General features: G+C 39.2%; 7 protein-coding genes, 1 long non-coding RNA gene and 1 pseudogene across 10 annotated transcripts in view; 5 read left to right on the top strand and 4 right to left on the bottom strand.

Moving 5' to 3' along the window:
• Positions 1–27151: 27151 nt before the first annotated feature.
• On the bottom strand, positions 27152–35625 carry LOC124873571. The gene is made up of 3 exons (XR_007039576.1): positions 35472–35625; positions 35289–35376; positions 27152–27404 (listed from the first exon to the last, which is right to left on the bottom strand). It is a non-coding gene; the product is annotated as an uncharacterized LOC124873571 (long non-coding RNA).
• Positions 30888–48838, top strand: rorca (RAR-related orphan receptor C a). The gene is made up of 10 exons (XM_047374298.1): positions 30888–31265; positions 38168–38253; positions 38407–38548; positions 38693–39133; positions 39548–39669; positions 40093–40225; positions 43089–43196; positions 43351–43461; positions 45478–45590; positions 45696–48838. The coding sequence occupies exons 1-10, from the start codon at positions 31259–31261 to the stop codon at positions 45855–45857; spliced, it is 1425 nt and encodes a 474-aa protein (XP_047230254.1). The 5' UTR covers positions 30888–31258; the 3' UTR covers positions 45858–48838.
• A 3757-nt stretch (positions 48839–52595) lies between these two features.
• Positions 52596–73595, top strand: sh3gl1b (SH3-domain GRB2-like 1b). Its single transcript, XM_047374299.1, has 9 exons — positions 52596–52946; positions 61280–61348; positions 61945–62017; positions 62106–62249; positions 62511–62644; positions 62722–62880; positions 64728–64831; positions 64944–65077; positions 71195–73595. Exons 1-9 carry the CDS (start codon positions 52902–52904, stop codon positions 71386–71388), a joined length of 1056 nt encoding a protein of 351 aa, XP_047230255.1. The 5' UTR covers positions 52596–52901; the 3' UTR covers positions 71389–73595.
• A 1434-nt stretch (positions 73596–75029) lies between these two features.
• Positions 75030–82159, bottom strand: mpnd (MPN domain containing). Of its 3 annotated transcripts, none has more exons than XM_047375821.1 (13): positions 81540–82157; positions 80883–81085; positions 80586–80807; positions 79878–79968; positions 79714–79792; positions 79519–79615; positions 79369–79441; positions 79209–79285; positions 78931–79099; positions 76373–76443; positions 76153–76242; positions 75963–76055; positions 75030–75876 (listed from the first exon to the last, which is right to left on the bottom strand). In XM_047375821.1, exons 1-13 carry the CDS (start codon positions 81541–81543, stop codon positions 75790–75792), a joined length of 1356 nt encoding a protein of 451 aa, XP_047231777.1. In that variant the 5' UTR covers positions 81544–82157; the 3' UTR covers positions 75030–75789. The 3 variants fall into 3 exon arrangements, 2 of the variants coding, with proteins under 2 accessions (XP_047231777.1, XP_047231776.1); XM_047375820.1 differs by having other exon boundaries at positions 79869–79968; positions 81540–82156; XR_007039810.1 differs by lacking the exon at positions 75030–75876 and having other exon boundaries at positions 76005–76055; positions 76324–76443; positions 79869–79968; positions 81540–82159.
• Positions 82160–82250: 91 nt separating this feature from the next.
• LOC124874441 lies at positions 82251–88278 on the bottom strand (annotated as a pseudogene).
• A 517-nt stretch (positions 88279–88795) lies between these two features.
• armh1 (armadillo like helical domain containing 1) lies at positions 88796–94447 on the top strand. Its single transcript, XM_047375792.1, has 6 exons — positions 88796–88905; positions 89841–90007; positions 90161–90322; positions 91012–91084; positions 92699–92864; positions 94316–94447. Exons 1-6 carry the CDS (start codon positions 88796–88798, stop codon positions 94445–94447), a joined length of 810 nt encoding a protein of 269 aa, XP_047231748.1.
• A 4-nt stretch (positions 94448–94451) lies between these two features.
• Positions 94452–101282, top strand: mutyh (mutY DNA glycosylase). Its single transcript, XM_047375271.1, has 15 exons — positions 94452–94673; positions 95304–95434; positions 96129–96168; positions 96289–96362; positions 96451–96492; positions 96565–96636; positions 96764–96877; positions 98189–98286; positions 98365–98509; positions 98574–98646; positions 98736–98918; positions 99149–99294; positions 99386–99538; positions 99777–99827; positions 100819–101282. Exons 1-15 carry the CDS (start codon positions 94553–94555, stop codon positions 100963–100965), a joined length of 1590 nt encoding a protein of 529 aa, XP_047231227.1. The 5' UTR covers positions 94452–94552; the 3' UTR covers positions 100966–101282.
• A 12191-nt stretch (positions 101283–113473) lies between these two features.
• On the top strand, positions 113474–123029 carry elovl8b (ELOVL fatty acid elongase 8b). The gene is made up of 8 exons (XM_047375176.1): positions 113474–113742; positions 113828–113885; positions 115825–116012; positions 120428–120508; positions 120630–120686; positions 120777–120891; positions 121711–121838; positions 121937–123029. The coding sequence occupies exons 2-8, from the start codon at positions 113828–113830 to the stop codon at positions 122096–122098; spliced, it is 789 nt and encodes a 262-aa protein (XP_047231132.1). The 5' UTR covers positions 113474–113742; the 3' UTR covers positions 122099–123029.
• Positions 122272–144179, bottom strand: part of LOC124874032 (zinc finger protein GLIS3) — a 111088-nt gene continuing 89180 nt past the window's right edge. The window contains exons 8-11 of the mRNA XM_047375177.1: positions 138363–138537; positions 125299–125432; positions 124445–124600; positions 122272–124349 (exon numbers count right to left, since the gene is read on the bottom strand). Coding sequence (XP_047231133.1) covers positions 124213–124349; positions 124445–124600; positions 125299–125432; positions 138363–138537 — 602 coding nt within the window. The 3' untranslated portion in view covers positions 122272–124212. The remainder of the gene's footprint in view (positions 124350–124444; positions 124601–125298; positions 125433–138362; positions 138538–144179) is intronic.

Raw genomic sequence — 144179 nt, 5'->3', positions numbered from 1 at the left:
CTTTAGCAAAACCTGTGTCAGTCTGCCTGTGATTTGAGATAGGACAATGTACGGTGGCCGGGGGGTGCAAAACACTTTTACAAGTACCGAAACAAATTTACATTTCAGAAAACAAATTTACATTTCAGAAAACAAATTTACATTTCAGAAAACAAATTTACATTTCAGAAAACACTTTTACATTTCAGAAAACAAATTTACATTTCAGAAAACACTTTTACATTGCAGAAAATCAACCGGAAAGGGAATGTACCAACGTCAGCCTCAGGGCTGCATCCTTCGAAGGCCGTATTTGTAGGCGGATTACGTTACAGCGCGGCGACGAAGGCTGTCCCAATTCATGAATCATTCCGAGCAAATGCTGCAGACAAATGTGTCCTTATTTTGCCCGATTTGAAGGATGCGTTGTGAGTATCCTTTGCGGCCCATCATTTCCCATCATTCATTGCGGGTTGAAGCGGATTGGTCAAGCAGGGGAAGCCATGGCGGACCATAGCAACAAAAGCTGTGAGTAAAGTGTGGAAAATTACACTTTCTGTGACACAAATTAACTTCTACAATGTTTTTAGTGCGGGAATATAACTATGTAGACGTGAAATATCTGCTTGATTTATCTAGACATCGCTTAATTTCAAATGTGCTCCGACGTGTTCGGAGTTTTCCGTTCCCGGCGTAGTAACTGGCTCGCCTCGCCAGCCCTACCGGCGGTGAGGTGAGCTAGCCCGGTAGAGATCTGACCGGACTATCGGCACTAAGCTCCCGCTGGCAGTCATCACAGTGAACGTTTAACACAAGTGATTTCTAACAGTTTATGTTATTATTTTAATTGTTACTGAAAATAGATTTAACATTTCAGGTGATATTAAGGTTAACCAGAATAAATGGACAGTTTTATGTAATCCAACTGTATCGCTGTGTGATTGAGAATAAATAAGCTTTACAATATTAATTTTTAATGAAGAAATGTGCTATATGTTTTAAAAGTTTATTTATAATTCAGTTAGCATTATAATTTCTGATTCCAGGTAAACCCGACGAGGAATACACCTCCAAATGTAAGTGAATCTCAGTAAAGAAGTTAAAAGTTTGAAAGAGCTTGTTTTATGCATTTGCATAGAAATATTTTAATATTTTCTTCAAATTAAGACAAATGTGAAATTAAAAAAGGCTTTATTTTTGCTCTGATATTAAGCAAGATATTTTTTTTAGGTACAAAGCAGCAGACAGGCCAGTTTATTAAGGTCAGAGGTGAGAACCACCACCTTTTTACTGAAGCTAAAAACTGGAGGTAAAAACTGGAGGTACAATAACAACATTCTTTGCAGTCAGTTTCTGTCCAGTTTCAAAAACTCCTATCTTTCTAACTTTCATAAATATCCATCCAGTGATTAACATACTTCTTTCGGTTTAGGACAATTCTGGAGAAGATGGACCAACAGGGGAAGGTCACCCCCTTTGCAGGCCAAAACAATGTGGGACAATTTTGAAAAAAAAAAAAGAATTTAGATTATGTTCAGAAGTTCTCATGTCACACAAAAATAAAAAAATATTTCTAAAAGTCTTGTTGGTTTCTCTGTTTATTCAACTCTTTTTTTTTTTCTTTCTTCTAACTTTAGGATTGCAAGTATCCAGGGTCAGGAGAGGGAGTCGGTGAAAAGCCCACTGCTGCTACTTGGCCCTGGTTTGTCTTTATGGATGAGGTGTTGGGACAGAGGTCTTCCACAACACCTCCTGTCCTAATTGCCTCCATCCCTGAGGACACTCCAGGGCCAAGCGGAGCGGTGGACAACCAGATGGAGAAGGAAGACAGTGAGCCAGCAGGAAGGAGTCAGAAAAGAAAGAGGGACAGAGATGATGGAGTTGATCAGGGAGGACATGAGGGCACAGAGAATGGACAAACTGTTTTCCAAAGAATGGCACCAAAATAAGGTGCTATAAAAGAAATAAGTAAATGTGTTTTGTTCAGATTGTTTCTTAAAGTTTTAAGGTGTTCTAATAAATTTCAAAATTGTTTTTGTCACTAATGTTATTTACATTTGATCTAACAATACATCAACTTCATTTAAAGTTATAAACAGAATTTATTATGAAAAATACAAACAGCACTAGAATGGGGGAAGAAAACATTCAAACAGATCAAGATTACAAGACAAAAGGCATAAAATAAAACTATGTACAAGTATTTACAATGGCGACAGCAGGATCAACCTGAGTGACCAGTTCCTGGAAAACCTCTTCAACAGAACAAAGAGGCAGATGTCTTTCTGAACAGAAAGTCTCTGGCGGTGTGGCTAAATCTTTCACAAGGTCAGAGACTTGGATGGGTTGCTGCAACTGAGACCTGCGGTTTGTCTTTCTGGATGGTGAGCGAAGCATCACACAGGTGGTCTGCAGATGTTTGTGATGCCTCTCTCCGCTGTCCACGGTATCGTCCATCAAGTGGGTTTAAAGGGCTGGCTGAATTGACGGCTGCCACATCACTAAGAGGTAATCGGAAAAATGCAGAATTAGAAGATTGTGCTCACAAAATATTACAATTAGTTATACCCCTCAAACATTAATCATATCTATAATATTATACTTGGCTGCACACAGTAGTCATGTTCTGGTGGTACCTCCTCCAGGGCAGACACCTCAGCTGAAAGCTGGTCCTGCCAGAGAGCAACGCTGACTGTCTCAGTCCCGACCTCATCCTCATCCTCTTCTACAGCCTCCTCTGGGTCATCCTCTGGGGCCATGACATCCCCAGCACCAAGGCAGATGTTGTGGAAGATGGCGCATGCTGTTATGACCTGAAAACAATTTAAAAGAGGGTGCATATATGTGTATATATTATGTATAATGTATATATATAAAATGGATCTAGGTCAAGACTTACGTGAGGTACAAAGGTGTCATGCACCTCCAGCGCTTGCAGGAAGATGGCCCTGAATCTGGTTTTCATCATTCCAAAAACACGCTCTATTATAGAGCGTGTTTTTGGAATGATGGCTGTTAAAGCGCTGGGCTCCCACACCTTGTCTTGTCCTCTTGTAGGGAGTGATGAGGGGGAGTGGATATTGGAGGCATGGGTACCCTCCATCAGCAAGGATAAAATGCCCTAGAGGAGGATAAACTGTACAGTGGGCTGTGGCGGAGCACCCTAGAGTCATGCACTGACCCAGGCCAGCCCACATACATGTCAATAAAATGGCTCTCAGAAACTGCCAGCAGGATTATGGAAGGGAAGAGTTTCCTGTTCCTGTAGCACTGACCATCAAGGCTGCTTGGACACCTGAAGTGGATATGGCAGCCGTCAATTGCACCCACAGCTTTAAGAAAAGCTCTGTGGCGTGCCAGCCCTGCAAACTCACGGGACACTGCCTTAAGTCCTCAGGGGTCTTTAGAAGGTAGATGACCTGGTGACGAATAGCCACGATCTCCTCTGTAACTCTGTGGACGATGCGATGGACAGTAGAGCGAGGCATCCCAAACACTCTGCAGACCACTCTGTAGGATGTGCCACTTGCCACCAAGAAAAGAAAAACCAAGGTCTCAATAGTAGCACCCATCCATGTCGTCTATCCTGGTGCAAAAGATTAAGCAGCACTGCCAGAGACTCCCTGCTCAGCCGAAAATCTGGCCTGGTGTCCTCCTGGTTGAAGAAGCGTTTCAGGACTGGGACACTCAGGTTGATCCTGCAGTAAAGGGGTCTGGTCTAGAAAAGGGAAGAATGGAGATGGAAAAACACATTATTTTTAAGGCATGCTTCTGGATATTTTAAGTGATCAAAGCAAGTAGATACCAATACACCGAAAACACCGGGAGCTTAGTGCCAATAGTCCGGTCAGATCTCTACCGGGCTAGCGCACCTCACTGCCGGTAGGGCTGGCGAGGCGAGCCGGTTACTACGCCGGGAACGGAAAACTCCGAACACGTCGGAGCACATTTGAAATTAAGCGATGTCTAGATAAATCAAGCAGATATTTCACGTCTACATAGTTATATTCCCGCACTAAAAACATTGTAGAACTTAATTTGTGTCACAGAAAGTGTAATTTTCCACAATTTATTCACAGCTTTTGCTGCTATGGTCCGCCATGGCTTCCCCTGCTTGACCAATCCGCTTCGACCCGCAATGAATGATGGGAAATGATGGGCCGCGAAGGATACTCACAACGCATCCTTCAAATCGGGCAAAATAAGAACACATTTGTCGGCCACATTTGCTCGGAATGATTCATGAATTGGGACAGCCTCCGTCGCCGCGCTGTAACGTAATCGGCCTACAAATACGGCCTTCGAAGGATGCAACCCTGAGGCTGACTTCCGGGTCAGCCTCGGCGTTGGTACATTCCCTTTCCGGTTGATTTTCTGCAATGTAAAAGTGTTTTCTGAAATGTAAATTTGTTTTCTGAAATGTAAAAGTGTTTTCTGAAATGTAAAAGTGTTTTCTGAAATGTAAATTTGTTTTCTGAAATGTAAATGTGTTTTCTGAAATGTAAATTTGTTTTCTGAAATGTAAATGTGTTTTCTGAAATGTAAAAGTGTTTTCTGAAATGTAAATTTGTTTTCCGAAATGTAAATTTGTTTTCTGAAATGTAAAAGTGTTTTCTGAAATGTAAATTTGTTTTCTGAAATGTAAATTTGTTTCGGTACTTGTAAAAGTGTTTTGCACCCACAGCCACCGTAACAATGACTCGAAGCCACTCAAGTGGTTTAAAGGGAAACATTTAAAAGTGTTGGAATGGCCTAGTCAAAGTCCAGACCTCAATTAAATTGTGAATCTGGTATTAGACTTAAAGATTGCAGTTCAGAAGCAATGGCCATCCACCATAAAGGAGCTGAAGCAGTTTGGACTTGAGGAATGGGCAGAAATCCCGGTGGCAAAATGTGGCAAGCTCAAAGAAACGTTCCCAAAGCAACACAAAAGGTGGCTCTATCAAGTACTGACATTAGTTGTTATGATTTGGGGGGGTTTGGTTTTTGGTTTTGGGTTTTTCTCATTTTGTTCTCACAGTTGAGTCTTGGAACCTGCTTCTGTTTATTGTTTTAGAGGTGGTGCTGTAGTTGTTTAGGTTTGTTTTCTTGTGGATGTTTTCAGTTTATTATGCTTTCTGGTTTATGTTCTGTTACAGTTATGTTTCTTAGGTTTGATTATGCTTTTGAATTTCTGTTTTGTTTTCACTCCCTGCCTCAGGCTATGGAGGACCGATTCTGATAAAATTAAAAATAAAAGCAGAAATATATATATTTTGTTTTTCCTTTTCCTTACACATGCCTTTGTTCTTTTGACATTTCCTCGCCTCTCTTTTTCCTTTACCGTATGCATTTCTGCTTCATTATGCAAATGAGGAGGGCTGCCTTCTTCTCTCCAGCTCCTCTCCTATTGGTCAATATACAGGAAGGAGGAGGATCCATGTGCAGGCCGAGGGTGTGTCCCAATTCAGGGGCTGGATCCTTCCAAGTGCGTACTTGTGGGCTGATTACATCACAGCGCGTAAGGTCTGTCAGATGCTGCCGACAAATGTGTCCTTCTTTTGCCCGATTTGAAGGATGACTTGTGAGTATCCTTCACGGTCCATCTTTTCCCATGATTCATTGCGGGTCGAAGCGTTTTGGTCAAACATGGGCAGCCATGGCGGAGCACACTGGCAAAAGCTGTGAGTAAACTGTGAAATATTACACTTTCTGTGACACAAATGAACTTTTACAATGTTTTTAGTGCGGGAATATAACTGTGTAGACATGCAAATTCCGCTTGATTTATCAAGACATCGCTTAATTTCAAACATGCTCCGACATGTCGGGAGTTTTCCGCTCCCACCGTAGTAACTGCCGGTTTGCTTCACCAGTCCTACCGGCGGTGGAGCGAGCTAGACTCAGTAGAGATCTGACCGGACTATCGGCACTGAGCTCCTGCTGGCAGTCATCACAGTGAACGTTAAACACAAATGATTTCTAACAGTTTATGTTAGTATTGTTTTAATGTATTGTGTCATTTGTTCATGTAAGTCGATTTGACATTACAGGTGATATTAACGTTAACCTGAATAAATGGACGATTTTATGTAATCCTACCGTATCGCTGGAGAGTGTGATTGAGAATAAATAAGCTTTTAAATATTCATATTTGATGAAGAAATATGCTATATGTGTTTTTAAAAGTATATTTATAATTCAGCTAGCATTATAATTTGTGATTCCAAGTACAGTTGAAGAGAAATACACTTTCAAATGCAAGCAAAACTCAGTAAAGAAGTGAAAAGTTTGAAAGACCTTGTTTTAGGCATTTCTATAGAAATATTTTAATATGTTCTGCAAATTAAGACAAATGTAAAATAAAATAAAAAGACTTGTTTTACACTGATATTAAGCAAGATGGGGTTTTTTGGAGTTTTTATTGTTTAGGGAAAAAGGAGCAGACGGGCCAGTTTATTAAGCTCAGGGGTGAGAATGAGCACCTTTTTACTGGAGCTAAAAACTCAGCCACTGTGGCTTGGAGGTACAATAACAACATTCTTTGCAGTCAGTTTCTGTCCAGGTTCAAAAACTCCTATCTTTCTAACTTTTATAAATATACATCCAGTGATTAACATACTTCTTTTGGTTTTCCCTCTTTCCTTTTGTTTGTTTAGGACAATTCTGGACAAGATGGACCAACAGGGGAAGGTCACCTCCTTGCAGGCCAAAAAAAAAGTGGGACAATATGAAAAAGAAAGATAAAGTTTGTTCAGAAGTTCTCATGTCACACACAAATAAAAAATATTTCTCAAAGTCTTATTGGTTTCTCTGTTTAGTCAACTCTTCTTTTATTCCCTCTAACTTTAGGATTGCAAGTATCCAGGGTCAGGAGAGGGAGTCGGTGAAAAGCCCACTGCTGCTACTTGGCCCTGGTTTGTCCTTATGGATGAGGTGTTGGGACAGAGGTCTTCCACAACACCTCCTGTCCTAATTGCCTCCATCCCTGAGGACACTCCAGGGCCAAGCGGAGCGGTGGGCAACCAGATGGAGAAGGAAGACAGTGAGCCAGCAGGAAGGGATCAGAAAAGAAAGAGGGACAGAGATGAGGAGATGATGGAGTTGATCAGGGAGGATATGAGGCTACAAAGAATGGACAGACTGTTTTCCATCTTAGAAAGAATGGTACTGAAATAAGGTGCTATATAAGAAATAATATTAAGTTTTGTTCAGATAGTTTCTTAAAGTTTTAAGCTGTTCTAATACATTTCAATATTGTTTTAGTCACCAATGTATTTTATTTCCATTTGACCCAACAATACATCAACTTTATTTAAATTTCTAAACAAATAAATTTCGACCCGCAATGAATCATGGGAAAAGATGGACCGCGAAGGATACTCACAAGTCATCCTTCAAATCGGGCAAAAGAAGGACACATTTGTCGGCAGCATCTGACAAACCTTTCGCGCCGCGCTGCGATGTAATCAGCCCACAAGTACGAACTTGGAAGGATCCAGCCCCTGAATTGGGACACACCCTCGGCCTGCACATGGATCCTCCTTCTTCCTGTATATTGACCAATAGGAGAGGAGCTCGAGAGAAGAAGGCAGCCCTCCTTATTTGCATAATGAAGCAGAAATGCATACGGTAAAGGAAAAAGAGAGGCGAGGAAATGTCAAAAGAACAAAGGCATGTGTAAGAAAAAGGAAAAACAAAATATATATATTTCTGCTTTTATTTTTAATTTTGTCAGGATCGGTCCTCCATATCAGTCAGCCAGTAATCAGCTTCATTCAGTCCACCTACACCATGCTCTATATATACACTGTCTTTCTGTTCATTCCTTGTGGAAACATCACAGTTCGTGTGTTTATGCCAAGCCTCTTCTGCAAATCCTGTTTTGCCTAATTTTGTCCATGCCTGCATGTGCAACTACCTGCCTGCCAGTAAGTTTCTTTTTGTTGATTAAATCTTTTTTTAACTCACCGTGCCACCTTGCTTCCTGCCTGTCTGCATTTTGGGGTCCACCACCACACCTCGACCTGACATTAGTGGGGGTGAACAGTTATGTACATGATGTGTTCTGTTATTTTGTCCTATTTCCCATGTCCTTCACAAAAAAAAAAAAAAAAATACATCTTCAAAGTTCTAGGCATGTTCTGCAAATAACAAACTCTTGAACAATTCATTTTAATTTGAGGTTGTGAGGCAACAAAATATGAAAAAAGTCAATAGGGTTGAATACTTTTGCAAGGCACTGCAAATCCCAAGTAAACACTTTGACATTTGTGGTTGTAACAAGACAAAATGTTAACAAGTTCAAGGGGTATGGGGTATGGTATTGCAAGTCACTGTAATTAGATAACTGCAGCTGACTCAGGCTCTAAGTACCTGTTTTCTGAAGAGCTGTGCCGGCTAACAAAGGAAAAACCAAACCACTCTATTCAGCATTGGTGGGGAGGTATCTGTAGAAAAAGGCAGACAATCTTTAAGGAAATTATCTACATTACATTTTGATTTATTGTACTCATGCTTTTACAAAAAGACTCTACAATTATTTTGTTCATTTTCTCACTTTTTGTTTGTTTGCGATTATGGAAGAAAGAAAGATACAATTTATAGACAGAAAAAACCTCCTGGCTGTTTTTTCTTTTTACTCAGCTTGCACATGAAGCTCTTGCTTGTCGGTCTGTGTACATGCACAGGTCATGCTTTGGTAAGTAGGTTAGAAAAAACATTGCATATCATGCTGATTCATCGGGGATAAGAAAAGCCTCAGCAGCATGGTGGTCTGTGCAGAACCCATCATCTTAATTCACCTTGTAAAGATACAGAGCGCTGGAAATGTAGGACACATGGAGACAACTTCTGGCCTCAAAAGAAAATTCAAGCCCAGATAGTTAAACACTTTTTCATCATCTACTTTAGTTTGGCTTCTTTTTTAACATTAGTGTATTTAATGCATTTTGTAACATTCAATTCAGTTCAGTTCAGTTTATTTATATAGCGCCAATTCACAACACATGTCGTCTCTAGGCCCTTCACAAAGTCAGGTACATACATTCCAATTAATCCTAACCATTGAACAGTGGAGTCAGATTCAGTTATTTATTCAAATTGGATAAAACGTTGTTTTGTCTAAGGAAACCCAGCAGATTGCATCGAGTCAGAGACTCGTAGCATTCATTCCTCCCAGATGAGCATGTAGAGACAGTGGACAGTCACTGGCATTGACTTTGCAGCAATCCCTCACACTGAGCATGCATGTAGCGACAGTGGAGAGGAAAAACTCCCTTTTAACAAGAAGAAACCTCCAGCAGAACCAGGCTCAGTGTGAGCGGCCATCTGCCACGACCGACTGGGGGTTTGAGAGAACAGAGCAGAGACAGAAAAAGAACAAAGAAACACTGATCCAGGAGTACTTTCTATGGGAAAGAAAAGTAAATGTTAATGGATGTAGCTCCTTTAGTCGTTTCATCTAGAAAGAAGGAACAGATAAACTCTGAGCCAGTTTTCAAGGTTAGAGTCTGAAAGAGAGCACATATAATTAGTTACAGTAAAAGCTCAGTCAATTGCCATGTCTAGGAGTTGATCTCTCCATTTTATTAGAACGCCTGGAAAACGGGATCGGCCTTTCTGGTACAGCACTCAATTGGTTTAAATCCTACTTTAAGGACAGGGACTTTTTTGTGTCAGTAGGTAACTTTACATCAGAGACCACAAAAATCACATGTGGCGTTCCCCAAGGGTCCATCTTAGGGCCCCTCCTATTCAATATCTACATGCTCCCCCTAACTCAGATTTTAATAAACAATAACATAAGTTATCATAACTATGCAGACGACACACAGCTATACGTTACGATGTCACCAGGTGACTATGAACCCATTTGAACGCTGGGTAAATGCATAGAAGAAATCAATGCATGGATGTGCCAACATTTTCTTCAGCTGAATCAAAACAAAACTGAAGTAAAAATCTTTGGACCAAAGGAAGTTAGCACACAGCTTCAGTTAATACAGCTAGAAACCACCAGTCAGGCTCGAAACCTGGGTGTAGTGATCGACTCAGACCTAAACCTTCAGAGGCACATAAAGATAGTAACAAGGTCAGCCTTCTATCACCTAAAGAACATCTCCAGGATTAAAGGACTAATGTCTCAGCAGGACCTTGAAAAACTAATTCATGTGTTCATCTTTAGTAGAATTGATTACTGTAATGGTGTCTTCACAGGTCTGCCTAAAAGTCGATCAGACAGCTGCAGTTGATCCAGAATGCTGCTGCCTGCGTCCTCACTAGAACTAAGAAAGTTGAGCACATGACCCAGGTTCTAAAGTCCTTACACTGGATCCCTGTAGCTCAGAGACTAGACTTTCAAATACTTCTGTTAGTCTATAAATCACTGAATGGCTTAGCACCAAGATACATTACAGACTTGTTGTCAGTGTATCAACCACCCAGACCTCTCAGGCCTTCTGGCTCAAATCTACTCTGCAAATCCAGAACCAGAACCAAACATGGAGAAGCAGCTTTTAGTTCTTATGCTCTACTAATCTGGAATAAACTCCCAGAAAACTGTAAAAGAGCCAAAACCCTAACTTGATTTAAATCAAGATTAAAAACTTACTTGTTTAGAGTGGCCTTTGAATGTGTTATCTAAACATTATTAGTTAAGTTTTCAGTCCAATTTTCCTTTCACTTTCCTATCCATCATTTTATTATCTTTTTTATTTTTTTATTTTTATTTTTTTCCCCCTTAATTACCTCTGTTGCACGGTGGCGCAGTTGGTAGCACTGTTGCCTTGCAGCAAGAAGGTCCTGGGTTCAATTCCCGGCCAAAGACACAGTCCAAAGACATGCCTGTTAGGTTAATTGGTCACTCTAAATTGCCCTTAGGTGTATGAATGAGTGTGTGCTTGGTTATTTGTGTGTTGCCCTGCAATGGACTGGCAACTTGTCCAGGGTGTACCCCACCTCTTGCCCATAGACTGTTGGAGATGGGCACCAGCTCCCCAGCGACCCACTATGGAATAAGCGGTAGAAAATGACTAACTGACCTCTGTTGTTTGATTTTCTGTATCATTGTAATGTTTTTCCTTATGTACAGCGCCTTGAGTGCTTTGTTGCTGAAAAGCACTATATAAATAAACTTGACTTGACTAGGAGAAAGAAAGGGTTAAACACTGAAAGACAGGGTCATGTGGATCATCGGTAGAGGGTGAGCATTAAGTTGTTGCCAGCAGAAACTTGGACGATGCCCACCTCCAGAAAGGTGTCACAGATAGACACAGAGTCAGGCCAGGTGTAGCTTCTAGGGAGAGAAAAGAGAGAGAACATAAAGTTAAAAGCTGAAATAACAGCAAATAATGCAAAATTGGAGAGTAGTGTGAGAATGTAGCGAAGACAGTGAAAGTGGTCATTATGTCCTCCAGCAGCCTAAGCCTATAGCAGCATAACTACAGAGATGGCTCAGGATAACCTAAGCCACTCTAACTATAAGCTTTATTAAAAAGGAAAGTTTTAAGTCTAGCCTTAAAAGTAGACAGGGTGTCTGCCTCACGGACTAAAACAGGGAGCTGGTTCCACAGGAGAGGAGCCTGATAACTAAATGATCTGCCTCCCATTCTACTTCTAGAGACTCTAGGAACCACCAGTAAGCCTGCAGTCTGAGAACGAAGTGCCCTGTTAGGAACATATGGAACAATCAGATCTCTGATGTATGATGGAGCTAGGACTTTATATGTGAGGAGGAGAATTTTAAATTCTATTCTAAATTTAACAGGGAGCCAATGAAGGGAAGCTAAAATAGGAGAAATATGATCTCTCTTTTTAATTTTCATCAGAACTCTTGCTGCAGTATTTTGGATCAGCTGAAGGCTTTTAACTGCATTTTGTGGACATCCTGATGGTAATGAATTTAAATAGTACAGCCTTGAAGTAACAAATGCATGGACTAGTTTTTCCTGGACAGGATATTTTTAATTTTGGCAATGTTCTGGAGATGAAAGAAGGAAATCCTAGAAACTTGTTTAATATGGGATTTAAATGACATGTCCTGGTCAAAAATAACACCAAGGTTTTTTACTTTATTATCGGAGGTCAATTTAATGCCATCCAGGTTAAGTGATTGACTAAGCAGTTTTTTTTTTTAAAGACTCCGGTCCAAAGACAACAACTTCTGTCTTGTCTGAATTTAGAAGCAGAAAAATTTAGAAGCAGAAAACCAACTTTTTATGTCCTTAAGACATGCTTGTAGTCTATCTAATTGGTTGGGCTCATCAGGATTTATGGATAAGTAAAGCTGAGTATCATCAGCGTAACAGAGAACATTTATCCTATGCTGCCTGATAATTTTACCTATTGGAAGCATATATATAGTAAAGAGAATTGGCCCAAGCACTGAACCCTGTGGTACTCCACAATTAACCCTGTAGTTTAAAGATGATTTATCATTTACATGAACAAAAAGGAATCTGTCAGACAGATAAGATTTAAACCAGCCTAGCGCTGTTCCCCTGATCCCTACAGCATATTCCAGCCTTTCTAAGAGAATATTGTGGTCAACTGTCTCAAATGCAGCACTGAGATCTAACAGAACCAGTACAGACACAAGTCCATATTCTGAGGCCATAAGAATATCATTAGTGACTTCATTTTCATTGCTATAATAAGCTCTCAAGCCTGACTGAAACTCTTCAAACAGGTCATTGCTGTGTAAATGCTCACACATTTGATTGGCAGCTATTTTCTCAAGAATTTTAGATAAGAATGGAAGATTGGATATAGGTCTGTAATTTTTCAAGTCATCTCGATCAAGTGAAGGTTTCTTAAGTAAAGGTTTAAGAAACCTTAAAAGCTTGTGGTACATATCCATTTAATAAAATTATCTACCAGCCCCATTATCTAAAATGGGGCTGGTGATCAGAGGGAATACTTCCTTAAATAATTTGGTTGAGATTGGGTCTAACATGCAAGTTGAAGGTTTAGTTGAAGCTAATGTTTCTGATAACTCAGGAAGCTCCACAGGATCAAAACAGTCCAAACACAGATCAGGTTCTACAGTTACTTCCAGTGTTGTCTCACTTGCTGAGGATGAAGTAATCATCTTTGGGAGTATGTCAAAGATTTTATTTTTAATAGAATCAATTTTGTTTAAGCAGAATCCCATAAAGTCATGACTGCTGAGAGCTAAGGGAATGGATGACTCAACAGAGCTATGACTCTGTGTAAGTTTAGCAACTGTACTAAAGAGAAACCTAGGATTATTCTTGTTCTCTTCTATGAACATCAGTCCTTTAACTGTTACTCAAAACCTAATTAACCCAAGGAAACCATGTATAAATTTGGAAGGCAATTTAATACTCTCCCAAAGTTGTATCTACTTCAAAAGGTAAAAACAAAATCATCTAAGTGTATTTCCAAATGTAGCCTATTAGAGTTTTGAAGAGTCTTAGCAGTTTTTTTAATCAGCTTGACTGTAAGGGATTTCTTTTTTTTGTTTTTTTTAGCTAATTTGTTCAATTCTTTTCTCCTTTTCTTGCATTTTAGACCATTGGTATTATATTAAGCATATAACATTTTTGAAGAGTCTTGTATTAGGAGTTCAGATCCTGCCTGAAAGCATTCCATACAACCTCTAAACCTGCCATAACTTGAACCTCAAAACACCCCAAACTGAGCCTCCCTTTCGCTGCACCACAATTAGCTGATCCAAAGTAGATACATAAATAATTATTAAACTGCTTAACGTTTAGGGTTTCTCTTCAGTTGCTTAATTATATTTTTCAGTGTCTGCAGGTGAATGCTAACCTAATATTTTCTTCAGTTACAATTTAGCTAAATAACTTTAGCAGATGGGCTCTGTTGTCCTTATGAGCTGAAGTTAGCATGCAATTTGTTGCTTGAGAAAGGGCTGTTTCCCAACCGGGGTAGTGGTACGCGAGCATCACAGGGGAATGTGGAAACATTTAATAATTTATTTCCCAGACAAAAAAATAGGGTTGGGATGTGTTAGGGTTTATGAAGACCATGCCAAAGCCACAGCTACGCCAGCTGCAGTCAAATATGGATAAATGGCTGAAACATTGCGTTGCTCTTGTTTCAGGAAAGTAAAGAGGCCAAACCTGAACTTAGGCAGTACAGTGAAACTATATTTTGCATGGTTTCACTTCTACATTTGCGGACCTGCGGCAGACCCAATGCTGCTTCTGCGGTGAAATCCTGGTTAATAACTCAATGAAGCCGGGCCATTAACAGCGACACTAGAGCACAACACACTTGCAGTGTAGGTAAAACAGGATTTTTACAATGAAAAGCTGAAGGAATTTCTGTCAGGTCAGGCAGACATGATGAAAGACAAGAGTGTCAACCAAAGCACTAGATACGTCTTAGGCCATATCTCCCTGCAGCAGCTGTAATAGCTGAAATTTTGCCCCACAAGAAATCAGCTCACACACGTAAAAAAGCTCCCCTGTCAAATAACACTGTCCCATCGGATAATTGATTTGTCAATTAATTTTATTGGACAAGTGGTGAACAGATTTAGAGAACTTTTTCAAAGTACATGATATACAATGGAAAACCTACAGCCATGTCTGTACTATTAATACACAACATCATTAAGTCTCCCAGAGCATCTGTGGTATTTACAGTCAGGCCCTAAACTCATTTAGGACTACTCTTCTAACAGGACTGAGATGAGATTGCGTATTATGATAACAAATCTACTGCATAAATTAGCTGTAGGCCAGCCAGTTAGGAGCACAGCACTGCTTTTTTCCAGTAAGTGTGGCTCCATGTCAACTCTTTCCTTTGTATCTTTGTGGTTTAATGTTGGTTTCGCAAATAACAGGACGGATTACCTTCAACTGCAAGTTTGCTCGCAGCATGTTTGTGTGCTTAGAATGCATTTGTGGCACATCTCTGAGCTAAAACTGAAATTGACACTGGAATGGAGGGGCACTTCTTCGGCATCCTAGATGTAAAAGATACTGATTGGTTCCAGTATATTCACACCACTATCTTACTACAAAACTTGGCAGCGCAATATTTTCCCATGTTTTCAGCAATATGTGAAGGAAAGCTAAAAATAAAAAAACTTTTTTTGTGGATGGTGTTGTAAAAACAATCACAGCCATACATCTCAATGCATTAGCAATGTAGTATTTTGACTCAAATTGCTATTCACATTTTTTTTTGACCAATTCATTTAGACTTGTGTTCATTTTATTTGTTCCTGTTATTTTATATTTTTTCCATGGTGAGTTAAATAGCTGGGAGGAGCACCTGACTTTCCAGAGGTTCTTAATGTTTTATGGGTGTCGGAAGCACATTGTTGCTGACAGAGTGTAGGGCTAGAGCTGGAGTACACCCTGCCATGGTGGACCGTTTGCAACAAAGCCAACATGCCTACACAACAACTCCAATTTTACCCTAACATAATATATTTTGGAGTGCATGAAGATGCAAGCTGCCTGGAGAAAACCAATGCAAGCTTTTCAAACAGAAGTAAATCCTGACATTTTTCAACTGCTGATATTTTACCTCACAAATCAGGATGAGGTAAAATTGTATCATGTACATTGTATCATGATATGACATATTACTTATCACACAGCAGCATAACTTTGTTGGTTTACTTTGCTCCACTTGTAACCCTTCAAAGAATAAGAAACGTCCAAAATTAACAGAAAAACCACCATTTGCCCAGCAGGTTTCATCTTTTAACTTGTGAACTAAAAGCCAACAGAAGGGGAAAATCCTTACTTTTACTTACTTTTGCTTATACACTTCATAATTAGATTGTCTTTTTTAAATAAAGCATTAGTGTAAATGTTAGTGCTGTTTGAATGATTTAATATTTCATCTAACTGAAATGAACTGGGACATATGCCATTTTGTAGTTATTCAACCCAAACAAATTTCCATTTGGAGAGCCTTTTAATGTACTTTGAAATGTATGCCTACCGTTTAAAGGTAAAAAAACATATATAATTAAATTATTTTTCTAAAAGTGACCTATTTAGCTTGATTATAGGTTTCAGGACTCCTTTAATCAACATAATGACTGGTGAAATTTCTTAGCTTATTTAAACATTTAAGACCATTTAATTATTTCATCTCATGTATTTCTTTTTGAGGTGCTATGTTTCCTTGTTAAACCTTGCAAAGTTAGAGGAAAGGTTTTTAAAAAGAGCTGAGTTTGACATTAGAGTTGGCAGAAAAAAGTCTTTTTTAACTCTAACCGAATGCTACTGTTGTAGATGATTGAATGTTTAACATTTATTGAATAATTTGGGAATGTAAATTTAAAAAATCACTAAGTAAAATCATACTCTGATTACCATAACATTTTAAAAGCCAAAAGCACTGGAAATCACACATCTAATCCAATCTTGATAATGGTTATGTCACTTATAAATCTGCTCTTTCAGCCTAAGCTGTGGCTAAACCTTTTGAGAAGTGTAGGCAATTGTTAAGTATCCTAAAACCAAAAATACTGGGCACATGGTTCAAACCAGCTATCTGTCTGGTCTCTGCTTTCTCCGAAGCAGCTGTCGAGGGAAAGTGAATCACATGCCGTGTTCACAGAAACACACATGCATGGCTGTTTGGGATCCAAGGATATAGCATGACACACAAAACGCAACAAGAGACACGCAGGCTGTAAAAGTTCGTGCACATCGAGGTGTTGCGTCTACTCTTGTGACTCAAAACCTGCAATCAGAGTTGGTCAGTAATGAGCAGAGGTGTGTTATGTCTCTAATTGATGAAAAAGAAAATCCAGTTTTATTTTTCTGAAATTTATTACACATAGCAAAACAATCCTCTTAACCAGAAAAAAAGTATTTCTTTCTATTTTCTTGTTTTTCTGGACATCTCATCTAATACATATCATTTTTGGAAAGCTATATGGTGCAGTTATGTAAAGTGTGTGTTTTCAAGCCAATAATGGAAGTTTTGTCACATACATGCTCGAGTCTTTGCATAGTTAAACGTGTTGGTGTGAGTGTTGCCACACTTCCAGAGCAGATGATTCATTACAGACAAGCCAAGGGGGTGGGGGGGCCTGCAAGGCTGTTGTCATGGAAGCAAGTGGTGGAAACAGCAGATCTCCTTTCAGTATCATCTTCAGATTGCTGGGACATCCACTTGGCTTTCTTTGAATGTGTGTAACAGATGTGCCTTTACATGAAAAAACATGAAAAACACATCAAATAAATTACTGAAAACCCCACATCCATCCATCCATCCATCTATCCAGTGTTGTATACATCACCATGTCCTTGCAAGGTTGCTGGGGGTACTGATCATCGGGTAAGAATCGAGCTACACCTTGGATCGGTTGCCACTCCATCACAGGAAAACACAGAGACTCACAGGAAAAACATCTATGCATGCACACTTTCAGACCTAAGGGCAATTTAGAGAGACCAGTTAACCTAATAGTCATGCAAGAGAATCCACCGCCAACTTACAGTATTAGGACACAGGATAAAAGCCTGTACTTTTTAAACACATCTGGATAAACAGATATTAAACATGCATTATTACAATGATCAAACATTCAAATAACATACATAAAAAATAAAACTGAGGAAAAGACCTTAGATCATTAATTTACATGATCAATGTATGTAATTTTCAGACCACAACTGTATTTTTCTACATCTTACAGGACACTGATCTGTGTTGAGCTTAGAATCAACATGTTCTTCTGTTTTTGGTATGCCAGTTCAATCTATTGTGACTAAGTGTGGAAAGATACATGGCAAGCAACAAATGTTTGTTAAGGTAAAAAAAAAAAGTTGAATATTACAAAGGCCCGTATCTTTCAGATACTGCCGACAATAAACTAGATAAAGGCACATCTTTTATGACTGTTCATTTTGCACCTTCATTTCAAGCTGCATATATGTAAAGAAGATCAACACCTATTGCCAATTAAATGGAAGGTGTGAAAAAAACGGCATATAGGATAAATGCTACATGTTAAACTGAAAAGAATGATCCATGTTTAATTAAGCTCTGATTGTTAGTGCTCTTATTTGAGTTTCATACCACAGGTCCTGAATGACTAATATTATGCAGAAAAGACAAATTTGAGCCTTGCTTGGCTACAGTGCTTTATTCTCAGTTAATATTCCTCTACAACTTTTTTTTTTATTCCACAGACATAATCTTTACCAGAATCTCACCTGGCTCCCAATATTACCCATCAGGTTTTCAGAATAAACATGCTCTCCATTCTTCAATCAAATCCCTGTGGCAGCTCGGAAAATACCTGCAGTCGGTGCTTCCTGTACTGAGTGTCAGTTTATCTGGAAGCGGAGAAATATTGATGGGCAACAAACAGTGTGTGCAGAAGGACAATGGACAGATACACCATGTTAAATGTCAGCTTTAATTGGATGCCTATTGTTCAAATATTCCATGTCAAGACTAAACAAACAACCTCACTCCTGATGACAGGATGTGAAACTAGTGTGCGACAGAGGGTGATATATTCAGCCATCTCTGGTGTCAACAGCTGCACAGGGAGGACAAATACACAGTCAAGATTAAGCTGAAGGGCAGTGCGATGTTTCTTTGTTTAGATCATCCTGCTCATCTAGTTCAACCTGCCACAAGTACAACACTCATACTGGCTGGATAACAAGGATAAAGCAAAAGAACCACAAAGCAATAACTTTGTAGCAGTTTCAGTTTAAATCATCCAAAAAAGCAGAATCCTTTAGTTGGCATAAGTGCTCTTTCTTCAGCTAGATTGACTCAGAAGCTAATATCAGATATTATTAGCTAATATTATGCTAAACATTTGAAAATCCAGCCTTTAATATGAGAATTATTCAGTGATGTAATCCATGAGATACTATTGACCATGGGGTCTAAAAAAATATGTAACACAGATGTGTTTCTCTTTGCTACTCTTCCAAAATAAGAAATATGAGAGACCATGCCATTTAATAAGAAAAAAGTGCCCTGATCTTAATAAATTAGGTCATTCTTACAAGGAAATACAGTGGGGACAAAAAGTATTTAGTCAGCCACTGATTGTGCAAGTTCTCCAACTAAGAAAGATGAGAGAGGCCTGTAATTTTCATCATAGGTACACTTCAACTATGAGAGACAAAATGAGAAAAAGAAATCCAGAAAATCACATTGTAGGATTGTTAAAGAATTTATTTATTTATTTGCATGGTAGAAAATAAGTATTTAGTCACCCACAAACAAGCAAGATGTCTGGCCCTCACAGACCTATAACTTCTTCTTTAAGAAGCTCTTCTGTCCGCCACTCGTTATCTGTATTAATGGCACCAGTTTGAACTCGTTATCTGTATAAAAGACACCTGTCCACAGCCTCAAACAGTCAGACTTTAAACTCAATCATGGCCAAGACCAAAGAGCTGTCGAAGGACACCAGGAAGAAAATTGTAGACTTGCACCAGGCCGGGAAGAGTGGATCTACAATAGGCAAGCAGGTTGGTTTGCATAAATCAACTGTGGGAGCAATTGTAAGAAAATGGAAGACATACAAGACCACTGATAATCTCCCTCGATCTGGGGCTCCACGCAAGATCTCACCCCGTGGGGTCAAAATGATCACAAGAACGGTGAGCAAAAATCCCAGAACTACACGGAGGGACCTGATGAATGACCTCCAGAGAGCTGGGACCAAAGTAACTAAGCTACCATCAGTAACATGCTACGCTAAGAGGGACTCCAATCCTGCAATGCCAGACGTGTCCCCCTGCTTAAGGTCAGTACATGTCCAGGCCCGCCTGAAGTTTGCCAGAGAGTATATTGATGATCCAGAAAGGATTGGGAGATGTGTTGGCACCAACACAACTCGTTGTGTTTGGAGGAGGAAGAATGCTAAGTTGCATCCCAAGAACACCACACCTACTGTGAAGAAGGGGGTGGACACATCATGCTTTAGGGCTATTTTTCTCCAAAGGGGACAGGATGACTGATCTGTGTTCAGGGAAGAACGACCGGAGCCATGTACCGTGATATTTTGAGCCAAAACCTCCTTCCATCAGTGAGAGCATTGAAGATGGACCATGGCTGGGTCTTCCAGCATGACCATGATCCCAAACACACCTCTCGGGCAACGAAGGAGTGGCCCCGTTAAAAAAAACTATTTCGAGGTCCTGGAGTGGCCTAGTCAGTCTCCAAACCTCAACCCTAGAGAACAGTTGTGGAGGGAGTTAAAAGTCTGTGTTGCCCAGTGATAGCCCCAAAACATCATTGATCTAGAGGAGATCGGCATGGATCAATGGGCCAAAATACCAGCTAGAGTGTGTGCAAACCTGGTGAAGACTTAAAGGAAACGTTTGACCTCTGTCATTGCCATCAAAGGTTATGCTACAAAGTATTGAGTTGACATTTTATTATTCACTAAATACTTATTTTCCACCATAATTTACAAATAAATTCTCTAACAATCCTACAATGTGATTTCCTGGATTTTTGTATTTCCCATTTTGGCTCTCATAGTCTAAGTGTACCTACAATGAAAATTACAGACCTCTCTCATCTTTCTAAGTAGGAGAACTTGCACAATCAGTGGCTGACTAAATACTTGTTGGCCCCACTGTAACTACTTGCCTAAACTTGTCCACATCTAGGTCAGATCAATAATTAAAATACATAAAACAACTGGAACTGTGACAAACAATGCTGGGCAAGGACCCAAGATTATCTTTTCACTAACACATCTGTAAAGAGAGCAGTACCACAGTGTAGCATCTCTGAGTCATCAACTTTCAAAAAAAACAATGCTTTGAATGCTTTAGTACACATTTTTACCAGGAATTGCCATGATCCTCACCTGTGTGTTTCTGTTGATTTCACTCACCTGTTTTTCATGAAGCCCATTACATCTCAGTTGCATTAAAGTTCCTGGTTTCTGTCCTTTCATTGTTGGGTTCTGTGTTGCTGTCTCCCTGGTTCCTGTGTTTTCTTCATGCCTATAAGTTTTACAATAAAATATATCCATCTACCATGCGCCTGCCAATGTCCTGTTGCCACTTTGGTCCTTCACAACTGTAAAATATGATAGGTATGAATATACTGCTAAAACAAATCAAAGGAACACTTTTTAATCAGAGTATGATATCAAGTCATTAAACTTCTGGAATAGCATGAGGCGATACCTGGACCTTACAGACCTTGCACAGGCAGTTCAACTCCACCAGGATGGCACATCAATTGGTGCCATTGCCTGAAGGCAAGGCAGGGCAAGTTTTTTTTTATATAGCACACTTCAGCAGCAAGACAATTCAAAGTCCTTCACAAAAAAGTACCTTGCAACGACAAAAAAACAAGAAAGTACAGTGCAGTGGCATGAAGAAGGAAGGTTAAAAAGATTAAGAAAAGTTGCACTACAGACTAAAATTTATTGATTGTATAATTTTAGAGCTGAACGAGTCCTCTGTCGGAAAATCTAATGTTTTAACCCATCCATTGATGCACTCTGTGCTTGTTGGTCCATATTTTTTCCCAACATACAATCAAACGTATCTCCCTGGGGAAAAGGCAATTCCTTAGTACTTTTCTGGCCCATTACACTTCTGGGTAATATTCCTTTAAAACTTGTCTGGACCAAGAGTCAGAGGTTTGCTGTTTCTCCAGCACAGTCTTAAGGGCATGTAGGAGATTCTAGGAGAGCTGGACAGGGCCGTTGGAGGTCCTTAACCCATGAGCAGGATCTGTATATGCTCCTGTTTGCAAGGAGGAACAGGATGAGTACTGCCAGGGCCCTGAAAAGTGACCTCCAGTGGGCCACTGGTGTGAAGGTCTCTGACCAAACCATTAGAAACAGATTTCATGAGGATGGACTGTGGGCCTGACGTCCTCCAGTAGGCCCTGTGCTCACTGTGGAGCTTTGTGCATGTGGAGCTCAACTGGCTGAGGGACAGAGAGACCTGTACAGGATAAACGATGGCAACCTGACTGCCGTTACGTATCAGGGTAAAATCCAGGCAGTTCCTGGAGGATGAAGGAATTGGTATCATTCACTGCCCTCCATGTTCCCCTGATCTAAATCCAATAGAACATCTCTGTGACAATATACACTGCTCAAAAAATAAAGGGAACACTCAAATAACACATCCTAGATCTGAATGAATGAAATATTCTCATTGAATACTTTGTTCTGTACAAAGTTGAATGTGCTGACAACAAAATAACACAAAAATCATCAATGGAAATCAAATTTATTAACCAATGGAGGCCTGGATTTGGAGTCACATACAAAAGTGGAAAAACACACTACAGGCTGATTGAACTTTGATGTAATGTCCTTAAAACAAGTCAAAATGAGGCTCAGTATTGTGTGTGGCCTCCACGTGTCTGTATGACTTCCCTACAACGCCTGGGCATGCTCCTGATGAGACGGCAGATCCTGAGGGATCATGAGGGATCTCCTCCCAGACTTGGACTAAAGCATCCGCCAACTCCTGGACAGTCTGTGGTGCAACGTGACGTTGGTGGATGGAGCGAGACATGATGTCCCAGATGTGCTCAATCGGATTCAGGTCTGGGGAACAGGCAGGCCAGTCCATAGCTTCAATGTCTTCATCTTGCAGGAACTGCTGACACACTCCAGCCACATGAGGTCTAGCATTGTCCTGCATTAGGAGGAACCCAGGGCCAACCGCACCAGCATATGGTCTCACAAGGGGTCTGAGGATCTTATCTCGGTACCTAATGACAGTCAGGCTACCTCTGGCGAGCAAATGGAGGGCCATGTGGCCCTCCAAAGAAATGCCACCCACACCATTACTGACCCACTGCCAAACCGGTCATGCGGAAGGATGTTGCAGGCAGCAGATCGCTCTCCACGGTGTCTCCAGACTCTGTCACGTCTGTCACATGTGCTCAGTGTGAACCTGCTTTCATCTGTGAAGAGCACAGGGTGCCAGAATTTGCCGATCCTGGTGTTCTCTGGCAAATGCCAAGCGTCCTGCACGGTGTTGGGCTGTGAGCACAACCCCTATTTGTGGACGTCGGGCCCTCATACCATCCTCATGGAGTCGGTTTCTAACCGTTTGTGCAGACACATGCACATTTGTGGCCTGCTGGAGGTCATTTTGCAGGGCTCTGGCAGTGCTCCTCCTGTTCCTCCTTGCACAAAGGTGGAGGTAGTGGTCCTGCTGCTGGGTTGTTGCCCTCCTACGGCCTCCTCCACGTCTCCTGGTGTACTGGCCTGTCTCCTGGTAGCGCCTTCAGGCTCTGGACACTACGCTGACAGACACAGCAAACCTTCTTGCCACAGCTCACATTGATGTGCCATCCTGGATGAGCTGCACTACCTGAGCGACTTGTGTGGGTTGTAGAGTCCGTCTCATGCTACCACGAGTGTGAAAGCTCCACCAACATTCAAAAGTGACCAAAACATCAACCAGAAAGCATAGGTACTGAGAAGTGGTCTGTGGTCCCCACCTGCAGAACCACTCCTTTATTGAGTGTCTTGCTAATCGCCAAAGATTTCCCCCTGTTGTCTATTCCATTTGCACAACAACATGTGAAATTGATTGTCAATCAGTGTTGCTTCCTAAGTGGACAGTTTGATCTAACAGAAGTTTGACTTACTTGGAGTTATATTGTGTTGTTTAAGTGTTCCCTTTATTTTTTTGAGCAGTGTATATATACCCATCAAGACTGTCCTGGATCTCAGTTATGTCCTGGTCAGGATCTGGGAGGAGATACCCTAGGTAACCATCCATCATCTCATAAGCATGCCCTGACCTTGTCAGGCATGCATACAAGCATACAGTATGTACTTCTGATGACCATTTCGAGTTGTTGGAATGACATTTCATCAAATTGGATAAGCCAGCTGCATCATACATTTCTCAGTGACTTCAGATTATTCTAATAAGCCCAAACCCCAAGTACTGGGGGAACAATTTAACTTTTGTTTCCTCTACTGTCATTACTGCAAGTTCCATTAGTGTGTGGTACCAAACATGTGTGTATCCACAGAAATGTTAGAATCTTGGTTAAAAGTTTATATAAAGCCTTTCTACAAACACCAGACACAATTAAAACTACACGCAGTTGAATCAGAAAGTAAACAAACTCCACAAAATTTTGTCTCAGCTGTTCAGCTTCTAGACACACAACCAGCATGTCTGCTGAAAGCAAACATCTCACAGATAAGTTTTAATAAGTTAAAATAAGTTTTGTGTTAACTATCCAGGATTACTCCACCAGCATTAAAGTAAGACCAGAGTTATTAGCTGCATTTAAAACACAATTATTAACATGGTTACTTAAATACAGTTCTGATAAAAGTTCAGGTGGATTCAGGTTTGTTATTTTGAGCACAAACAAGCCCTCTGTGGGATGATAATTTTTAATTTCATCAAATGATGAGGCATCCTTTTGTTACTAACACATTTCTCATTCCATCTCAGTATGAATATTCAGCGTGATTCGTTTTCCAATTTAGATCTGTTTTCAGTGTCCCTTTAATGTTTTGAGCAGTGTAAATAAGTCGGTCGTGCTAGGAGGGATTCTTTAACGGAGGGTGACTTAAATCCAAATGGGATTTAGGTCTGGACTTTGACAAAGCCACTTCCAAACCTTTTTTTGTTTTTTTATTTATTGTTTTTCAACATACAGAGGAAGACTTGCTCAAGTTGTATGCATCATTATCCTGCCACATAGCCCAAGTGCCATTGAGCTTAAGGTTACAAACCTTGATGAGTTTGTAACTTTTTCCGATGGTTCACCACGTGAGAACGTTCAGTCTGTTTATTGGTCAGATATGTCGGGGACTGGAGAACCACATGTAAATACAGGAAGCCGATGTTGTGTTCTGAGGTAGTAGAAAACACTGAGAATTTTATTATATCATCAGTGTGTTTCTGGGTACTATTTCAGGTAAAATTGGACAGATTTGCCAAACAGATTTTGAGAAGACATCTTGAAAGTTGCATAGGCCTTTATGCTTTACAAAAAAGACATCCCGCAATTGTTTATTAGTTTGTTTATTCTACCTCAACCCACAATACAATGCATACCTGGCTACGGGAAGGCGTTTGGATCAAACTTGCAGGATTTACCTGGTAGCTGCATCTAATCGAGATCGGATCATGATCATGTTGGTTTTTGTACAGTTGTTTTGGTCCGTATCCTTGTACGATTGCTGCGTTCACATTTATACAAATGATCTGCAACAAGGGTGTAAACGAACCAGAGTTTGCTTTAAACGGACTAAACACCTAAGATGAGAAAACACCCTTGGTCCTTCTAAAGAAAATCTGTTTATTCTTGCCCCTTGCTTCCATTGCAATGTTCTAGATATTAACATATTCACATAACTTGCCAAATTATGTAAATTATGGAGTTTTCTTTGTATTGCATTTTCCAATTTCCCAGTCTGAAATGCAACAGGAACGCTCTCTGAAGTTGAACCTTCAACTGAGTTGAGTATCTAATGCAGCAGATATATGATATATAGAAACAGCAACGGCCACTGTTTTTTTTTTTCACTTGAATTTAGAACTCAGATTAGGTGTAACATCTTTCACAGATCTGAGCTCAAAAATCAAGACAAATGAAGTGCACCAATGCAGCCAGGTATACAGGAAAATAAATTCAGGAAGAAAAAACTCACAGCAACTACCTGTGCTGAAAAAAAAAAAAAAAACGTTTACCATAAATAAGTAAAAGAAGCAGTGGTAAATAAAAAAAACCCACTGTGGTGTGAAAAAGCTAAAATGAAAAACAAGGTCCTGCTGACCTTCCTGAGGAGGTAAGTCACCTATTTCAGGTGTTTTATAGTGGGACCACATCTAGAATATGCAGGACATCTGCCCTCGAGGACAAGAATTGCCACTGTAAGCTGTAGATGTTAGCTTCATAAAGTTGTTATAACAAATTACAAGGTAGAATCAAGTGAAACACACAAATAAACCCCTTTAAAGTTTAGTTTTGATTAACACTTCAGACAGAACTTTTTGGGGAAAATGTCCATAATCATTCAAGATATCTACTAATTTCATATCTATTATATCTATTTTCATTATTAGCTGTCATAAACCAATGAAAAACATGTCTGTTCATTCATACTATATCTTTAAATGTATGTTAACACAGTTTTTCTGTGAAGAAAAAAATAAGTACCATTGTAAGAATTTTTGGGAAGGCTTTGAAATTCTGGATATGAATATTTGTATATAACAGTATTTTTGAAATCATTTGCATTTTACAGAAAAAATGTCTCTAGAGTTGTTTGTAGATGTTTTTTTTTTACACTGTCATGGTCATATTGATACCTTGCACATGGTTGTGCTCATGATATATTGGGTTCAGTGGTACCATAAGTTTGGACTCTTGGTTTATTGTGTTTGACTCTTGTCTTGCAGGTGACAATAATGTACCGCATTGTCAACTCTATTTGAAAAGAAAACACGTTTAGAAGATTTCTCAGAATGAATTAGAGATATTTTGTTGTGCCCTTGTAGTGCTTGATAGATAAATCACTCAAATGTAGACAACAGCTAATCTCCTGCACATTATCACCTCTAAATGAGTGTCCTTGTTCTACTTCTTCTGCTCATACTCATATTCTTTCACCTTTCAAATAAATGTTCTTTGTGGACATGGTTTCTTTGGCCAAAAAATGCCTAAACTACATACAGTTGTCTCCCAAGAGACTTTGCGGATGGTCCGAGCTCAGTATTTATACATGTATTGTTCATGCTCTGAAGGTCCTATGTTGGCCTTCAAGCACCAATCAATCACCAGCCATTCTTTACATTGTTCTGGAGACTTTAAATATTTTTACAGGAGGAAATCATGGAGGTACCCCTCTAATCTGGCCCACTGACCTATTGATTCAAACTTAGTTCAGGTAAAAGATTGATACAAACCAGATTACAGCCAAACAGAGTCCAAGTGAGAGAGATTAGAGGGCATTTGAAAGAAGAGAAGGGCTCGGGTTTAGCAGGATGAGGGAGAGGGGAGAAGAGAGGATTATGGAAGCTAGAGCCTGGATCCTAAAATAATCCTCTCAGTGTGCTCGGCTCTATGCTGTATAGGGAAGGGGCCAGCTTCGGCTGCAAAGTTGTTATTGCATTCATAGATAAAATTTTGAAAGTATGGAAATTACCTCAGAGTGTGAGAAGATCATGACCACAAATCTGTGTTTTAGTAAAGAAGGTGTTTTATTTGCTTTCTGGTATCTGTTTTGTCATCTTATACAAGCTCTGCACACACACACATACACACACACACTCACGCACGCGTTCATCTGACTTAATCTGGAAAGCTGGTTCAGAGTTATGTGCCTCAATGCGAAGCTATAAGCGCCTGCTTCTTTCCAAGCTCCGTGTTCTAATTTGGGTATTGCCATGGTTACATAAGATTGAGGGTCAGGAGGTCAGTGACGATGCAGTCAAACACCGGATGGATGTGCAGCCGCTTCGTGGTGACAGGGAGATGCACTGCGAGACATAATATAACCACAGAGATTCAGCAGAATGACAACAATCAGCTATTGGTAAGCATCTAAATATGAGGAAGAGGAAGTTTACATTCAGCTGCAGAATATAATAAAGTAAAACATACAGTAGTTTCCTGGCATTGTATACATCTTATTTCCAGGAAACCAAATGTACAACAGCTATACCCTGTAATGCTTGTGTGGGTATGTGTTATGTTCAATCTTTTTATTGTTTTGAGGAACTGCACAAGTAAAAGATGCCCAACCTACAGAAAATATCTGACAAATGCTTATGCATGCAAACCAGGAATAAAACACTCCAAAACCATATCTGCCAGTGTAAATATAAAGCACATTTAGGATGTGCTATAAGAGAGTGAGTTAAATGGCATGTATGAGGACACAACAGTGTCCACAATGGAAAAAGACCTGAGGAGGATCACTACGCATGCACGAAAAGAAATACAAGAGAGGGAGGGGTGTGAAGCTCTGTGTTGCTCCACTAACCTACTTACCATAATCTCTCTCTTCTCCTCATTTCATAACTGTGCCCAAGTTACATGATACACTTATCATCTTGCCCACGCTTGCAAATCAATTATTTTCATCAAAACTCTTATCGGTAGGCTTCGCTTTTGACAGGCGGCTCTGTGCCAGTGGGGTTTTACTGTTCTCTTCCAAGCATGTTAACGCACCCACAAATCAAAGGGGAATGAGTGGAATCACAACATACCTGTTGAGCTGTCCTTAAAATTGATTGATGGATAAGCTGTGACCACATGCAACTGTGTTGATTTCTTTCTTTTAAAACTGAATCTGGAGCTGGATTCAATACTTTAGTGTACAGAGAGCATGAATAAACAGCGGTGAAACAACCTGCGTCCACTTTTAATTCCCCTGCAAGATTAGAGTTTGGTAATCCTGTAAAATAATTACAGCTTCTCACAATCCTGCCACAAGCGAAAGGAAAGCTGAGGACAGGACTCCAATTCTCACATCACCTTTATGATTATTTAAGTTATTCATTAACCATGGTAAAATTAGGTGCTTTCATTTTAACATTATGCTGGTTTAAAATAACGTTCGGAGTGTTTCTTGTTTTCTACTTTACTCTCCCCCATAGCACTGTGGATGCCTGAGACGATTACCACAGTCAGTTGGTTTCCTTTTGTAGGAAACTTTTCACCTCTGCAAGTGGCCTTTAAAATTAGTGCTTTATTAAATCTGACCTTCTAAATTTGTTTAGAGTTCTATTGAATATAATTGTATTGCTTTAGGATAAAACTATGGAGACCCGTTTCATTCAAAATTAAATAAATACTGCTATTGATGAATTATTAATAAATATTCCATGAAATAAATAAATATCCCCATGAAATAAAACAAAAATAATTATGTTAAAAGAAATGTTCATCTTATTTTATTTAATTCATTTCAAGATTTATTTAATTTACTATAAGATTTATTTATTTATTTAATTTCATAATGCAGTTTTATTTGTGACACTTATTTTGTAAAGCCACTTTAAGTATTTCAGTGACTTTTGCTTTTTAACCAGTCATGTTCTTATATTCAAATGAGGGGGCGAAATTTTATCTGTGGGGCGGCGCTGGGACAGCAGGGCCGAGCTCAATTCGTGGCTGTGGCTGCCAGAAGACAGCGTGCCGGAGGGAGCGAATCCCCTGGCTCCCCTGGTGCCAGACCGGCCATAAAAGCCTGCCATGGTGGTTCTCGCTGTTTTTGTGAAAGCCAATTTTGATTATCGGATTATCGGATGTCATTATTGTTATAGCCTGTTACTATTAAATGATGATGTCTTTATTGGTTTTTATTTAATAAACCTCGTTAGACCCATAACATAAGGTGGCTGTATTCACTTAAGATGGGAAATAAATAGCACTATGTGTGCGTATGACGTGCTGAAAGGATTACGAAGACTTATTGCACAAACAGCTTCCACAAAAACAGCGGCAACCGCAGTGGCAGGCTTTTACGACCGGTCTGGCACCTTCTGGCATCCTCCCAGAATCCCCTGGCTCCCTCCGGCATGCCGTCTTCCGGCAGGCAGCGGCATGCTTCTGCCGGCCTCAGCCACAAATTGAGCTCGGCCCTGCTGTCCTCAGCTCGGCCCGGCTGTCCCAGCGACGCCCCGCAGGCAAAACTCCGCCCCCTCATTTGGATATAAGAACATGAAGTAAAAAGAGCTTAAAATGAAAGACGGGGTTAAAAAGTAAATGTCATTGAGTAAAGTAGCTTCACAAAATAAAACTGTCTTATGAAATAAATAAATGAATCTTTAAGTGAATTAAATAAATCTTGAAATGAATTATATAAAACAAGATAAAAATTTCTTTTAACATAATTATTTTTGTTTTATTTCATGGCGATATTTATTTATTTCATGGAATATTTATTAATAATTTATCAATAGCAGTACTTATTTATTTATTTATTTATTCATTTAATTTTGAATGAAACGGCTCTCCACATAAAACTGTCGGGCTGTTTGAACTTGAATGTGACTGTACTGGGTTTAATCATAAATTTGACTAAATTATCATTATAAATTGTATTTTAATTGTTTTTACTTATTTATTATAATATTTTTAGGTTACTTATGTTATATTGCTCTTCTTTCATATACGGAATCGAATTGAACTATATTGACATGAATTGTGTTGAACTGAACTAAGTTAAGCTGAACAGAATGTGTCGAAAATAACTTTACTGATGGATGGATGGATGGATGAATAGATATGACCCTACTCTTGCCCTATCTAGATGAGCTCAAGCCCCCTAAGTACCTAACAAGAATAAGTCCCAAAAAACTGAAATGAACTGAATTAAAATTAATTGATCCTCTTCTAATGCTCATTGCCTCATGGGATAGGTTCCAGCCCCTAGTTAAACAGGATTAAACCATTACAGTAACTAGATAGATGGACGAAAGGAGAAGAAATTTGAAATCAGACGAACTGGAAATGCTTCAAGCATCTTTCACCCCAGAAATATTGCGCCATAATAATAAGATATTTGTATAGGATATAATCACTGTATTAAGTAAAAACTGTAAAAAAGTAAAAACCGAGAGTACCTTTTAAAGTATCCTGGAATTATATATACTTTTGGACTGATGATGTGCATCAAATGAAAGTTTTGGTTAATCACTCTCTCGGAACACACACTGTCCAGTAAAATAATAAATTAACTGAAATAAAAACAAATAGCGGATGTTTGGCTTCTCAGTCAGCGTATAACACCAACATGGAGGCTGTCGGAGTTATTAGGTAACTGAGTACTAAACGTTGCTGTGTGCAGCATGAAAACGATCCACCCAGAATCAAATAGGCGCTTATTATTGCTGTTAAATTCCCACGCCGGGTGCCTGCCGCTCTGAACTGACACACTGCCACACTTTCCCACGCACGCGAGAGCCAGCTTTCTTAAAACGCGCAAAGAGGCGGTGGCGCGCGCGTCAACTCACGGGGCACGAGGCGGGCGGACCGCAGGCTGAGGATCATGGGTAGTCCACGCGCCGAAACAGGGTTAGTGCGAGCAGCGGAGCCGGAGAGAGCTGGAAGAGGAAGAGTCGCCGCCGCTCGTTAAACACTTGTAGTTTTATCTCAGCTGCAAGGAGAAAGTAGTGTATAACAAAGAGGCATCGCTGCTTTATACGTTTATAAGGCCAGAGTGTGTGAAGAGAGGGTAGGAAATCCATATGAGGATTTGGTATTGTGGCAGTTTTCTACTTATCCAGCTTGGAGTGAATAAATGCCCGTGGCTCTCTGTGCTTTCTGGCTTCTTTTCCACTTGGAGTTACATGTCCTGCAGAGTTGAATAGACTTCGCCGAAGAAATGAGAGGTGAGTGGGTAAGAGTTTTGCTGGAACGTGCTTCAATTTAGGCAGAAAAACCCGCCACGCCTGGTTTGTTTACAAAGCAACTTTTCAGTTGTGCGTTGAAGGCGCTACTTTTGAGTCTTTTTAGGTGCGTGGACTGCGGGCGCACAGTAGGAACAAGCATGCGCAGAAATTAACGATCTGTTGTAAATGATCAATGTGAGTTTACAGAATTGCTAAACAATTACTTTCTTTTTTATTCATCTAGATAGCCAAATTATAGTGTTTCGTTCACTGTGAGAAATTGTTGTGGATTGCGTACTAATTAAATTTTAGCCCCTGGCAATAAAAAATATGTTACTTTGCTACTTTTCTTTCCACCAGTAAGCCACTGACTCAAGTTATGTAAGACTGAGGAAAGGGAGGTGGTGAGCAGGGTGATTCATGGGCTGTCAAGGGACATTAATATCTGCTAGCAGGGATTGTTCAAGTTAAATAGGATAAGTAGTCCGATTCCAGAGACTTTTCTGTATACCTATTTTTAATTTACAATAAACAGTTTAAAAGTAGGAGCAGTTATTTGTGACTCAGGCATGAGTTTCACGGCTTGTTTAGCAAGTGTACTTCAGTTTATTAATGTAAATTTTGTTTTTATGTGCGTAAAAGGTCAGATGCTGGTTTTTATTTATGGGGTTTACCTAAAAATAATTTGCTCATCAAACAGGGGGTTTTTGTTGTCAGAATCCATTGGTTTCACAGGAGAGGGAGAGGGGGTGCTCCATTGACCTAGTTCTGTCATTGAAGATTACACCAAGTCTCTTTGTGTGTGTGTGTTTGTGTTTGTCATCAGTACTTTAAATAAGTATTTAGAAAGGTATTGCTTCCTAAGGAGCTGATGAGTGTTTTAAAAATATGTTCGTTCACAAAATGCATCACATAAATTAATGGTTAGATTATATTTGTAATGTACACAGAAATATCTGTTAATATTAGAGATGCACCAAACAGTCAGCCAGAGATGGGAACTGGACAATTTCTTTCCTTGATTCACTCCGTTTAAATACAAAAACCTTATGTATTAAAACTAAGAACGTCCACCGGACTTTCATGCAGTAGGTTCATAAAAATTAAGTTTAACTGGCATACGCTTTGTGGCATGAATGATAAATATTTTGCAATGCCTTTAAAATCTACCCGTTAGTTTAGTTTGGCCATGGTGTTATGCATGATAAACTATCATGCACCACTGGGACAAGCAGGATATGGGCACAGCAAGCCCACAGATGAAGCACAGCAGGGCTCAGTTTAACTTCCTCTGGCAGCTAAGGTTACAACCATAACACTGCTTCTCAACTGGATTTTGTAAGGAAATATCAAATTTCATTTCAAAGGAAAAAACTAAATATTAGTGGGGGGAAATGATTACTGAAAGGAAACTATTTTTAAGGAATTATTAATGTGAACTGCTGCATAAAGAGCCAAACAAACATACAGTTCATCCTTAAAGAAGCACAGTTAGACCACTTTGTGTGTTAGGTTTAAAGAAAAGAGATTTCCCTCTGCCCTCCAAGGACATCACTGGGCTAATCTCAGCCTCAAAGCCACTATCTGTTGAGAAAGCAGCCTTGGGGAAGCTCACTGCAAGTTACTGTATGTGTCAAGGTGCCCTCTCTCTCTGACAGCTGCATGCTTAGATTCTGCTACCCCTATGTGAAGTTTTAACTCTTTACACAAGTAGCCAAGCAAATCTTACGAGCATCCATGTCTTATCTGGTATTATGACTCCAGACTGTGATTACCTAACATATTCTGCCTCTAACGTTTGCTTAGACTCCTTCATGTCTGTTGTGATGTAATTTCTGATAGCCTGTATCTGTTTTCCAAGTATGCATGAAGATGGTGATACCCAAAGAGATTTTGATTTTGATTCAAGGTGAAAGTGACTAGTTGAATACTAGAATGGGTTTCTGTGGTTTGTTGCATAATGCAAAAATTACATGCTGTGAACTCGATGGCCCAGCCTGGGTTTGTTTTTGTGTTACAGAGGCCTTATTTGGGATAAACTACACACCACATGGTCAAATGAAAGTGCTTTTCTGTTCACATTGGTGCAGCATTAAAGTGTTAGTATGGCTTGAGTTTCTGGCAGGCAGAGCTATGTTGTCCAACATGTAAATCAAGAAAATAGTTGTTTTTTTTTTGTATGAATAAATTAATTAAAAACAGTAATGAGTGAAAAAGAATGTCATCTTATCTTGTTTTCATTGTGTTTGATGCATATAATGCAAAGCTCTTTGTGCTTCTTTTTTATTTTACCACAAACACATTTCCTCTCTTTTCTCCAAACTGCAGCCTTCCAAATAGAAATATTTAAATTCTACTTGAAATCAGAATCGTGCAGTAGTGTACACCAACACTTCTTGTTCCACTTGTGTTGTGTCTGCCAATGAAACTCCTACACCTGCTGTACATTTTTAAAGAGTGTGCGGTCAGTATTGGGACATATTGTACAATCTGCTCTTCCTGGGTAGGAGCGAGAGAAAAAAACTCAATAATTACTGTTCACACACTGAAATGGAAAGAGCACTTCTTTTTTCCGCAAGCAAAGGTCGTCCTTTGGGTCACAAAGGAAGTACATAATGGACTCACTTATATCATTAATGTGAATAACTATATTTTCAATAAAATCCCGCTGTGCTAACCCTTTCAGTGTTTGACACCGTATTTGCTATATAAAATTCCTGTCATATAGACTCCAAAAGTCCTCACAAACCTAGGTTAAATACACATTATGTCAGTTAACAGTAACATGCTTGGTAAATAGGACATTGGACTCAGTTTGATTACCTGGGTTGAAGGGACAAAGTCTCACTAGGTGAGGTTTTACAGCACAGATGAAGACAGAGAATGACTTACCGGCACCAATATGACCTTAGCTCAGTGGTTCCCCTTATTCTTCCATGTTATGTAGAATTTTTACAACACTTTTTAAGCAAAATGCATATTTTTGTAATACACATGTTTCTGGGTCCTCAATTCCTTTACCAAGGATGGTAGTTTTCTCAAAACCCTACTGTATCAAACCCTATATCTGTCTTCTAACCCCTGGTTAGAAGACAGATATCTAAGATCTAAGTTCAAGATGGCAACACATACCTTCTAAGAAGCACAGATTATAGCTGGAGATTATAGTAGAGTACTTCTGATATACTTAAAGGAATAATAATATGTAATAAAAAATATATTTGTATTAAAATAAATCTTTAATGTGTGTATACAACAAAAAATAACCTAAATTTCATGACATTTTTATAGAAAAACTGCGGTGAAAATGAATGTATTCATTGTGATATATACAGTATATATATTCAGGTATATTTTAAAGGATATTGGTTCACTTATTTACCTTCTGCCATGAGTTTTTAAAACATAAACAATCCATGTCGCGTTAGTGCGGACACCCCATATATAGAGGCTATCAGATCTCGATGCAGCCATCTTGGGTTCAATTCGATTGTGAGAGCAAAAAGGGAGAAATTAATTTAATACTTCTATGTTTTTATTTCTTTGCTTCATCTGGAGGATCCATTTAACAGTTAAATATGAAACATTCCCATCAGTTTTTGAGGGGGTAAACAAAAAGAAATTATATTTAACTTTTTTTTTTTTCGTGGAACAGAAGATTAATAAGGTTCTCCAGATAAGCCCTTGCAGGGATAAAGGAACTCTTGTTCAGCTCTAAGCGGAATTGCAACACCCATATCAAATTAAATGTCACACGCATCATTGGTTTCAATATCAGTCAATGTAACAAATGCTCTGCACGCTAAATGTATTTACACCAAACGGTGAGTAATTAAGCGCAGAGCAACATTTATTACCCAGTAGACCAAAAGTGCTACAGAAATTTCTCAACTCATATTTCAGCGGAGTAGAAATAGATTGATGGTGCAGCTCAAACACAGCTGAAATTTCACACAAATACTTGACGTGCTGCAATAAGTTGAACAGCTCTGAGCTATATCTGTCTTCCTGTCTGCAGCTTACTTCGCTAGATGTCCATGCAGCTTTCTCCAGATGTTGCACAGCTTCTAAAAATCTCCTACTCCTCCTCCTCACAACTGGTCACCTGTTTCTTTAAAAAAAAAAAAACTACACTGCTCTCTCTGCAAACCCAATGAAAGCACCTATTCTCTCCTTGTTTAAAGGCTGAGTCAGATTTGGTTCCACCTTAAAAGCTGCAAGAAACCAGATTGCGTTTCTTCTCACAAACCCGCCCCCTTCTTCGCTCAATGGAAAGTGTGTCAGTGGAGCAATTCCTGCTCTCTGGTCCTGACTGTGCCACTCAGCTGACTGGCAGGTGAGGTGGCGAGTGTTGGGAACAAAGCTCTCGCTCACCAGCCAATTGGAGCACGGTGAGATGAGGGAGGGTTGTGGCGCTGTTGCCGGGACAACCACATTTGAATGAGTGTGTTCACGGAATGCACCAGATGGGAGTTATATAACAGACTGACGAGGGAGGGTGGGGGAGAGCCTCCGAGGGGGGAGGAGGGACAAAAGGGAGCAATGGAGAAAGGATTTTTTTCCGTTGGCCTTTATTTATTTATATCCCTCAGTTGCATTTCGTTTGCAAGAGGACTTCTAACAAGTGAAGATACTTCAGCATGCAACCTTCACTTCAAAAGCAAAAAAGATGTTAGAAAAGAAAGCTTTGAATTCCCCTGAGTTTTTAGGACAATGTCAGTCACTGACATCTTCTGCTCTCCGTTGCTCTGTGACGCACATCTTTCCCCACACAGAGTAACTCATGTGATTGGTTGATTATATTTTGTAAAAAGGCTTTAATGAAAAAAGCAATTTTCTGAAAAGCTGTGAAATCCCATTTTGTGATTTAGTGGGTTACCTAATACACAGTGTGGCCCAGAAAAGGGTTTTAGTGTTGGTTTGGCACGCCCTGCACTTCTGGATGCATAAAATCTTGCAAAACACGGTAGCATTTACTTGCACATCCGAAGGACCAGAAATCCAGGCCACAGGCAATTGCTTTCTGAGTTAGAAATACCCCCACAAAGCTACAAAAATATCACTACCAGTAATTTCTCACAATATGAAAACAATGCTGTGTTTGGTTCTTTTTAATTGATTCAGCTAGCATCTGCATGTATGAAAAAAACCTACACAAGCACATTATGATGGAAAGAAAAATAAAAACTGGCTCTGGAATATTAATTTTATACATCCAGTGGCAGATTAATTGCAAGATATTTTTTTTTACGAAAGTATGAAACTAAAGATGTTGCTGTAAGAGCTGTCAAACAACATTTCTCTGTTGCTGCAGAAGTTGAGTGACAGTGAAGCTCAGGCTGGCGAGCTTGTTTGTGTGTTATATAAATGAGGACATAAAGACTAAACAGCTTGGGCTAAATCACTGAAGTCATCACTGAAACAGCATCTCTTGCTCTGTGTGTGGCTTTATGAGATAGCCTTACGTTACATAACACCAATGTTCACAGTGAACCAATGTTCACAGTGAACCAATGTTCACAGCAAAATAAATTAAAGAGCAAAAAGATATTTCTTTAAGGACACAGCCTAATTATCTGACTAATACATAAGAAGTCTAATCCTAACTTCTTTAGATTTATAATTGCTTTTGTTGTACAGCATGACTTCCAGAGAAGATAACCAGAAGTGCAGAAGAGATAGACCACAATAAGATCTAGACTGATGAAGCAGAAGAGTCTCAGATGTAGAAAATACAGACTTAACAAAGATTATCATCAATATCAAGCTTTTGTTTTCTCAAACGTTTGGGGCAAATTAGATTGTACACAAAGCATTTCATTTATTAAACCAAGCATATTCAAATAATATAATATCTTTTTCACCTTTAAATAGGCTAACCTAACATTGGTGCAGCTTTTGGATTTCCTAAGGTTTCCAGATCCTGACAGTGGCTCAGGTTGCAGTCTCAAAACTCAAAAAGACTCCACTTGGCACTACCTCTTTGCTAACATGTTAGCTCATCCTGAAGTAGCAGCAGCGTGCAAAAGAGAGAGAGATAGAGCGCGATGTGAAACTTTATAACCCCAGGCTTCAGCTAATGCAATTGACCTGCTATTCTGGGGCTGAGGGGGCCCAGCTACTGAGATAAACAACATAATGAAAAGAACAGGCTGTTCTTGTGTAAGAAGGATCAGGCTCCCATAATGAACACAAGATGTATAATGTATACTGAGTATTCATGTGTGTTCGTGACACTTCTCTGGTTTCTTTTCAATCCTTCAGCACAGTGACAGTTCTGTCCCATTATTTGGGGTTAGATTTTAAACACTAATGCAAAAAATAAATAACATTTGACCTGCAATGGATCATATCTTTGTTTCTGGGAAAATTCAAGTTGTTCAAAATGCAGCTAATGCAAGGTGGTGGTGGATTTGTTTGAGTTAAAAATCAGGGCTGTCCAAAGCAAATATTGATTTGGTATAATCTGCCAACTTCATTGAATATGGCTGAACAGGCTTACTGACAAATACTGAGGTTAGAGTGGCGGCCCTTAAAAGCAAACGTTAACCCCCCTTATAAGTCAGTTTTTCCGTGAAAACTGTCTACTTATTCACAACTTTTTTTTTTTTTCAAAATACATTAACTTTGGGTCGTGATTTTTATTGTTGCCACAATTTCTGATAATATAAACCCTCTCTAGATACCTTTGTTGGAGCATGAAACCTAACAATTGTTAATTTATTTGATGTTTAAATAGATTTAATCTATTACTTTCTTAATTAATGAATGCGTCTTTTGTGTTCAAAGAATACAAGAATAAAAAAGTAGAAAAAAGCCCAGGAAATTTTTGCATTGCAAAGATTCTTTAACAAAGCCCTGTTTATTACCTAATAACATGCATTTTTATTCATTCTTTTCAGCTCAAATAGAAGTGATTCCCTGTAAAATCTGTGGGGACAAATCATCGGGCATTCACTATGGTGTTATCACCTGCGAAGGCTGCAAGGTGAGTTTATAAGCAATTTAATAAGGAATATAGCGGAAAAAGAAAGAAAACATAATCCTACTAAACCTGTGCACTGTGTATCTAATTGGTGTACTTAGTCATTGCAGCAGTGATTGGGTACCTTATATTGTTTTGACCATTGTTATTTTGCAGGGCTTCTTCCGACGCAGCCAGCAAAACAACGCTATGTACTCCTGCTCAAGACAAAGGAACTGCATGATTGACCGGACCAACCGTAACCGTTGTCAGCACTGCAGGCTGCAGAAGTGTCTCACTCTTGGCATGAGCCGTGATGGTGAGATCACACACTCAATTTATATTTAATTAACTAGAGTTTCCACTGCCCGTGTTTTTTAAATCACAGTGACTGTATGGTGTGTCCATTTAAGGACTACTCTTTAGAGTTGCCAAATTTGATCTCTATGCTTTTCTGCTCCAGCTGTGAAATTTGGTCGCATGTCCAAAAAACAGCGTGACAGCCTGTACGCAGAGGTCCAGAAACACCAGCAGTCGCAGGAGTGTGCGGGGGTCGGCACCCGCGAGGAGAACAGAGACCTTGCAGAACATGGCCGCACCTACAGAAGAGGCTCCAGCACCACTCTCAGCGACCTAGACGACATTGCAACCTTGCCGGAGGGCCTCCTTTTCGACCTGCCGCTGACCCCAGAGGACGGAGGTGGAGATTACTGCAACCTGGAAATGCTGGGAGGAAGCGCAGGGAGCAGCTCGTCCTCTCAGAGCTCTCCGGAGCAGACCAGCTTGGACTTTGTTGACAGGAACCACAGCATCAAACATGAGTACCAACTGTTGCATGATTCTGGACTCTTCTCTCATGCCATCCTCAACCCTCTGCCGGAGGGCTGCTCTCTATTGGAAATAGGTCAGTAATAATCTTATTTGTACTTTCTAACAATAAATACATGCTTAAAAGTAGATGTTAGAAAATTTGCAGTGGTGACACTATTGTGTTGATATCATTTGTGATATATGTCTATTTTCTTCTTTCCTATCTTTCTAATCTGTGCTTTGATCACTCTGCCGGGAGGCTCTGTCCAACTGGCTAAATATTACATTACCATATAAAATGCAAGTTTATAATACATATAAATATGCTTGGAAAATATTAGCCAACAATTATTGCACTCTAAACAGACCACTGCAATATGAATATTGCACACACTGTTGTTGCTATGACAATTTATTCACGATATATTGTCCAGCCGTACTTAAAAGGCTACCAATCTTACTAAAGGCTTCAGAGATCAATAAATAAATGTTATTTGCTTCCATTCAGAGCGTATTATCCAGAGTGTGGTAAAGTCCCATGTTGAGACAAGCCAATACAGCACAGAGGAGCTGAAGAGAATGGCATGGAACATCTATAACCCCGAAGAGACGCGCTCATACCAGACCAAGGTAAGTGCGAGACTTACTAGTGTTCATCATTGCCTGCAAACAGATTAAAGTAGGACCCAAATTTAATGTAGTACTAGAGTGGACTTAAGAGACGTACAAAACATGAAACACAGAAGCTTGCATTTGCAAAGAAGTGAGTGTCACATCCAACTCAGGAGGTGTCCTTTACTTCCACCAGTTTTCAGTTTTGAACAATGAACACAAGTCAAAAAGAGTTGATCCACTGAATGACAATTATAATTCAAAGGGCATTGCACATCTCCAGAAGGTATTCTAGATTTATGAGTGAATGTCACCATATACCAAGTTTCATTAGACATTCTTCAGGGCTGTTAGTTAGACATGAGCCAGATGCAAACAAAAACAATAGAAACAACCTGATCATAAAGAAACTCTGTATTCTTCTTTTTTGCCCTTTTTCAGTCAACTGAAGTGATGTGGCAACAGTTCACCGTTCACATTACCAACGCAATCCAGTATGTGGTGGAGTTTGCCAAACGCATCTCAGGCTTCCTGGACCTCTGTCAGAATGATCAGATCATTCTCCTTAAAGCAGGTCAGTGCATGATGCAAGTTAACGTCCCTCCAGACTACAACCATAGGCCATGTTTTAGTTGTGACAACAATAGTTGTTGTCATACCAGTCTACGGCCTGGACCTCTACACAGATTTACAGTTACACATGCATGAGAATGATTTAAGAAGGCGAGTGGTTTTTAATTCTCAAAAAAGAACACCCAGCTTTATTTTCTTCACAGTTTTTCTAGTTATGATGTTTCTGTCCATTGCAACTAGGCATGGCCTGGGGTGAGATTCCCAGGATTAGACAAACTTCAGTAAAAATACCACGGTATCACAGCATCATGATAGTCATATTTATTATTATGCTATAATATTTGTATCTATAACCTTTATTTATTTACTGTTATTTTACGTTTTTGGTACATAGACCTTTGCATAATATGGAATAATTACTTGCTATATTTAGTAGCAGCTTTCAGGTTTTCTGCTCTATGTAGAATAACACAAGCACAACACACTGAAAGTAGCTGGTTAAGTAATCAGTCTACTTGGCTACTTTGTATGAATGCCACTCTTAGCTCTCAAATTGTAGTTTTAAATAGCACAACCTTCTTAAAGGCATGTTTTTCATAGGAACCTTTTCCGCAAACAAATGATCAAATTACCAGCATAAACATTTACCTCAGAAAAAGTAGAGTTTTGTGGAGGAGGGCTTTTAAGCATTTTGAATTGGTAAACAGCTTTTCCAAATTATAATTCCTTCATATCAATTTAAAACGGTCTGCAGCTTTAACTGCAATATGCTTTAAATCATTAACATCTGATTACAGCTGTCAGTAGGGAAGGAAGGGTAAATCCTTCATTTAGAGGGTTATTTCAAACCATTTCGGTTCTGAGGCACAAATAAAAATCACCACAGCTGCTGTGGATCCTGGACAGATTTTTAAGCAACTAGGCGCTGCTGCTGAAGTGTGTGAGTGTGGGTAAAGTTTCTTTTTTTTAGAGTTTATTTATTTAATACTGGTGAATTTTACAAACTTTCTTCGACTTCGACTTTCAAGCGATTATAATTTAGCGTCAAAGTGTTAATTATATGAACTGGGCAAAATCTTATGGCTAGAAAACTGGGTTTCATTCCCGACCAGTGCTGTCAACCTTCCGAGTAGTTACCTGCTCAGCGTCTGGCCCTGTTGGCCTTCACAGTTGAAAACAGTCAGGGTAAATACCAGTTCCCAGAGAGAATGTTTTAAATTTCACAGTAGAAACCTGTTCTAAGGGTGATGTGTGTCATTCCTTAAGTTTTTACACCATGATGGTGGCTGTAACCAGAAATATTTCAGTATATTCAATATATTTTCAATGAGGAAACATACAATAGATGTCTCTCAGCCAGCTGACTGGCACGTAGCAGCAATTGATAGTAAAAGGGCACCGCTGCATTTCTCTTTACAGCCGGAGACAAAAGTGGGTCACTTCGCCACATTCTGGAGTATTTTTAACAGGACTGGATGCCATTAAAATGATACAGTAAAATATTTTAGCGGTTCTAAATCCAAAACCTTTAGACCTGGATTTCGTTAACTTGCCTATCCCTAATTACACTTTTAACAAGTGGAACAAATAAATCACACAGGCTTGTGTGTGAAGTCAGTCTTTATGTTACAAATAGAATTCACCTTGACTAACACTGTCATTCGGTGTTTTACCTGTATATTTATTTTTAAACATAAGGGTACTGTGTCAATTTGTAATCCAATGCGTCAGGACGACAATAGAATGTGGACTGATGAGACGTTTTTACATAAGTCTGATTCCAGTGTATGCCATGTAAGAACTAGTCTTTAAGCCAGCACTTATTTTGAAGTTAAGACCTAAAATAAACAATTTGCATTTTAGTTTATAGGCTTTTTAGCCTCAGGTGTTGCCTTAAAACCTTCCCACAGCAGCAGGAATTGGCTTCATAATTGAAATAAGGAAACAAAAGTGTGAGAAGCACAACTTGCTACTACAAAATGCCACTCCCAGAAAACAAAAAGTGCTCAGCCATTTATAAAAATGTAAATTAAAATGAAATAGAGCAGGCCAATTTTTCCAGAACAGTAAACAAAAATGAATACTTTGCTGTGTTTGCTTTGGCCAATATTACATTTGGGGAACAGGCTTTACGCGTTAGCCTCCTGGTCCAACTAATCTAGATTTAGGCTAAATTAAGAAACCCAGAGAGTAATCCAGTGCAAGGGAGATAATAACTGCTTTGAACAGAAACTCACATTAGAAACTCTGAACCACCCTTTAACAGAAATATTATATAATTAGAAAACAATCTAATTACTATAGCAACACATAGTCGTATACAAAGCTGTACTATGAAAGCACTATGTAGGATTCACAGCCTTTTGGCTGTTTTTTTGCCCTTAATCTGTTGTATCAAGATAAAAAGTTGTTTTTACATCATCTTTTGCCCTATTATCCTCAGATACGTAATAGTTCTTATCCTATAAACGATCTTGTAGCTAAAACATAATAGTTTGCTGAGCTTCTGAGTGTTTTGGGGATCAATCTCCCCCGTGAAAACTAATCAGACATAAAGCCCTGACCCCAGGCATTGAGGGAATTTAAGTAAAGCACCAAAAATGCCCTGAAACACACTAGGTCACCTGTTTTTTACTCAATACAGCATCTATTAGACAATCAGCAGTGTGCCGATTCCTGCTATATATTTTTATCAGGACCTTATCCTTAAAAAGGCTTTTAGTTTATGTAATCTTATACCCAAAAAAAGATTAATCAACAGTGTTTTTAAAACAATCGTCCAAAGTCGCTCTATTTTCTCAGATCTTCTGTCAAAGAAATCTTCTTTTTCTTAGTGGTGGATTTTCTTGTCTTTGTGTCAACAGGCTGCATGGATGTTCTTCTGATCCGTATGTGCCGAGCCTACAACCCTATCAATAATACACTGCTATTTGATGGAAAGTTTGCGAGTGCTCAGCTTTTTAAAGCTCTTGGTGAGTCAGCACGCTGTGTTTCTTCCTCTTTCTCTGTCTTTCTCTCAGATAAATATTCTGAAAACGGTTAGCAGGTAATTCAAGGTCAATTTTTGAAAATCTTTTTAACTATCACAATAGTCAAAGTTTTTTTTTGTTTCTCTTTCCCTTTTAGGTTGTGATGACCTTGTCAGTGCTGTGTTTGACTTAGCGAAAACTCTGAGTCGTATACAGATGTCAGAGGACGAGATGGCTCTGTTCAGTGCGGCTGTCCTGCTGTCACCAGGTAAGATTAACGAGCATAACTTTACGACCTTCTTGTAAATAAATGCTAAACCAGTGTAACTGGTAGTTGATTCATACGGTTAGAATTAATAGTTGAAGGTGTGTAGTGTATTCTATGGAGCTTTCGGTTAAACAGCATTGTTTACCGCACTGACTCGACCAATACATCTACTGGCCTACAAAGTCAGAGATTATTATGGTGCAGTTGAACTCATCATTGAACTCATCATCCATTTTCCACTGTGGCCCTTATCACATTGACGTAGTCAGCTGTTCATCATGCAGGCACATTTAAAGCTGCAGTGACATGAGAACTTCCCTGTGCGTGTTTATTATGTTACAGTATTTTAGCTATTTAGCTCTGAGAGAAAGGTTTGGCAGAGAAAAAGGATTTTTAAACTCATCAGGCAATAAATGCATTCATGTATTTCTTGTGCAGGAGAATAATACTTGGTCTGTGCATGCAACAGGGTTAGGCATTATTTATGGTGTAAATTACGCCTCAGTCTTCAAGCGACTTCATTAAATGGGGATGGTTTTTTGGTGTTTGCTTTGCAACAGAAATGTTTTTGTTCACATCCACTTTTAAAAGATGGGCTGACTAAGCATCAGTTACCTGGTTCTTCCTATAGTGTAAAACCTGATAGTCCCCGATAGATTATAAGATATTTTTTCTAGTTCCCTGAACTGTACACTCTGGATGTTTTAGGCAATTTTGACTGTTAAACCAAATACCTCAGGTAGCTGAAACACCAAATTAGGTTTACCTTTATTTGGGAAAATTAAAGAGTGTAAAATTATATAATTGGCTTTCCTGGTAGAATCTAGTTGACAAAGTCCCAATTATATAGTTTCATTGTTAAAAGTGTAAGCATCAGTTATAGGAAAATGAGTTACTTTACCCAAAAGGGTTGTTTAAGTTCACTCTTCACATAAACTAGTTCTGTGAAGAGTGAACTTCACAGAACTAGAATTAGTTATGAGCATAATTCATGTTCATAGTTCATCACCTAAATCTCTGAGCTAAATTCACAGTCCGATCATGAACTAGTTTTCATCCATTCCTTGATTTGTTTATATATTGAAGGTTATGAAAAAATGTAGGTCACTGCGTCATGTTCCAATGAACCTGTTATGTCAGTGTGGCATTTGCAACTTGTCCTTGACCAGATCATTTATATCTGTGTAATTCACTCATGTTCTCTTTGCTCATATAGCCCATATTTTAATGTACAATTATCCTGTAAAACTGTTATCATTTATGTAGGTTCCATGTTTAATAGTCAGAAAGAAAATGTGTCTCTAAAGACTGGCCCATGTGACCAGCAAGTGCTGACTCTGTTTGAATTCTTGTCAGTTGACAAAATTGTCACTGACACAATTAAAAACATCTGTGCTGCTATGGTTAGAAGGAAAATATGGAAGTGGTTGAATACATGTACTGTGACTTCCTTCCCATATTGGACTAAATCCCGGCCTGAGGCAGCCTGAGCACAATAACAACAGAACCGGTGTGCACACACAATTTGGCCTGATCCAGTAGTTTTGAGTGCTAAGGTTTGAGCCTCCAGTTAATATTGTTAAGTTTAAAGCAAGGGGAGATAAATACATTATCAAAGTCTCCCTTCAAAGACAGGTGGCCCTATGTCTCCCTGAACTGCAAACAGACATGCTAACATATCGATACACTCAGCCATCACCAAGCTCTTACCTTCAAGGCTAAATGTTGTAACTCTTTCCTGCATAAACTAACTAACGTTTGCCCTAAAAGTTTATCAGTTTACCAAATGTGTTTACTGCAAGCTACAGGTTTGTTTAATGTCGACAGGGAGAGCTGTATTCAGTTCAAGATCATTATGCAAAAAAACAGCATGGTGAAGTTTAAAGTTTTCCAAAAAAGTTCTTTAAAAAACACACTCATTTAAACGTGGCTCCTGGATATTTTATATAAGATAAACGTAGAGCTAGAGTGCTTTTTGCAAACATGAGATAACAAATCTACTCTCTCTTTCTTTAGACCGACCTTGGCTGACAGATGTCCAGAAGATTCATAAACTGCAGGAGAAAGTTTATGTGGGTCTGCAGCGCTGCCTGCAAAAACAGGGAGCATCAGAGGAGAAGCTAGCCAAGGTACAGAAACATCCTGATATGTTGTTCCGGACCTCTACATGTATGGTTTTTACTGTTGTTATTTTCTCGTATAATTTGTCTTCCTTTTCTGTATCTCCATCCTAGATGGTGTCTAAGCTTCCCATGATGAGGTCCATTTGTAACCTCCACATAGATAAGCTGGAGTTTTTCCGTCTGGTTCACCCCGAGACAGCGTACACTTTCCCTCCTTTGTACAGGGAAGTTTTTGGAAGTGAAATAACCTTCCCAGACTCCACCGAGGGTTAGTTTAGCCACTTAGCTAAATGGCGTGATTAACAGTGACACTGAGGTGTATTTAGAGGACGATGAAAATGTGGTAACCGTCATAAGGCAAAACCAACCAGCCCAATGACAATCCTGCACGTTACACTTTAGTGCACACTCCTCTCACCTCTGAAGTCCAAACTCATGGAGTAGCTTTCACTGCCCTGCAGGTTAACCCTTTCAGCTAGACACAACGGGAGCTACTGCTGGGTTGTCAGTGCACGGTACCTCCTTTGTAAAGAAGCGAAGAAACCATTGAAGAGTAGCCTACATTGTTTTTATTCCCAAAAATATTTTTTTCTATAAAACACCTTAAACTGCTTGTTGAGTTTAATTCCTTTCTGGCATAGATTTTGTTATTTTCACAGCTCCTGTGAGCGAGTTTTGAATGTACCCCCCTCTTTCTGTAACCATCCATGATATACTAGAATGTACAAACCTACAGTAAAGTTCTCACCCTTGTCGGGAGATTTGCAGTAATGATGCCTGCTTCAGATTGGTGCAGAAACAGTTGTTGGTTCTTTGCGTATTCTCAGTAGCACCCACACATTTCTGTTTTTGTAACATGAACAAGCTTAAAGGGACCATGATCAAACTCTTAAGCATAAAGTTTTTTTTTTCTTTGTAAATCATCTTTAAACCCACAAACACATTTAAACTAGAGCACAAAAACATAGCACTTATGCTAAAATCTGATGTCAGTCAACTGTGAGTTGTTGCTTTTGTTATGTAATCTATGACCTCAGTCCAAATCCCTTTTTCCTTTTTCCAAATGCCACTTAGAAAGTGAGATTATTATAGAGGTATTGTAAAAATATTTGCAGATCTACTTTTTTTATATATATAAAATATATTTATATATAGGAACATCTAAAAAAGTGTGAAATAAGGGCAGAGTTTATACCGTGTAAAGAGTTGGCAGTCATGTTGTTCTGCTCCGGTTGTCTTGTCCACAGTTTGAATTTTTCCAATAAGAATGATCGTAGCGGAAATTAAAAAAATGAATGTGGTTAATTAGCACTTTGAAGTCTAAATAAACCAACCTGGCACAATATTTTATATGTAAGCAGTGTAACTGCCAGCTGTAAAACCTATATTAAACCAGACGGAAAGTTTACAACCACCCTCCTGCTTTGGCTGAGTTGTCTGAGCAGAACACTCCAAGGCTGACCTCTGACGAGAGTGGTCTGAAAGTGCCACATCTCAGCCCTCTCTACACAAATATCCCTTTTTTTACTGGCTAGAACTCTCAACTAAAGTCTAAACTAAAATGTGAATATTAGCACAAGGTGAAAACAACTATAAATGAAGGGACATGGAGTTTGACATGCACAAGAGGATAGTGGTGTTGTTTAAGCTATCCATGGTCTCTTTGCTTTGGGGTCGGGCCAATTACATGTGATCAGAGATTGATAACTTGTACTCCTTAGTTCCAGCTCCCTTACTACCTCACCTTCTCCAAACACTAGATGGCAAAGCACAGGGTTGACAGAGCCATCAGCTACCCCCCTGAGTTTAATATCTATGTATACACAGTGAGCCTCAGAAGTAGTAAAATAATGCTGATTAAACTGGAAAGAAACTAAATAAAACTTTATCTTTTCGTGCTAAAGATATCTCTCTGACTGCTGTTCTGTTTATTTCAGAACACTGTATGCCTTTAGTTCAGAAAGCCTTGGACATACACAGATCTATCTCGCTTTAGAGCTCTAGAAATGCCTGCAGGCATCATGAAAACTTTTCATTTAAACTAGGCGGCTGTATTAGATTTCTGTTAAACAATAAATCTTGTTGTACCAGCAGTCCAAAGAGGCCATATGGAATTTCATTAAATCTCTACATTTGGAGTCCTAAGACAATGACATGATAGATGTTGTATGTAGTCTATCGCAGAGTAATCAAGTTGGCTTAGCACTGCTGGGACAGTGCTCTTCACCGTTCGTTATTTCATGTGGTACGAAGGGGAGACTCTCCCTTGTTTTGGTACTTAAGATTGTGGCATTGTGGGATTGTGCAATAATGTCCTTCCCATTGTTCTCAGTATGTCTGGCCTTAGGGCCATGTATTACAGTAAATGTTTTCTCTAGCACTCCAGCACAATAACCTCATGGCAACACGAATAATCTTATTCATAGCATGATGTACCAAATACTCAACAGAGATCTTTGCAGATCAGATGATCCGGCCACATGGCATTTACAGATGGTAACAAAGTGCAATGCTTTGTCTTTGAGGCCTGAGAATGTTAATCATTTAAGTTTATAAAGAATTCTATTTGCATATATAAATTCTGCTGGATTAAAACAGTCCAAAGAGCGGGACCTATGATCTGCACTTTCAAGTCCCTAGACTCACTCAGGGAGATAGCTGGGCTCTCTGTCCTACAGCGTCTGCAGTTAGTCAAACTAGCAGGATACCTTGCACCAACATACCTTGATCACTGTGTACAGTACATGTTCTTGTGAATGTTTGATTACAGAAGTATCAAAGACTTTACCCCTGTCTGATATCATTATTGCAAGACTTTTTAGTTAAAAACATAGATTAAATAGGAGATTTTAAAAAAAAAACAACAGATTAATTGTAATCTCTGAATTCTATGTTGGTTTTGTTGTGATCTTTTGTTTCATGATTTTTATCCTGCATTGTTGTACTGTTGTTATTTTTGCATCAGTTAGTGTCCTTTTTTCTTTCAGAGAGATCTAATTCTATTTTTTTTAAAAGAGTTTTTAAAGATGCCTCTCCAAAAGTTTCTCTTTCATCATGATCCCCCTGTTTATAATCTTCTCACTTTATTTTAAGAATATTATTGTTATTGAATCAAGATAGAGTTTAATATGAAATAATTTATGACATGGTTGTGAAGCCTAAGAGGTTTTAACACAGTGAAGTTTTGTTGCACAATGGTGATACTGTATGTGGATTTAAGAATGTAATAAAAGTCTTTTTACAAGTGAAACCAAGTTTAGCTGTGGCTTTAACAATTCTTCCGATGTCTTTTGTTATGACTACTTCCGCTGTGCTAAAGAACAAGCCAGATTATTACTATTTTATCCTTTTCTTCTGCCATGGCATTACAGATTTATTGAAACATGCTTTCAATTATTTTTCACATCAACAATGTGAGAAGTTAGATTTACAAGAACAACAAAAGAGGAAAACAAACATTATTAGATTTTTAAATTTTATCTAAATAACATTTTCATAGATTACAAAAAATCACAGAATGGTATAAAAGCGTAAAAACAGTCCATAAAATTTTTAAAACAATTAAAAATAAAAATAAAATTTTAAATCCCCACAATTTTAAAAAAGAATCATTGCAAGGGTAAGCGATGTAGGTTTACTATTGTCAGGTTAAAACTACAACAAAAAAGCAAGAAAAAGAAACTCCAGAGTGACAAATTAATGCACATAATGTAATGTAAAGGTCAGGTTAAAAAGATGCATTTTGAGCTGCTTTTTAAAAGAGACCCATAAGTCCATAAGTTCTCAGGCTCAGGGGGAGAGAGTTCAAGAGTCTGGGGTCCGTCTAGCCTGAGACTCTTTGTTCACAGTACCTCATGGACCAACTGGGGATATAAGGATTTACAGGATTAATGGCATATGCTGGCGCTTGTCCAAAGCCCTAAAAACCAGAACTAGAATCTCACAGTGAAGATATAGACAAAAGCATAGCACAAGCATTTTATACCATCTTTAACCGATCCAAGGATGTTTTGCTACGACAGGTAAAAAGCGAATTGCAGTACTCCAAACATGACTAAATGAATGCATGAATAACAATTTCCAGTTCAGAGCGTGACACAATCTAACTCGACTTAGCAATATTTCTGAGATGATAAAAAGCAAGAGTGAACCGGAGAACCAACATGAAAATCACAAGTAAACTCTTAATAATATACCAACATACCTTGCAGAAGGTTTGGTATACGATGCAAGTTGACCAAGAGAGTTTTTAACAGTCTAGGTAAGGTAAGGTAAGTTTATTTATATATATAGCGCTTTTCAGCAACAAGACACTCAAAGCGCTGTATATGTGTCTAAACACATATGCAACAACTGTAGTGTAAACATCTCTTGGTGCTTAAAGGAGATTATACAATTACATATCATCTGTATAGAGGTGGTAGAGGTAGAGGTGGATTTTCTTATAAGAGGTCAGAATGTGCTAAAGAGGGAATAGATAAAGCAGAAACAGTAAAGGCCCAAACATAGAACCTTGTGGCACACCTTATGTGAGAGATGTGAAAGACCTATGCTGCTGGGAGCAGTCTCTTAAAGCAACGGTCAGACACATATGAGTAAATCCTGATACGCCTGCACAGTATTTCAGCCTATCAAGTAACGTGATGTTTGACTGTTTCAAAATCTGCAGTCAGATCCAGTACAGCCAGAGCACAACATTTTCCTGCATCACTTTCAGAATGTCACTGGAGACTCTAAAAATGGCTTCTTTCGAATAAAATGAACTCTACAGAAACCTGACAAAACAATCAAAGATGTTGTATTTGTCCAGAACAGCTGTAAGCTGTTTGGCAACAACCTTTTCCAAGATGTGGAAAACAAACAATAATTTAGAGATAGGTCTAGAGCTGCTAAATGGAGAAGGGTCAAGGTTAGGTTATTTTCAAGAGTGGGAGGATTACAGTGTTCTTAAAATAAGCAGTAACTTCACCAGAAACCAGCGATGCATTGATTTTTTTGAGCACACATTTTTTGATAGACTGAAAAGTAAGTAAGTAGAAGCGTTAAATGAATTACAAAACAAAGGAATAACAGAAAATTTTGTGTTCATGCAAAACATAATAATAATTAATCATCATCATGAATGTAGTATAGAATGAGAAAGAAAGCAAGAAACAGAAACAAAAGGAAGCAAATAATTAAAACTCATATTACTTCCAATACTGCTGCTAATAATAATGTTAAAAATGTAGATCAGTTATTTATTTATGTTTTTTTATTTATGTTACTCATCTTATAGTACAAGGGGCTTTTTTAAAGTGCTGTTGCTTATACTCAAAACAATCTGAGATGTTTATTTTAGACAGTGGGGATAGTATGGAATCTATGGGCCTGTACCATCTCATACAGACGATTGTTGACAGGTAACTGAAAGTTTGCTAGATGAGAAGCTCAACTAAAATTGTAATCAGCATAATAGATCATTGCTGAGTTTTAAGTTTAAAGAAAATCTTAACATTTTTAAGCTTATATTTTGAATCTGTTTCAGTAAGTTTGAAAAACAATACAGTACATTTCCTTGGACAAACCAAAACTATTTAAAATATGTCGAAAGATGTTTAAAAAGGAACTTAAACTTAAATAGGATTCATTTTCTATTACTTACACATAAATGGTGTTAAAACAAAGAGTCTGCAACATCTTGTTGAGTTGTTGTTTGTCTTTAGAAACCATGTATCAGCTAACATAAAATGACTGAGACTAAAGTGTATTTAATTTATCTGTTTATACGGCACAATTATATGCAGTTAATAAGCACATGATAAAAGTTCTACAACAAGGGGGATCTCTTGGTCTAATTTGGACCAATACTACCTATCTACAGTAATTTCTTTCTTAAGCATTGTGAGCTTTTTAAGTAATTGTACAATTTAATGAAATTAGTGTACTACAAAGCTCAAGTGAAGCACAAGTCACTCTGTCTCTTTCTTTGGCCTAAGCTCAAGGATAAGGACAAAGAGAGGAAACATCTTATCAGTAATGCTGCCTTTGAGTTCTTAAAACTGAAGATAATATAATTTTGAACCTTGGATCTATTGGGGAAACATAAATATTTGTCCTGTTTGTCTTTTTGTATTCATTTAATAATAATATTGATAATAATAATAATCCATCCATCCATTGTCTATAGCCGCATGTCCTTACAAGGCTGCTGGTCCATGCTCCAGTGGTCATTGGGCAGGAGGTGGGGTACACCCTGGACAAGATGCAAGTCCCTCACAGGGCAACATAGAGACAAACAGGACAAAAAACTAAGCACACACATTCATACCTAAGGGTAATTTAGACTAATCCCATCAGTCATGTTTTTGGTCTGTGGGAGCAAGCTGCAAGACCCCACGCATGCAGCCCTATAGTAATCCATCGATCCATTGTGTATACCCGCTCGTCCTTGCAGGTTGCGGGGGCCTGGTGCCTATCTCCAGTGGTCATTGGATGAGGGGTAGGGTTCATCCTGGACAAATTGCCAGGCAGTCACAGGGCAACATAGAAACAACCACGTGAACACATCCGTACCTAAGGGTAATTTAGACTAATCAATTGACCTGACAGTCATGTTTTTTGGCTGATGGAGGAAGGCGGAGTATTCTGTGAGAACCCATGCATGCTCAAGGAGAACATGCAAACTCCATGCAGAAAGACGACAGGTCGAGATTTGAACCCAGGACCTTAATGCAGCAAGGCATCGGTGCTACCAACTGTTCGACCGTGTAGCCCAATAATGATAATAATAATAATAATTCAAGCCATCTAAAAAAAAAAACAAGAACCTATATAGTTCTACTCATAGGTTAAGAGCAACAAATGTTTTTTTTTTTTTCTTAAACAAATTCATATTAAATGCAAAGGTTTTTGTTTATTGGTACTTGCTCAGTGCGTCCAGCAGAGGGCAATGTGCTTTCATTTGTTAAAACATTGCGTCACCGTTTACTCGGTTAAATCAAAATGTTCAGTGTTTCACACAGAAGAAGTAAAAGAAACAGACTGAGTTCAGGCTATTAAATTACTTGTTTTTTTGTATTTGTTTAGTTGTTTTTACCGTTTTTGCTCCGCTATCTGTGATACTGACAGGACTCCCTCTTACTGTGGACGTGGTCAGTTGACGTCTCCTCTCTTGGAGTGACGGCTGAGCAAACCTATGATTTCCCCCCTGAAGCGTTTACTCATTTTTTTTGCACCGGCCCATTTTCTGACAAAGTGTAACGTTAACTTTTTTCCTACATCGTCTCTTGTTTACACGTCCGACAACGGAAGAGCAGAGGACAGTTAGGTTTCAACATGTCTGTGGCGGGTTTGAAGAAGCAGTTTTATAAAGCCAGTCAGGTTTGCAAAACTTTTCTTACGGTTCCCGTTAGCTAGCTAGCTGCGTGTAGCATACTGAGCTAACACGCAGAGTAAAGCTAACACCGCTTCTTTTATATAACGGTTTATGTTTTTGACAATGTGTTGTTTTAGTGTGTGAAATCTTGAAATAACTTTTAGTTTGCCGTCTGTATTCTTCACAAGTTACTGTAAAATTAACAAGAGTCGTTAATGCTTACATTGGAGATAACTAACCGGTTAATGATGTGTAAATTGTGGAGTCTGTCCTGTAAATAAATAAAAACAAATGCAAACATTCTGATTATGTAGGTAAACAAACTGTAGTGAGCCATATGTTTGTTTCCTAAAGGAAGTAATGTATTTTATTTTAATTTTTTTTTGTATAAAAAGGAAACAACACGGTGAAAAAGCAGTGTAACTGCTTTTAGGTAGTAAAACATCTTGAAATTGTAATCTTATTCAAAACACAAAAAGCAATTTTTTCAGTTGGTTTTTCAATCCTGTTTAACATGTCTTATTAAAAACCTCTGCCCTAGAAACCAAAATATACCTCGGTTTTCTTGTGTCAGCTTTAGTGTGAATGTTTTTAATTTGGGGCATCTCTCCCAGTCATGGGAGGAGACTGTTTTAAAAAGATTTTATTATTATTTTTCACTCTTTTCTTCCTATCCCCGCTGATCTAAGCAGGAAAGACATTTGGTTTCTGGCCTAGCATCCTGTCAAGAACAAACCCAGATTCCTGTAGTAAATGAAAGAGAATAATATGATTTAGAGGCTGGGTTGTAGAGCAGTACAGGATGTGGTGAAAAGGATTAGCAGAAAAAGAGATAAAGTAGATCACTGCATGAGAATTGACCCAGAGGATGGATGCAGTAAAAGGAGGGTGGATAGAGTGTGCTTTCCCTCTATTCCACTGCATTGCAGCTGCTTTTCTTGCCTAAACTCCATTCGTGGCAATAACACTCCACATAGCTCAGATTTTACTTGCAGGAGGAATGCAGGAAGTTGGCTGTGGAAGTTATAACTTTGCTCACATGTTGTTGTTTTGTTTTTCTTTTGCTGTCTCTGCTTTTCTCTTAAATATTAAATACGAAACCTGAAATGTCTCTCAAATGTGAAATCATTATAGGTTGTAAATTGTAAGAAATAAGATGACAGAAAAACATATAACAAGGTTAAGTACAAGACAACGCACAAGAAGTAATCCTTTACCCAATATTAGATCGTTGCTATACATAAATGGTATGCAGGGTATATTTGTATGGCAGGGATTGAGCTTCTCCAGTAAGGCTTTCTGTGGCTGTTTTTCTATGTTTAATACTTGAAAGATATTCATCTTTATCACAAATGTTTTGTTATACTGCCTGGTCATTATTAGATATGACTAGCCAAGCAGAATTATGAGGTGTTAAATGTACTGTACATTATGATATCTAAGTTGTTTTGTTATCTCAGGTTTAATGGTTTTTACTATAACTGGAACAAAACTAATTTATGTTGCATTCCTTTGGGTTACCTTGAAACAGCTCTTGGATTTAAGACCTGACAAGGCACAAAAGAGTAATGCAAACATTGCAAGTTCTGTATTTATTCTTTCTATTGTGACGCGTAGATCACGTCAAGAGGTAAAACACAGTTCAAACTGAAATGATTAGACTATATTATGGGTTGGAGCGGACCTGATTTGGGATTAAGCCGGTTTGCAGGAATGATATTTGTAACGTCATCCTCAGAATGCTTTTAATTGTCTTTAATTATCATCACCTCCAGGATGATAATGCAGGTTATAGGGTGATAAAATACTACCGATGCAGGTGCGCAGTGATGATAATGATCTGTAGATAATAAAAATGTTAGAAACATTCAAGAGGTTTTTCTGTTACGTTTTATGTTATTGTATTTCTTTGGACCATCTTAACAATCAATTAAAAGGACTATAAAAGGATATATTTTTTTACATGATTATAAATGCTTGATAAATCTGTAATCACCAGAACCGGATCCGTTTAACCTAACTATATTGTTGTAAAGTTTACCAGCGACATATCCACCCTCCGTGTGCTAAACATGAAGCTCTTAAATTTGCTGCATAAAACAAACACTGCACATCACCCTGAACACACCATCCCCATGGTAAAACTTTATCATGCTGTTTGAATGCTTCTGCGGGAACAGTAAGAGGTTAAACTAAATGCAGGGCAATCTAGGAGTGAAACCTGGTAGAGGCAGTAAAATACTTGAGGCTGGGGTGGATGTTCACCTAAACAAAAAGCTAGAACTACAATTAAATGGCATCCCAAAAAATTATATTTCTTTCTAGTTGTAATGTGACAAAATGCGGAAAAAGTGTTGCCGTGTCAATGAATCAACTCAATAATTTGAGGGGATATATCTATTTCTTTAAAGAATGTATGAGAAAGAATAACAATGGAAAACAATGTGCATATTTGGAGCTTATCTTTAATCCACATGGACAAACTGTTGTTTTGAGTTGTTCCTCCCTCTGTGCAAACTGAAGAGATTGTTAATGGTTTACTCATTTACCTGCTCTTACCAGGAGGGTGTTAAAATTTGAAATTTAAATGCGTTGTTGCCAAAACAGTGAGTGGAGTCAGGAAAAGACAACTTGGTCAATTTGTATATTTACTGTTGTGCAAATATCTTATAGGATGAGACATTTTTCCCACATAGTATTGCTGACAGAAAATGTCTAGTGTAGAGATAACATGAGAAAAATACAGCCTCGATCTCTTATCAACACATTTGTTAAAACAATGGCACCGTCCATGGTCATAGTTCTGGCTAAAACCAGGGACTTACTGAGAGCTGAAAATGACCTTATTTCGGCAGGATATTATAAATGCCACAATAGATTGTGATCTTATTTTACACTGATAGAATTAAGGCTGCATGATATTAGAAAATATTGCGATGATGATATCAGGTGCGATACATGTCTTCTTTTTTCTTACCTTCCTTTCTAATCTACTTTCTACTCTATGTGACCGTTAGCATTTTTGGCAATGTCATTTGTGTCTGGTATGAGCTTTTGCTGCCTTGAGACTCTGTCCTACTGGATAAATATTGCATTCGTGTGAAAGATACAACTCAAAATTCTTCAAATACATTAGTCAACAATTATTGCACTCTAAGTAATCCTTTATGATATGAATATTGCGCACAGTGATAATGCGATGACGATATATTCGCGATATATTGTGCAGCGCCAGACAGAATGGTCTTGACTTAACAAATAAAATCTTAGGAGGCTGAAAGTGTAGTATGCCCAAGAGAAGGGATAGATTTCAGGTGTTTTTGCTACCTGCTATTTTAACATGTTGTGCAACAATAGGTTTGGTTTGGCTATTTGCAACTATTAATAATTAGAGTTCATAATTAACAAATATTTAAAAATAATTAATAAAGTTAGAATTTTAAATTTTCGATCAGGATCAGAGCATCACTGTTAGGCAAAGGTGATTGATAATTACTAATACAGTTAGAGTATAAAGTCAGGGATCAGAAATCATTGGCCAAACAACATTTGGTCTATCAGGGATTGTCCTGTGAACACCAGGCCAATATGGCATGGTATTAATAAAAAATAGATGAAAGAGGAGATTCAAGGACTGGCGTTTAACCAGCAAGCTCTGCACACATACAGTACAAACCAAATGTTTGGACACACCTTCTCATTCAAAGAGTTGTCTTTATTTTCATGACTATGAATATTGTAACTTCACACTGAAAGCATCAAAACTATGAATTAACACATGTGGAATTATATACTGAACAAAAAAGTGTGAAACAACTGAAAATATGTCTTATATTCTAGGTTCTTCAGAGTAGCCACCTTTTGCTTTGATTACTGCTCCACACACTCTTGGTATTCTGTTGATGAACTTCAAGAGGTAGTCACCTGAAATGATTTTCCAACAGTCTTGAAGGAGTTCCCAGAGATGCTTAGCACTTGTTGGCCCTTTTGCCTTCACTCTGCGGTCCAGCTCACCTCAAACCATCTCGATTGGGTTCAGGTCCGGTGACTGTGGAGGCCAGGTCATCTGGCACAGCACCCCATCACTCTCCTTCTTGGTCAAATAGCCCTTAAACAGCCTGGAGGTGTGTTTGGGGTCATTGTCCTGTTGAAAAATAAATGATGGTCCAACTAAACGCAAACCTGATGGAATAGCATGCCGCTGCAAGATGCTAATGTCCATTCCTTGTGTTCTTTAGCCCAAACAAGTCTCTTCTGCTTGTTTCCTGTCCTCAGCAGTGGTTTCCTAGCAGCTATTTTACCATGAAGGCCTGATTCACACAGTCTCCTCTTAACAGTTGTTCTAGAGATGTGTCTGCTGCTAGAACTCTGTGTAGCATTGACCTGTTCTCTAATCTGAGCTGCTGTTAACCTGCGATTTCTGAGGCTGGTGACTCGGATGAACTTATCGTCCGCAGCAGAGGTGACTCTTGGTCTTCCTTTCCTGGGGCGGTCCTCATGTGAGCCTGTTTCTTTGTAGCGCTTTGATTTTTGCGATTGTAGTTGGAGACACTTTCAAAGTTTTCCCAATTGTTCGGACTGACTGACCTTCATTTCTTAAAGTAATGATGGCCACTTGTTTTTCTTTACTTAGCTGCTTTTTTCTTGCCATAATACAAATTCTAACAGTCTATTCAGTAGGACTATCAGCTGTGTACTGTATCCACCTCCTGCACAACACAACTGATGGTCCCAACCCCATTTATAAGGCTTGAAATCCCACTTATTAAACCTCACAGGGCACACCTGTGAAGTGAAAACCATTTCAGGTGACTACCTCTTGAAGCTCATCAACAGAATACCAAGAGTGTGTGGAGCAGTAATCAAAGCAAAAGGTGGCTACTTTGAAGAACCTGGAATATAAGACATATTTTCAGTTGTTTCACACTTTTTTGTTCAGTATGTAATTCCACATGTGTTAATTCATAGTTTTGATGCCTTCAGTGTGAAGCCACAATATTCATAGTCATGAAAATAAAAACAACTCTTTGAATGAGATGTGTCCAAACTTTTGGTTTGTACTGTTTACAGAATAAACACAAAAGACTTTCCCAAATATAAGAATTAAAAATAATCCAACTTTAGGTTAAATACTTATAGAATAATTATAATAATACTTATATAATATATAATAACTCTTCTTATAGACTAGTAGCACTCAACTACACTACTAAGTAAAAATAAGAATAGGGCAAAACTAACAACTACAAAAATGAAACAGAAATAAACCATAGCCAATAAAATGATGCAGTGATGTCACAGCTCAGTGTTAATATTGTTTGTTTAAGAACCAAGGTTTGTCTTGAGGAATTTGGAATGAGGCCAAATTAGTTTTAAACCTAATTAAGAACAACAATTTATGTGTTCAAGCAGCAGGTTCACAATGCACACCAGATGGGGTGACAAAACATTAAATCAATTAAATAATATTTAAAAGTATAATTTTGAGAAATCAATAACCTTTTCGACAATTGATTTTTAATGTTGTTAACTAGCCACCACTGTGGATGATTTTTGGATAGAGTGATGGACTACTAAAATTGGCGACGAAGAACGTTGCCTCTCACAAGACTGCGAACGAATGGACAGTCCGCATGGTGATGTCTCATTCAGATTAGCAGTTCAGCTAACCCAAGTAGCGTTAGTAGAGATAAAAATGAATGTATGAGCGCTGGTGGTGTGTTACAGCCCATCTGTGTTTAAACCACTCACTGAAATTAAGTTTGCCATAACTTTAAAACACAAAAATAATTAACCCAACCTGAAGACTTAGAGGCCTGTTATCATTCACTCTCAATGACCGTTAGCATTAGCTTAGCTGATAACAGATACCAACAAAGCAAAACACAATAAAATAAACAATACTTAGATTGGTTTATTCTAAACTAATCTTCTCTGCCCAGAAACAACCTCTTACGTGAACTGTTCTGGAGAAAATTAAGTCCAATGGGAGCAATGAGTTGTGTGGCGGGCGATGAACAAAGGATACTGCTTTGGGTCTTGCAGCGGGGGCAGACTTCTGCTTCTTGGACTGGTATACATGGGAAGGTGTGCGAGGCTGGGGTTTCTATGCCGTGCTCTCTCAAGGGAGTGGAAGGGAATGTCGCTTAGGCCCCTTTTTTACTAGTCCCTACTTAGAGCAGTTCGCTACGGCTTGACTTGCTTTTAGGCTTTTCCTTTAGTTACGGTTACATGGAACAGCTATATAGGCACTAATATAGCAACCTAGCATTAGGTAGCATTAGCTTACCCTCACACATCCTTTAGTTCGTATACTTCTGTTTTATATGGCATGGCTTCCCTCTCTCTCCTGTATTTATCAGGTGCTTTAGGTCTTGCTGCCCAGAGCCTTCTCTGACTCTCTTCTTTCAGTCTGAGTCTGACAACAGCAATAAACGGAGCAGCAGTCTAGGCTGTGGTTGTTTTTTGTCTCTAAATAATATCACTTGGGACCGTGGGGCTGCCTTGCTTTTAAGTATTCCACCCCTATTATGAAGGTACTCATTTTTAATAAAAAATGAAACTATGTTAAACCGATCCAACCCGAATAGACTAGGAACTAGTAAAGGTACTAGTACTGGAAAAGGGGCATTAGAGACGCCGTCTCTTCTGGAGGAATTAGGTTCTTTTTCTGCTGAAGCCCAGAAAGAAAGGTTTAACCCAGCTAGTCTTAAGTCTGGCCAGGTTACATGCGTTGGATACGCAGGCTGCCGGTCATACTTTTTGCATACTAGATGTGGTCCTTTATTATGCCGCTGAAACCAGATATCCCTGATGGTCTCCTCCCATGCCACTCTGTGAAGATTTGCCAGTAAGAGTGGGGAATAGGGTTGCAGACCAGAGTTTAGTGTAATTTCCTCTTGACATTTAGTTTTCTCAAGTGCTGCATTGCCAAAGCTCTACCTTTTTTATATCCAGCATTGAGCTTTAACAGTCTTATTTTATTTCGTTTTTCTCTGCTAGTTTTAGTATGCAGCACTTCACACTCCTCTTTTTTGCATATTGTAACTTCAACATGTATAGTATAATGCATCCTGTAGGTATTTTAGAAGTTTGTTGTTGGGGAGCTTTAAACCACTGAAAGTGTTTCGGTTTTCTTCCCTGATCTCTGAGCTAGCTCTCTGTATAAATCAGCTTTGCAGTCTTTGCCAACTAAAGAAACAAGAATTGGATCAAGGCATTGAGACAGTGGAGATGTATTTAAGTATTACACAGTTATGCAGATGGAAACGATTCCTACTGCACGGTAATCTCTCTTTGTAGCTCTTTGATTTGTTTATACCAAAACACCAACGATGGAGCTTTGTAGATGCTTTTGTGTTGCATTTCATGTTTCTAGGAAAATGTTTATAGAAAAGGAACATTGTTATCTCTTTAACTATGAACTGGATATTTACAGTAAACTATGTCCGAATCAGTCATCATCTGAAAATATTGCGTGACGGATCTTACTGAAAATATCTCCTCCAAGGAGACCGTTATCTAAATCCAAATGGAGTTGAAACTGTTACTATTTTGTTTGTTGGGTTATTTTTTATTTTTTAAGAAACTGTGTCACCAGCATGAGTGGTTGTGTCTTTTTTTTCTGTTTGTTTTACATTTACTCTAGCATATTTGAAAACTTAAACCACATTGTGCAGAATACAGGCTTTGTTCAGAGTTATGTTTCCTGTTCACAGCCTCAGCTCAGCTTTAGTATTTGTACAGCTTGAATTGTTTCCTGTAGGAGAGGAAATTTAAGTTTAATGTTAACAGGGGCGTTGTTAAAAGAGCAACACAGATCTGTTGCAACCCGTTGTTTGTGTTTTTATGCACTGCTTTAAAATGCACTGGGATGTAGATTCATAGCAGTAAGCAAAGCAAAACACAGGCAGTCCTGGGTGGATTTTGGTTGAACAGATCTGAAGTTTAATGAAGCAAAAGACTGATCTGTTGGGGGTGTTCACACATGGAGTTTTCTACAGCCAATGCAGTAGTCGTGATAATTAAAATGATTTATGAAAGTTTTCTTTACTTACACACCCGGAAAAATTTGATTACAGGGATGTTTTATAATGTAGAGAATCATGGGATAAAAACAGCCAGGCTTATTTTACACGGGCCAAATAGGGAATTTCATGGGTTCTGCCACATTGATCAATGGTAGCACACATTAAATTCTGCTTCATGGATGCAAATTCTGCAGAGCTGGCATTTGTCTATTCATAATCCCCTCTCTAATACACTCTGTTTTGTCACTTGTTGTCCTTTCTTTCCGGTCACTCTTACTTTCTGTCCTTCCATATCTCCCCCTCTATAGATGGTCAGTGAGAAAGTTGGTGGTGCAGAAGGAACCAAACTCGATGATGACTTCAGAGACCTGGAACGGGTATGAGATATATCAAGAGTGTGTATAAGTCAGAGTTGTTGAACAGGATGAAATTACACAGTGCACAAGCAGACATTTTCTGTGAAACGACTGGTTTTTATTTTTTTATGGGAAAAACAACATGCCATCCAAGTATTGCTATTTAAAATGATTTTTATTAATTTAATAATGATTGTTAAAGTTGAGTAGGCTTTAGAACGCAGGAGGAAATTCCATAAAGAATAATTGTTAATTGGACTAAAAACGTACCTTTATAAAATGTTTAAATAAAAAAATATGTCAAACAGAGCATGTTGCATAAAGCATACTGCTTTGTTAAACTTTGTTCCTTCGCTGCTAATCTTTGGGTTTTAAAAACCTAATAATGGGGCAAATGCTTTGGTGATTTTGTTCCCGGTTATCTAGCATGCTTTGATAAACAACATCTGCTTAGAAAGAATAACTGTGGAGGTCATGTATCACTACAAACTTTCCGCTAGTATGACTAGCCTTTAAATACCGTATATGCAAGTAAATCTCCTTTTCTTGTCTCCTTGTTTAATTACATCAGACAAGAAACTGATGCAAACTTGTGTTTTACCTGCTGTGCTTTGCAGAAAGTTGATGTGACAAGTAAAGCAGTGGCAGAGGTGATCTCCAAAACATCGGAGTACCTTCAGCCCAACCCAGGTCAGAAAACAAAACTCCTGGCATGAGTATATCTACGTAATTGCAACTCTTCTGGTAACGTTCTTTCATCTTCATCTTACTTTTGAAGCATCGCGGGCCAAACTGTCCATGCTGAACACCATGTCTAAGATCCGAGGTCAGGTGAAGAACCCGGGCTATCCTCAAGCTGAAGGGCTGCTAGGAGAGTGTATGGCCAAGTATGGACGGGAACTCGGAGAAGACACCAACTTCGGTGAGACAAATAGATGTTAAGGTTTTCTGTTGTAAATCTTGTGGTTTGTTAAATGCTCATTTATGGGTTACAGCCAAAGTATTCACACAGTTTCTATCAGGTTTTTTTGTTTTTGTTTATTCTAACCATTTCACAGCCATGCATAGGTGATTGATTGATTTATTTATTACAAAGCTTGAACTGAGAGCTGTTGTTTTTTTATTTTGTTTGTTGTATAACATCACAAACTGTGACTGAATCTCAAACGTCTGTGTGATCCAGGCGCTGCTCTAGTAGATGTAGGAGAGGCCATGAAGCGGTTAGCAGAAGTGAAAGACTCCCTAGACATCGATGTTAAACAGAACTTTATTGATCCACTACAATGTCTGTGCGACAAGGACCTCAGAGAGATACAAGTATGTATGTGCTTTTGATATAAAATGTTGTATTTAAAAAACAGGAAACTAAACTGTAACTATGACACCCCTTTCAGCACCATCTGAAGAAGCTTGAAGGCCGTCGGCTGGATTACGACTACAAGAAGAAGCGCCAGGGCAAGATTCCAGATGAGGAAGTTCGACAGGCCCTGGAGAAGTTTCATGAGTCAAAGGAAGTGGCTGAGACCAGCATGTACAACCTACTGGAGACTGATGTAAGCACTTCTTACAGTTAAACCGTCAGTGTTTATTTTCAACACAAGAAAAGGTCGCCACATCCAAACATTTAAATATATAAGCAATTCGCCTGGTCAAGTTCCTAAAATGACTGTGGAAGGAGATACGATACAGATTCAAGCAGTAGAGTTTTGGGTTCTCACAGAAATGTTTCTGTCATTATTTTGTTTAATCATTGTGTTGTGGAAATTTAACACATGGAAATCTGGACCTTATTATGTTGTCAAATTGTTTGCTACTCTGGAAGAAGGTTGTATTTCTCTCTCTCCTTGTCTGCGTGATGTGGCTTTGTCAAATACATTTTCACCCCCAGGGCAAACATTGACTTTGTTAATTAGAACTATAAGTCGGTTAAACACACCTATTCAGGCCATGGTCGCCGGTTACTGGAGAGATTTTAAATGTGCTCTTAAATGTGACATTTAATACTTCATTTGTGATCCCTTTTTTTTGTCATGCAGTGTCACAGCACTTGGAAAGGTCAGTTTTCACAGTAAAGGCTGGTGGATGATTGAAGTTGAGTCCAGACATGTGAAAGTATATCTCGTGTTGTTTTTGTTTTGAGTGTCCCAATCAGTCATAAAATTGGACTTTTGTTGATACTGAGTCTCAATCTGATGCTGCATTAAACTCAAAGCTATCTGTTTGCTTGAAAACTCAAGCAATATTGAAATATTTAAAGTAGAGCATTATGTTTCATGCTCTACTTTAGTTTTTGGATTTTGTCTACAGAACTCACTCAGCAGTAGGTTTTTTATATCATCAAGCACCTAAAGAATTAATGGGCTGTACAGTACTACAGTCTGCCTAGACAGGCTTGTGATGTTCTATAATTATCACTTGTAATTTAGGTTATTTGGAGGCTTTCTATTAGATTTTCAATATTACTTTCATGGATTAAAGACAGGAGAAACAACTGTTGTTTTTTTGCTGAAATTAAGTAAATCTAAGGAATGAATAAATAGAGAACCGACATGTCATCTCTAAAAGTTGCTTTTGTTGGAAGCCATCCTACCAATACTTTTGCCTTGTCTGATCTGAGCAGAACATTTCCATGTAAAGATCCGGTCCAAATATGCGGCTGTTGCTCTGGGAAGGTTTAGCTTTAGTTCTGTGACCATAACATGCTTTCTGCGTGTTTTTTCCTTCCACTGTCTTACCCACTAGGGCTGCTCGTTTCTTTCATATCATAGAAATCTGACGTCCTTAAACATTATTCCTGCCGGGGTTCAGCTCAGGCAGTCCCCTTTCTCCTCGTAGTCAAGTCTTCAAACTTTCCAGCTAATTTAATATAAAAAATAATAATAATGTCAACACAGAATGCACTTGCACAACATAATATGAGTCCGCCTCACGAAAAATCACGAACACAACATCAATTAAAATTAGGAGTCGATTCTAGTCAGATTTATGTCTCGATTCCTTAAAAATGCTGTGATTGGGACTCTGATTTCAGCTTCCTTTCTGCCAGACAGTGTACAGTGCAAGTATTTTTGTTCATTAAAAAGTTTGAATACCAGCTACCTTTTGATGCTGTCCTGTAGTTCTTTGTAGCCGGGGCACATTTTACTCTAGTTAACTACATAGTTTGCCTTACATGGAAAAAATATCTATTTTCTTTTTTTGCTTCAGCACCTTGTACTACATTACTGACAGCCTAACATTAGCTGGATGTTGCTCTCCAGACCCAGAGCTCCTCCAATGAATAGAAATAATTTTGGGGCTGTCATTGCAACTTATCTTTGACTATAAAACTTATGTGGAAACATGAGCATGGTAGCAGGAATCTACATGCGTTGTGTGACATGTTTGTCTGTATGTGTAGATAGAGCAGGTGAGCCAGCTTTCATCTCTTGTTGAGTCGCAGCTGCAGTACCACAAACAAGCCGTGCAAGTGCTGGAGGAGCTTTCTGATAAACTGCGTGACAGGTTTTGTACAGACTTTAAATCTAAAAACGCAAAACAATCTGCAACTGATTCACTCACAGTGAATTTTAGCTAATTTGTTTGTAAGGATGTTTTCTAATGTCTTTTTAAACAGAATGGCTGAAGCTCAGTCTCGACCAAGACGAGAGTACACACCTAAACCTAAACCTATCTTTGACTTTGGAGAGAACAACCACTCCAATGGAGGTTACTCATCCTCAATGGCGCCTCCTCCTTCGCGGAACTCAGGTAGGACACTGATAACAAAATCAGTTTCAAACTGTTTGTAGTAAATAATTTAAAACAAAGCCGAAAAAACGGCTATTATTCATTTCCTCAACTGCTTCACTTTTTAAAACCTCGGTGAAATGTGACTGGTGAGATCTGCCTTACCAGAGTTCCAACAATAACAAGGCTGTTTCTATGAACTAAAAAAGATGAGCTGAGCCAGAGCTCTGAGCCTGTAATAAAGTCTGAAATCTTACAGAAACAAAACTGAGCACTCTGTTCGTTGCCAGCATGATTGCTCAACAACTGCATCTAATAAGTACCATGAAGCCAAATGAAAACAGTAAAATTCCTCCCGCATGTTTTTTCTCCTCTAGTCTGAAGGAGGTTTTATGAATGTTTGACTCTTTAGATGTTGAAATGACATCACTTACCTGTTGACCAATGTTAGAGTGAGAGGTTGGTGACTGTGTGAGTGTCCCACCCTGTTATCTGGCTGGCCTTTCTCCCACTGACCTTGTTCCTCTTTCCTATGACATCAGCAGAAAAGTCCTTTCTCTTTGCAACATTGTCCTTTCGGAAACTAGGATTGTGTGAGTCACCGACTGTGTGTCCAAGCTGTGGCCTGGGAATGATCCTGTATGTGTGTGTATAAACAACACTGATAAGATTTTCAGGAAGTATAAGCTTGTCTTCAGTGGTGTGTGTTTCACATGTATCTTGTTTAACAAGTGTGCGGTTTTGCTTTAACCTTATCCTATCCTTTGAATGCCAAACTAGAGTTCCACAAAATTCATCATTACAAGTTTTATAAACCTAGATACTTACATCTATTGTTCTCTTAATCTTTACTCTAAATTTTTAAAATCTTTCTGATTTTAAGGTTACAGTTTAAATCTACCAAAGAGCTCTTCTAACTTGTCTGCTGCTACTTAGTTTTGGATGTAAAGTATTTTGATGCTGCAGTGTAATTTTTGGGGGGTTCGATAGTCTTAGTATTTGAATATTTGCCGGATTTTTTTTATGATTACCATACATACAGTACATCAGTGCATTGCTATGAAAGTTATAACTTGATTAGCTATTTTCAGGATCAGGGAGGTGTTTAGAAATGAACGTCTTCTTCATTGAGACACATGAGGGATGATGGCTGTTCCTCCAGACCTCTACTTCTAAATGGGGGCAGACTTCAGTCAATAACTGCAGCGAAATGTTTACAACAAAGTTGCTCTGCTTTCTCCTTTTGACAAGTTCAAATTTGTCCCGTAACTGGATTAGGAATTATTGGCATTCTTTGGAAGTCTCTGTATCCTGTGATCTTTTACAGTTGGTTTATTTGTTGCACAGACAGTTTTGGTAGTGCAGAGAGAGACATATTTGTAACTTTGAGCTGTTTCTAAAATAATCATTGTTTAATGTTACTATTCATGCAAACAACAGAAATTTAGTTTATTTTGTTTTTATTTGTAGTTTTGAAAGAAAATTTGAAAGTGGCTAAAAACTGCGGGTCAGGGCTGAACAAAATTGGTGAAATTTTGAAATAGGATTGCATAATTTTAGGAAAACATGACATTGCGATATTATTGTTCAATATTGCAAGGATGATAATGATTGCAGATTTTCCTCTCTGCCCTCATTATCATATACCAATCACTCTTTAGGCTTTAACATCCTGGTCACCAAGTTGTAGATCAGGTGTGGACGGTGAAAGTATCTCCAAGTGTCAAATTAAATTGTTAGAAAGCAGAGTCTGAATGATGGTGTCTGAAATGTTATAGCTCAATTGCTGCATCCAGCAGTCCTTTTCAGATTGTGATATTGCACACACTAAAATTAAGATAACAGTAATAATAAAGAAACTTCACATTGAAGCATATATATTTTCGCTTCCTTGTCAGCTGCAGATTTGCTCTCTGTCCACTGTCCCTCTGAGCAGACTGAAAATCATCTGCTGCCACATCAAGATTAAATATCTACCTCAAAATCTAAAGTCCATCATTTTTGTCCAGGCCTGTTTCATGAGTTTATTTTTTTAAATAATTCTGTTGAAGCATGTTTGAAAAGCAATGTCTAACCTTCATTTGTTAATTTTCATAGACTTTTTATTCTTTATTACCTTTGTCAGATTCTAGTTATTTCTGTGACCATTGTGAGTTTTTCTTTCATTAACCGAGGGGTACCAACAATTTTGTCCACGTGTTTATAAAGAACGGTAATCGGTAATGTAGTATTATGTGTTTCACTCAGACATGTTTACAGGATCTTATCCTTGACTCCAGCATCTCTCTGCCAGGCTTTCTAACCCTAAGAGCAGACAGAGATTTAAATAGGAGTGTCAAATGCAAAGGAGGTGGACTAGCAGTACTTGTGAACACCCGATGGTGTCATCCAGGACATGTTACTGTGAAGTGTCGTCTCTGCAGTCCAGACGTTGAACTGTTAGCAGTAAGTTTTTGTCCATATTATTTACCCAGAGAGTTCACCCGTGTTATTTTGGCAACAGTTGACGTTAAACATTTAGCACATGATGTCATCAGCTCAGTTGTTGCTAAGCTACAAACACAACACCCCAGTACGTTTGTAGAGTCTTGAAGGCCTGTGCAGAGCAGCTCTGTGGGATTTTGCAGCATCTCTTCAACCTTAAGTGTTTCCCGGACAGAGGTTCCAGTGTTGTGGAAGACATCCTGTCTTGACTGATGGGTGAAAAGAACTCAGTCCTCAATGACTATAGACATGTTGCCCTGACATCCCACATCATGAAGGTTGAAGAGAGACTCTTGTTGCCCCACCTGAATAAGCAAACAATAAACTATCAGGTCCCCCTTCAGTTTGCTTATCACTCTGGAGTTGGAGGTGAAGATGCCATCATACACCTGCTTCAACAAAACCACTGTCATCCGGACAAAGCCAGCAGCACTGTGAGGATCATGTTTTTTGATTTCTCCACTGCATTTCACACAATTCAACCTGATTTGCTTTGTCAGAAACTCCAGAAGACCCAGGTGGAGGCCTCAACAATCTCCTGGATGAAAGACTACCTGACAAACATACCACAGTTTGTGAGACTGAAGGGTTGTGTGTCTAACCAGGTAGTTAGCAGTGTAGGAGCTCCACAAGGAACTGTGCTGTCACCATTCCTTTTCACTCTGTACATGTCAGACTTCCACTACAAGACAGACTCTTGTCATCTGCAGAAATACTCGGATGATTCTGCAGTTGTGGGGTGGATGAGAGATGGACAAGAAGCTGACTACAGGGAGCTGGTGGACCGCTTCGTGGCATTGTGTGGAAACAATCATCTCATTTTGAACATGAATAAAACATAGGAAATGATTGGAGATTTTAAGAGAAACAAGAATAGGTCAAACGCTATTTCTATCATGGGAGAAGACGTGGAGGTGGTGGAGTATAAATATCTCTTTGTTCACCTGGACAACAGAGTGGAGATGCAATTGTGAAGCTGTCTACAAGAAGGGGCAGAGCAGACTGTACTTATTTAGGAATCTTGGGACCTTCTGTGTTTGCAGCAAGATGCTGCATATCTTCTATAAGTATGTTGTGGAGAGTGTGATCTCTTCTGTAATCATCTGCTGGGGTAGCAGCATCAGAGCCTGGGACTAAAAAAGCTCAACGAGCAAATTTAAGGCTGGCTCTGTTCTGGGGACTCCTCTGGAACCTCTGGAGATCATTGTGCATAGAAGGATTCTTCATAAAATGAAGAACATTATGGAGAAACCTGATCATCCTCTTCATGATACTGTTGTACAGCAATAGTCTTCAGTCAGAGGCATCTTCAGATCTGCTGTAAGACAGACCCCTACAGAAGGTCCTTCCTGCCCATAGCCATCAGCATCTACAACGGCTCTTTGAAGAAACCTGCATAATATGAGCTACAACATTTACTTTCGCTTTGGGATTAATAAAGCATTTTTTAATTGAATTGAATGTGGTGGAGGGGAGGATGTGGCGGGGGTGCTTGAAGCGGGGCTGTGTAGGGAGCTCGCGCTGTAAGGTTGTGGCTTCGTGGGCTTGTCAGGGATGGAGCTCACATGTGGTGATGTGCCTCCTGTGGGGAGGGGATTCTTGCCGTTTCGGTTCGGGGGCATGTGTTCGATATTTCTGCCCTGGTTGGGCGTGGCCCTGTGGGGAAATTCATGTTGGGGTTCATTGGGGGTGGGCGGCTCATGGGGTTAGGATCAGAATTCTTTGGGGGGTTGAGACTGTTTCATCCTGTGGCGGCTATGGTTGACGGACTAGTTTGGACCATGTAGACCCCTCTTTTGTACATGGCCCCATCTCCGGATGAGGATGGGGATCGTTGGGGACGGGGTCGCTCAGGTTCAGGCACCAGCCCAGGTTCAGATGCTGGAGCGGTCTGCCCGTCTCAACCCCCAGAGGGAAGGGGACCACCTCCTAGGTCCGGGGGTTGGTTGCCCCTATGGGGTATCGGCACCTGGACCTGGGAGTATAGAGTATGTATGGAGAGTGTGAGTGAGTGTACGACGTCCCTTGTTTGTCTTTACATTGGGTGCGAGGGTTTGAGTGTTTTTATTTGTAGGCATGAGTGTGGGAATGTGTGATTGTGACTGTGTGTGCCTGTTTTGTGTCAGGTTGGGTCTTGGACTGGTCCCTCTCCTGGATCAGTTTAGGCCCCCCATCAAATGTGGAGCCTATTTCCTCCCCACCACACTACCTGCCGGTGGTTGGTGTCTCTGCCCGCTGGTGTACTTGTGGTTCTCTGTGTCCGGGGCTGGGTGCTTTGGTGTGTGCCGGCTCACTCCCGGTGCCTGATTGTCAGGGCCTGGACCCCTGGGCTCTGTCGGGCCTCTGCTTGGGGAGTGATATGTCCCAGGGTCTCTGGGTCCATGACTGGATCTGCTCGGGCGTAGACGGCTACCGGCGGGGCCCGTGGGCTTGTTGCTGCAGCTCCCTGGGGCTTCTGCACTGTCGCTGCTGGGTGGTTCCCCTGGGATTCTCCCCTGCTCTTCTCTGAGGGGGTTGCGGTAGTCCCGGTGCTGGTTCTCCTGGGGTTCCTGTGCTCTGGGGGGCCTTTGGATGTCTATGGCTCGGGTCTCCTCCATATCTGTCCCAGGTCCGGGGGGGGCAGGTCTGTGGCTCCTCACACTCACTATTTCATATTTTTATGCGGGCTCACACTCAGACAGATGCTGAGGCTGATGGAGAGTTGTGGGGACATTGTTAGCGTTAGGAAAATGTGAGTTAATCCTAATCAATTTTTCAGCATTAGTATTGCAATTATATCGTATGAAGTCCTGCCATCAAAGAATGATGTCAGTAATGTTAAAATTATATCGCATCTTATCAGTAATTCTAACATCGATGTATATGTTTTAATCGGGGAACTCAGCAAGTTACATGTTTGACATATTTTATTTTATTACTCCTGTGTTAGCATTTGATTTTCTGTTTTATCTAAAGCAAAGCATGACTTAATGGGATTATTAGGTAGTGACTTGCAAGTTGCAAGATTATCAGTCAAGTATGAATAAACGGTTTCTCTTTTAGGATCATTATTCCAAAATTTATAAATGTATTTATGTTGTCGAAGTTGATCCCACTATTTGTGTTACTCATTTCACATAAGGTAACTTTCTAAAAATCAGTTGGCTAAGATACCTTTTATATTATCCTCCAAGTTTGTAATTGTAAATGTGTGTTAACACCAACCGAAAGGCATCTGTATTCCCTTGTATTAAGTGTTATTTTTCTGCCCCTGTGAACTGATACTGTATTGAGTAAATAAGAATGAGTGACCAAAGCTCTCCCTGTCTCTAGCCTACCCAGCAGTGTGTTGGGTGAACTTGATACAATGAGAAATTGTTTGGCTGCAAAAAAAAAGCCTAGTTTGTCTGTGTAAATCACTGCTGGTCTGCGTGAGGTCACTGAGACAGAAAGGGAAAGGGAAGGACGGGGGCAGGACGGCAGGCCTACAAAAATCTGATTTGCAGGGATGTTTATGGTCAAAGATTCTTCCTGCCAGATCTCCTTAACTTGTTTGAAACATCAAAAGTTTAAATATCATGCTGAAGATGTGCCATCTTATTTAACTGAAACTACTTCGGGTCTCTTTTTCTCTGTAATTCTCCTTATCTTTCCTTTTTTTCTTGTTCTCATCAGCCCCAGAGCAGCCGAGCTGTAAGGCCCTGTATGACTTTGAGCCAGAGAATGAGGGTGAGCTGGGCTTCCTCGAAGGCGACATTATCATCCTGACCAACCAAATTGATGAAAACTGGTACGAGGGCATGCTGAATGGCCAGTCGGGATTCTTCCCTCTCAACTATGTCGAGGTCCTCGTTCCATTGCCACACTAAAACAAAGAAAGCGTTGAGAGGTCTAAACATTGTGGTGAAGAAGATAAGTGAAGATACGAGACAGGCTCTTTTCACTTTGAGCTTCCTCGTACTCACCAGAAGCGAGCACTTTTTTAAACTCAAAATCTGGATATGAAATCAAACCAGAATATGAACCTTTTCCTCAGAAACGTAAAAACCATCCAGAGTAGGACTGAGACAAAACATTTTTATCATTCATCTGACCGTAAAACGAATTTTCTGGAGACTAACTGTTGACAAATATATGAGTAATAAATTTTTCATCACAAATAGGTGATAAAAAAAGATTTAATGTTCCCTTAGTAACAAGTGTGGATTCACAGATGCTTCTTGGGTTTTTTTGTAACTGCAGTCTATATGACTCAGGTAGGTGATCAATCTATCTTTATTTAGAGTAGCTTTGTTTTAGATTAAAGACGCAATCTCAAACCTCAGTGAATTTCATGTGAACTTGACTGAATATTATCATTTCAAAACAGAAAGTAGCGGTGATTCCATCAGAGTTCTGCAGTGCATACCTTGATGCCACCTTCTGGCATGACCAAGAATTACTTTCACCTCCAACAAATTAAAATTACACGCAAACAAATATTGTTGGTTTGAAATAACTCTATTTTTTTACTTCCAAGTGGCTGTTCAGTCATGATGGTTTCAGCAGCCAACAGATCTGACAGTTGTTAGCTTTACTTTCAGTGTTTCCGTTACGTTTCTTTGCACCTTCCGATGAAATTAACACCTTACAGACACACTCTACCATTATAAACAGACACAGAGGTAAATGCTGAAGTTGCAGTCTGTTTAATTATGGAGACGGAGCCAAAAAGACTGTAAAATGCAATAGAAACATTATTTGAGTGTATATGTTTGGTCCACTAATGATCATATAACACAGCCATAAATTCATGTCTTTTTGGCCTTTTTATTGAAGCACGTTCAACTTTTTATAGCCTTTTTGAGCCCTGTTATTGGCACAATTTCATGCAATGCAATGCCTGAATAGATGACGCTGCTGGCAGCGAGATAGTCTTTTATATTCACCACTAACTGTCCTGCTTTTGCCGTCTGTCCTCATGTCTCAGAGAATGTGAATCTGATCAGAGTCTGAACCTGTAATTCTGTACGTTCACAATGAATTGCACTTGATAGATGTGTTATTGTCTTGGGCCGACTGTTCAGGCAGGGCTGGTTTCTTGTTCTGAATCGTCCAAATCCACAGGTGGAGTCATACCCAACATTCACAGCTCAGTGTGGACGAGGAGGAATGTTTTTAAAAGGGAAAACATCGAGGGAAGCATGATTTTAAACAGTCAATTTTGATCAATATGGGTCGCAATTGTTACCAAATTTTTACCTTTAAATTGTAAAGGTTGTCTGTGGAGTTCTAATTGCGAATGTCAGTTCTGTGCTTTCTAATCATTTACAGTGTTTTTGTGTTTTTATTTCCCCCTTTTCATGTGTTGTCCACCTCTCCATTCTGCCTCCTGATTCTTCCACCTGTGTGGTCCTAATCCGATACGTTTACATCTCTGACTTCACATTATTTGTATGTAGTTCAAGGCTAAAGGGCATGAAGGGTGGTGTGATGATGGCGTTATTAGTCAAGAGTCCGACATGCATGTTTTAGTGCCTTTTGGAAAATAAAAGAGGGACTAAGAGCAACCAAATCTAACCTGTTTACTCAGAAATTGTAAATAATTGTATTTCTTTTATTTCTACTCATTGGCACTTTTGTGTTATTACATGAATGTGTGCATATTTCTGCACACTGATGACACTACAGGCAGTTTCCTGCACATGTTCAGACTGATCAAAAAACTCATCAAAAGAATCATGGAAACTGTTTTCTTTCTCTTTTTTTTTAAAGTCACACTTCCTTCTTTTCTTAAAGGGCTATGTATTTTTTAACCAGTCGTACATTCTCCTTAAAACTGCAATAAATTGCTCTGAATCTCTATAGTGTTATTTTTTATATAAGAGACCTTAAGACATTACAAATAATCTTTGCATGTAGACCTATATTACATCTTGTACGTATCATTGATAGAATTATCTTTTTACTTTTTGTTATGCATATAGAATTTAACTGCAATATTTAGTTTTTTCTATCACCACAATATTAGTATGTGCTTCCTCCTTATGTCCTGTTTACCAAGTTCTTACAGAAAATAAAAGACAAAAAAAGTCAATGTTGTGTTTTATGTCTGAATCAAGTCAAGAGTTCAAAAGAGGAAAATATTAAGTGTTTTATTTGGGGTATTAATAGGCATTTATAGTGGCTTGCATAAGCATTCACACCCTTTAAACAGTATCATCTTGTTATGCTACAACAACAAAAAAATGTTAGTTCATTTTTTTAAGATTTTATTTGATTGAGCAACAAAACGTTCTTTGTTAATTGGAAGACTAAAGTTTGGTTTTCAAAGTTTTTACTGAATAAAAGACCCAAAAGCAGGTCTGGACAAGTATTCTGCTCCCTGAGTGAATACTTTGTAGAACAATCTTACAGTAAGAGCTGCTGCTCATTTTGGGTAGGTCTCTACCAGATTTGCATATCTTGAGACTGACATTTTTGTCTAGTCTTTGCAAAACAACCCAAGCTCCTGTCAGACTGGATGGAGAACATCTGTGAACATTGATTTCTAAGTCTTACTACATATTCTCTACTCACTTAGGTACAGACTTTGGAACATTTTGACATGACTATAATTTGATCTAAACCATTCTGTTGTTGCCCTGACTGTATGTTTAAAGCTGTCCAGCTTGAATGTGAACTTAGTAACATCTCAGTCTCGAGTGTTTTGCTGCCTAACAGGTTTTCTTCCATGATTGCCATTTTAACTCTATTCATCTTGCTATGAACTCTGACCAACCTTCATGTCTTTCCATGTCCATGCATCCCCACAGCAAAATGTTGCCGCCACCATGCTGCTTTCACGTTTCCGGTGTCCCTTAATTCCCTACATGGCTTGTTGTAAACTGCAAATGGGATTTTCTTATGCCTTCTTCTTGCCGATCTTCCATCGATGCCAAAGTACACGACTAATAGTACTCCCGTCAACAGATTGAGCCACCCGTACTGTGGATCACTGTAGCTCCTCCAGAGTTACCATGGGCCTCTGGGCTATTCATCTGACTAATGCTCTCCTTGTCCAGCCTGTGAGTTTAGATGGACGGCCACGTCTGCAGGTTTACAGTTCTATACTCTCTCCGTTATCTTTATAACTCAGTCTTAGTTGAAACTAAAGCATAAATTCCTCCCTGACCTGTCTGGTGTGTTCCTTTGTCTACATGATGCTGTTTGTTAAAATTAAACACAGTTGCACTATATTTAGTAATCTGGGGACTTTTAAAGCCAAATGATTACATTGGGTTTTAGTTAGTGGCATCAGAGTAAAGGGGGCTGAATACAAATGCAAAAACTATATAAACCATATCTCTTTTTTCCTTCCACTCCATAATTATGCACTACTTTATGTTGGTCTATCCCATAAAAACCTGATAAAATGCATTGAGGTTTTTGGTGTAATGTGACAAAGCCAAAAAACGTTCAAGAGGAGAACTTTCTTAGGGCACTGTAACTATACTTTCATACAGAGTGAACAAACAAACAGTAAGTCAGGTTTTTATGGTTCCAGTGTGTATATTTTAATATCTAGTGGGTCACCAATCAGCAGGCTTAAGGCATAGCTCTGTCTGCATACATGTAAACCACACAGTCAACAGTAATAAATACAGTACAGTTCAAGAGGAAGCAAATATCTGTCCTAACAAAGAGTGCTCATGTTTCAGACAGCTTGACAGGACAGCAGATGTGCACATTCACGACACTGCGCACCTAACACACAAACACACTTGTTTTATTGAACTAGCAGATGTACTTGCACCACCATCCTTAAATATGACGTCAGGAGCACAAACAGGGACACAGATGCCACTGCATACATTGATGGTGTGTGCTTTACTCTACTTTTCACTGTTTACCCACAACTACTATTCCCATTGAGTCTATAATGGCAATTACAAGACATTTAACAGTGTCAATCAACCATATCTCTTAATATCTGAGCACAAGGGTACATAGGTCCATGTATAAAATGCTGAAGGTCTTCCGCTTTCCATATAGTGTCCAGTTAAATATGATTTTTTTTTTTATTGATTGTGTTTGGTTAGACTTTTATTTCTCTCATAAAATACAGTACAACCACAAAGAGCAGCTACTTTCACCCGCCAGGTCCCAGAGGTGTGTTTAATGCTAAATGAATTTTAGCACTCAAGCATGAGATCATTCAAGGCATCTACCTTCTCAAGCAGAATTGATCTTGCGTCATATCAGTCAGGTCAGTTAAGGTGTTTGAAATGGAACGACATGCAGAGCAAATCTCACTGCGTGTTGCTCAGCTGGCTGTAGACGTGCTCCAGGATCTGCGAGTAGGCCTGGTCTTTAGGGGCGTGGCAACTCAGAGAGCCCTGCAGAGACAGATGCGTTATCGCAGCTGAGAAGCCTTTTATACAGACTGACTGGAGATTGGTTGATTTATTTATACGTGTCCTACCTTTATCTTGTCCATCATGGTCGTCTCAGGACACCAGTACTGGTTAAACTGGACAAGATCTGGCGCTGTCCTGTAGTAATCAACCAGAAGCATCTGTGGAAAGAATATGAGTATCTTTAACCCTCAATTGCTGTACCTAGAATTTAATCACAGGTTTGCCGTTAATTTTATGGGTGTGCATCATCAGTACCATCTCGTTGAGAACATCGCTGGTGAGAAAATTGTCCTGTACATAAGTGACTTCCACAGCCACAGGGATACCATAGTCATTAGGTCGTTGCTAGAAGCAGGAGGGAAAACCATGTTGAGAAACATAAGCAGAAATGTTCTTATTTTCCTGAATGAACATAGTAAGACTCACATGGCTAACCACAAAACAAGAAGGTGAGAAGTGAAAGTTATTTTCCGACCTCAGGTGGTGGTACGACCCAGAACGGTGTTATTGTGGATGCCACACCTTGGTTTCCATGGTAATATGGACCTGAAAAAGGAAGGTAAAACCCAATAAAAAGCAATCAAGTTTGTTATATGGAATGAAATGTTCAAATAAGAGACAATTTTTAAATTTAGCTCGAGTATAGAGAATGATTTATTGTTTGCATAACAATAAACTAACTAACCTTCAATCCCACCTTTGCTGCAAAATTAATCACCACTCCTTACAGGAAACCTGTCTCTCAGTGGTTAGAGTTGAAAACCAGTATTTACATACACTGCATATGAAGAATCTTTTTTTTTCTCTGCCTGACAATGAGTCAGACTACATGTTTTCTGATTAAGGTCAGTTAGAATTAGCCAAGGTATTAATATTTGCTAAATGCCACAATACTGAAAACATGTTTAACTGTTTTCTTCTACTTCAGAAGTTTACATACATATACATCGACCATAGCTAATTTAGAGGTGTGCTTAGAGTCGTCCATTTAGAAGACCGATTTGTGCTCAGGTTTTAACTTCCAGGATGATGTCTTGAGATGTTGCCATAATATTTCCATACAATGTTCTTTTTTCCTTATTTCATCTATTTTGTGAAGTTCACCAGTCCCTCCAGCTGCAAAACACCCCCACAAGATGAGGCTGCCACCCCTGTACTTCAGTTGGAATGATGTCCTCTGGCTTGAAAGCTTCACTCTTTCTCTCTAAATGTGAAAAAGATCCTTGTTGGCCAAACACTTCAGTTTTAGTTTCATCCAACCACAGAACATCTCCAAAAGTAAATCCTATCCAGTAATATGTATCTGAGGGCATTTGCAAACTGCAATCAGCTGATTGAAGCTGACCCCCAACCCAAATAAAAAATGTCTGTCAAATAGGCTCAGCAGTGAGGTCATCATCCCTCCCAGATTGCTACAAAAGGAACCTGACCAGTCTATTTTTTTTAGTGCTTTGTTTGTGCTGCTATGGTGTCTGAGATTTAACATTTAATTTCAGACGATCACAAGACTTCATCTGAATTAATAATGTCTGTGGTCTACGCCAGACATCAACACCACCGTCTGTGGAAATGGTTTTCACCAGCTGCAGCCTTCACATGCCTTGCCTCGAACTGATGACGTCCATGGTCTGCGACTGTTATAACTTAATGTTTATATCTTTTATAATAACTAATAATGTCATCAGCCGAAATTAAAAGTTATAATATCTCAAACTATGGCACCACAAACGAACAACAAACAAAGCACTACAAAATGAGACCACTCTGGCTCATTTTGGAGCAAACCAGGGGGATGGTGACCTCTGAATTACCTAAAAAACTATCTTTAATATTTCAGAAATCATAGCAGCACAAACAATAATTTTATTTATTTATTTGAGCATCTTACTGGTTGTTATGGATACTCTACAACCACAAGATGCCAGTCTTTACCACGGTTCTCTAACAGTGAGCTTTGGACTTACGAGGTTATATTTGTACATCAGGGAAACACAAAGTAATGGATTACTAATTAGAGGTTCTCACAAACTCTGATCTAATTCAAACATTTAAGTATAAATACAAAATAACCATGCAAGATTATTCCATTGCAATAGAAGGTTTACTGATTTTAAGTTTATTCACACATCTTTACCAAGGGTGCCATGTTTGTATTACCATGAGCAAAGTGTTAGTACACAGTTGTTTTTTTTACAGTAAAGCCCTTAAAACACCATGCTTCATTAACTATCTTTAAGTGCATTAAATAGATGTGTGAAGTAAATGTTCTGCTTTCTCTACCCATCTATCAGTAATCTGGTGGTATTTGGTACCACCTAAAGTCAATACACACTGTGCATTGTCTTTTAAACACCCGAGATTGGGTCGCAGAGTCCACAGGTCCAGGAGGAAACCCCTGACATCTCTCTCTTGGACCACACCCCCAGCTCATTCTGGGGGATCCTAAGGTGATCCTAGGCCAGAAGGGATATATAGTCCCTTCGGTGAGTCCTGGGTCTTCCCTGAGGTCTTCTCCCAGTGGGACGTACTCGTAAAACTTCCAAAGGAAGGCACCCAGAGGGCATTCTGATCAGATGCCTAAACCAGCATAATTAGATCATTTCAATCAGGAGAAGCAGTAGCTCTACTTCAAGCTTCCACCAGATTACGGTGCTCGTCACCCCATTGTTAAGGTTGAGTCCAACCACCACTTGTGTCCGAAATCTCGTTCTTTCGACCATGATCCATATCTCATGACCATAGGTGATGGTCGGGATGTAAATGGATCGATAAATAAGAGCTTTGCTTTTGGGTCTTCGCAAACACACTAAAACTATGCACACCCTTTATTCGCCACTCATTCAATCATTTCTTCCTCATTTTCCTTTCATTATTTTCTGTGCTTTTTATTCTATCAGATGACTAGGTTTTTCCCTGTAATTTCCCCAACTCAACTGTCTCAGATTAGGGAACACACTTAAGTTAGAACTGCAGTGCACTTGTTGTTAAATCATGTTACCACCGAACTGCGCCGTTTCTAAAACATTTACTAACCACAGATGATGCCCAGACAGGGCTGGAAGCCGTTGTTTGAGCCCTGCAGCCTGAGCTGATGGTCCATCTGGGAGTCGATGTCCTGCAGCGACGGCAAGGCCGGACCCCGCGGGTGACTGTGGTACCAGCCCACCAAGGACAGCCCACGCATGAACAGGTTCTGACAGATCTGAAAATAAAAGCAAACATCTACTTTATGAACGTGACAACGTTCTGTGGTTTGTTAATAAGTTTAAGTTGCAAACTAATGTTTGCTGAGCTGCACATTGATGCTTTACCTCCTCTTCAACAGCGGAGGCGGTATCTCTGTCTCCCAGCCTGGTCCGACAGGGGAAAGCCCTTAGGACGGTCAGCACTAAAACACAGAGACGTTGTTTATGGTGATGAAGACCAAGCTGGATCTTCTGCTGTTTATCTCTAAGATAAGGTCATCCTTACATTGTGTGTTTGTGTCCCATCGCCCTCCGAGGTACCCCACCACCTCACTGGTGGTCAGGTGACAGTGGAAATCCTTGAAAATGCAAACCAATATGGGATATGCGGTCAGATTTTCACTGATCTGTACATTCTAAGTGTCTGAACACTCACCATTAGCAGCAGAACATTACTGGAGACGGCTACATTGAACGGCTGGAATCTGTTGATGGCTGAGAACGCTGAGAGCTCCACCAGCGTGTGTGGATCTCTGAGGGTGTTGCAAAGTGAGCATCACAATCTAATCCAACAAACGTCAAGCACAAAACAAATCCTTAAAATCCAATCACAAGGCAGGCAGTAGCCTACCTGGCTGCATCCCTAGTGCCTAAGCTGCAATATCTGACAGGAATCCTCTCTCTGTCAGCTCGACGTGAAACCATTACATCTGTAACAAAGTGAAGATGTTAACAGGTTTTAATGAGTTGAGATGAGATGTGGGAGGAGATGATAGGAGAAGAGACCATGTAAACCAGGTTTGTTGTTCTTGTTCTTCTCGTCTGCCTGCATTACTGCTTTCCCTTCCTCCTCATCCTCGTCATCGTCTTCTTCACTCACCATGCTCTACCATCATTAGAAATATTAAACAAAACAGATGAATAAACACATCAGGTTGTGTTATCACAAATAATGTACTTTTCTTACGTCTTTCACGAGCGCTTAGTCTCCTAAAACATGCATTTCCATGTGAGAACAAAAGTCCTCCAGTAAAGATGTATAAAAATTTTTAATTGTTATGCAGGTAGCATGATCTCACACGAAGAGATTCTGAAAAATCCAGCCTTTACTTTTATAGTACATTTTTTCAGTGGGAGAAATAATCCCATGTTAAGAAAAACTTGTTTATAACAAACCACGTGTGGCACAATTGCGCCACGCTATTTGATACAGCAGGAGATTTTAATTAAAGGTCTGATGGACTCTACTAGAAAATGGACAATGGGTCATTTGGATCTAAGAATCTCTGTTTAGTTTATTTTATATTTTTTAATTATTATTTTATGGCATTGCCAGAAAATGTGTCTACATCTGTAGTGAGATTTACTTCTATTGCATACCCTCTGGAATGCTGCCTTAGTCAAAACTATCGGTTCTAAATCTGTTTAGAATCCTTTAAACCCAAATGAGGATTCTGATGCTAGATTTAAATGTTAAAGTTTGAAGACTCTTCTTCTTCTCACCATGTCTGCGCTGGGTTGATATTTGTGCAGCCAGGTGGTCTTGTACTGGGCCAGCTTCTGCCCTCGGTAGCGCACAGACGCCCAGCCACAGCCGGACTTCTTGGCCGGGTTCACCAGACGCTTACAGTGCGTCGCCCAGGCGCTGGGGGAATTGAAGATCTGGCCCGTCTCCACCCATCGGATCTTCCCGTCGTTCAGCAAGTCCCCAACAAAGTTCTTACCCTGAGGAGGAGGGAGAGGATGGAATTACATCCCAGATCCTATTCTTCACTTTTAAGCTGTGGTGTGTGTTATTACCAGGTAGTGGATGGCCAACACGCCGTCCCCAGGCTCCACCAGCCCGTCCTTCAGCAGCACTCTCAGGGTGATGCCCCTCCGGGTCAGCAGGGAGCCCCTGCCCGAGCTGGACCGAAACTCTGCCTCCTCGCCTCCACTCAGCTCCTCCTCATCCTCCTCACCTCCATCCTCCACCACCTGCGGGGAACCTGGTGGCTCTGATCCTGAGGACACACACAGAAACAGTTAAACCCAGGCAATCTTCTCGGGTCACATACAAAAACAGGCATCATGACTTGTTATAAAGCATGAATACTTCTTTATAATTATTAAATAGCTCGTAGTAGGAGATACCCACATATCAAAGTTAAATCATGAGGAATGATCCATTGTTGTAATGAGAATGACTTCTGTGTAATGGCAGCCTGCTTCTTAACCGCCGCATGCTACACAAATAGCACGCTTAAAGCAACCCCAAGGGTCGCTGTTTATCTGAAGATGGCCTGAATGAGTATTTCATTAATTACGGCTAAACTGTGCTGGTTTTTATTGTTTCCACTTCCCATTACAAGGCTCTGTCCACAAGAAAAGAGGCCTGTATGTGCGCCGCTGCTGCTCCCCCCTCTCAGTTAATTTCACTTAGAATCACAATTAAAAGCCCTCTTTCATTATTCTCACCCATGTCTGTGAAGGAGACGGAGAGCGCCTTTAAATCCAGCTCGGTCCAAAAGCCGCTTTCTCCCCGGACACTTAAAGCTGGAGCTCTCTGTGGGGGCTGCCTTTCACTCAGACACTTCGCCTCACTAGCTCCGGCTATTATTCAAAAACATAAAATGAAGGCGTCTGTGGGCTCTGCAGTGTAGTTTCCTTGTTGTGTTGCTTTAATGTCACTTCCCCTCCCCTTTCTTTCTCCCTCTCTCCGTCCTTGTCACTCTCCCTGTGTTCTTCTGAACTGAACAGGCTAGTCTGACGTGCAGCGGAGCCATTATTTATTTCGTTATCGTTGCAGAAAGCTGAGCGGCAACTTATATGGTGAAGCTGATTTAATATGTGTAAGTGCGCTAAATGTTTAGCGGTAAATCTGCGTTTCCTCCGGAAAAGTCAAGTGTCCCCTCGCGCACTAATTGTCTTTTCCCCGCTGATTAAAAGTGCGTCCAGGCCGCCCTGACGCACCTCTGTGCAAACAAATACAACCCTGTAGATCTACACAATGGTTTCTGTTGGGTTGAATTAAGAGCTGCACCCGTGCTACAGCGTAGCGCGGTGCTTTCCTACATCAACACAAAGATGTGGCTTCTTTATCTCCGAAAAAGAAGCACATTTACCGGGAAGCAGCCTGCGGAGGGCAGCAAACCTCCAGCGATGAGTCTTCCCCGGCTCCGCTTCCTGTTATACCCCCACCTGCTGGTTACACAGGCCGAAGTCGGCCTTACCCTTGAACTTTCTCACATTTGCACCTACAGTCAACGCACAATATTATTGACGTTTAAGGTCAATGTTTTGTAATATTATTTTATTGCAAATAAAAATCTGAAAGGTGGGCGTACATATGCATTCAGCCACTGTGATTCATTAAATGGTACAACCACCTTTTAGAGACAGTAGCTGAAACTGCTAATGTTGCTGTCACTTGTACTTCAGTCACTGTAGTATTGCCTCAAAATAATACTCAAATAACCGTAAAATTAATCAAACTTTATTTAGAAAGCAGTTGTCATGCAGTGAGGTATAACATATTGTGCTTTATAATTTTTAAAATACAAGGACAGACATTGAATCACTAGAAAAATAAACAATAAAACAATTAAAATGATTAAATCAGGTAAACAATATATATATATATATATATATATATATATATGTATAAAGTTACTCACGTTATACATATATAACCTTTTTGAAAATATGTAAACAGACACATTAACTATAAAATAATGCATAAAATTCTGAAAGTTTTAAAATAATAAAAAAATAACGAAAAACAACTACCATCTACCATCAGCTACCATCTCCACAGTAAGTAATATATGCATGTTGGAATAGTGCAAACAACTTCCACTCTCAATATATACTGTATGTTTAGTTACCCTTCATGTGGCTCCAGATTCTCAACTGAATTTAGCTGTGTACTTTGACTAGGTCATTCTAACACAATACGTTTTGATCTAAACCATGCCAGCGGTCGTACGGCTGGCCTTTCCTGACCTAGAAGAGTTTCAACTTTCCCCTACGCTCCATTCACAACTAAAGCAACAAAGACCATTTTGCAAAAAGCGCCAGCTTTTTAAATGTAACTTGATAGAACAGTTAAAAATTAGGAATAATGAACTACTCAATGTTATGCCTTGTACTTTATCAGAATCAGAAAAACCTTTATTGCCAAGTAGTGTTTCACACATATGAGGACTTTGCTTTGGTGGTAAGGTACTACACATAGACAAACATACAACTGACATAAATGCATTTGGAAATATATAGTTAAAAACAAAAACAAGTTTTATAGAAATGTTATGACAAAATAGTGCAACACTATAGAGCACCGTGGCAAATATATAGATGGCTTTAGACAGGTCAATCTTGGCAAACAAACTAGATGTAGAAAACCTTTTAAATTTCAAACGTCTTTTAGTGAAGAGGTCGTGTGCTCCCCGATGCCAACACTGGCTCTGGCTGTATGTTTAGGGTTGTCATCCTGCTCGAAGGAGAAACTCCTCTCTGGTCCCAAATCCCTAACATGTTTTGGAAATTGTAGCCAAAATGGACCCAAGGCACCCCAGTGCATGCTGGAGGAATTATGGGGCAAATATTGCCAGTCTTATATTTATGTTTTGGTTATGCTCTGAATTTTAAAAAGTTCTGGTAATTAGTATTTGATGCCCTCAAGGAGATATTTCAACAGGACATTCCACAAGAGCCTACAGTGGCGTTATTAGGCGCAGTACCTATAGGGATGGATGGGAGGGCTTATCTTTTGAACGCATTACTTACAGCAGCATTGAAATGCATAACCATCAGATGAATGAATCCAGACCCACCCACATATAACACGGATTCTTAAGGTTTGGAACATTGGAGCAAATTACATATGTACTAGATCTTCAAACATATATGTGTGAGAAATGATAGGGCGCTGTATACCCTTGTTATCCCAGTGAAGCCTGGTGGTGCATCTTTTTGTAACACACCACGTGATGTAAAATTTGTATTTGGGGCAATGTAAATTATACTTGTAGTAGCTGTCATGTCATGTTATGTGTTTATTATCCTGTTGTACTTGATTCTCTTTTATATATACATATGTTGGTATGGTGCTCTTGGAGTAAGTGCCTTTTCCTTTCTTTTAAGTCTTTTACCTTGTGTGCCGTTTATTGCATGGTTTTTATATGTATTTACAACAATAAAGAATAAGTAAAAAAAAATCCCTAACGTGTTCTTCAAGGATTGTCCTGTATTTAGCTCCATCCATTTCCCTATGAACTCTAACCAGCATTTCTGTCTCTTCTGAAGAAAAGTATCCCACAATATGATGCTGCCACCACCATGTTTTACAGTGGGGATGCTGGTCCAGGGTGATGCGCAAGGGTTTTTATAAAGCAATGTAAATGTGTTGGCATTTTGAGGTGTTGTTAGCTTAAACATATTTTTGCACCTCTTTTCAATATTTTACAAGTTTACAAGTTATACCTATGTGTATTTGAATATCTGGATAAGATGAGAAATTCATTAACAAAAAAAACAAAAACAAAACATTGTCTTTAAGAACCTTTAGAAAGTTCTCAGATAACTACTTGGTAAAACTTTCATACATGCAAGATTAAACTATTACTGGGCCTGTTGGGACAAAACAGTAAATGAGACAAGAAAAACCTGCATGGTTGACTTTTGAGCTCAGCTTGTTGTTACTATGGACATTTGTATGTTTGTTAGCAGATTTACCAAACAGTACTTCAAGGTGGAGTTTTAAACTTCTAAGTGAATTACTAAATCACTGCTTTGGATTTGATCTATTTTAAAGAATTGCTGCACCACTGACAAGAGAGTCGCTGATGTTATTAAAAATTAGTAAATCAATAAGTAGTTTGCAGCAGCAGTCACAAAGTTGTCATATTTTGTTTTTTTATTAGAAAAAGTCAATGATAAGAACAAGCGGTAAACCAATCCAACCAATCCGAATACAATCATCCAAAGGTGTCAAAAATGCACTTGGGTGAAAATTAGACAGGTTTGGTGGAAATTTCTTTGATAGAATACTGTGCATACTGTAGGTGCTAATAAGTGAGAGGATTGTGGAGATAATATAATATGTGACATCATATTTGTCCCAATCCACCCACGTTTTGTGTTTCTGTTAATTGTTCTCACCTGATTTCCATTTCATCCTATTTGCCTGGGTTCATTGGTTCTGTTTCAGGGTTGTAGGATTCTTTCTTGCTGTTTCCCTGGTTCCTGTGTTTCCTTTGTGTCCTGTAAGTCATTCTTTCCATTAAAATATCCGTTACTGCCATGCGTCTGCCGATGCCCTTTTGCTATGGTCCTCCAACTCCTCAAAACATGCCAACATTTGGTTGGTTTCCCTGGGAATACCAAACCTAATCTGTTGAGTAGTATGGACGCACCACCACTTGATATGAGAACTGTTTTGAGTGGCATGAGTAAGTCTGTTGTCCAAGGCTGGGAATAAATATAGGGTTGTCACTATCAACAGAATTAAAGTCATCAATGTGAAAAACATACTTCCCTTTACACATAAGAACGATCTTATTTCTGTAGCCTATACGGCCAACTATTTCACTGGGTAAATTATTCCGCTTCTCGTGAATCTTTAAACTAACTGCTGGCAAAGAGGTGCAACTCACGCTTTCTCTTGTACAGTCCTTTTTATGGACAAATACCTTTACCCTCCAGAGTACGCTTTGAAATGCAAAGTAAGAACTGGTATGAACAGGTGTTTGGAAGTCAGATGTGAGGCTACTGATCCGTTGGCCTCCAAAAATGTAAAGGCCAGAATGGTTGTAAGCTCTGATTTCCTGACTGCTGAACGTGAAGCTCCAGGTCTTGCCGTTGTAAATCCTGGGTGTATAGATGTCCCCTTTCTCTGTCAGGTCACTGAGTAGCACGCTGATGGGCAGAGCATTAAACTGAAAGCCCTGCAGCTTGCTGGTGTGATACTGTGAACCATCCAATCTGTATAGGTCCTCAGCTGGTAACATCGGGAAGCGGATACGCTTCAAAAGGATCTTGGGAATGGTGGTGTTTTCTTGCAATGCTGCCCATTTCTCCAGTCCGTGCAAAATGACGGTTTCATTACGAACCAAAATGTCTGACCGTGAAAGAAGGGCTTTGACTAGAAAGAAAGGAATTTTTGTCCAGGCCGGGGAATAGATCAGGTCCTCAAAGTTCCACGCCAGGTAACGAAGACAGACGTTTTTCAGAGTCTCATCACCGACATCAACTGCGTACTGACAGAAAGAGATCTGGCTCTGGAACGTGGAATCTTCTGGTAGAAACTCCCTGAAAATATTTGCTGCCTCATTCTGGAGTTCTCTCAGGCCCCAGTCATAAGCCATCTTGATTATGCAGTAGGCAGAGGGTATTGTGAATTTAATCTTATTTGTGTAAAAGTATCTGAAATATAACATACTCATTATGTATCTCTAACAAATGGATTCATGCAGTACCTTGATAAAGTATTTATACCCCTTCAGATTTTCACATTTTGTCACACTACAACATTAAACTTCAATGTCTTTTATTAAGTTTTATGTGATAGAACATCACATAGTAGTGGAACACTTGGAGAAAAGGATGCATGGTTTTCCAGTTTTTTACAAATAGGGGTTTTAAAAGTATGGCATTAATTTAGATTCAGTTCTTTTTACACTACTACCCCTCAGTAAAAACATAGTGTAATCAATTAATCAGCTTAATAAGGCACATAATTATTAAATAAATGTAAAAAAAATCACAAGATAAATACAGTTGTTCTGTGAAAGCCTAAAAGGTTTGTGAAAGCAATCAGCATCATAAAGACCAAGGAAGTTGGGAGGGATTTCAAAGTAGGGATAGTTCTTAAAAGTCTCATGGGGGCACTGTTTATGATCTGAAAATGAAAAAAGTATGGCACAACTGCCAACCTGGGGGGGGTTGAATAAATCAGAATTGAATACATTGAGGTTTGTGGTAAGGTGACAAAATATAAAAACTCTAGATGTAGTAGTTTGTAATATTTAGTATTTTAAAAGTCTTGCTAAAATAAATAAAAAATTTAAATTATTTGAGTGCAAGGTCATATGGCAATAATCGGAAGTATTTTTACCTGACAAATGTTCTGGAATACTGACTGCAGTCAGAAGCAACACTGATGCTGAGTCTGCGGAAATCTGGCTGTGAAGCTTTGAGGTTCGGGTTCAAGGACAGAATGACCCTGTGAGAGCAGACTGTCTCCACAGTGTTGTTGTCCACCATCACCGGTAGGTTAAAGTCACAGTCATGTCCACTGTCAAACAGTTCCCCCAGCTGCTCAGGGAGGGTTGCATTATGGTCCAAAGTGTACCCAGGGGTAAGGTCCCTCTTGTTAAGCTCAGCTCCTGCCAGACACCAACATTAACACGATGAGTAAGATAGTTTCTGGGTGTTTCTTTTTGTTTCTCAGAGGATGACGGATTCTCGACTCTTGATTTTGTTAGCTTTACCAATTTCACACCTAACGCCTGCATCCTCAGAATGGTCACAGTTGTGGACTCCCCATCCAGCAAAGGTGCAGTGAAACAGGCTTATCTCGTTTCCAGTGCAGGCTAAGTCATCCATCCAGATGTTTCCACTTCCTAACACAAAATCAATATGTTTTCTTTCCAGCAATTAACAAAATCCAAGAGTAATTTTTCAATTAAATTATGTTCATCTGAGTAAAGGGCTCTGATTTTACTGCCCTAAGATTGACAGAGTCAAATGTATTACCTTGGCCAAAAGCAGAAGATCCTGGAGCTTCTTTTGCACCAGGGTAATGAAGCTGCTGACACACAACTTGGGCATCATTAATGTCCCAGCTGTCATTGCACACAGTCCCCTACATTCCATTATGGAAGATCTCCAGACGGCCCTCAGAGTTATCTTGACCTCCTACTAGTCTGATGAAACCTTCTTCATAATCTTCAGAAAAATGTCACAATAGTTCAGTCATAAAAAGCTAAAGTATTTGTTTAAGGTCTATGCACACACACACACACAAAAATACCAGTGTGTGTAAAAATGTATTAATGGTATACTTTAAAGACACAAACGTTTAAATTACAGGAAATTAATACTAAATATTTTTTCAAAGACGTTTATTACATAAACGTGACGTAATATGATGAAATAAGTTTATTGTACAATGTATTTGTGGGACATTAGACATTAATCTAATGGTACGGGTCATTGAGAAATGAACATTTTACTCACCAGTAGCAAAACTGATCCTCAGAAGGAAACCACAGAAAAATAAAGTATTTTCTTTCATTTCTCTGGTAATATTCTAAGAAAAAGAGGTAAAACCAAAATATTTACATACTGGTTCTTTATAGCTAAACAAAATAAATGCATATGCAGAAATATTGCAGTCCTAAACAGACATATTTAAATGCTGTTATGTTTACAATATATGGAAACAATTCACAAACAGTTTTTCCTTAATTCCAAAGTTTTACTTTTAATTATTCAAATCCTCTGCAGAGCAACAGCAACTTGTAGAGTAGTTTACATAGGATAGACATGAACTTACCTGAAATTAATATGCTCGCAGTACCTTTGAGAAGTGAACTGCACAAGTCACTCGATAAAAAGGAACTGTAGAAATTAGGGCAGGAATTTTCCCAGTAATTACCACACCCAGTAAAGGCGTGTTTTACCCCCCTAACACCAAGTACACCAAATACCATATAAAAAAGTTAGGCTGCATGGTGAACAGCTTTCTGGGTAAAAACACCGGGAAGTCTCTGTATGAGCTGGAGTTCGCTGACGTTGCCAGTCTCTTTCTGGCTCGGTTAACCACATGGATGAGACTCACGTATTCTACCTTCAGTTCCAGTTTAATGTGCTCTGTTTGACTTTTATATAGGATGCAACAGCACATTTAGCCCAACGTGTTTGTCTGCATGTTCACCACCTACCTGCATCTTTTATAAACAAGCATTAATGTGAATCCCATTCTATTCTTTTAAGTTAGTTAGATAGTATTTGGGTTTTGTTACATATTTTAGATTTTCAGTGTGTATTACACTTTTGTTAACATACGTGAACCTACATGTAAACTTTTTTTTAAAGTGAAGCAGGCATCAGTATTATAGAATGCCCTCCAATCAGTGTCCATAGAATACAGCTGTTAATATAAATACAGGTGTTCTGTGAAATTGTCAGAGATTTGTTAGACAACATTAGTGAACAAATAGCACTATGAGGACAAAGGAGCAGAGCACAAAGGTAAGGCATACAGTTGCATAGACTTTTGCAGTTTGCGCCAAACTGTAATCTCACCTAGAATCTCTTAAAGGCTGGAGCCAGCTATGGATCTATCACATAACATGCCCAGAAATATATTGTAATTTATGGTTGTAAGATAGCAAAAGGTTATGAATACTCTTGCAAACAAAAAAACCAAAAAAAAAAGCACCGTAATAACATGTTTAGACAGAATGCAATTTCATTATGTACTTTCCAAACTTTGGGTTGGAGACTCTTCTTGTTATTTATACTTGTAAGTTGATCTTTTGTACCCAGCAATGGTTGCCTGCAAGAATTTTCCCTGCTGTGGAATGAAAGTGAAATCTACTGAGACACATTCCTTTACAGATTATGCAGACACATGCAAGGGACATTCTTGGGACTCCAGCTAAAAGCGATCAGGATCTTCCTGTCTGCTTCCTGCCAGTAAGTTAACACCATCACAACATACTCTATCAGAACACTTCCTCAGAGAGCCATCAAAAGTGTTTTATTTGTCAGTGACCAGTACCTGATGGAGTTCCTGGATGATGGGGGTGTCCTCACCCTTTTGGTGATTTTGAGTCAATCTAAGACCAATGAGGATGACAAAGCTGAAGCCATTCATCTTCTACTAACTATCTCAAACGCTGGTCGCAAATACAAGGAGTTTATCTGTGAAAAACATGGTAAATTTAATGTGTGATGCATTCAACACCAGTGACTCCACCTATGCACACCATAGAGCTCCACCTGCTTGTTTTAAAAAGTACTTGGAATATGTGTTTATGTTTTAGATTGTGTTTGCACTCCACACTTCTTTAGTCTCTGTATCATTGCAGGGGTGAAAATTGTTGCAGAGTGCATGACCATGTCCAACACAAATCACACCCAAGAGACAGGGAGGGCCTTGATGGAGTCCCTGTCTTACGGAAACCCAACATATCAAGATCAAGTTTACAAAAGCCTGATCGACCTAGTTGCACGTCACCAAAAGCCTAACAGTTGGTGCTGCAGACCTTAAGCGCTGTGCAGGTAGGGAACGAGTCTCACATTGAATTCTGAAACTTTTGATGCTTAAAACATCTGCAATAATTCCTGAACTTGCTCACAAAACTAGCAGAGGCGATTTTTACTTGTTAATTTCACTTGCAGCTGAAGCAGAAAACAGCTCATCACTCCATTGTAAAACCTCTGTTTAACATGCTCAGGTCACCACATATAGAGGTCCAGACTGAAGGTAAGCAGGTAACATCATTAGTTGCATACATCATGCGTTACATTTTAAGATTGCTTTTGTTTTTTTCTGTAAAATTGCAAATGATCTCTTGTGGCTTGGATTAAATATTACCACCCTGTTTTTGAATTTTCCGTCCCTTTTATGTTCTCTTTGTTTATTTCTTTCTCACATCCATAAATCTAATCTTGGACCTGAGGCATTATAATGTTAGAGGGTTGCTGCTTTCTGGACTAGTGATTCTGCTGAGGCCCATTAGAAAAGAAGAAGAACAGCACCCAAAAACACAAGGTGACACTTTACCAAAGACACCTTTTCTTTTTATCTGTATTTCTTCATGGAAAATGGCTAGCTACTTTAGACTTAAAGACTTCCCTAAGATAAATGCATCATCTCGTTTACACTGAGAAAGATCTGATATGTCGTAATGTATTTTAAATTTTGTTGATGCGATAGAAACTGAGAGGATTGAGATTACTGGATCCCTACCTGAGTTTCTGCAACAAGCTGCTGCAGCTAAGACAATACGGTAGATTGCCACATAGTTATAATACCTCAAAAAACATGGCTTATAATGCATACTCGTTGTTAATATTTATTTAAAATACTTCAATAATTTTGTCACGTGACAGCCACAAACATCAGCGTGATGTTTGTCAATGTTCCATCTGATACAGCAACACAAATTTACAGATACTTATCTGAAAATGTGGAATACATTTGTATTCAGCCTCCTTTATTCTGATACCTTTAAACAAAACATCCAGTACAATTAATTGCCCTCAGACGTTACCTAATTAGTAAAAAGTTTTCACCTGTGTGTGATCTAATTTCAGTATAAATACAGCTGTGAGAAGGCCTTAGATGTTTGTTAAGAACATTAGAGAACAAATAAGATAATAAAGACCAAGGAGCACACCTGATAGCTTAGGGGTAAGGTTCCAGAGACGTTCAAGCAGGGTTAGATTATAAAACAATATCCTACTGTTCCATCCATTATCTAAAAGTGGAAAAGGTATGAGACAGCAAATCTACTAAGACATGGCCATCCATCTAAACTGACAGGCCAGGCAAAGAGAGGATTCATTTGATGAACAGGTCCAATGGTAATTCTTTAGGGGCAACAGATGTGCTCAGTTCTAGGTGGAGAATGTATTAGTTGTGGACTCTCTGTGGGATTTATGGAAAAGTGGCAAGAAGATGTCATTGTTGTTTGTCACAAACCATGTAGGGAACGGGGCTAACATGTAGAGGAACATGCTCTGTCCAGATGAGAACAAAATTTTAATTTTTGGTCAACATGGTGGAAAACTGAACACTGTATATAACACTGAAGAAAACATAACTATGGTAAAACAAATAAAAAAAAGATGGTGGCAGCATCATGCTGTAGGAATGCTTTTCTTCAGCATAGATGTGGAAGCTGGACTTGATGGGAAAATAGGTAGAGCAATCCTGGAAGAAAACCTGTTAGAGGCTGCCTAAAACCTGAGGTGGAGGAGATTTTCCTTCCAACAAGACAACTAACCTAAACAAACGGGCCAGAGCTCCAATGGAACAGTTTAGATCAAAACATAATCAGGTATTCAAATGGCCCAGTCAAAGGCCAGACCTTAATCAAATTGACAGTCTATGGCAAGACTGAAAAAGTGACGTTGACAGATGTTCTCCATCCAATCTGACTAAGATTATTCTATTTTGTGAAGAAGAATGAGCAAAAAAAAACTGCCTTTACACACTTCTGCATCAGCTTTATAAGTCTGACATACCTCTAAAGACTTGCAGCAGTAACCACAGAGAAAGGTACTTTTACAAAATATTACTTCAGGAAGACTGAGTACAAATACACGCCACACTTTCCAGATGTTTACTTGTAAAACAACAACAGTAATAATAACAATAACATATATCCTATTCTTCCACTTCACAATTATGCTCTCCTTTGTGTTAATATATCACATAAAATCTAAATAAAATAAAAGGATGTTTGTGACTGCAGAGTAAAAACATTTTAAAAGGTTCAAGGGGTAAAATACCTTTGATGATATAAAGTACTCAAACATTTCTTTTGTGTGTTAGTTCAAATGATAGGAATCACAGCATATTGAATTCTGAACCGATGTTAAAAGTATATTTTTATTAGGCTGGTGGAAGAGAAAGATAAAGAACTTTCTGAAGAGCTTCTCCATCTTGGAGTGATCCAACAGCTTCTGCATGCGATGGGCAACAGAAAGCACACTGATTCTCAAATACAAGCCAGCCTTGCCTTGAAGGTAGAACTACTTTGCTCCAAAGCACAGCCTCCTGTGGTTTGTAAGGATTTCAACACATATTTTGCTTTGGCTGTTTTGCTGCACATGAAAAGCCACTTCTTACAGAAGATGTAGCAATGATTCAAACAGACAATCAAGCATTGTACACAGGATGGCACAAATGGTAATTTCTGCTCCAGTAAGGACTATGTTTTTCTCTTATGTAAAAAAAATATATACGGTATATAAAAATTAAAAACCATATAACTGTCCTTAAACACAAACTAGAATTTTTCAAGATGAATTAACATACTTTTGGTTTCTTTCAGTTTTTTTAATGTATTTCTGGCATAAATTTACATACGCATTTAAACAAAGGTACATACTATGTCTTAATGGGTCCTTTCCTCTCTGTCTAGCACCTATGTTTCTGAATCTCTGGGAATGAGTTGTCCACTCATTCCCAGAGATTCAGAAACATATTGAGGGAGTCATGGGCAGCACCCTGTTTGCAGCATTCATTGTGAGCTTCCTGAAACATCTTTAGTTTATATCAGGCTAATGCAAGTCAGTGCTGACAAATGTAATCATCTTCTTTCAACAGAGCAAAGCCGATACCTTATACATGAATATGGATGAAAGACAAGCAGAGTCTCTGTTCTGAAACCAGGTTAACATTTGTCAAGATAATCATCTCATTTAAAGGTTAGAAACTGATTTATTTATATATTCAACGTTCTGCTATTTACTGCTTATTGTAAATTTTTCCCCTTTTTTCCAGATTTGGATTGTAACAAGGCTGACTGCTAATAGGGTGGACAACTCATTTCACTGTCATACAAACGAACAGAGCAATTAAAATTAGTCCTGTTAAATAATATTGTTTAAATGTTTGACTCATTGCTGTCTTCTATTTTCATAAATATATTTACACACCATAAATAAAATGTGTTCTTACATCTTTATTAATCTATGAAAAAGCTCAAAGATGACACAGTTTGAGTGCCATACAATGGTTAATTGCACAAAGTGGTTGATTTTAAATAATTTAGGACCTGAAAACATGACATACAATAGATTAATAAATTTAAGCGCTATGCTTATGACATTGGTCCTAAGTTGATTTTTTTTATTTTATTTTATTTTATTCTGATGTTTAATATCCACTGACATGGTAGCAAAGGGCAAAATACGATTTTCTGTAGGTACAGTTTTAAAAGATTAATAAACATAGACTTTTACAAAGAATAAAATAAAATAAACAACAAAAGAAAAAAAATATATGACCACTGTTTTGGGTAAAAAGGTTTTGTAAACATTCAGAAATGTACTCCTTTTCCTGTCATCCAGCACTGATAGACATTTTAAAATGTTTCATTGAGTGTAGAAGTGTTTCATTGAGTGAAATGAGGGAGGTGATCTAGCAAATGTCTGCAAATAGAATTTAATTTAATCTAATATTAAAATTTAAAAAAAATTAAAAATTAACATTTTGTGGGTGTTCAAAGTGGGAAGTTTTGTCTCTGAGAGTAAACACAGGTCCACTGCGATTTACAGGCCAGCTGGAGAACCTACGAGAGCTCCACACACTTACTAAGACCCGCCCATCGGATGTGACGTTTGAAATTGTGTCCTTATAGCTGATTGGACGAACATAGTACGTTGTAAAAGTGGCGGCGGGAGCTGCAAGTCATCCTTGAAGTGAAAACCGTGTTTATTTTTACTGGTTAGAACTTAGCTCCTCTATGCTGTGTTTGATAATGAGCAGGTTACGTTCAGCAGTGGCTAAAGGCAAAACAGGCCGAATGAAGACGGCGGAAATAGCTATCCCAACCCGGAAGAGGTCAAAAACATCAGTGAAAGAAGGTAGCATGCTGATTTTATAAATATTGTAACACCAGAAACAGTCCAAGTAACTTTTCAACATTAACTCTGTAGCCTCGACATTTGCATTCCAGTGCTTGGTGTCATTTTTAAGCAAACGTATTGTACATAATTCATAAAAAGACAAGAAATGCTAAGTTTTATATATAAAAAAAGAAACAACTGTGTGCCAGAACTTTTCTTTTTTTTTTGCCAGAGAAAGCATTGTCTACTGTAAACATCTTGAAATGTCGGGGACCCTCTGTTGTCTTCATATCAGCCCTATTTCTAAAAACAAAAAAACCCCAAAACATCCGCTTTACTCTTATCTTTTCATAAGCTGCACAGTAAACATTGTGTTGTGGCCTAGATATATAATTTTCACGAGAACTTTCTTGAATAAGTGATCGTTCAGGATTAATATTGCCGTCTAAACTGAACTGTAAATCAGCAACACGTTTGCACTGCTGACCCTGGAATCATATCACACATAAGTGTCTTAATAGACCTAAAGTATAATATTAAACCCAAAGATGCTTCCCATTTTAATGGTAAGTGGAATTTGTCAGTAATATATTTTGTTTATTATTATTATTTTATTATATATTTTTTTTATTTCTCCATCCTTTCCAGAACAAATCGCAACTTCAGTCCCATCATCTTTATACCACATGTTCTCTGATCCTGCTGAAGTTGTGCGGCTGCGCTCTCAGCTCTTGAGCTGGTATGACAAGGACAAGAGAGAGCTGCAATGGAGGACTCTGGTAACTAGTTCTTATTGGAAAATATTATGTTCTACTTTATTATAAATGCAAACTAATTTTAAATATATTCACTGCAGTTTTAAAGAAACCATATATTTTGATTGCACAAAATATGCACAAATATCCCTAAAATAAAAGTAATACTGCATTTTATGTACCATATCTGCATATTCAAAGAAAACATAATCAAAGAAGGCATCCAAGAGCTGCTCCATAATATTTGAATTTCTTGCCATAATCATACTCAATTATTTACTTTCATTAAGTTCAGCCTGTTTTTTTTTCATGTAATCCTGCTGTTAGAAAGACTGATTGCAGGTTTTACATCTAACAAAAACAATCGCCATTTCCTGGCAATGGATATTTGGGGGTGGGGGATGGGTATGATTTGATTATGCAGGTTTGCATGAAATTTGCTTTATTTGAATTTCTATTCTCATTTCCATTTCAGCTTCAAACAATCACAAAACCAGTAAATTTTGAAATTATTTGGCCAGGTTCAGCTTTTCATGTATAATCATGTTGTGTTCTTTAAGTGTTATGAATGCAATTATTTCCAAGCCCAATGACCGATTATATTAAATTCCAAGGGATTCAGTACTGACCAAAATAATTGTAATATTGACTGTTTTCCATTATGAAGCAGCTTTAATCTAAAAGTAGTCCTAACTGAATCTCTGCTTGTTTTTTATAGGCTCTCACAGAATCAGACATTAACATCAGGACATATGCAGGTAACAAAAGTGGATGCATTCAAAGAAATACTAATTTTAAAACTGGTTTACTACACATTCTCTTACTACTTTAAATGTTAAACTGTAAATAGCTTTTTATACTTTGGGATTTTTTTTCAGTGTGGGTTTCAGAAATAATGCTGCAGCAGACCCAAGTTGCCACAGTGAAAGACTACTACAACAGGTGGATGAAGGTGGGCATTTTAAACTCTGGTACCTAATCCAAAAAGTATGCAATTCTTTTTGAAGTGTAAAATACATTTTGTATTTTTCATGCTCTAGAGGTGGCCCACAGTGCAGGATCTTGCTGCTGCTACAATAGAGGTAATTACTTAAATTACTGCATGCAGAGCTAATGATTTTCAGATTTAATGCATTGGTTTTGTTGTGGTTTAGGAGGTTAATCAGATGTGGGCGGGCCTCGGCTACTACTCACGTGGAAGAAGGCTGCATGAAGGAGCGCAGAAGGTGCTGTAATAATCAGATATTTAAGTGCTTCTCTTAATGTATTTCCTTTTCCTTTAACTCTGTATTCAGTAATGTAAAGTAAATGTTTTGATGTAATTATTTAGTTTTGTCGGTCGTTTTGCTTCAGGTGGTCTCAGAGCTGAAGGGACAGATGCCTCGGACTGTCGATGACTTGCTGAAACAGTTGCCTGGTGTGGGACGCTACACGGCTGCAGCCATTGGCTCTATTGCTCTGGGACAGGTCGGTCAGGAGATGGGAGTATCTGCACAGCATGCTGCACGAGGTCCTGTGGATCAATGCAAAAAAGTTGCTCAGACACAAGATCCTTAACTGTTCATCAAAGCATGTCGCAATTAGACATCGAATGCAGGCTTAAATGCTGCCAATCAGCTTTAATTGTTGGGACCCCTCACTTCTGAAGTGGAGGAAGATTTTTGGACTAACTGCTCCATGATGGGCATTAAACCTATTTACAGTGACTTCCTTTATTCTTTGTCTTTTTATTTTAGTTTTAACAGTAAAAAAAATTTTTAAATGATATATGCTGACTTTAACATCCGTCTATTAAAGATTTATAGGTCACAATTGTAGAAAATGGTTAAATCTTCCTTTCCTTTGACTTGACCTGAACAGTGATGTTAATTTGCACCCACCCAGTTTTATCCAGTCCTAGAAGTAGAGATTTGAAATTAGACTTAACATGACATTCAACAGTATTCGTTTGACATAGAAAACTAATATCACTCTCTCTTCTTCCGCTGTAAAAATAAAAACCAGAAATATAAATGGTAGCTTTGGCCAAATTTTGAGTGCCTTTCAAACGCATTTGCAGCCCTTTTCACATTTTCTCATGTTTATACCTAAAAACAGTGTATTTTATATGATAGACTCACAAAAGAGTGCATGCATGTGAAGTGGAAGGAAAATAATGGTTTTCAGATTTTTGTACAAATAAAAATCTGAAAACCATTATTTTCCTTCCACTTCACATGCACAAGTGTGTGCGTTTCTATTCACCTGCTTTCAATCTGATACACCTGTATATAATCCAGCGCAGCCAACTTCCTCTCAGAAGTAAACAGGTTTAACCTGTTCTAACCTAATCGCCGTATACATTCAGCTGTTCCGTGAAGGCCTCAGAGGTTTGTTAGAACCTCAGTGAACAAGCAGCATTATGAAAACCAAGGAGTGCAACAGACGGGTCAGGAAGAAGGTTTGGAGAATTCTGCAGGAGACTTTGGCTGTGAAGAAATATCCAGAGATTTGAACATTGTAAAGAGCACTGTCCTAATTATCACTTCCCATAAATAATTTTTGACAGAAAACTAAATCTTGATTTGGTACAAATAACTTTAAGTTACTTTTGATCCAAAGGGAAAAGAGTTTTCTGCATTAAAGAGTTTCATTGTGTAAAACCTCCTGTTGGACACCTTTTAAGTGTAAACTGTACCAACATAGTAATTATAAAACTGTCACCAGAATAGGTTATAAAACCTATTCTGGTGACAGTTTTTTTTACCATGGTTCCCTGGAACGATCTCTGTTTCTCAGGTTACGGGCGCCGTGGATGGGAACGTGATTCGGGTGCTGTGTCGCCTGAGGGCCATTGGGGCCGTTAGCACGAGTCCCGGAGTAACAGAGGCTCTTTGGTGAGATTCACGTTTACAGCTAAAATAATCTGAGACTAATTATGCAGCGATTCCAGCATCATCTCTTGATTTCTTCAGGGGTCTCGCCAATTTGCTGGTGGAACGGGAGAGGCCTGGAGACTTCAACCAGGCCATGATGGAGCTGGGAGCACGAATCTGCACCCCAAAAGGACCACTGTGCAGCCAGTGTCCTGTCCAGTCTCACTGCCGTTCATATCACAAGGTTGGCTCGCTGTTTCAGAACTTCTGTAAAGTAGGAACTGCTTTTATATTGTGTGTTTGTGCAGGTTCGTGTCAAACAAGAGCTAAAGGCTAAGAAGCTTTTAGGAAAGCTCGATGGGCCTGATATTGAAGACTGCAGTAAGTCTCCTCCACCGTTCAGCTCACCTCTAGGAGTTTAATCCTCATAATAACCCGAATTTACCTTTACTTCTCTCCATTTTCCTCAGTGAACAATGGCACTTGTCCTTTGTGTCCCTCGGAGCCGTGGGACGATCAGCTGGGTGTTCAGAACTTCCCCAGAAAGCCAGTGAAGAAGGCTCCCCGAGTGGAGCGAACGCTGACCTGCGTGGTGACCAGACCAGGAGAAGAAGGTGGTGAGGAGTACCTGCTCATACGGAGACCAAACAAAGGTGGGTGCTGCATGATCTCAGTTTCATCTTGAAATGAGACTTTCACTTGACAGTGATTAAGTAACCTTTGAATATAGTCAGTGATACACAGGTCTTGGACCCAGCTTAAAGTACTCATTCTGGTAGAGACTTCATTGTGTTAACTAGAAGACCTACAAAACACTCTGAGTGAACGTACACCTTCTTGCTTGAGTTAACTCAATACTAACCAGTGGTGTTTGTGTTTGCAGGTTTGCTCGCAGGTTTATGGGAGTTTCCAAGTCTTCTGCTCCAGGATGGTGACACTGAGGTGAAACAGAAGAGGGCGCTGAGCGACAAAGTCAACAGAATACTGAAAACCTGTTTGAATGAACATCTCCTCCGGTATGTGGGAGAGGTAAGCTCGATGTTTACCACCAACTCTCATCAGCCTTTTGTTCTACGGGAGCTTTTTCTGCAGCTGTCCTCTTCTCATTGTCTGCCTGCAGGTGGTGCACATCTTCTCCCACATTCACCAGACCTACGTGGTCTACAACCTGTGCTTAAAGGAGAGGGACGTCACACAAACGCAGACTGAAAAGCAGCAGTGGGTCACCAGATCGGCCCTACAGGAAACTGCTGTGTCCACAGGGTTGAAGAAGGTGTGTTGGACTCAAATCATGGGCCATTACTGAGTGGCTGGTGTTGATTTTATTTATTCATTTTGGTGGTGTAGGTTTTCAATGTCCTGCTTCCAACATCTCAGTCATATTAATCATGACATTTTTGATTAGATTATTAAAAGGTTGTGGTAGAAAACAAACAGTGAAATGGTTGTAATTTTAGTCTGAATTCTTTGTGGGACCATTTGAACGAGGTAATTTGTTCACTTTCCTGCAGATTGTGACGCTCTTTGAAAAGGTGGACAGTTTAAAGGGAAAACCCTCAAAGGTAAGTTACTCACATGTATCTTCACATTTATTTCTTCTCAGATCTTTGGCAGTTATTTAGTTTTTTTTTTTTTCAATACATTTCTTGTGACCCTGTTGACTGTTTGCAAGAAAACATTGAGTGCTTCACTGATCATGCTTGGATTTGCCTATTTTGCCTGAGGAATAGAAGCTGCCTTATTTTTCAGTGCATGATACAAGGTGTTGATCTCTTTAGGCCACGCCCTCCCTCGTTACACAAGACCACAGCACATAATATGCTTAAATTCAGTAAGCATTCAAGTTTGTACAGCTTGGAGTTGGAAAATATGATGATAAGGTCAAATGCCTAGTAATTGTGTACACTGTTTTTATGGTTTTCTGATACCCGTAAATAAAATTTAATGCAATAGCTTCCCCTCAGAATAGACCTATTTAGCAATTAAGTCATCCTCTGTGTTCTTTAAAGGCCTCATTGGTTTGTTACAATAAACAGGCGGCATAATAAAGACCAAGCAAGACAGCAGACAGGTCAGGGAGAACGATAAACGGACGTTTAAAGCAGGGTTAACTTAAAACTATATCCCAAACTCTGGAGATCACAAGTAGCACTGTTGGCGACATAGCAACATATAGTGAAAGCAACAGGTTTTGAATCAAATTAAATTAAAGTTTTCTTTTAGAATGGTCCACCCAAAGTCAAGACTTTTATCCAACTGAAGATGTATAATTTGTGTTCCATTTTACAGTTAGGCTGTTAGATTTATGAAATCGCAATACTTAAATAAAGTTTCTGGTTGTAATGTAACAAAGGGAAAAAATGCTGTGAGTATGCAAGGCTCTTAGTGCAGTCTGTCAAACGTACAGATTTTCTGTAGCTTAGTTTGTTTCAACTTACAGTCCTGTTAAACGTTTTTGTAGAGCTTCCTTTTTCATAAGATCATTAGTAAAATTCATTAAATGTTTGATACTATGAGTTACATGAGTCTTACATTTCTTCTTGTCCTCCTCAGGATGGAAAAAGGCGAATGCCCGAAGGACTAAAAAATGACAAGAGGTTGCAGAGAACAAAAATGTGTAGATCGACTTCAGCTGATGGTGGGGGCAGACAGCTCTCTCTCAGTTCCTACTTCAAGACAGTGAAAGAAGAAAGAAGTTAGTCCCTATGAGTGTGCATGATGACTTTAGATGTGCACGTTTCTTTATGTCAAAGCACTTTTCCTACGACTACACTGTGATCAAAAAGACCAATCAGAGATATAGTCAGCTAAGCTCTGAGTTTTTAATCAGATAAACTTTTATCATATCCCCTGCTAAATATATATTGTTAAAGTACCCCATGTAGATCCATTTCAGATGTTTGTATTTTTCATTTCTGCTCTTTTTTTTTAACATAAACATTTGCCGTGTTAAGTAATTGTGTCAGTGTAAAAATATTCTCATTACTCTAATTATAATTAAAGTTTTAAAGATATAATTCAATTCAGTTTATTTATATAGCGCCAATTCACAACACGTCATCTCAAGGCACTTCACAAAAGTCAGGTACATACATTCCAATTAATCCTAATCATTGAACAGTGCAGTCAGATTCAGTTATTTATTCAAATTGGATAAAAGTTTTTCTGTCTAAGGAAACCCAGCAGATTGCATCCAGTCAGTGACTTGCAGCATTCCCTCCTCCTTGATGAGCATGTAGAGACAGTGGACAGTCACTGGCGTTGACTTTGCAGCAATCCCTCATACTGAGCATGCATGTAGCGACAGTGGAGAGAAAAAACTCCCTTTTAACAGGAAGAAACCTCCAGCAGAACCAGGCTCAGTATGAGCGGCCATCTGCCACGACCGACTGGGGGTTAGAGAGAACAGAGCAGAGACACAAAGAGAACAAAGAAGCACTGATCCAGGAGTCCTTTCTATGGGAAGGAAAAGTAAATGTTAATAGATGTAGCTCCTTTAGTTGTTTCACCTAGAAAGAAAGTACAGATAAACTCTGAGCCAGTTTTCAAGGTTAGAGTCTGAAAGAGAGCACATAGAGTTAGTCACAGTAAAAGCTCAGTCAATCGCCATGTCTAGGAGAGAGAAAAGGTTAAACACTGAAAGACAGGGCTATGTGGATCATCGAGGGTGAGCATTAAGTTGTTGCCAGCAGAAGCTCGGACGATTCCCCTCTCCAGAAAGGTGTCACAGGTAGACACAGAGTCAGGCCAGGTGTAGCTTCTAGGAAGAGAATAGAGAGAGAACGAAGTTAAAAGCTGAAATAACAGCAAATAATGCAAAATTGGAGAGTAGTGTGAGAATATAGCAAAGAGAGTGAAAGTGGTCATTATGTCCTCCAGCAGCCTAAGCCTATAGCAGCATAACTACAGAGATAGTTTCAGTTTATTTATTTATATAGCACTTATTTACAACAATGTCGTCTCAAGGCACCCCACAAAGGGTCCGGAATGGCGCGGGGCCGCCAGGGAAGCCAGACCAAACCACCGAGTGCCAGAGCCCGGCCACCCCAGAACGGGCCACGTGTAGGGGCACTAAGTAAAATAATAAACTGATAAAGTTTATCCATCTAGAGCCCACTGATGGCCATTGTTATACTAAAAACCACAAGGATCGAGATACCTCTCTCTGTCAGATTGACCATAACCACTGGAAAAGAGAGGGGGTCATACAGGTAGCAGAAATGGAGGGTGAGTTTGCTCCTCAACCATAACTGAGCCGGTTTAGGCTAAACCTGACTCCCCCTTACTCCATCCAACAGGAAGGGAAGAAGATGGAGGTAAGAACATAAGGAAGATGGCTCAGGATAACCTAAGCCACTCTAACCATAAGCTTTATCAAAAAGGAAAGTTTTAAGCCTTGGCTTAAAAGTAGACAGGGTGTCTGCCTCACAGACTAAAGCTGGGAGCTTGTTCCACAGGAGAGGAGCCTGATAACTAAAAGATCTGCCTCCCATTCTACTTCTAGAGACTCTAGGAACCACCAGTAAACCTGCAGTCTGAGAATGAAGTGCTCTGTTAGGAACATATGGAACAATCAGATCTCTGATGTATGATGGAGCTAGATCATTAAGGACTTTATATGTGAGGAGGAGAATTTTAAATTCTATTCTGGATTTAACAGGGAGTCAATGAAGGGAAGCTAAAATAGGAGAAATATGATCTACCTTTTTAATTTTCATCATAACTCTTGCTGCAGCATTTTGAATCAGCTGAAGGCTTTTAACTGCATTTTGTGGACAACCTGATAGTAAAGAATTACAATAGTTCAGCCTTGAATTAACAAATGCATGGACTAGTTTTTCAGCGTCACTCCTGGACAGGATATTTCTAATTTTGGCAATGTTCTGGAGATGAAAGAAGGAAATCCTAGAAACCTGTTTAATTTGGGATTTAAATGACATGTCCTGGTCAAAAATAACACCAAGGTTTTTTACTTTACTATCAGAGGTCAATTTAACGCCATCCAGGTTAAGTGATTGACTAAGCAATTTCTTTTTTAAAGACTCCGGTCCAAAGACGACAGCTTCTGTCTTGTCTGAATTTAGAAGCAGAAAATTTAAAGTCATCCAAGTTTTATGTCTTCAAGACATGCTTGTAGTCTATCTAACTGGTTGGGTTCATCAGGATTCATGGATAAGTAAAGCTGAGTATCATCAGCGTAACAGTGAAAATTTATTCTATGCTGCCTGATAATTTGACCTATTGGAAGCATATATATAGTAAAGAAAATTGGCCCAAGTACTGAACCCTGTGGTACTCAACAATTAACCCTGTAGTTTAAAGATGATTTATCATTTACATGAACAAACTGGAATCTGTCAGACAGATAAGATTTAAACCAGCCAAGCGCTGTTCCCCTGATCCCTACAGCATATTCCAGCCTTTCTAAGAGAATATTATGATCAACTGTATTCAATGCAGCACTGAGATCTAACAGAACCAGAACAGACACAAGTCCATTATCTGAGGCCATAAGAATATCATTAATGACTTTCAGCAGAGCTGTTTCAGTGCTATGATGAGCTCTGAAGCCTGACTGAAACTCTTCATCAGGTCATTGCTGTGTAAATGCTCACACATTTGATTAGCAACTATTTTCTCAAGAATTTTAGATAAGAATGGAAGATTGGATATAGTTCTGTATTTTTTCAAGTCATCTTGATCAAGTGAAGGTTTCTTAAGTAAAGGTTTAATTACAGCTGACTTGAACTTAAACTTAAGTGGTTTTAGTGCTTTACAATTCGGATGAGGAAAACTAAGGATTAAATATTCAAAAGAGTTGTAGTTTGAATTGGTCTGGGACTAGTCAATAAATCGGACTGAAAGATTGTTGCTACTCCTCCTCTCCCAGTATTTTGAGGAATGTGAAAATTTAAATAATTATTTGGAGTTGACTCATTTATAGTAACATAACCCTCTTGTTGCAGCCATGTTTCTGTGAGACAAAATAAATCAATCTGATTGTCACAAATCAGGTCACTAACTAGCAATGTCTTTGAAGAGAGAGATCTGATGTTCAATAAGCCACATATAATTGTTTTATTTTTATTTTTAGTCTGAGTTGTGTTTATATTTATGAGATTTTCCAGATTTCCTCATTTTAGATTATTTTTTAATCTATTCAATATAGATAAGGGATGCACGATTTATCAGGATAAACATATCATAAGAGAAGGGGAGAAGGTTGGGCTTGAGGTATTTGTTTGGACACTTAATAGTGATGCAGCGCAGGATTATGGGGTGTCTTACTGAAGTTTGAACTGAGAAAATATTGGTTATGATAGATAACCAATATTTTCTCAGTTCAAACTTCAGTACTTTGGGCATTTTGTGAACTGAGAAAATATTGGTTATCTATCATAACGGCGATCTTAATAGTGGCCCAAATTTTCATAGCGGTGCATTCCTAATTAAAATGGAGGTGTCTATCTGGTTACACTCGTCATTCCTTTTTTCAAACCTTACACCAACATTTAACCTCGCCAAACCAAGATTTTGTCCCACAATACATACAAGAAATCTAACTATAAACGCCAATAGTTTTCAAACTGTGTTGATTTGAATTATTTCCAGGGTAAATATGGACAGATTTGATCATAAACTTCCTGAAAGAGAAGTGCACTGGAGGCATTTTCAAGAACTCCCAGTACAAACTAGAGAAACCTGCTGGGTGACATTTACCTTTTCTGTCGGTACCTGGATCTGAGAATGACACCAAAACAAAAGAAACCGCATTCCAGATCCAAGTTCAAAATCCGGTTGGATTTCTTAATAAGCTCGGTGACCAAATTTACATTACAAGCTAATAATAATGTTTTTTTTTTGCTGTTTGTACTTTCAAGCATTGAATCAATATGTCCATTAAAGCAGAGTGTATGTGAAAATGACTTTACTGCAGCTATAACAGTGTTTTTTATATGTAAGGCCACAATGCTGTATTTTAAACTCATGGTTGATGAGAAATCTCTGAATTAATTTTAAGTTTTTGTTAGCTGTAAGCCATAACCATCCAAATTAACAGAAACAAACACTGGAAATACATCATTCTATGTGGAATTTATGTTATATTTAACCTTTCTCTTGTGTTAGGGTCGGCACTTACCCATTTTTAGGTTTTAAATGAATTAAAGTACTACGTTTTCTCCCTTTGCTGTGGAAAGCGCCTCTTTTGATAAACTAAGCCAGGCATATACAACATAAAAATCTGTACAGCCTGTGATGCAAAACCCAGCTATGCATGGAATCTAAAGATTTACACAGGCAAATCTACAAGCCGGATCTCTGATGAAAAACCAAGGAAACATGCTGTCCTCGACTGGACTGCAGGGTCACAACATCACTTGTGACAAGTTTTAACCAGGTGACCTTGGACAAGAACTTTTCCGGAGCAAACTCACCATGGTGAGCATCTGAACTTCCTGCTGAAATGTTGCAGGTGAAGGACATCACAAAACTTTGCTTAAAGCTTACCATCTAAAAGAAAAAGACAAAGGAATGTTAAACTAATGTCCACTCTTCACAGGTATGTGTCATCAAGATGGGACAAAAAGCCCGTAGGCATCCTGGATGATAAAAATAAAGCAAAGGAAAGCCTGGACAAGCTGACTGCCGCCTACACTTGGATGGAATGTGATACTGATGACTAGTTATAAAGATGCAGAGATGTGTCATCGGGACATAACAAAACGCATCCTGGACTATAACGAGAAGCCGACTGCCAACTACACTTGCCAGTGAATGACCATGAGATTGCCAATGGTTGTGTTTTACAACGTCTTTAATGTGTGTGCATAAAATACATATGTGTTGTGGACCCATATTTCCCAAACTCTACAAAAAAAACCAAAAAAAAAAGCAAGCAAAGGATGCTTCTCCAGGAGCTAGAAAGTTCCACTGTCAAGGCACACATTAAAGCAAAGGGAGCGGGTACCCTGAGACCAGGCTCTGGTCAGGCTTCTGCAGAGCTCACCAAACACTCTGTCTGTGCCAACAGCAACACGAAGAGCATCAGCGCCAGCATACTCTTTAGTCAGCCCTGCCTCAGCATCAACCACAACAGCCCCAGTGAGACCACATGATTCTAAAAGAGGGGTCAGGTCTGCCCTAGCAATATGGACAGAAAAACCTACATAGTGTGCTTCACCTGCAACAAATATATCTGCAAAGAACACACTAAAAGTGTCACTTTTTGCAACACATGCATGTTCTTGCATAGTACATAATACAGAAGTATTGTGCCTCTACTACAAACAATAGCTCTGCAAAGATCACATTAGTGTCACTTTTTGCCACATTTTCACCTAAAAATACACAACTACAGTGCCTTGTGAAGGTATTCGGACCCCTTGAACTAGTCAACCTCTTGCCACATTTCAGGCTTCAAACATAAAGATATAAAATTCAAATTTTTTGTGAAGAATCAACAAGTGGGACACAATCGTGAAGTGGAAGGAAATTTATTGGATGTGTCAAACTTTTTTAACAAATAAAAAACTGAAAAGTGGGGCGTGCAATATAATTGGGCCCCCTTGCGTTAATACTTTGTAGCGCCACCCTTTGCTGCAATTACAGCTGCAAGTCTCTTGGGGTTTGTCTCTATCAGTTTTGCACATCGAGAGACTGAAATTCTTGCCCATTCTTCCTTGCAAAACAGCTCGAGCTCAGTGAGGTTGGATGGAGAGTGTTCGTGAACAACAGACTTCAGCTCTTTCCACAGATTCTCCATTGGATTCAGGTCTGGACTTTGACTTGGCCATTCCAACACCTGGATAGGTTTATTTGTGAACTATTCCATTGTAGATTTGGCTTTATGTTTTGGATCATTGTCTTGTTGGAAGATAAATCTCCGTCCTAGTCTCAGGTCTCTTGCAGACTCCAACGGGTTGTCTTCCAGAATGGTTCTGTATTTGGCCCCATCCATCTTCCCATCAATTTTAACACAAGGGATAGGCACAGAAAGCTAACTCAAGGGGAAGGCTAAATATGATTTTTTTCTGAAACGACTTTTGACATGATTTTCTGATCTACACATTTCGTCCATTGTCGTATTCGTTTGGAGGAAACAGCGCCCCCCAGTGTGCAGAACGTGCAAATAACTGCTGCCTGCCGAAGGAGTTGATTTCATCGATTATTTACATCACAATTACAGTTAAACTTATTGTTTTGCAGGACACGTCCACAGTTTTTTGTTCGCCAATCTAACAGTGTTTCTGTGGATATTTCGCAATTAAATCTACCGCGGTGAAATTAGTGTTAGGTTGGATGTTCGCGCTCCGCGGATTCAGCGGCGTTAGCCTCCTCATTGGGCCGGCACAGATAGGCTGATTTCGGGGAACTGCTCTCTGCCGTCCCGCTCCTCCTACACACTGTGGTTCGCTTAGGGACCGACAATAAATGTCTTAACTAAACACTCGGGAGAAACATAAAGAACTTTCAAGTCTTCTTTGTGACCCAGTGACACAAAACTAATGTCAAATCATTATATTAGACTAGAAAGATGACACCCACTAATTTATTTTGAATTTAAATAAGTTTTCTATTTTCTGTAAATTTGGTATGTTAAAATTCACTATTTTCCTTCAATAGCTTTGAGGTCATGTGACAAATTGACTCAAACTCGATCTTAAATCATCCTGCTAGACGAAGAAGGAGGCACACTCATCGTTTTCTGATTAAATGCATTTTTTTTAAATGAATTTTTAATAGTACAATTCGCCATTTTTCTTCAATATCTTTCAGGTCATGTGACTAATTGACATAAAACTAGATGCAAATCCTCCTACTGGATTGGAAGAAGGAGGCACGCTCATCTTTTTCAGATTTAAGTTACATTTCTATTTTTTTTATGAATTTTAATTTTAAAATTCACCAATTTCTTCAATAGCTTTGAGGTCATGTGACCAACTGACACAAACTCGATCTTAAATCATCCTGCTAGACTGGAAGAAGGAGGCACACAAATTTGTTTCTGATTTAGATGCATTTCCTATTTTTTTAAATAATTTTTTTTATTTTAAAATTCACAATTTTTCTTCAGTAGCTATTAGGTCATGTGACTAATTGACACAGAATCAATCATAAATCATTTAAATAGACCAGAGGAAGTTTTCTGATTTAAATGCATTTTTCTATTTTTTTATTATTTTTTATGTTAAAATTCACCATATTGTTTTACGCTAAATCTATGTTAAATCGTTCTACTAGACTGGACGGATGAGACACACACATTTTTATCTGATTGTAGTGCATTTTCTATGTTTCATAAATTTCTTTCATCACAAATAGTTTTTTTTTTCAATAGCCTTTTAGGTCACATGACCTAATGGTACAAAACTAATGTGAAATCATTCTACTAGACTGAATAGACGAGACATACTTCTTTTTAAAGAATTTTTGTAATCACAAGTGATAATTTTGATTAAACATAGGATTATAATAAATACTGTGATCAGTCGCAAGGTGATTCTCAAAGCTTACAAGCTAAAGTCAAATGCAAAACATTCATTTTAGCAGATCACACTGGCGTTTTTGAAACTGTCCAGCTTTACTGTATAGGTCTTCAATGCATGAACCAGTTTCTTGGTATATCTGATTGTGAGTTAACCTTACTTTGGAATAAGAGTAGCCCAGACGTTGTCCCTTCACAAATCAAGCATGTTCGTCCATCATTCAGAGCTGTGCTCCTTTTGTCCACATCAGCAGTTGACAGGAGAGGCATGTGTGTGATTGTATTTTTTAAGTTCATGTTTCACTTATACATCAACATTTACTTCATCATTTTAAGACTGATATCAACAAATGTTCAGATTTGTTGGCAAACACAGTTTTAGCCACTTTAAATATTTATAAATTATTATGTTGCTTATGCAGAATATTGCAAGCCTGTTTAATGTGGCTGCCCATGCATCGGGAGTGGCGGACACCAATTACCACCTTGATCACTCCACAGCTGGTGTGATTCTGTTTGGTGACAGAACAGAGCTCCCTCCTCACAGTTAACCAAAGGTAATTTACGTTTGTTTATTGTGATATTGTTCTAATGTAAGAAGTAGAACTTTCACATCAGCTCTGAGTTAAACATGACTGGAAATCAACAAATCTGCCATATAAACCAGTAATCCATTAGGGACGAAATTTAGTAATACCTTTCGTTTAGGTGTACTTGTCACTAAAATAAGTAACTTACATAAAGTGCATCCAGAAAATATTCACAGTGCTGCACTTTTTCCACATTTAGTTATGTTACAGCCTTATTCCTAATGGCATCAATTTAATCTCTTTCATTGAAATTCTACACACAACACCCCAATATGACAGTCTGAAAGAAGTTTGTTTGAGATTGTTGCAAATTTATTAAAAATAGAAAAGAAATCACATTTACATAAGTATTCACCGCCTTTGCTTAACACTTTGTTGATCCACCTTTGGCAGCAGTTACAGCCTCAAGTTTTTTGAATATGACGCCACAAGCTTATCTCACCAGTTTGGCCCATTCTTCTTTGCAGAAGACCTCAAGCTCCATCAGGTTAGATGAGAGAGGTGTGTGCACAGCTATTTTCAGATCTTTCCAGATGTTCCATCAGATTCAAGTCTGGACTCTGGCTTGGCCACTCCAGGACATTCACAGGGTGGTTCTGAAGCCAATCCTTTGAGATCTTGGCTGTGGGCTTCGGGTTGCTGTCCTGCTGAAAAATGAACTGTCACTCTAGTCTGAGGTCAAAAACGCTCTGGAGCAGGTTTTTATCCAGGATTTCTCTGTACATTGCTGCATTCATCTTTCCCTCTATCCTGACTAGTCTGCTAGTTCCTGCTGTTGGAAAAACATCCTCATAGCATGATGCTGCCACCACCATGCTTCACTGTTGGCCTGGTGATAAGCAGTGCCTGGTTTCCTCCAAACATGACAAATCTTTGTCTCATCGGACTAGAGAATTTTATTTCTCATGGTCTGAGATCCTTCAGGTGACTTTTGGTAAACTCTAGACAGGCTGGCATTTGCCTTTTATTAAGGAGTCGCTTTCATCTGGCTACTCTATCATCCAGGCCTGATTTGTGATTTGCTGCAGAGATGGTTGTCCTTCTGGAAGGTTTTCCTCTGGACCTTTGACAGAGTGACCATGGGGTTCTTGGTCACCTCCCTGATTAAGGCTCTTCTCCTCTGATAGCTCAGTTTAGATAACCGTCCAGTTTTAGGAAGAGTCCTTGTGGTTTCAATCTCCTCCCAATTACTAATGATGGAGGCTGCTAATTGTGGTGACACATCCTTAAAATGTGGAAACCTCTAAGTGGTTTGAATACACATTTTAAGAATGTGTCACCATACTTTTTAGTCTAGTTGTCACTCTTTAAAAACTGGTAGAAGTATTCATACCCCATAGATTGTTCCACTTAATATGCTGTACAACCACATATTTCAATATATTTTCTCTTTATTAAGCAACACAACTTGCTCTAAAAAAAACTATTCATACTTACTTTATGTTTATCTGCTTTAATGCTGTGAAACCACAAATTACAATGCATTTTAGTGGGGTTTTATGTGATGACCAAAACAAAGTACAACGATAAAAACACTTTGTTTGCTGCTGTTAAACTAAGCAAAACCTGAAAAGTGTGGCCTGAATATGTGTTTAGCTCCCACAAGTCGACACTTATAAAACCATTGAGTGCTTTAGAGATGCAAATGTTTTGTCAAAATGTTTCCTCCAGTTTGAGGATTTAATAATGGCTCAAACAAATCTTATGGATTGTCCACAAAAAGACTTGTCCTTTGTAAAACATGAATATGGTTTCATATAAACACTGGATCAAAAAAGAGAGCCTTCAGAGAATGAGACAGGAAATTATTGGAGTATACAGAAGGAACTTAAAGTCAAGATAAAATACATCAAGGAGATGTACAAGAAGAAGCTGGAGAGCAAGCTTCAGCAAAACAATATCAGAGATGTGGGGTCAGAGGTGAAGAAGATTACAGGCTTCAAGCAGAAGGAAGATTGGACCAATGGATGTCTGGACAGAACTAATGAACTGAACACATTGTTAAATAAATTCAGTTCAGAAACAAGCTCAGCATCCTTCTCTCCTGCTCACAGCCAAACAAACATCCCTCCTTTGACCCAAAGCTTTTCTATCACACCTCAAATGTTTTATCTTCCACCTCAGCCATGGACACTTCTGCTTCTGCCTTCAACCAAATCAGAAGATGCTGATGCTCCCTTTGCCTCTCCCTTCCACAGTGTGTCTCAAGAAGTCAGGTGAAGAGACAACTGGAAAGACTGAACCAGAACAAGGCTGTAGGTCCAGATTGTGTTAGGCCTAGAGTCCTGAAGGCCTGTGCAGAGCAGCTCTGTGGTATTCTGCAGCACGTCTTCAACCTTAACCTGGTCCAGAAGAAGGTTCCAGTGTTGTGGAAGACCTCCTGTCTTGTTCCAGTACCAAAGAAAACTCACCCATCAGTCCCCAATGAGTACAGACCTGTTGCCCTGACATCCCACATCATGAAGGTTGTAGAAAGACTCCGGTTGGCCCACCTGAGAAAGCAAACAATGAACCATCAAGACCTCCTTCAGTTTGCTTATTGCTGTGGAGTTGAAGTTGAAGATGCCATCATACACCTGCTTCAACAAACTCACTGTCATCTGGACAAAGCCAGCAGCGCTGTGAGGATCATGTTCTTTGATTTCTTCAGTGCATTTAATACAATCCAACCTGGTTTGCTTTGTCAGAAACTCCAGAAGACTCAGGTGGAGGCCTCAACAATCTCAACAATTCTCCTGGATGAAAGACTACCTGACAGACAGACCACAGTTTGTGAGACTGAAGGGTTATGAGTCTAACCAGGTAGTTAGGAGCACAGGAGTAAATGTCAGATTTCCAGTACAAGACAGATTCCTGTCATCTGGAGAAATACTCGGATGATTCTGCAGTCGTTGGGTAGATCAGAGATGGACAAGAAGCTGAGTACAGGGAGCTGGTGGCCTGCTTTGTGGCATGGTGTGGAAACAATCATCTCATGTTGAACGTGAATAAAACAAAGGAGATGATCTTCATGGGAGAAGAGGTGGAGGAGTATAAATACCTCGGTGTTCACCTGGACAACAGACTGGAGTGGAGATGCAACGGTGAAGCCTTCTACAAGAAGGGACAGAGCAGACTGTACTTCTTGAGGAAGCTTAGGACCTTCAGCGTTTGCAGCAAGATGCTGCATATCTTCTATAAGTCTGTTGTGGAAAGTGTGATCTCTTCTGCCATCATCTGCTGGGGAAGCAGCATCAGAGCTAGGGACTTAAAAAAGCTCATCAAGCTGATAAAGAAGGCTGGTTCTGTTCTGGGGACTCCTCTGGAACCTCTGGAGATCATTGTGGAAAGACGGATTCTTCATAAAATTAAGAGCATTACGGAGATCCCTGAGCATCCTCTTCATGAGACTGTTGTACAACAACACAGTATCTTCAGTCAGAGGCTTCTTCAGATCTGCTGTAAGACAAACTGCTACAGGAGATCCTTCCTGCCCAGAGCCATCAGCATCCACAACGGTATTAACAGATCCAATGTGATGACTGATAGATGGCTCTATGTCCAGTGCCTCAACACAAACGGCACAGAATATGAAAATGCAAAGAAAGGATAGAAATGTCCATCCTGCAAGTAAAGTGCAAAGTGTGGAGTTTGTCCAATAAAGTTAGAAATAAATTGTTATAAATTATATGTTGGAATTAAAACGGTGGATCTCTTAGATTGCTTTAAGACTGTGTCTCATCTGTCATGTTTAGTAGAATGATTTAACAATAGTTTTGTGAAAGGCACGTTACCTCAAAGGTATTGACAAAAAAAATAAATTATGCATTTTGATTTAAAAAAAAATCATAAAAAATAGAAATGCAATAAAATAAAATGAAGTGTGTCTAATTTATTCAGTCTAATAAAATGATTTAACAGTGGTTCTGTGCCACTGAGTCACGTGACCTAAAAACTATAAAAAAAACAAAACATGATTTGTAATGAAAGAAATTCATAAAACATTGGCGAATTTTAATATTAAAAGGTAATAAAAAATAGACATTTTATTTAAATCTAAAAAAGATGAGTGTGCCTCGTTCTTGCAGTTTATTTTGATGATTTAAGGTTTGATTTTGTTTCTCCCGAGTATTTGGTTCGGACATTTATTGACGGTCCCTAAACGAACCACCGGGTGTAAGAGAAGCGGGACGGCAGAGAGCCGTTGACCAAAATCAGCCTATCTGTGTCGGCCTGAATCCGCGGGGCGCGAATATCCAACCTCCAACCTAACACTAACTTGATCGCCGTCTTGAATCTTTTGTGCGCTACCTTATTTTAAACTCGCCGTTTCTTTTTCCGGTTGTTACACCAAAACTAGCCAGCGTCCAAAGGTCCTCCAGCGCTGTCACTAAGGGCCGACATTTAAATCCAGTTTGCAAGGTGAGTATCAGGGAAACAACTATTTTCAAATGCTACACATATGGTGAGTTCCCCCCCTTGTACCCTGTGTTTTTATGTTTTTCAGATGCCTTCTGCATGGGACAGTGTTCTCTCTGTGCACCGGTGGATAGTGGAGAATGGAGGTATGATCCAACTTTTCCATCCAGATTAAATGAGTCAAAAGGACAGATCTGAGTGGGAGTTGGGAGCTGCAGATTGACCTCACAAGCAATGCTTTCCGGCTTGCCTCCATGACACTGATATTATCTTGTTACTAACATTTTTCCCCAGTGATTCATGGCAGTGTGAGAAACGGGAAGCCACTAGCTCGCCTTTTTGTAATCAGTTTTCTTGTTCGTAAGTGCCATTTTTTGGATGTATTGAAAATAGTACAGTGTTAGTTGAAAGTAAAAGTTTACACACCCCAACAGCAGGTTGGACATTAAACCATGCTGTCATTTCAGAGGTGTAGTCACACATAATGTTATGGATATCTTGTACCGCTCAACTAAAAAAAATAAGTGTTTTAGAGGGAAAAAATAAAAAGGCGCAAAGGCACAATTATAGAAGTGTGCACATCCATAAACTAAGATATTTCGTGCCCACAGCCCTCGTCTCTGCATATTTTTGGTCTAATTTAGTTTTGGACGCTGGTTAGGTCACTCTGAAACTTCAATTTTCCTCTCAAGTAATTTTTTAATGTTAATCAGGATGTGTGCTTGGACTCACAGTGATGCAGAAAAACAAATATTCCTAACTTTATCCACCTTGACAAAAAGCCTTGTGCCATCTGGAGAAGCGTAAGCCCAGAGCATGATGCTGCCACCACCACGTTTTACTGTGGGCATGGGTGTTCTGTTGGTAATGTGCAGTGATATTTTTGTGCTGAATGTACCTTATGTAGCCGTGGCTCAGATGTTCATTTTTGGTTTCATCTGACACTTAAATAATATCCCACAACACATTTGGGAAGTTTTAGCCAGGCCTTGGTGTTTTCTTTGGGAATATAATTCTCTCTTGAAACCATAGTTTTTGTACAGAACAATGGAGATACAGGAGATTTTAGTCACCTGCAGAAAACACTTGCTGGAAATACCTGGATCTCCTTTAGTTTTTCTGTTGGACTCTTGGAAGCCAACAGTTTCAGTCTCATCCTTGTATCAATTTTTGAGGAATCCCGTATTTTCTCCTGTTCTTCACTGTGCCATGTTGTATACATAATGCTGTGGAAAATTTTTGCTCTTCTGTAAAATGAGACTATTTTGATGCGCTCTGACCTGAAATAATGCAAATTATGGCTTCAGCTAAAGGATGTAAATAAGCAAATGTTAGATAAATCTTAGAAGGACAGCTGAACTTTGTTTCAAGGTTAATCAGATTTACTGTAATTGATAAGAGGTGTGAACTCCTAAAGACTGAATGCTGGAACTGTATCAAAAAGTGCTTCAACAAGGTATTAGGTGTGTACACATTTATGCTTCAAGGTTACATTATCTTTGCATGTTTCATTTTTTTTCCTCCAATAAGTTTGCTTGTCCCTTGAAATATATGGAATAAATGTCACATCACATACTGGAACAGTTTCGAATGATTTATCAGTCTTATATTCTAACATGACAAAACCCCGGCATTTTACCAGGTGTGTGTTGACCTTATAATTGAAAGTAACAGTTTCAAAATCGCTAAAATGTTCCATCCCACCATGTCTCCGCTTTAAAGTTTATATTAAGACGTCAAAGAATGTGCCGGGGGACCATGGCATTAACTGTATTTAACATTGCGATGCAGCGTTGCCCTGCCCTACCTTTTGCTGTGCACTTCTGGACAGCAGGCAAGCACACAAACAGTCATGTTGTGGAAACACTGTCCTGCAATACATTTGTAATATTTTTATTAATAACTAGTTTAATTGTCTTTTATTATTGTTTTAATCAAACTGAGCACAAGAAAACTGAGGTAGAGCAGGAGGTGTGGTTAGAAAGAGCTTAAAACAACTTCCCTTACACTGTTTAAAGCTGTAGAAGTGTGCTGTGATACATCTGTGTGCTTGCCATGTTGATGCATGCCTTTATCATCCTCCAGACAAAAGGACGGACCCCTGGCTGCTGGTCTACTCCCCCATCCCGGTGTTGCTCATCTTCCTGGGTTACCTCTGTGTGGTCTGGGTCGGTCCTCGTCTGATGAAAAACCGGCAACCTGTTGACCTAAAAGCGGTTCTCATTGTTTACAACTTTGCCATGGTTGGCTTGTCTGCATTCATGTTCCATGAGGTGTGCTTTTAGATGCTTTTCTTTCTGCTGTTAGAGGACAAATTGAATTATTAAAATGCAAGGAAGTGGTGAAACTATAATTCAAATCAAACGTTTTTAATACAGTGATGAAAAAAATTGGACATCCCATTGAATAGTCAGTTTTTTATCTCCAGCAGTCTACGGGTAAGAGGCAGGGTACACCCGGGACAGGCCGCCAGTCCATTGTAGGGCAACACAGAGACATACAGGGCAAACAACCATGTACAGGTCCTTCTCAAAATATTAGCATATTGTGATAAAGTTCATTATTTTCCATAATGTCATGATGAAAATTTAACATTCATATATTTTAGATTCATTGCACACTAACTGAAATATTTCAGGTCTTTTATTGTCTTAATACGGATGATTTTGGCATACAGCTCATGAAAACACAAAATTCCTATCTCACAAAATTAGCATATCATTAAAAGGGTCTCTAAACGAGCTATGAACCTAATCATCTGAATCAACGAGTTAACTCTAAACACCTGCAAAAGATTCCTGAGGCCTTTAAAACTCCCAGCCTGGTTCATCACTCAAAACACCAATCATGGGTAAGACTGCCGACCTGACTGCTGTCCAGAAGGCCACTATTGACACCCTCAAGCAAGAGGGTAAGACACAGAAAGAAATTTCTGAACGAATAGGCTGTTCCCAGAGTGCTGTATCAAGGCACCTCAGTGGGAAGTCTGTGGGAAGGAAAAAGTGTGGCAGAAAACGCTGCACAACGAGAAGAGGTGACCGGACCCTGAGGAAGATTGTGGAGAAGGGCCGATTGCAGACCTTGGGGGACCTGCGGAAGCAGTGGACTGAGTCTGGAGTAGAAACATCCAGAGCCACCGTGCACAGGCGTGTGCAGGAAATGGGCTACAGGTGCCGCATTCCCCAGACCTGGGCTACAGAGAAGCAGCACTGGACTGTTGCTCAGTGGTCCAAAGTACTTTTTTCAGATGAAAGCAAATTCTGCATGTCATTCGGAAATCAAGGTGCCAGAGTCTGGAGGAAGACTGGGGAGAAGGAAATGCCAAAATGCCAGAAGTCCAGTGTCAAGTACCCACAGTCAGTGATGGTCTGGGGTGCCGTGTCAGCTGCTGGTGTTGGTCCACTGTGTTTTATCAAGGGCAGGGTCAATGCAGCTAGCTATCAGGAGATTTTGGAGCACTTCATGCTTCCATCTGCTGAAAAGCTTTATGGAGATGAAGATTTCATTTTTCAGCACGACCTGGCACCTGCTCACAGTGCCAAAACCACTGGTAAATGGTTTACTGACCATGGTATCAATGTGCTCAATTGGCCTGCCAACTCTCCTGACCTGAACCCCATAGAGAATCTGTGGGATATTGTGAAGAGAACGTTGAGAGACTCAAGACCCAACACTCTGGATGAACTAAAGGCCGCTATCGAAGCATCCTGGGCCTCCATAAGACCTCAGCAGTGCCACAGGCTGATTGCCTCCATGCCACGCCGCATTGAAGCAGTAATTTCTGCCAAAGGATTCCCGACCAAGTATTGAGTTCATAACTGTACATGATTATTTGAAAGTTAACGTTGTTTGTATTAAAAACACTTTTCTTTTATTGGTCGGATGAAATATGCTAATTTTGTGAGATAGGAATTTTGGGTTTTCATGAGCTGTATGCCAAAATCATCCGTATTAAGACAATAAAAGACCTGAAATATTTCAGTTAGTGTGCAATGAATCTAAAATATATGAATGTTAAATTTTCATCATGACATTATGGAAAATAATGAACTTTATCACAATATGCTAATATTTTGAGAAGGACCTGTACACACTCACACTGAAAGGCAATTTAGAGTGACCAATTGACCAAACAGTCATGTTTTTGGACTGTGGGAGGAAGCCAGAGTACCTGGTGAGAACCCGCACATGCACTGGGAGAACATGCAAACTCCATGTAGAAAGACAGGCAAACCCAGGACCTTTTGCTGCAAGGCAACAATGCTACCAACTGCACCACCTTGCAGCCTTTTAGATCCCATTATGATATTCTAGGCTTTTTAGGAGATTTCTTTTATCATGTTGGGGTCTGCTCTCAGGGTGAACTAACTTCAACAGTCAGACTGTGGCATATTGAAAGTTTTTAAAGTTCTCTACTTGTAGACTATTACTCTGTGTAGTAGATTGTTTGATTTTAAATTCTCTTTGAAATCAATTTTTTGTTCAGTTTTACAAGAATTTCACATTTCATATACATTTCTATAAAGAATATGAATTTATTCAATTTAAAAATGCATGGAGTTCAAACCTGATCCCAAGAAATATTAGTCAGTGCATAAAAGCAATCATTCCAATTGTGCAGGGATTTTAAGTATAGTAATAAAACAAATGTCTCAAATGGGGAAAAGGACCAAGAAAGAGTTGGAGCTCACTCATCAGTTTTGACTCTGAAGACACAGATGTTGTTGAAAAGTTATTCTCCATGAAGTTCGCACAGAATAGCTGAAAACCAATCAGTGAGCTCCAACTCTTTCTTTCTTTGCAAGTTTGTTGTCCTGCAGCTTCACAGCACTGGCTGGGAAAATGTAGCAGTTGTGTGTGTGTGTGTGTTTCTGCTGATAATTATGTGTTAATAGTCAAAGCTTTCTTACTTTTGAAGCTACCTCATTTTATCACCTGACGTTGGGAAACAGTGATGTCATCACTAAGGTCAACAGATTATTTATCACTTCGGTCATAAAGTTTCACAAGCCAGGAAATGGGTGACACGTTTTCCTCCCATTCGCTTGAAGCTACTGATCAGTTTGTTATGTAAGCTGTCAAGAAATGTCACTAAAATAAAGCACCTGGAAACATGTCTTTAAAAATAATTTACTGATCAAAACAATTAGTTGGTGTGTGAATATTAAGTCAAAGGTCAGGGCCCATATTCACAAAGACTAAGACTAAAAGTAGCTCCTAGTGATTTTATTCTAAGAAACCTCTGAGAATTTGAAAAATTCTCAGAGGTTTCTAGAGGTGCACCTCTAGTAAGGTTATATTAGGAAGGTTAAATAAATAGAAACAATAATAAATAACCATGAATATAAAGTGAACAAAATTACAAACAGTATAGTAGAGAATTATTTAAATATTGGCCTAAATGGTCATCTACAACGCTGTCTGTGGAGAAGTTTGCTGGTGTGCTGCTATCTCCTCTCTAGCTTCTGAAGGTTTCAATTTCCACAGCAGAACTCATAATAAAATCTGAAGAGCTCCATGACTGAACTCTTAGACCACTACTGATCCCAAAAAACAGGAAAAGTCTGTTCCAATCCACTCACAAGTAAATAAATTCTGCTCTTTTGGATTGAAGAATCAATAGTGGAACATTTTTGGGCCACTGAATCAGTGGTATGTCTGGAGAAGATGAATGAACCACATGCTGAAAGCAAAATCATGCCTATGGTAAAGCATTGCACTGGCTAAGTGATGCTCTAGGGCTGCTTTGCTTCCTCTGGTGCTGATAACCTGCAGTCTGTGAAGGACAGGATGGATTTAATCAGGCTTTAGGGAATTCTAGGACAAGAGCGTCTATGAAGAAGCTGAAGCTTTGGCTTCATTAGACTTTTAAACAGGGGACAGCGATCCCAAGCAAATCTAAATGGTAGAGTGTCCATTATAGTAGCCTGACTTGAAATAAAAAATGTTTTGGTTTTTAAAAAAGAGTGTTGCATAAATCCAGAAATATTACTGAACTGGGGAGCTTTACCCATGAATAGTGCACCAAGGTTCCTCACCAGAAGCTGGTATGAATTTCAGCAGGTCATACCAATAAAAGGTCACTACTAACTACTAAAGATAATTGTCATGAAGTGGTTAAATAATGTTGAAACAGCAGCTGTGATTAAATGTGGTATTTTGTGTTGAATATGGAGAAGGAACTGGTAATAATAGTTGTTTTTTTGCTATTTAAATGATATTTTTTTAATTTGTTAATTGCAACCAGCTGCTAGTTGTTTTTTTTTTTTTTGCCAATAAGTCTTATTTACAAAGAGTGATGAGAATTTTACGTTGTAACTATTATGGTATGGGCCGCTTCAATAGATCCAGTACCAGGGCAACTAATTGTAGAATCTGCATTAGATAGAAAGTGCTTGAAGACAGTTTTGGCAACCCTCTAACATCATGTATCTGAAGCTGCAGGGATTATTTCTAGCCATGTATTTTAAAATGTTTCACCTGGAGCTGATAAACAATTGTGTATATTCCCAACAATACTTTCAGTATCAGAAAGGACTTCAGACGTCAAGGATATACTAAAAAACCTTTTTTAGACGAACTGATACATTTTCTGTGTCCTGCTTTAGGTAGCTACATGATTTCTTTTTCAAATATGTTGTAACACTTGCTCTCTCATGACTTCATCCAATCTTTTGGCTATTTTTAGTTCCTGGTCACATCGTGGCTCTCAAACTACAGCCTATTCTGTCAGCCTGTGGATTACAGCACCAGTCCGCTGGCCATGAGGGTAAGGTTTGATACTCCAGACACCAGTGTGTGTATTTGAATGTGAAATCTTTCTATATGTCCAGCAAAGCGATTGAAAGACACAGTGGCTGAAATTGAATTGGCAACATGTCTCTCTGCAGATGGCCATGGTTTGTTGGTGGTTTTTCTTCTCTAAGGTCATAGAGCTCAGCGACACGGTATACTTACATTTCCTCCCAGTATTCCGCATGCCATTTATTTAATGTAGCGTTGTGACTGCTAAATCCACCTGTGCTCCTGTCGAGCAGCTCTTCTTCATTTTGAGGAAGAAGAACAGTCAGCTGACCTTCCTTCATGTTTACCATCATGGCACCATGATCTTCAACTGGTGGGCAGGAGTGAAGTATGTAGCTGGTGGACAGTGTAAGTCAAGTCTGAATTCATCTTGTAAAAAAAGAAATCTTTTTTTATTAGGATTTATGTGATTGACCAACACAAACACAACAGAATGGACAAATAGAGCATTATTCAGAGAAGAGGCCAATTGGCCCATGGTAACTCTGGAGGATTTGCAGAGATTTACATCTCAGGTGGGGGCAATCAGACAACTATTAGTTGTGTTTAAAAAAAATTGATCTTGATACATGCTTGTGGCAGCATCATGAGGTGTGGATGCTTTTGACTTTTGATGCTTTCTGAGGCTGCAAAACACTTGAGATTTTAGAGGTTTAACTTCCACCAGGACATAGACCATAAACACAAAGCCAGAGTTTCAGTTGAATGGTTTAGATCAAACAATATTCATATGTTAGAATGGCCCAGTCAAAGTCCAGACACAATTGTGGCAGGACTGGAAAATGGCTGTTCACAGATGCTTTCATCTAATTAGTTTGGGCTTGAGCTTTTTAGTAGAGAAGGACGCGCTGAGATTTTAGTCTTTAGATGTGTAAAATTAATGGAAACAAAACAAAATGGGGTTCTACTAAGTTTTAATTCAGGGGGGCTAAATACAAATGCATGCCGCATTTTCAGATTTTTTATTTGTAGAACAAATCGAGATCATTCTGAATTTTCCATCCACATGTCAAATGACACGAATAGTTCTGCAAAGCACTGTAGGTTATTTGTATCTAGCTTCATGTTATAAAGTTACCCTTCTGGGTTTTCCAATCTCACCTACATATTGTGGGTCTTTTCTGTAATTGTTGGGGCTTGATTCTTTTTCTGCCTCACATTCCACAGCTTTCTTCATCGGCCTTGTGAACACCTTCGTTCACATCGTCATGTACTCTTATTATGGCCTGGCTGCCATCGGCCCTCACATGCAGAAGTACCTTTGGTGGAAGAGATACCTCACCTCTCTGCAGCTGGTTGGTTGCTCTAGAACTTTCTGACTGCTGTTGTTGTAGGATGTACAGTTGCAAAATGTTTCATATAATCTAATCTGAATCCCCATCTGCCCCTGCAGCTGCAGTTCCTTCTCTTCCTCCTTCACACTGGCTACAACCTGTTCACCGAGTGCGACTTCCCAGACTCTATGAACATAGTGGTGTTCGGTTACTGCATCACCCTCATCATCCTCTTCAGTAACTTCTATTATCAGAGCTACTTCCACAAGAAGCAGAAATGAGGCAACATCAAAACTCTCCGGCTTTTTCAGGAAGTGCTGACGTGATGGGGTAACCTAGCGTCACCAGTAGAGAGCTGCAGTTGTTTTCCCATCCACTAGAGGGCACCACGTACCCACAAATTTGAAGGGTTTTTCCTCAGTGCGCAATTACATTCACAAACAATGTGAACTGGTTGAATCCTCACTGTGATTTTTATTTTCTTAAATGACACTCAAATGGTTGTTGTAAACAAACTGTACATTTTATACACATAATAATATTATTATTAATAATAATAATAATAATAATAATAGGAGGCTGGTTGTCTCTGAAGTATTACAGGACTAATGAGCCAGAAAACTCCATTAGAGATAAATTCAAAGGCAGAATAAAACACTTCACACTTACAGAAATGCAACTTTTTTTCCACTGATAAAAACATCACAGCAAAATAGCATATTTTACACTTCACAAATAATGGAAGATGTAGATTACGGAAAAAACTATTATTTTCAGATGTCGTGCACATCTTGGTGTTTATTTAAAATTCATACATGAAAACCAAGGACAGAGTCTGATTCTGCTGTAATTAGCACCAACATCAAATTCTGTTAAGGATGAGATGATTGTCTATGTGAATGTATGTTTAAAATTTCCCTCTTTAGTGTTGAAATGTCTGTGAACCATATGGTTCACGTGGCTTTCACTGATGCAGCTGAAAATGTACCATTAAAAAAAAAAAAATGTATATATATATATATATATATGCATTTTATTTTGCTAGACATTGTCAAGTTTATTGCAAGGTAAGATTAAATTGGCTGAGCTGCCTTTGAAAACCGGTTTAACAGCAAGTTGAGGACGAATTGTTTCTTTGCAACTATTATCACTTAATCACAGTTACAGTACCCCACAAAAGTGTCAGTACCCAATAAACATTTTTTAATTTTATTAAGTTTTTTAACTTTATTAAGTTACAAAGAAAAACTTGCATTTAAGTGTCAGACAAATTCAAAGTAGTGCATAATTGTGAAGTGGAAGAAAAAGACATGGTGTTCAAAATTTGTTTTGCAAGTAAAATCTGGCATGCATTTGTAGCCTGCACACCTGAATCAATAATTGGTAGAAGAACATTTTGCTACAATCACAGCTACAAGTCATTTGCTGGTGTGTTTGTCACAGCTTTTCACATCTCAATGCAGAAACTTTTGCCCACTGTTCCTTGCAGAATAGCCCGAGCTCAGTCAGATTTGAGGGAGAGTGTCTGAACAGCATTTATTATTCTAAGACATGGTTATACATTGATCTAAACCGTTCCCTTGTAGCTCTGGCTGTAAGTTCAGGGTCATTGTACAGCTGGGAGGTGAACCTCTGCCCCAGAATAAAGTCTTTTGTAGCCTTTAATAGGTTTTCTTCCAGGATTGTCCTGTATTTAGGTCCCTCCATCTTCCCGTCATCTCTGACAAAGTTTCCTGGCCATGACGAAGAAGAGCATCCGTACACCATGATGCTGCCACTACCATGTTTCAGGTTGAGGATGATGTGTTTGGAGTCATCCTCGGTGTTAGTTTTCCTCTACTCTACAGAGTTCTGCCTGTAGGCCAAACTTTTCTGGGATATGGGAGAAAGATGCTTTATTAAGGTGTGTCACAGAATAAAGGGGGGTTGAAGACAAATGAACGTCACTGTTTTCAGATTAGTGTTTGTAAAACATTGTGAAAACCTGAATCCTTTTCCATTCACTTTACAGTTATGCAATGCTTTTTGTCGGCCTTTGACATGAAATCTGAATGAAATACAGTTTAATGTTGTAACATGACAAAATGGGCAAAGGTTTAGAGGGTATGAATATTTTTTGTGCCGTTTTGTAAGCGGTTATGCTTGTAGAGGGGCCAGAAGCCACATGGTTGCAAGCTGTGCTTTTATCATACCTTACAATAAGGCAGTGCATCAGTTATAATGTGTATGGGCGGTAGTGTTTGTTTAGTTCAGCTGGTTATTATCTGGTGCATAAGTCAGAATGACCCAAGTAGAGTTTAAAATTTTGTAAGAAAAAAAAAAACAAGGACTGAAGAGGAGGTGAAGATGCTTGCGGAGGGAGTTGTTGTGAAGCATTCCCTGCTTCAGGCCGGCTTTATGTTTCCGTGTAGACCGACGACATGTGGCCCAAGCTGCGGTCGAAGCTCCCCACCTGGAAGAACATGCTGTCGTCAGGGCTGGAGGAATACTGGCACCCTCCGCCCCCCTGCAGCTCCTGGGTCACGCCAAACCCTGGTGCAGATGTTAGTTTATATTAGAACACACTGAGCGCATTTTATTACTCCTGGTATAAAGATTAGAAGTAAAACAATGATATTCAATTTTACCTGTAGGTCCAGTGTTGCTGGTTGGCATGTGGAAGCCATTGTGCTGATGGGAGGAGTAGGTAAGAGCATCTCCTGGGACGGGGACACTGCTGACCGTCTGCTCCATCCTATAGGGGTCTCCAAAATGGAAGCAGCTCTGAAAGCTGGCTTGGTATTCTAGGAAATGAAGGAGGGATGTAGAGGAGAGGGGAGAAAAATATAGAAGCCAGACTTGATCAACTGCCACCAGCATCCACTGTACGGTTGATGATTTCTAATGTCAGAAGCATGCAGCTCAAACCTAATGTGGATCTCACATTATGACATTGCTATATTTGTTCCTGGGATAACTGCCAGCCTTATACTGTGCTGCATTTGTCCCCGTAGCCTTAGCTCGTACTCAGAATCAACCACAGGAGTCTTGATAATGGCAGAGAAGCCTTTCCTGGAGCACTTTTGCGCAACTCCCCGACCACAGCGTGGCTACGGAGGCGGGCATGTGGAGATCTTTACAGGGAAAACAGTGTTTAGGACCTATGGGGAAAAAGCTCCGGAGTGACAGCTGAGGCGACCACGTTTAGACGCAAAGACACGGCCGAACGAATGAGCCAGCATTTTGTTGGCCAATCCAACGATGGTAATAGGTTTCCAGCATGTGGTTCTCAGAGCTGCAAGGCAGCACCAGCACTCTAGGAGACAACTTCCTCTCACTGAGGGCCTTTGATGTGGATCTGCTGCTGTGATTTGCATTTGAAGAACAATGAGGTGTTCACAATTTTAAAGTATCAGGACAACTAACCATACTATACCCACAGGTAGTAGTGTAGGACAATAGAATTTCTGTAACAAGTTCATTATCTTAAGGTTAGCTTTACCGTCAGTGGCAGGCTGATGATGTTGGTAATGAGGGTAGTGCTTGTGATGAGGGTGACCATGTTGTTTCTCCTGTGGAAGAGGAGGAGGAGTTCCTGTTGCCTTCATGCCAGGAGACAAGAGGGGACCGGACATTCTGCTGAAAAAAAAAAAAAGAAAGAGGACGGATCAAATTAAGGTTGTCGATCTGCAATGGCGTCATTCCTAAAATCTCGGAAATCTCCACTGAAATGCTTAGAGTCTTTATGACATCTCGGCCAAAGTGGGAGCTACATGTTGGACTGAGAATGTCACACGATGCGACAAACACAGTAGAAAAGTTACTGATCCAAACACGCTCTCAAAGAAACAGTCCGGGTATGTGGAAATTTAGGCTCCCCACACATATTCCTCCCCTGCCACATGTTATGATCTTAGGTCAAAAAACATAATTTAAGTGGACACACACACACACACACACACACACACTGAATATGACTGCAGGAGCCATGGGTCTTAGGTTCAAAGAACCAAAACTAACCAAAACAAAGCTATTTACACAGTGACTTTTCCATGAAGGAACTTGAAGACACCCTTACAGTTAGTTTGATGACTTTATTTACTAACTTTATAATATAGTGTGAAAGAAATTCCTCTTTTTGTTACATTATTAGGTATATATTATTATTTTTCAGGAAGGGATTCAGAAATTAAAGACAACAATCAATTATTAAAAGGTTTATTTTAGTAATTTGTTTCAAAATGTGAAAATTGTACAAATATTCATTACACATAGAGTGGCTTATGTGGATTACAGATGATACAAACCCAAAAAATGTGTCCCTCAGAAAATCTGAATTTTACATAAGAACCAAATAAAAAACATTTTTTATAACATAAATGTGATCCTGCTTAAAGATATCCCCATGTACTGTACAGTATGTTGTTTGTTCATGTTTTGCATGAATTACTGCATCAGTGCGGTGTGGCATGGAGGCGATCAGCTTACAGCTCTGCTGAGGTGTAATGGAAGCCCAGGTTGCTTTGATAGCAGCCTTCAGGTCATCTGCATTGTTGGGTCTGATGTTTCTCCTATTGCTCAGGACAATTCTCCCTATATTCTATATATTTTGCTGGCTAATCGAACACATTAACGCCATGGTTGTTGAACCAGCTTTTGGTACCTTTGGCAGTGTGGACAGTTGCCAAGTCCTGCTGGAAAATGAAATCAGCATCTCCATACAGCTTGACAGCAGAAGGAGTGCTTAAGGATTTCCTGATAGGTGCCTGCACTGACTGGAGACCACCTCCACATGACATGGCTCTAATGGTTCTGGCATCGTGTCTGGTTCAGTAGCAGCTTAACACAGGAAATACAACACTTTTTCTTCCACTGAACTTTCCATGTACATCCTTGGATACAGCACTATGTGACACCCAGCCTCTTTATTAATGACATTTGTCAAGTTAATCATCTTCCCTACGATTGTATAGGGCATAACTTAACATTTATGTATTAAGAATAATTTTTCAATTAGGTTTGTCATATTGAAGTTTTCTGAAAAACGAAAGTTTGGGTTTTTGTTATCTGTAATCCATAACCATCAAAACTAAACTACGGTAATTAATTAGATGAAAAATGTCAATCTGTGTAATGAATGTGTCCAATATGTGAGTCACATATATTGTAGCATCTATTCTGAATATTTACAGTCAACCCTAAAATCTTTCTTATCAAATCAATGCAAGCATAACTAATATGAAAAACAATTCTAATTAAGTGTACCTTTTATGGACTGATTCAGTAGTACTAATGTGTATCTACAGGCCTGACAAAACCTTTGCAAACAACCTGATGCTAAATAGTTGACATATAACTGTTAATGAAACAAACTCAAATCTGGACTCCAACAGAGGTGCCTTAAAAATGAGAAAATTCAGCAGCTACTTATGATTGCATATCAGGAATGCCAACACATAAACCGCTGCTGTGTTACTAGGTGCCGCAGTGCTGCGGAGGCATATGGTTTGCAGTAAACTCAGTACGAACGTGATGACAGAGCGTTGCTCGAGGCGACTGAGCCCTCAGATGACTGCTCGTTGATGGCCTGGCTGGAGCCCACTGCATGACCTACTGCTCTGTGCACGAAGGTCGTCCCACCCAGCACTCAGGTGCTGGCAGGGGCTTCAGCAGGACGATAGGCCGGTAAAGGGAGAAGGCAATCTCACACCACAGAATAAGGAACACTAAAGCTTTGCTTCCAATATTGAATTTATTTTTATCAGCTGGAAAATGAAGCTTGAGGCTCATCATATTTTAAGCTCAGTCAATATCCAAAGATATTGACTGAGCTTAAAATATGGTCGTTTATAAGGTTGTTTTTGTGCCTATATATTTTTTTTTCTTGATCTTTTTTGTGGATGAATGGCCAATCAGGTGTTTAACCAGACAAATAAAAATACATTTCCTTTCATTAAAATTTTAATCAGCTTCACAACAAAATTAGGAAATTATTGTATGTATAAATTGTGTAAATCACATATTTAGAAACTCTGTAGTTAACTAATTGGTGCATTACATCACTTATATGATGTAATGAAGTCATAATTTTAATACTTAAACTAAATCTGGTTTGAGGTTGTGGTTACAAGACCATAAGTAAAGACAATTCATTAGTATGACTTGCATTATAATAAATGGTTTCCCGTTTTTATCACCTGAAGGTGGGAAGAGTTCTTTAATAACATGGGCTGAAAGACAACTCAGCAAGGAAGAAGCCATTTCTGCAAAACATGAACATGCAACATGAAAAGCCAGATTACAGTTTGCAATTGCACACAGGGACAAGGACGTAAATATTTGGAGGCATGCCCTGTGGTCTGATTAAACAAAAATGGAGTTGTTTGGTCATAATGACCTTTGTTACATTTGACCTATGGCAAACTATTGTGAGAAGGTTGTGGAAGGATACCAAATCATTTGACCAAAGCCTTGCTGTGTAAAAGGCAAGTCTACTTAGAAAATTAACATAAACTTTAGAATTTTACAAAAGTTATAAAAACCTAATATATATATATACAGGTCCTTCTCAAAATATTAGCATATTGTGATAAAGTTCATTATTTTCCATAATGTCATGATGAAAATTTAACATTCATATATTTTAGATTCATTGCACACTAACTGAAATATTTCAGGTCTTTTATTGTCTTAATACGGATGATTTTGGCATACAGCTCTTGAAAACCCAAAATTCCTATCTCACAAAATTAGCATATCATTAAAAGGGTCTCTAAACGAGCTATGAACCTAATCATCTGAATCAACGAGTTAACTCTAAACACCTGCAAAAGATTCCTGAGGCTTTTAAAACTCCCAGCCTGGTTCATCACTCAAAACCCCAATCATGGGTAAGACTGCCGACCTGACTGCTGTCCAGAAGGCCACTATTGACACCCTCAAGCAAGAGGGTAAGACACAGAAATAAATTTCTGAACGAATAGGCTGTTCCCAGAGTGCTGTATCAAGGCACCTCAGTGGGAAGTCTGTGGGAAGGAAAAATATGGCACAAAACGCTGCACAACGAGAAGAAGTGACCGGACCCTGAGGAAGATTGTGGAGAAGGGCCGATTCCAGACCTTGGGGGATCTGCGGAAGCAGTGGACTGAGTCTGGAGTAGAAACATCCAGAGCCACCGTGCACAGGCGTGTGCAGGAAATGGGCTACAGGTGCCGCATTCCCCAGGTCAAGCCACTTTTGAACCAGAAACAGTGGCAAAAGCACCTGACCTGGGCTACAGAGAAGCAGCACTTGACTGTTGCTCAGTGATCCAAAGTACTTTTTTCGGATGAAAGCAAATTCTGCATGTCATTCGGAAATCAAGGTGCCAGAGTCTGGAGGAAGACTGGGGAGAAGGAAATGCCAAAATGCCAGAAGTCCAGTGTCAAGTACCCACAGTCAGTGATGGTCTGGGGTGCCGTGTCAGCTGCTGGTGTTGGTCCACTGTGTTTTATCAAGGGCAGGGTCAATGCAGCTAGCTATCAGGAGATTTTGGAGCACTTCATGCTTCTATCTGCTGAAAAGCTTTATGGAGATGAAGATTTCATTTTTCAGCACGACCTGGCACCTGCTCACAGTGCCAAAACCACTGGTAAATGGTTTACTGACCATGGTATCACTGTGCTCAATTGGCCTGCCAACTCTCCTGACCTGAACCCCATAGAGAATCTGTGGGATATTGTGAAGAGAACGTTGAGAGACTCAAGACCCAACACTCTGGATGAGCTAAAGGCCGCTATCGAAGCATCCTGGGCCTCCATAAGACCTCAGCAGTGCCACAGGCTGATTGCCTCCATGTCACGCCGCATTGAAGCAGTCATTTCTGCAAAAGGATTCCCGACCAAGTATTGAGTGCATAACTGTACATGATTATTTGAAAGTTAACGTTTTTTGTATTAAAAACACTTTTCTTTTATTGGTTGGATGAAATATGCTAATTTTGTGAGATAGGAATTTTGGGTTTTCATGAGCTGTATGTCAAAATCATCCGTATTAAGACAATAAAAGACTTGAAATATTTCAGTTAGTGTGCAATGAATCTAAAATATATGAATGTTAAATTTTCATCATGACATTATGGAAAATAATGAACTTTATCACAATATGCTAATATTTTGAGAAGGACCTGTATGTATATATATATTTGCTTATTAATCTGGCTTTCAGCAAATATCAGGACAAATATGTTTAGATTTATGGTCAAACAGTGAGAAAATATTTTTTATATAATTGATGGAAATATCTGGTTTGAACTGTATGTACAGCATATTTCTAAACTTTTGTGATTTTTAGCTTATTGTTTTTTATATATATATAAGAAAATCTACCAAACTTATATTTTGCACAAACATTTGAAGAACTCAGGCATTCTGTTGACACAAACTGAATAAATGGTAAAATTATTTAATAAAAAACAGTTGAGTTTTGTTAGGGATGTGAATTTGAACTATTTGCTTTCCTCTTACAATGTAAAACAATCAAGTTAAAGTGCGACATGTTAAAAAATACATTCCACTTCACGTGTATTAAAAACTGAGGATGCTTGTGTGGCACCTTGTGCAACTGCAGCCTAGAAGAAGCTAGCAGTTAGCAATCTTTACTAATTCATGTTTTGGCACAGGCCCAGAGCACAGCCATGTGTTCCTGCAGAGAGCAGTGTTCCCACGGGAGCTGCTGTCAGCACAAACTCAGGAAACAGTTATACTGTTCATATTTTTACAAGCTGCCTCTATGTGCAGCTAAAGTGAATCATAAGCTAATCACTGCCAGCTGCTCTGTGCCCTGATTTTGCATGTTTGGCTGTCCTAAAAGCGACTCAGGCTGCAGGTATGAGGAGAATCTTTCATGTGCCACGTTCATCTATCTCCTGATATTCATTCTCACAGAGCATCCTGTGCTACTCTGCTTTTTCCCCCAAATCTGCCCATCCACTCCAGTCCTCATGGGATGATGCAGATATTTAAAAAGTGACCTTAGGATTTGTTCAGGATGAATTAAATGGACAAAATCAGATTTGATTGGAAATGTTTCATGAAAGTAAAGGAGCTTAAGGGCAAAAAATGTGTAATGCAGGGTTCCAGTTTTAAAGTCATTGTTCATGTATGAATACAAACGTTTACTAAGAATTTTAAAAACTTGCACATTGTTCAGGCTATAATGACAAAACCTGCATAAGCCACAGATGGACATTTGGAGAAACTGGTTGATACATGGACAGACTAAAGGACAGACATGGATGGATGTCCTTTTCCTTCAACTTGTCAAGTGACACGAATAGTTCTGCAAAGCGGATGATTGATGGGTTGATTGATTGATAAAAGTCTTCTGTTTATGTTTTACTTAAACAACATAAAAGCACACTGGTTTGTGGACATTATTTTCAGAAATTTAAATATTTATCGTGTTACGAAAGGGGCAGAGAATAAAGTCTGGAAATCCAAATATTTTCTTTATATGTTGTTTTCCTTTTTCAATATCCGAAGCTGTAACATTCTTAAACTTTTCAAGGCTGTGTAAAAACCCTGAAAATGGCCTGCTAAACGTGTGCCTGGGAGTGTAAATTTGGCCTAATATTGCAAAAAATCTCTTAAGTTTTACTTGTATAGATTTTAAAGCCCTCTAAAACGAAAACACCCGGGCTTCTAAAGACCAATCGCACTTCTGCACATAAGCTTTTCTTAGCAAAACAATAAAGAGAGCAAGAGCTCTTGTACTTGGTTATGCAGGTGCAGACGTCATCTAAACTGCTGTCCATAAACAGCACAAAGGGTCTCATTAAAAAGAAGTTACCCTTTGTATGGAGAGATAGATGAGACTGAAGAAGACCTGAAGATTCATGTACCGTGATACTCTGCTCCTCATTCATCTTCGTTTAGCTGCAGCTAACTGTCCCAATTGGGACTTGGGATAAGACCCCACAATCCCCACAAAAAAAAACGTATCTCTCCCTTCTCAGCTCCTCCTTTGTAGCTAACCTTTAAGCCCCCCTGATGGATGATAGAGGCTTTTTTGGTGCACATGGTGGGAAGACTTCTGTTTCTGGTTAGTAAACTTTGGAGACATACACGGATTCTACCTGAACCTAAGCTAAAGCGAGGCCAGGACTGCATGCCTCTTTGTGAAGAATAGAAGAATATCCTGATCTCTGATAGGGTTCTGGATATAGATAGAAAGACAGAGACAAGTACCAAAGAACCCATCTTTATTAACCGTCCTCCGTTTAACATTGCTGTCAGTAAGCCATCTGAGTCTTTCTTGAGTAAACCTGCAGCATAGTAAATCGAGTGTCCACATCGTTAACTAGGCATGGGCCCGTCATTGTATGATAACCTACAAAACAGATGACTCTCATGTTGTTACAATTTTTACAGTTTCTGTTTCACAAAAATGTAAAAACAGAACCCAAAAGCAACAAATATCCCAACTACTACAAAAATTATGATTTAAGCAAAGCTCTAGCATAATTTATGAAGCTGAATATTTCAGATTTTTAACCTTCTGCTCTTTATACAGTAACACATGCATAACAAGCTAATAATAGCAGATTCATTTATTAGTAGCTGCTTAAAGCCTAGCAGCAGTTTTGAATCAGTGCTAACTTATTAAGAGTGATGGGTGGTGCTTTTCGCCATTATTTTCCAACCAGATAAATTTCCAAACTGCCAAATGTGTCTTTCTTGTAGACCAAGTGAAAAGGGTAAAGGTCTTCTTTCAGCCAGCTGACCGGCAGTGTGCAGCAGAACGTGGAGGAAGGACCAGTGCTGCGCTACTGCGGTCAAGACAGTTGGAGAAAGCTCCGGTCATTCTGGCAGTTTTTTATGCATCTCAGTTAAAGGACTTTAATCTAGGCATGGACTGATTACTGGCACCGTATGAACGGTAAAGAGAAGCGGAAGTTTTCATCTGTATTTTGCTTTAATGCCACAGTGTCTTGTAAGGCCTCAACAGGTTAAATCCTGCCATTTGATATAGCTAAAAGTAAAGATTTTGAGTAATACTTTGATACATGGTAGAGATTTCTGTGACCTTCCTAGCCTGAGCTACAGCTGCAAATATTTGGCTGCTGAGGTTTTAAAAAGTTATGATCTCAGTCTACAGTTCAGTCATTTTCATAAGGTATTTCTAGACATACTGTGTATGTTATTGTTGTTTGAGTGTTGCTGTTTGGATTTTGACTGGTAGTGCACCACACAGATTCTTGATTTTTATGTTGATTGCCTGATTTGCTTCAGACTGGCTGATTTATTTTCTGGCCTGACATGTCCACCTTGCCCTCATTAAACAAAGAAGAAAGATAGCAGCATGCTGGTTATCTATTTTAGGATCATTTTAACAAGGTGCCAGAGAAAAGATCAGAATAAATTGAATTTTCTGACAATATAGAGTTTGGAGTAATACTTTTCTTCATCCTACACCTGTCACTGCACACTCCAGGTCAGCTGGCTGAAAGAAGGCTGCTACAAGTACCTTGCTTACAGAAAAGACAAATTCGGCTGTTTGAGAATATTTGTGGTCACAAAGAAACACAGAGAGTCATGGTGTGGAAACTAAAGGAGCACCACCAATCACTCTTATTAGGGTTCTGCTGTTTTGAGCAAGCTATAAGCAGCACTTTTGTTAAAGCTGCCATCTGCATACTGCTAATTAACCTGCTACTATCTGCTTCTTGTTTATCCTACATTTATGCGTAGGCCTATACATACCATTACAAGGTATGGTATTAAATGTAACTTTATAAAATTAAACATTAAAGTATTAAATGTTACATTATACTGGCAGCAGGATTTTTGTGTAAATTCTTTTGTTTACATTAACCAGTTTTTTTCCACTGTGAGAATCTAATAGAGATCAATGCCTACTGAACAAGTTCTACTGTCATCTCCCACTGTTAGTGACATCTCATTTATTGAATTAATGTCATACATGTATAGACCTTCGTTTTTGATTTCTTAGGTGACCTGTTTTCAGTGAAGCATGTTATAACTGTCATTTCTCATGTACTTCTGCCACTGTAACAATATTGTTTAAGGGGTTTATGAGGATAATAATGTTGATCTTTGGATGCTCTTTTGTTACTGTATAATAGAGTAGAACAACAAATATATATAACATTCTGTAAAGAATCATGTTTACTTAAAAACTGCTACAAACGTTTGCAGGTGTTGTATATTCTTGGTTAAGTCTTAAATATTATTCCAGCAGCTGTACAAATAATTTTGCTTTCTGTTTTAAATCATTTCATGTCAAACTGCCTTCTTTTAAATTTCTTTGTAAGTACCATAATAAAAGCCTAAGTATACCTTGACATGTGGTCCTCAGCATCAACTGAGGACCACATGTCACCATGAGCAACCTCAAAAATGTTTTCCGTTTGGTTTGTAATGCTGAATCTCTTCTTCAGGATCCTTGCAAAGATAATGGCTGGAAAACAGACAGCGCAGACTTATAAAGGACTCCCTTCAGAACAGAAACTTAATGTAGCTCTATGCCGCCACTTTAATTCAATTAGGCCATGTCAGTCACTGCCAAAGTATCAAACCACCTCAGGATAATATTTACAAAGAGGCTCTAATATCAATACGCAGGTGAAGGTAGTACACCCCCCCACCTTCAATTATATAACCACATATGGCTGCAGCAGGGAAAGACAATATTTACCACCCATCTCTAGTACAGCCGCCCCAATGATTGGTCCACGCTAACTGCCAAATCCATTCTGACTAGCAAAATCTTAATATTAGCCTTAGAAAATGGACTCTTGCATTGACAAAGTCAAAAGAATTTAAATTGGCAATGTGAGCCACCATAAACACATTTAACTGGGTAGGTCAAAGGCTGCCACACAAGAGGCAGGTTAAGTTTGGTAATTTTCTCGAAATGTTTAATGTCCTGCAAAATCTTCTGGGAAAAACAAGTGTAGGGGCTTATATTGACTTTGGCAGCAGGCCGAATAGCCGAGGCTTTAAAACATGTAAATCAAATGGTCCATCTTTGGGTAAATGTAAGTAGACGTTTGATGCTGGTCACTCGCTTTTTTGACTCTGCAACCTGCCCAACCTCCATGCTGTGTGATCATGAGATAAGAACAGTGTAATGTGTGTGTTTTCTGGGTCAGATATCTTGATTTGACTAAATCTGTAAATGTGGAAATTACTGCAGTCTTGTCAGCACATTTGAAATATGTGCAAGATTAAAAAGAGGCACAACGATCCATGTGAACATGTTAGATTACCTATTTGCGGATTTAGGTTAAACATATGTAAGGAGAAAGGGGAATACTTGCCACACAAATACAACTGTGATCACATGTTTCTCATCAAGAAACCCAAAACAACAGGACCCATGACTCAAATCCAATATGTCACCCCTCCTGTGTAACTCAGTATCCCCTTACTCGGGTCCTTTTCACTGTCCTTGCGCTGATAATTGTGCATGCTGTTGAGAAAGGAGACGCAGAAACCACAAGGTCATTTTTACAGCGTTCTCCTCCTGCTTTCAAAGCTTTAAAAAACACACCACCTTCCAGATGCTTCCAGGCCATCCCGACTCTAACGCCATGCCTGCCTCAGCATGATATCTGTGCTGGATGTTAAGCGGTCTGCTATACTTCGCGATGACAAGGAGTCACACGTGTTTCCTGGACTACTACATGTAAACTCACTTCCCACATGCAAATACACTCACGTAAGTAAGGTTTGCAAAAACTCCAAAAGCAAGACAAATATCAAACACCAGACACCCAAGGTGTGAGGATCATTTCAGAAGCAATTATGTGAAACAATCCCTTTTGCTACATATTTTCCCAGTATTTGTAAGCAGTAAAAAAAACGTTTCTCTCTTTGGTTTTATGCTCCTGTCTTTGTACAGTTCACGCTCAGCCTTCTGACAACACCCAGCCTCCACTACTCTGCTGCGCTGGCTCTCTGGGGAAATCATCAGCGCTAATAGGAAACATGCTGAGCCAAACAGGTACATGAGATTGGAGGGTGGGGCATCCTTCTGCATCATTGTTTGACCTCTGAAGGTGTTTTGTATTATATTTGTAAAGTAAAGCACGACAAATGATCTGAATCAAAACTGGAATATCAGTGTCACACTTACACTTATTGTTCACTCTATTACGTACACCTTTCTAAACCTGGGATGGACCTCCTTTTGTCTTCAGAACCACCTTAAAAAAATTCAACAAGGTGTGGAAAACCTCGTCAGAGGTTTTGGTCCATATTTACATGATGCCATCACACATTTGCTGCAGATATGTGAGCTGCACATCTACGATGTAAATCTCCTGTTCCTCCACATCCCAAATGTGTTCTATTGGAATGAGGTCTGAAGACTGTGGAGGCCATTCAAGTACCATGAACTCATTGTCATGTTCAAGATACCAATTTGAGACGATCTGACTTGCTGCATTATCCTGTTGAAAGTAGACATCAGAAGATCGATATACTGTGGTCATAAAGAGCAGGACTTGGTCAACAGAAATATTCAGGTAGTCTTTGGTGTTAAAACAATACTCAGTTGGGACTAAGGGGCTAAAAGTGTGCCAAGAAAATATCCTCACACCATTATACCACCACCAGTCTAAACTGGATCCATGCTCTCATGTTTTTTATGCACCTGGCATGATCTTCTGCTGCTGTAGCCGGTCTATCATCTCAAACAAGCCTGTCAATTGAACAAGGCATTAAATTCCATACAACTGGATATTTTCTTACCATTCTCTGTACACCTGAGATATGCTTGAGCAGGTCATCAGGTTCTGAAATACCTAGACCAGCCTGTTTGGCACCAACAACCATGCAACATTCAAAGTCAATTAAATATAATTTCTTCACCATTCTGTTCTTTAGTTTGAACTTCTGCAAGTCATCTTCACCACATCTAGATGTCTCAAAACACTGCCTTGTGATGGGCTAATTCGCTATTTGTGTTTATGAGCAATTGAAAAGGTGTTTCTAATAAAGTGGCCCATGAGTGTACAAGAATATTTCACTGCCCTCATATGCTTCTATTCTAAGTTATGAAATAGACCCATAGTTTTTTTACGATACCATAGCAAAATGCAGTTTATTCTTTTTTTATGTCATTTGACTGATATTGATCAATGGCACCACTCTGGTCAATTAAACATGAATACCTGCAGAAGATCAGAACAATATGCACTCTTTGGCAGGACATTCTAATTTAAGAGAAAACCTGCTGAGGAGAAAACAAATGATACCCTTGCAGTGCTTGACAGTTTCTTCTCATGTAAAAGTGAATCGGGTCCGCCCCGAAACTGAACTGGTCATGCATCAGTGCTGACCGTTTGGTGACCAGAGCTACCTCTCTTCCCATGAGGGGTGTTCTTAGAGGTCATGCATTGTGTTTCCAAAAAGAAAACCAAACGGTTGTCTCAGCAGGACCAAGATGCTTTGGCCTAACATGATCCAATGATTCGGCCTGGATTCAGGATGATGAATATGTGAAAGACAGAGGAGGCAGAGTATAAAACGAGTAATGATAGTTACTTTAGAAGGTGTTGCTGATCCTATGTATTTGTGAAGCTATTTGCAGACAGAAACTGACACATGATCCAAGACATTTGTGAAACAGACTATTTTGGACACAAAGTCCACAGCCAACCCAAGGCTTAATGGGACTTTCAAGACCACTGCGGGACTCCAGAAACCATGAGGGCCTGGGGACAAGTGCAGCAGTGGTGTACATACCAATGAAAACTTTCATAATTTGAAATTTCGTCAGAGTTTTTGAATATATATATTTCTGGTACTTGTGTTTTAGCTGTGGCCCCATATTGTTAACACTGTTTGTATGTAGAACAATGGTGTATAGACTTTTTTGCCTGGTTGCCTCTGAATACAACATTAAACGTTTGTCTTTTAAAATCCGCTGTAAGACAGACCACTACAGGAGATCCTTCCTGCCCACAGCCATCAGCATCTATGACAACTCTTTGACGTAACCTGCAAAACATTTCATTTACTTCTGGAATTAATAAAGCTTTATTGAACTGAAAGTAACTGAATTGAATTAGTTGTCACTTCAATATTGAACTGTAACCTGTTCTGTTCAATGCAGAATGCTTTGTTAACTGGTGGTAGATGAGCTGGATGTGGTTCCCTAAATGAAAATATATGTTGGACCTTATACAATCTTGGACCACCTCTGACAATGTGGGTCTTTATCTTGTTGTTTCCATTATTTATGTTAAACCTTTGCTTCAAAGGTTTAACGTGATTTGACATTTGCAATGTGACTTATTTGAGCACATGGAAAGTGACTCAGTTTCGGTCTTGTAACAGGATGCTGAAGAGTTGCTGTTTTTTTTGTATGTTTTTCCCCTCATTATTCAGGACAAGCTCAGCTTTTTTAACAGATGAATGTTTGCACTTCCCACCCTGATGACACATTTATAATGCTTAAACCCCTTACAGTGACCCACATTGAGCAAGTATGACGCATTTCTACACCTACAAAATGTTTGTTTCGCATCCACTGGGAGGTGGACGAGGGACGACTCACCCATCCCTTGCGCCATCCATGGATGCCAGAGGGGACAGGTGATGAGGGCTGCCAAGGTCCTGATCCAGCCTGTGCTGTCGGGAGGGCAGGTCGGTGACAGAGGCAGGGTTGGGGGTATGGGAGAGGAGCTCCACCGAGGTGCTCTGATGGGGGTTGCTGGAGCCAGCGTACAGCCCTGAAAGACAAACAAAGCTAATTCAGTAAACGTGCCAAATAACCTCAAGGGCTCTCCGCTCAGCCTTTTCCTTTGAGCAAATTAAAAGCCATTTCATGGTAACAGAATTTTGTTTTGACAACCTTCAACCAATCACTGAGCTTTCTAGAAGAAAATGTTCTTTGTTTGCGCTGTTTATAATTTAAGGTACATTGTTTGTGCTGCCACGGGGACTTGGCCTGGTTCCGCCTTTTCTTATTATCCAATAATCAGCTAAATTAGAACATATGTTTGAATACTGAGCATAAAAAGTAGAACTTTTGAAAGGCTACAAAGATCCTGTATGACATAAAGCATTATCAAAATGTTTCATTTAGAAACGCTCTGTTTTAAGGATATTTAATTTATAGTTTTTGGCACAGTAGTGTTTGGGGGGAACCATTATTTTATACTCAGGCTGCATGATGCCAGCTTTTCTTCTATTTCAAGAGGAAAAGTGTTCTTAAGTACAAATCATTCAGCAAGCTTTAAACTGTCAATATCAAATTTCTCTCAACATTTTTCTCTAGTAAACGACTCTTGCCCAGTTTCAAAATCCCAAGGAGACATCTTGAAATCTTCTTGTTTGCTCTGGCTAGGCATTTTAAGCCAAAAGATGTTAATTTTAAAGGATAAAACAGAGAAGTTGGAACCATCAGATGTTGGCCATTTGTGCCTGAGCATATTTTTTCCAAAATTGATTTTCATTTCTTACCGCTTTGTGCATACGTCTAAGATTTACTTGGACATTTCTTCCTACAAATCTGCTCCGCTGCTTCTAAGCTTTCAAAAACAATAATTTTCCAGCAGTTCAATTTCATCAACTTATAAGAAATGTTCCTCCAGAGGCCCATTCTGCCAAGAACTTCCCATTGCTGACACCAAGTCTTGTTAGCATTGAATCAACTTGATCAACTCTTTCTCTCCTTTCATTGTAAATCTACTCTGATTGCTTTCGTGGCATTCAGTAGGTGAGCACTAACTATCTGGAACAGTTAAACTGCAATAAAAAAATAGGAGCACAGGAGGAGATGGAGGGAACAGAAAAGTGCTCCTGGATTTTGCAGTTTTCAGACCCAGCTGTTCTCAAATCGCACACATGATCTGACAGCACAAGCTTGATTCATTAGCATTCAAACCATCAATCACAGACCTTAAACGTTTTTCCCTTTAGACCCAACATCTGCTACCACAAAGCAGAAGATTTGACAAATAATATGTTTGATTGCCAAAGTTTTATCACTTGTTGCTTTTTTGTTCACAAGAGTATACATCACAGCACAAGATTTTCATTGGTTCCGGATCATCACTGAAATGACATTACTGTGTGAGACAAAAACTTCATTTTAGCCATTTTATGTGATAAACCCACATAGTGGCTAATTGTAACGCGAAAGACAAATGCTAGATGGTTTTCAAAATCTTTTTTTAAAATAACTCAAAAGCATATATATTCAGTTATACTTTGTAGAACCACCATTTGCTGCAATGGCAGCTGCAAGTCTTTTGGGGTATGTCTCTACCAGTTTCCAGATTGAAATTGTTGCACATTCTTCTTTGAAAAACAGTCCAAGCCATCTGACACCATCTGTTAACAGTTATTTTCAACTCCTGCCACAGATTCTCAATTGCAATAAGGTCTGGACTTTGACTGGGCCATTTGACCTAATAAATGTACTTTGATCTAAATAATTCTATTGTACCTCTGGCTGTATGTTTGGAGTTATTGTCCTGTTGGAAGGTGAACCTTTTGTGCAGCCTGTAACAGGTTTTCTTCCAGGATTATCCTGTATCTAGCTCTGATCAGCTTTGCTGTCCTTGTGAAGGAAAAACATCCCCACACCATGATGTTAACGCTGCCATGGTGTTTTTAGGTTGATGAGCATCCCTGACCTGTTGTTGATTGTTGATCGCTAACAAACCTCATAGACCTTTACAGAACAGAAATCTTTATAGTGTCTACAAAAGTAGACCCTCTTTACTAAAAAGACGAGTTTTGAAAGCAATTTTCCACAGGATTTTATCTGGGGGTATTAGAGTAAAGGGCCCTTAATAAATATGCATGCCAAACTTTTCAGATTTGTATTTGTTAAGAAAATTTAAAACTATGTATACTCTCTCTTCCACTTCACAATTATGACTTCTTGTGTTGATCTGTCACGTAAAGGCCCAATAAAATACTTAGAAGCTGTGTGCTGTTTCAAGGCACTGCAGCAATTAAACCTCTGTTCTCAGCCCTGATAAGTCCACACAGGTATATCAGGGAACACCATAATCATCCTCTATTAAGCACAGAGGGGTTCTCGTAAGCCTCACTGCAGTCATGTAAATTGGTGCAGACTTATAATCAGTTAACAGGAAAACACATTTAACACTTACTGGAACCAGGACTCACTTTCTGCCCTGCAAATGTTAATGACTGGATACCTGCCAGCCATACCCCAGTTCTTTCATGCTTCCTATTAGATCTCAAACAAAATGAAACTCGTGTAAAATACAATCCTGAATCCAAACCACAAGGCTGCAAGATCTTTGCTGGCACTAAGTAGCGCTTAATTTGGTGCTTGCAAATGAGGAAGCCCCTTGGAGGCCTTTAAACCTGTTAAAATATGAGAGCAACCAGGATCAACTTAAAGAAAAGGAAGGGCAACAGTTTAAAAGCCAAGACTCTGAGGCACCGTTTGACATTCAGGGAAAAGTTGAACGTTCGCTGAAATCAGCGCGGCTTTAGCAACAATAACCGAGAACAACAGGGAGCCTGGTTGAACTACAAGCAGAAAACAGGGACAGATGTGTCTATAAAAAGAAGCTGCGGGGCATCTCTCTCCTGTGTTGTAGATAGCTGTAATCCATTTATTTCTCTTGCTCACTCAGTCCACTGTGATTTTCACTTTTAATGGGAGCCAAATCCATCAAGAAGAAAAATGGATGTTTAAAGACCTTGTATGCCTAAATAAACCTCCTGTTTGTAGTCTTTTGCTCTCCATGAAATCAGCTAAGTTAACATCACTGCAATGAAAAACAAATCAAGCTAAACTATGAGGTTGCAAAACGTTCTTTTGAAGATTTGAAAATGGCGTAATGTTCAACTGTTGATAGGAAATATGTCATTAAATATAAAATCTAAGATAAATTTAAGCAATTAAAGTTCAGCTACACATTGAATGTAGTTCATGTTTAAGCACTGTGGGTACTGTACATGGAACGTTGACATGGCCATTGATTGGCTCTAATCGCTTAATGATTATTTTACAAAAAAATTGGAATTCTGGTGGCCTGAAAATACAAACTATTCAACTCCCTTTACTCGGATACCCCTAAATAAAATCTGGTTCACCAAATGCCTTCAGAAATAACCAAATTAGTAAGTGGAGTCCATTGTGTGTAATTTAACCTCTGAATGAATACAGCTGGGCGTGGCGGTGGCACAGGGGTAAACCCCGCGACCCATGTATTGATGCTACAGTCCTTGACATAACCGTCACGCATTCCAGTCCTGGTCTGTTGACCTTTTGCTGAATGTCTTCCCCTCTCTCTCCACCCTTATTTACTGTCAGTCATCTTACAAAACAAAAGCCACTAGTGCCGCAAAAATAAAAAAACGAATGAATACAGCTACTCTCTGAAGACCTCAGAGGTTTTTAGGAGAATATTAAAGAACAAACTGTTTCAAAAGGACCAAGACCAAGGAACACAGCAGACAGATCCTTGATAAAGTGTCAAGACATGGCTGTCCATCTTTACTGGCTGGCTGAACAAGGAGAGCATTATTCAGAGACACCGTCAAGATGCCCACGGTAAGTCTGGTGGAGTCGCAGAGATCCCCAACTCAGGTGGGAAAATATGTGGACAGGACAATGATTTGTTCTGCATTCCAGAAATCTGGCCTTTATGGAAGAGTAGCAAGATGGCTCGAGTAATCAGGGACAAAGCAAACATGTGAAAGAAGGGGATTTGTTCGAATGAGACCAAAATTCAACCTTTTGGCCTACATACAAAACACCATTATGGACCTGATCTTCAAAGATCCTAAATAAGTGGTGCTAAATTACTTGTACAAAAAATAAATTGCACAAGAGACTAAGTGGACGTGTTGCGCACGATCTTTAAAGATTGTGCGTGAAATGGATAACAGGTGCAAAAGAGGTGCGGACCACCATATTTAAATGAGGAAACTGAGTGTGCTTCTGGCTGGCTGCTACTGACCCGAGCGAAAAAGTAAACAAGTCCTCTCTGCTGTGTTGCTTGAAACATGCAGGGGTTGTTGCGCTACATTAATGATCCAGTTGCTGATTTTTAAATTTAAATTGAACATTTATGTATAGAAAAAATATTTTTTTCCAATGATTGTACTGAATTCATTTTGTTTGTTGTGGCAATATTTTAACAATATACAATGTGTTTGATTGTTGAAATTGTTTTTTGGTGACACAAAGTAATTCTTTTTACTGTATAAACCTTCCCTTGTCAGGATCTGGAGTTTTTGTGTGTGTGTTTTACTTTTGTTTACTTTGTTCACTTCTCAGATGGTGCTGGAGCTCTCAGGTGTGCTGGGTGACAGGTGCGACTAATCTGCTGATTGCTTGGAGGTGTACTTAAGCAGGAGGCTACCGGCACTTCAGCGCCAGAGTGTTTGCCTTCAGTGGTACAAGCTTAAGCCACAACTAATCTTTGCTTTGTGCTATGCTCTTAGTAATCTTCATTTGTGCTCCTTTGCAGGTTGTTTTACCTGAATCTTCGGATAACCCTTTTTGATGCCTGACTTCGCTCTCAGCATTGTTTTGCTGTTTTGGATTTTTGATTTCTGGAGAAAGGTCTCCTATTTTTGCGGATTAAGATCCAAGATTCCTGTTTACTTTGTCTGGACAACAACCAGCTGGCAGCTTCCTGTTTACACCGTCATCTGAACCTTGGCATAAGCGTAACCTGTTCACCCTCCAACGCAAGTACCTCCATTCTGAACTCCTCATCATCCATCACAGATCTCTCAAGCCTTACCAGTGAAATTTCTGTGCCGAACACTCGAACTCCGAATCCCTCAACCGCCCCGGCGGTTGGATTACTCCAACATAGTAAGCTTCATCTCATACTTATTAATCATGTTTAGTGTAGTGTTTTGATTTATTTATTTCATGTTTACTATAGCATTTCGATTTACCTGCTTTTTCTCTTTCTTTGTACAGTTGGCGATTTACCAGTTCCAGCACATTTCCCATTTACCTTTGTAAAGTAGGTGAGTGGCAGACCACTCACCTACTTGTAAAGAACCCAGACTTAGTCTACCTGCTACTATCATTCTTAACCAACAGACCTTGAACTTATCTGCCTAGGTGGATTCAGGTTGTGAACAGAACCTAATAGATTCTGTGCTGGTTAACAAGGCCGGAATCGAGGTAGAAACTCTCTCATCTGCATGTTCTGTTTTAGCTTTAGATGGTCAAAAATTTCAACGGATAACTCAGCGCACCAAGCCCTTAGAACTCGTGTTATCAGGTAACCACAGGGAAAGGATTTCTTTTTTCGTATTTACAGTATCTCAGAGCTCCTTAGTTTTAGGTTTCCCTTGGTTACTCAAGCATAATCCTCATTTAAATTGGTCTGAGCGATGCATTGAATCATGGTCT

This window comes from Girardinichthys multiradiatus, chromosome 9, assembly GCF_021462225.1.
Source record: "Girardinichthys multiradiatus isolate DD_20200921_A chromosome 9, DD_fGirMul_XY1, whole genome shotgun sequence".
Taxonomy (NCBI): domain Eukaryota; kingdom Metazoa; phylum Chordata; class Actinopteri; order Cyprinodontiformes; family Goodeidae; genus Girardinichthys; species Girardinichthys multiradiatus.
The sequence above is the reverse complement of the archived record's forward strand: the minus strand, read 5'-3'. Positions and strand labels throughout refer to the sequence as shown.

Bases quoted from the DNA above. Each gene is read 5' to 3' on its own strand.
- rorca (XM_047374298.1), top strand. The intron at 38,549-38,692 runs GTGAGATCACAC...TTTCTGCTCCAG, and splicing joins TCTTGGCATGAGCCGTGATG to CTGTGAAATTTGGTCGCATG. The intron at 39,670-40,092 runs GTAAGTGCGAGA...GCCCTTTTTCAG, and splicing joins CGCGCTCATACCAGACCAAG to TCAACTGAAGTGATGTGGCA.
- elovl8b (XM_047375176.1), top strand. From the start codon at position 113,828: ATGCCTTCTGCATGGGACAGTGTTCTCTCTGTGCACCGGTGGATAGTG. The intron at 120,687-120,776 runs GTATACTTACAT...CCTGTCGAGCAG, and splicing joins TCATAGAGCTCAGCGACACG to CTCTTCTTCATTTTGAGGAA. The intron at 121,839-121,936 runs GTTGGTTGCTCT...CTGCCCCTGCAG, and splicing joins ACCTCACCTCTCTGCAGCTG to CTGCAGTTCCTTCTCTTCCT.
- armh1 (XM_047375792.1), top strand. From the start codon at position 88,796: ATGGTGAACAGCTTTCTGGGTAAAAACACCGGGAAGTCTCTGTATGAG. The intron at 88,906-89,840 runs GTATTCTACCTT...TTTATTTGTCAG, and splicing joins ACCACATGGATGAGACTCAC to TGACCAGTACCTGATGGAGT. The intron at 90,008-90,160 runs GTAAATTTAATG...GTATCATTGCAG, and splicing joins GTTTATCTGTGAAAAACATG to GGGTGAAAATTGTTGCAGAG.
- mpnd (XM_047375820.1), bottom strand. The intron at 79,442-79,518 runs GTGAGTGTTCAG...TGCATTTTCAAG, and splicing joins GTAATGTTCTGCTGCTAATG to GATTTCCACTGTCACCTGAC. The intron at 76,243-76,372 runs GTCGGAAAATAA...TCCTGCTTCTAG, and splicing joins GGGTCGTACCACCACCTGAG to CAACGACCTAATGACTATGG.
- sh3gl1b (XM_047374299.1), top strand. From the start codon at position 52,902: ATGTCTGTGGCGGGTTTGAAGAAGCAGTTTTATAAAGCCAGTCAG. The intron at 62,018-62,105 runs GTCAGAAAACAA...TTACTTTTGAAG, and splicing joins GTACCTTCAGCCCAACCCAG to CATCGCGGGCCAAACTGTCC. The intron at 65,078-71,194 runs GTAGGACACTGA...TGTTCTCATCAG, and splicing joins TCCTCCTTCGCGGAACTCAG to CCCCAGAGCAGCCGAGCTGT.
- mutyh (XM_047375271.1), top strand. From the start codon at position 94,553: ATGCTGTGTTTGATAATGAGCAGGTTACGTTCAGCAGTGGCTAAAGGC. The intron at 98,510-98,573 runs GTTGGCTCGCTG...GTGTTTGTGCAG, and splicing joins ACTGCCGTTCATATCACAAG to GTTCGTGTCAAACAAGAGCT. The intron at 99,539-99,776 runs GTGTGTTGGACT...ACTTTCCTGCAG, and splicing joins TGTCCACAGGGTTGAAGAAG to ATTGTGACGCTCTTTGAAAA.